The sequence below is a fragment of the Sorex fumeus genome, unplaced genomic scaffold (assembly GCF_029834395.1).
Source record: "Sorex fumeus unplaced genomic scaffold, SorFum_2.1 ptg000051l, whole genome shotgun sequence".
NCBI lineage: Eukaryota > Metazoa > Chordata > Mammalia > Eulipotyphla > Soricidae > Sorex > Sorex fumeus.
Window position 1 is genome coordinate 39,263,385 of NW_026606108.1, and position 144,179 is coordinate 39,407,563.

At 43.8% G+C, this 144,179-nt stretch overlaps 2 protein-coding genes, 1 non-coding gene and 1 pseudogene across 7 annotated transcripts; 2 read left to right on the forward strand and 2 right to left on the reverse strand.

Annotated features, from left to right (window-relative positions):
* The first annotated feature begins 1,836 nt into the window (after nt 1–1,836).
* Nucleotides 1,837–91,623, forward strand: PURA (purine rich element binding protein A). Of its 5 annotated transcripts, XM_056124788.1 has the most exons (3): nt 1,837–2,074; nt 37,266–37,501; nt 89,606–91,623. In XM_056124788.1, exon 3 carries the CDS (start codon nt 89,750–89,752, stop codon nt 90,719–90,721), a length of 972 nt encoding a protein of 323 aa, XP_055980763.1. In that variant the 5' UTR covers nt 1,837–2,074; nt 37,266–37,501; nt 89,606–89,749; the 3' UTR covers nt 90,722–91,623. The 5 variants fall into 5 exon arrangements, with proteins under 5 accessions (XP_055980763.1, XP_055980764.1, XP_055980765.1 ...); XM_056124789.1 differs by lacking the exon at nt 37,266–37,501; XM_056124790.1 differs by lacking the exons at nt 1,837–2,074; nt 37,266–37,501 and adding an exon at nt 82,614–82,713.
* LOC130033091 (cytochrome c-like) lies at nt 43,439–43,830 on the reverse strand (annotated as a pseudogene).
* TRNAN-GUU (transfer RNA asparagine (anticodon GUU)) lies at nt 58,770–58,843 on the reverse strand. The gene has a single exon. It is a non-coding gene; the product is annotated as a tRNA-Asn (tRNA).
* An 11,032-nt stretch (nt 91,624–102,655) lies between the features above and the next one.
* IGIP (IgA inducing protein) lies at nt 102,656–104,269 on the forward strand. The gene is made up of 3 exons (XM_056124777.1): nt 102,656–102,697; nt 102,863–102,929; nt 103,882–104,269. Exons 1-3 carry the CDS (start codon nt 102,656–102,658, stop codon nt 104,091–104,093), a joined length of 321 nt encoding a protein of 106 aa, XP_055980752.1. The 3' UTR covers nt 104,094–104,269.
* The last annotated feature ends 39,910 nt before the right edge of the window (nt 104,270–144,179 follow it).

The window sequence follows — 144,179 nt, forward strand, 5'->3', positions numbered from 1 at the left end:
CTGGTGAAGAGATGAGTGTTGGAACATTGTATGTGAAAGGATAACTTGTCGGCATTGTATGTAAAAGGATAACTTGTTGGCACTGTAGTCCCAGAGGTTGAATGACTGCCTGGCAGTTGGTAGGCACTCAAAAAATGTGTGTCCAATGACTGAATACTAAATAAGAATAAGAGTCTCATGTAATTTTTTATTTGTTTTGGGGCACATTCAGCAGTGCTCAGGGTTCTCTCTTGGCTCTGTGCTCATGGGTCACTCCTGGCAGGGCTAAGAGGCCATATGTGGTGCTGGGGGTCAAAACTAAGTAAGATTCATGAAAGGCAAGGCCTTACCCATTATATTTCAGTCCTTTTATATAATTCCTTAATCTTAGTTCTGATCGATAACTTCATATGGACAGTAATGTAAGCATTTCATAGATAATTCAATTCTCTATGAGTACTTTTTAAATACTAAATAAATGATACTTCAGTTATGCATCTGTGAGATTACAATTTTTCCTAAAAGCAGGTACTGCTTTATTCACTTTCATATATTGGGAGCCTAGTGCAGTGTCTGAAATATAATAGGTTCTAAAAGTATGTTGGCGGTTGAATATTAATCAATATTCAAAATATCTAAATATCAGCTAAATATAAATATCTAAATATCAGCTTTGAGCTTAAGTAGCAATGATATTAAAATGTCTAATGGTAATCCCTCTTCACAAGAGATTTAAAACCTCTTGTGAAATGAGAGGGATGGGGTATAAAATTAGAATATAGAAAACAATAAAGCATTTTATTTATAAGAAGAATTCAACAGCATATGGATAATTCCAGGAATTGAGGGAAAAGAAAACAATAAATGCTCTTAGTGATACTTTAGGCGATTCTTGCTTATGCTCCCTTCATCATTGTTCTCCACTTGTTTACGTAATGAAGACATTTCCTACGAAGAATTCTAGGTTTCACAAGTAACCATTTCATTCCATTTCTTTCATTAGAACTTTCATAGGATTAGAGCCAAGAATATTATTCAGTGGTGGAACATCTACCTTGCAGGTATGAGGCCCTGCATTTGACCCCCAGCACTGAGAAGGAGGAGAGATTTTTCCTAAGTAGAGAGAGATTTAGGGGAGATGGCATGGTGGGGGTTATTGTTTTCCGCCAAAGAACCACAATGATTTACTGCACCCTCGTTCTCTCGATATATCCCCACCAAGGATACATTCCAACCCCCCATTTGTGATGGTTGTTGTGGGGCTCACCCCTGGCAGCGTTGGGGGTCCAGAGTTACATCTGGTGATGCTGGGGGGTGCAAGGCAAGCAACCTCCACGGCCCCGCACGTGCAAGGCCTGTGCTCTGCCTTAAGCCACATCCCTGCTCCCCGCCGCAGGGGCCTCCACCGCGTTCCTTCTTAAATGACTCTATACTCGCGGCTTCATCGTAATAGTAGGTGACAGGTCAACGCGGTCTAGTCACGCATTGTACCAAGGGGCCGAGCGCATACCCTCATAGAGAGAACGAATGCAGCTCCAGAGCCGTCCTGGGAGACGTGGAAGCAGGGACGCGCCCTGTGCCCGGGGTTTAGGGAGTGCTGGACCAACCGGCCAGGACCGCGCCTTCAGCGGCGACCGGGGCCCCCGGGCAGCCGCCCGAGGGTAGATGTCGCTCGTGTGCGCCAGGGGGCGCCTCCCCTCAGGCTCCGCGCGGTCGAGCGCGCTGCGGCCTCCGCCTCTGCCAGCTGCTGCGGTCCCGCTGCCCGGCGCGGCGGCCGTGGGGTCTGCGGAGCCTCCGACTGCAGAGCGAGCGCGGCCGGCCTTGCCCCAGGCGGGCGGGAGCAGGGCCGGGGGCCCGCGCGAAGGCGGCGATGCTCCGCCAGGCGCATGGCGACGCCGCAGGCCCTGCCCAGATACGCGTGTGTGGCGGCGCCCGGCTTCCTTCAGGTGGCTCCTGTGGCGCACGGCCTCGCCACAGCCCGCGCCCGGCGGTGGCCGCCCGCCTGCGTGGCCGCGGCGACGTGCCCGGCGCGACGTGTGTGTGCTGAACTGCGCTCCGGGCGCGGCGCCTCCCGGGGTCCTCGGGGTGGCGACAGGTGAGCGAGCAGCCCGTGGGGCCCGCGGGAAGGGGGGCTCCCGGCCGGGGTCTCGCCGGGCCGCAGCGGCTGCTCTGCGAGCGCCTCCCTCCCCCGCCCCCCGCCTCCAAGACGCGCTGCGGCGCGGGAACGCTGGGCCCGGCAGGTGAGTGGACAGGGGTGGCGAGGGGGAGCGTCAGGGAGGCCCCCGCCGGCGCCCTTCCGGGTGGCAGCGGACCCCGGAGAGCTCCCCGTGCTCCCTGGGGCGCCCCCGTGTCTATACTGGGACGCTGGTGCTGTGGGCCCGCTCCATGAATTCATGCGCGGGTGACAGAGGAACTTAGGCAGATTGGCACGGTCTTTGCATATGGACACGAATGCCGCGGAGTAGGGGGCCGGAGACTCCCTTGTGGACCCGGAGAAGGGCCCCCAACCGGCCACTGGCCACACAAAGAACGTGGAGGCGCGCCGCTCTGGTCTCCGGGATGCTGGGCCAGACTTTTAAGAAAGAGCCCGAAAGGACACAACAAGAACTATTCCCGCCAGATGGCTCTGTGGGTGCCACTGTCACTCGTGAAGCCAGAGAACGAGCAGGTTACTGGCAGAGAAAAAGGACCCCCAGGTGGCTGCCCCCTCCACTGTTGCTCTTCACCAGGGAGATTGAACCCAGTGGGTCAGGGATTCATCGCTTCTAGATTCTGTCAGAGGACTTAGACCACTGCGAGGCAAGTCAGGCCTGTTTCTTCAGGAATGGGTGGCAGCTGGAAATGCAGGGATCACCGATGGGGTGGCAGTGACACAGGGGACAGTTTCCTCTTTACCACCTCCTACCTTCCAGGACGAAAGCTCCTATAAGGTACTAGCTCAGGTGGTGATACTAGGACAACTTGAGGACCCCAGACTACCTATGTTGTTTATCCTACACTACCTTTCAGGTAAATATTTACTGAGCATAGTTCAACCCTTAAGAACCTATGGTTGGTAGAGGAAACATAACTATAAACAAAAAAATACAGGGCTGCATGATACATACCACATACATTGGAGAGATGTACTAATGAGGAGGATAAATAAATTCCATCAAGAAACTTCACAAAGGAGATGCTGATGAACCCAGATTCATGAGGGATAAATAGAATTCAAAGGACAAGGAGAGAAATGCATTATGTAAAAGCAGCCACAAAGCTGCATTCCAAAAGGGGTTAGGTCCCTGGACAAACCACTCTGTGTATTTCCTCCCTAAAACATTTTATGAATACCACCTTTGAAGAAAAAGCAACAAAAGCCTTGAAGAAATAGAAACAAAACAAAAATTGTATCAGATTTTGGGATGCAGAAGATGAAGTCCAACTAGTCTTGGCTATGTTTTAAGTCCTTCTGTATGAACATATGTATACATGTTTTTATCACTGATAAGCCAGCATTAAAATCATGATACTATTAACTGAAACAGTTATCTATATAAACTTTTTCTAGATTGCACTTTTGCATAAAGCAAAGTACATAAATAAACTTTTAAATTTCATTTGAAGCAAGATAGGCCTCAAATTTAGGATGCGGTGTGGTTGAGCTACACTTGGTGGTTCTCAGGCTTTGGCTCTGAACTTAGAAATCACTTTTGGCAGTGCATGGGGCACCATGTTTGGTCCTGGGAAACAAACTGAGGTCAGCTACATGAGGCAAGTACCTTAATGCCTGTACAATTTCCTGCTTTAGGGCACAAATTTAGAAACACTAAAAAATTCTTTCCTCAACCTTCTAAGTCTCATGTAGTAAAATATTCCAATTTCTCATATAGTAAAGCATTCCAATTAATTCCAATATCCTAATTAAGATTGGTTATACACATATGTACAAAAAATGGAGAGAAAGAAATAGAATTATATTTACTACTATTTTCTTTGGTCTAGGCCGGAGTATATAAATCAACTATGACTGTACCACTATTGTTTAGCACTGTTAGATACAGTGAAGTATTCAAGCATATATAAACATAGTTGCCATGGCTACTCATGTAAAAATCAGAAAATATTTTTCCTCATGTATATATTGTGCTTATGGGACAGTAAGTTTAACCAAACGTTTTGATTTCAAGAAGTTAAAGGTTCAACTCAATAGAGAATATTCGCATGAACACTTAGAAGTAACACAGGAAGATGAAAAAGAAGTCTTAAGCTATGCAGGAAAGACTATAGGTGTCATCTGTGTTCTGAGAATGGAAGCAGTATTAATGGGATTTGCAACCTTCAAATTGCCATCTCCTGGCCACAAATATTTCTTTAAAAAACAATATTTTGTGAAAATTTATTAAAGAAAACTTTTGAAAGAAAAATTTATTTTTTTTGAAAGAATAAATTTAAGAAAAATTCATCTCCTTTTTGAAGGTTCTTTCAAATCTTTATCTAGAATCACCAAGAAAAAATAACTCAAATAAAATCAGAAATAAAAGAGATGTTACAACTAATACCACAAAATACAAAAGATCATAAGAAACTACAATGAATAAATTGTCAAATGCAAAAAATTGGACAACCTCGAAGAAATCGATAAATTCCTAGGAGGGACTGATAAATACCTAACAAGATTGAATCACGATGGAATAGAACATATGAACAGACCAATTACTAGTAAGGAAATTGAACCAGTAATTTAAAAAGAAAATGTTAATAATTTTTAAAAACCAACAAGTAGAAGTCCATCATCAAACAACTTCACTGATGAATTCTACCAAACATTCAAAGAAGATTTAATACCAGTTCTTTTAAAACTCTTCCCAAAAATAAAAGAGGAGAAAATAATTTTGTTTGTTTATATGTTTGTGTGGTGTGAGGGATAAGGCCCTCATATATAGGAAGCATTTGCTCTATTGCTGAGCTACATCTCTGGCAAAAACAAAACTAAACAAAACTCTCCTAAATTCATTTTCTGAGACCACCATTTCCCTGATACCAAGTACATAAAGAACATCATAAGAAAAGAAAATTACAGAACCAGGGATATAATTCAAGAATAAAGCAGTGGCTTTACAAGTATGAGGTGCTGGGTTCAATGCTCAGCAGGAAAAAGGGAAAGAAAGAAAGAAAGAAAGAAAGAAAGAAAGAAAGAAAGAAAGAAAGAAAGAGAAAGAAAGGGGAAGGAAGGAAGGAAGGAAGGAAGGAAGGAAGGAAGGAAGGAAGGAAGAGGGACTGGAGGTAGGCCACTTGCCTTCCATATAGCCAACTTGGGTTCCATACCCAGAATCCCATATGGTCCCATGAGTACTGCCAGGTGTGGTTCCCTCAAGAAATGAAAGAGAGGAAGGGAGGAAGGAAGGAAGGAAGGAAGGAAGGAAGGAAGGAAGGAAGGAAGGAAGGAAGGAAGAAGAGAATTATATGCCATGATCAAGTGGGTTCTAGTTGAGTGATGCAAGGATGATGTACCTACAAATCCATAAAATGATGTCATGGTAACAAAAGAAAGGATAAAGACCATATAAGTAGATAAAAAACAACAAATCCCAACATCCACTTATGAGAAAAACTCATAATAATGCCATAACAAATGCTGTATGCTAAGCCAATAGCCAGCATCACATTAAATTGTGAGAACTGAAAATCTTTTCTCTAAGATTAGGAACAAGCCCACTCTCACCACTTATAGTCAGCATAGCATTGAAAGTCCTAGTCTAAGTAATTAGACAAGAAAAATTAAGGCATTAGAGTTGGAAAGGTACAAGTAAAACTTATTATTTTCAGTTGACATTATATACAGAACCTTAAGGATCCCACCAAAAAAAAATTAGAACTAAAAAGTGAATTCAGGAAAGTTGCAAGATAAAAATACACACTTAATAAGTAAATAAATAAATGCACAAAAATATCTGTTGTATTTCTATACACTACTGAGGACTATAAGGAGGAAAATTTAAGAAAACAGTAAAATACCTTAAAATAATTTTAAGGAGGTGAAGAATTTGACTGTAAACGTTGAGAAATTGGTAAAAGAAATTGAAGAAGAAAGAAACGATATCTCATGGACATATAGATTATAATTAATGTTGTTCGAATATCTATAGCAACCCAAAACAATCTACAGATTTACAGCAATCCTATAAGAATTCCAATGGCATTTTTCAAAGAAATTGAACAGTCATAAAATATATATGGAACCAAAAAGAATCTTAAGTAGTTATAGCCATCTTGTTGTCAAAAATAGCTAGAGAAATCATGTTTTTTTATTTCAAACTATATTACAAAACTATGATAATAAAATACAGTACAGATGGCATTAAAAACATATATCAATGGAACATAATGATATTTGTATACATGGTCAATTAATCTATGAATAAAAAAGTAAAAAATATACAATGGGGATATGAATCTCTTAAAAAATGGTGCTGGGAAATTGGACAACCATATGCAAAAAGTAAAACTCACTATTAGATTGTACACACACAAAAAATGGGAGCGGGGCCGGAGCAATAGCATAGCGGGTAGGGTGTTTGCCTTGCACGTGGCCAACCTGAGTTCAATCCCCGGCATCCCATATGGTCCCCCAAGCACCGCCAGGAGTAATTCCTGAGTGCAGAGCCAGTAATAACCCCTGAGCATCGCTGGGTGTGACCCAAAAAGCAAAAAAAAAAAAAAAAAAAAAAAAAAAATGGGAGGGAGCCACATCTGGCAGTGTTTGGGACTTACTCCTGACTCTTAGGACAAAGTCCTGGAGGAACTTGTGGGAATTTGTCATGCTGGAGATAGAACCTGTCATCCCTGTGCAAGGCAAATGCCTTACCCACTGTACTAGCTCTCTGGTCTTGTATACAAAACTTAAGTCAAAATGAATTCAAGATTTAAATTTAAGATCTAAAATAATCAAACAAGGGGCTGGCGCAATAGCACAAAGGCTAGGGCATTTGCCTTCCATGAGGCCGACCCAGGTTCAATTCCCAGCATCCCATCTGGTCCCCTGATCACTGTCAGAGGTAATTTTTGAGTGCAGAGCCAGGAGTTACCCTGTGCATCACTGAGTGTGACCCAAATAGCAAAAAATAAAATAAAATAAGATAGTCAAATTACTAGAAGAAAACATTGGCAATAACTTTCTTTACATAGTTTGGTGGTAATTTTAGAAATTTCATACTAAAAGTAAATCAACAAAAGCTCAAAATAAACATGTGAAATTACAATCTAAACAGCTTCTGCACAGCCAAAGAAACCATCCATGAAATGAAAAAGTGATTTACTGAATGGCAAAAAAAAATTGTAAATTATATGTTGATAAGGAGCTAAATCCAAACTACATAAAAAAAAACTATACTACTTAAAAGAATTAGTATATGATAGTCATACAATTTAAAAGAAAAACATTTAAATAACTCATTTTCTATGGTAAAAGGGCTGTGGAGACAGTTCTAGCTGGATTATATGCTTCGTGTGCAAGAGTCCCAAATTTGATCCTCAGAGCTGCATGGTCCCTAGAGCACCTCTGGAAGTAACCCAGTCTCTAGCCTGTAAATATATTTGAGCACCACTGGGTGTGGCCTCCAAACAAAAAGTATAACAAAAATATTGGTGGAAGATCTGAATAAAAATGTTTCTAAAGATTTCATACAGGTATGCCTGGGGGTGATGGCTCTGTGGCTAAAATGTGCCTGCCTTGCAATTGAAGTTCTGAATTAAATGTGATCCCCCAGCCTCTACCACAACTAAAGATATTCCAGCCCTGCAGGCAACTCCAGTAAGCACCAATACCAGAATGTGTTTAAGCACTACAGATAAATGAATACGATTCCCACAGAGCACATGTGCAGGTACTGCAAATGAAGACTGTGTAACACCTAAAAAGCACCACAAAACTGTGATCTCCCTTCATGGCAACGAAGGGAAGGGATGGGGGAAGGAGGAGAGAGGAAGACATGTAGTTGGTCAATAAATATACAAGAAGACAATATTAACTGGAGGTATAGATTAATGGTAGAACACTTTCTTCACATGTTTGAGACCCTGGGTTAAATCCCCAACACTGCCAAAATTAAAATTAAACACTCTTTTATCATTAATCATCAGAGAAATGCAAATCAAAACCAGAATGAAATATCACCTCACATCTGTTAGAATGTCTATTACTTTAAAAACAACAGTAAGGGGCCAGGGAGATAGTACAAGGGTTAAGTTATATACCTTGTATGTGCCTGACTTGGGTTAGATCCTTAGTATTCCAAGCATCAGTAGGTGCAGCCCTGGAGGCCCTTTGTACAGTACCAGTTGGTTCCTGTGATCCCTGGCAGGCACCGCAGTACCTGAGCAGCACCGCATCCTTGGGCCCTAACTTACAATTGCTTTGCCTAGCTGCCCATGAATCACTAGGAATGACCCTGGGTCCCTGAGCATCATTTGGGTACTCTCTGCTCGCCCCCACCCCTGTCACCCCACTCCCCACAAATAAAGATAATAAATATTACCAACAAGGTGCTGGAAAATAAACCACTGTATACTCTTCGTGGGAATGTAAGTTTGTTCAGTCATTATGTAAGTTCCTTTAAAAATTAAAAGTAAAACTACCATATGACCCAGCATTTCCATTTCTATGTATTTATCTGAATAAAATAAAAACATTAGCTCAAAATGATATATACTCCTATATCTATTGTAGCATTTTCCACAATAGCAAAAATATCCAAACAATCAAAATGTCCACTGCTGAATGAATAAATGAAGAAGCTGTGTTCTGTATATGCAAAAAAAATGCAGCCTTGAGGACCATATGGGATGGCGGGATTGAAGCCGGGTCAGCTGTGTGCAAGGCAAGCTCCCTACCCACTGTATTCTTGCTCTGACCCCAGTTGAAGGTTAATAAACAAAACAAACTAATTTTTCATTGTACCAAAGAAAGCTGAGGAACAGTGAGAAACAAAATAAGGCCCCACAATACACTGTGGGTGCTTTTAAAAAAATGCAGCCTTTACAAAAATAATTAAATCTTGCCATTTGTAACAACATGGATTAAATTTGAGGGTATTATATAAGTGAAGTAAGCCTATAGAGAAAAACAAATGCTCTATGACCTCACTAATATCTAAAAGAAGAAGAAGCAATATGGAAATAGAGAAAGGAAGGAAACTTAGTCACTTATATTCAACTATATTCAACCAATTATTGTTAATAGAGTAATTTGGGAAAAGAAAAATCAGAGACATTCATCATGCCACATACGCAAGAAAAACTTTAACTGTTATTGTATGTGTATGTGAGTGTATGTTTGTGTGTATGGTACCCACACACTGAGAAATCAAACTGAGGACCTCACACAAGAAAGACAAGTGCTTAGCCACATCCTCAGCTCTTTCATAAGAAAAACTCTAAATGAATGACTTAAAACCAAAATAGAATAAAGTTATACAAGTTCTATTTTTAAAATGAATGAATTCTTCTTTAATCTCTGTGTAGAGAAAAGCACTGTAGCTATACTTTCAAATACAGAGACAAGAAAAATAAAATAAATTTGACTATATAAATGTAAAAATATTTTGTTGTTTTTTTGGATTTGTTTTGGGATCACATCCAGTAGTGCTCAGGAATTACTCTTGACTCTGAACTCAGGGATGTCTGCTGGCTTGGGAAATCATATCAGGTGCTAGGAATAAACCCAGATTGGCTGCACACAAGGTAAGTGTCATAACCACTGTACTATCTCCGGCCCTCCACAAAGAAAAATGGCTTATTTGACAGAATATCATCAACTAGTCAAAATACAAATTAGAATATAATGTTTATAATATGCATCACAGATAAAGCTTATTTTTTGTAAAAACTTGCCAAGGGCCAGAGAGACAGCTCAAAGAGTTGAGCATTTGTATGTGGGAGGCCTAAGTTTGACCTCTGGCACCTGATGATCCCTTGAGCACTGCCAAGAGCAGCCCCTAAGTGCTGATCAGGGAATAGCCCCAAGTACTATGGGGTGTGACCAAAAAGCAATAAAATTAACTCTTCAAAATGAAAAAAAAGTATATTTATTGATAGTTTTAATGAAAAGAAAATTAACAAATATATAGATGAAAAGATATGTTTTAAGCATACAAAAGATGTTCAAGTTCATAATAGCTGTAAATCATTGTCTTAGTGAAATTTTTAAATTGGTTTTGCAAAAATATCAAAACTTGGAAACATACTGGTGAGCATATAGAAAAATGATACTCTCATACATTGAACAAATGAGTAAATGTCTTGCTATTTTTGGGAATGAAGACTCTCACTAAGGAAGAAGAACCATGTAAGTATGGAATGAGGAAAGCAAGAAACTTGGAATGTCTCTAAGTACAGACTCATGGAATTAGAGAAAATGGTGCAACTCTTGATTTTTAAAATATGAATATATCCTAGTTCTGGATGTTCAAAGGTTTAAGAAGCAAAAACAACTCAATAGCAATGGACAGGCCTACTGCCCAAACCTTGTTTTCTAATCCTATTCCCCACTATTGCAATATGGGCTCCTTTGATAAATGACTGACTCTAGTTGTTTTCTCCTTGCTGGGCAAAGTAGATCTAACTAGAGCCAGAATAAGTAATACCAGAGTGTAAGTGGTAAAAATGAACAAAGCATGTTGCAAGTACCCAGAGACAAGGCTCCCACTGACCAAATATGACACAATTAGAGCATCAAACTCAGTTGTTTTTTTAAAAAAAGTAATGAATAATAAGCCATTGAAAAACAGCAATCCATAAGTGAATATCGTCAGTAGATAGACAAACAGACAGATAAATGGGGGAAAGAGAGACCTCAGGGTAGAATTCTGAGGGCTCACAGCCAGCTTATCCATTAGGCACATTGTCTAATTTTCATTGCCCATGAAAATGTTTTAGATTTTATTTCTTATAAAAGAAATCACAACCCCTGAGCACAGAGACAGGAGTAGTCCCTGAGCACTGCTGGGTTTGGCTCACACCCCCCAAAATAACAAATCAAAAGATAAATACATTTAATAATTATCCAACCTGGATTTTGTTCATTTTGGCACCAACAGTCAAAATCTAAAATATTTTTTATGTACTGAGAGATCCATAAAGGTAAAAGAGCACAAGACTTATGAAAACTAAAAATGCATCCCTAGCTCATTGGAAACTCATCCTTTTGTAACTTCATTGTAAAGACTAGGTCAAGCAAGAATCATCAATAGATGCTAAATCTAAGGGAAATCTTCCTTGAGGAAAGGGTGTTTGCATGGTCTTAAAATACCTCCCTCCCACAATTCTTTTTACTTGCAAGGAAGAAAAGAGTTGATTATATAGTTGAGAAACCAAGCACCCCCTTGACTGAGAGATCAAAGTTAATATTTATGAGGGAAAGTGCTTGCCTTATATGCACTTGATCTTGGTTCAATCTCTAACCCTGAATGTGGTCCCCTGAGCTCCACTAGAAGTCACTCCTGAGCACAGCTAGGAATGACCCCAAAAGAAAAAAAAAATGACTGCGAGGAACAAGTTATTATCATGTGTCTCCAGATGTAATATACTGAGAAGGCAACAACAGCATCTATGAAGTATTTCTGCACTAAGTAAATAAATTAATCAAGAGGACACATCTGATAAACAGTGAAGTGTTCTATTTTTTACAAAAGTCAGGAGTGTAGAGGCTCTATAGCCTTAAAAAATGTTTATGTCAAAAAAAAATACTCTCAATAAAAGTCTAGGAATATCCCAGGTTGAAAGCAGTTAAATAGGCATGACAACTAAATGCTTTGCATGATCCTATCCTGTACTCGTGTACTTGAAGAGGTGGGGGGAGGGTTGGGAATCTATAAAAGACATGAATAGATTCATTTTAAAATGTATTTGGGGAGAAGCATGCTGAAACTAGCCTATAGACCAAACATGATTGCTACTCGATACCTCTTTTGCAAACCACAACATCCAAAAGGAGAGAGAGAACAAAAGGGAATACCCTGCCACAGAGGCAGGGTGGGAGGGATGGGGGGTGGGAGGGATACTGGGATTAGTGGTGGTGGAGAATGGGCACTGGTGAAGGGATGGGTGTTTGATCATTGTACAATTGAAACCCAAGCACAAAAATTTGTAAATCTACAACTGTACCTCATGGTGTTTCATTAACAAAATTTTTTTTAAAAAATGTAAATGATGGAGAATGGGCACCGGTGGAGGGATGGGTACTGGATCATTGTATAACTGAAACCCAAGCACAAAAATTTGTAAGTCTACAACTGTACCTCATGGTGTTTCACTAACAAAAATTTTAAAAAATAAAAAATAAATTAAAAAAATAGAAAAATGTATTTGTACAGTAATTAAAGTATTATGCCAATACAAATTTATAAAGTTGAAAACTCTCCCTCAGAAATGTTTGCCAGAGTATATTAGTATGAAGAAGTTAATTTCAAATGGTTTATTAAAATTGTGGCAGGAAATCCAGAAAGGGCCTCAAAGGGCTGGAGCCCATGTTCTACATGAGGAAGCCCAGCGTTCTATTCCTGACACCAACCTGGGAGTATCCTCAAAGCTCTGCTGGGTGTGGCCCAACCCCCACAGCTGCCATCTCATGTGAGAGAAATGAGGTAAAAAAGGGAAGAAAGAGAATGAGAGAAATGGGATAAAATGATAACACAGGTAATTTTTTTGTTAAGGATATATCAGTTTTCCTTATTGTACTTTAATTTTTTTTGAATGTCAATATTTTTCTTTTCTTTTTCTTTCTTTCTTTTTTTTTTTTTTTTTATAAATTTATTAAGTCACCATGAGAGCAGTTACAAAGCTTTCAGGTTTAAGTCTCAGTCATACAATGATGAAACACCCGTCCCTTCACCAGTGACCATTTTCCACCACCAAAACCCCCAGTATATCCCCCATTTGTTTTCTATTACTTGTTATAAATAACATATGATGTCACGGGCCGCAGTGGTGGCTGCGCAATTTTGGAATTCTGAAATTTTAACAGTTAAATCTGGAGGGATTTCTTCCAAAACCTGCTGGGTTTCGAGATTTGTTTCTGACTCTCTGGGATCATGGCCATTAAGCAGTTTGATCAGGAACCAGAGAGGCCTTGCCTCCAATTTATATAGCTGAGCAGGAGGTGTTTAGTGGGCGTGTCTCCCACATACCTAACTTTTGGCCGTTTACTTTTTTGGTAAACTTGGCCCCAAGTTATTGGGGTCTGGTCAAAGGCACAGCAGCAATTTGGGGGTATCTAGATGTTTGAAGGCGCCATCAGGCTGCTGATGCACTCACCTCACAGGTACAAATTGACCTGCTGGCGGCACCATACCCCATTGTACTTTAATTTTTGTAACTTTTTAGAAGTTTGGGATTTTTCAAATATATTTTTTATGTACAAAGTAGAAAAACAGTGTATCACATAGATATATAACTCATACTGTATGCATGACAGAGCTGAATTTGTCAGTTATAAAAGTGTCCCATCTTATTACATAATCTTTAAACCTGTTATTTTAAATATCTGCATAACATTCTATCAGATGGATACCTTCGAGTTTACTGAACTGCGTTTTATTATAAAATAATTAGATTGTTTTCAGTTTTTCCTAATATAAACCATGTTCATAATAGTTAAGCTTAAGAGCTATAGAACAGTGGGTGGAGAGAGAGTGCTGTGGGTAGGGCATTTGTCTTGCACATGGCCAACTTGGTTTCCTGGGTTTAATCCCTGGCACCCCATCTGGCCCCCAGGGATGATCTCTGAGTTAAGAGCCAGGAGTAAGTCCTGAGCACCACCAGGTGTGGAAAAAATAAAAAAGCTACAGAATAATGTTATTTGCATTCAAATACCATCTGGTTGGTTTTTGCTTGCGAGGTGTGTGTGTGTGTGGGGGGGGGTTGCTTTTCTTGTTTGGAGACCACACCCAGAGGTGCTCAAGAGCAACTCCCAGAATGTTGCTCAAGGGTTACCTCCAGCAGGGCTGGTGACCATGTTGTACCAAGAGACGGAACCTGGGCCTCCCACATGCAAAACACATGTACTAGCCCTTTGAGCTGTCTCCTAGCCCCTCAGTTGTTTTCCACTAATTGTGTAGCCTTGAGTAAGTTGCTCATCTTTCTAAACTTGTTTTCTCAGATCATGCCTAATAGTATTCATAGGTTTTTGTATTCAAATATTATCATGTAAATAACTTACAATGATGTCTGTAACAGTGATATTTCAGCAAATATTAACTATCTGTATAATTTTTGTGCATTCAAATTTTTCCACTTAGAGAATGTTAACGTTCTGCAATATTAATAGTTTAACATAATATCAATGCTGATATTTATATATAAATAATGTATAATATAGACATGAGAATGGAAATATTTGGAACAATTGAAAGCAATGGTTTTATAAAGTAAAAGTAAAGTAAAGGCCCTCCCGTTGATCATTGATTTGCTCCAGCGGGCCCAGTAACATCTCCATTGGAGACTTTGTTGTTACTGTGTTTGGCATATCGAATATGTCACGGGGAGCTTGCCAGGGAATGGTTTTATAATCTTTTTTAAATTTAAAATATGTGTGGAGCTAGAGAGATATTACAGCAGGTAAGGTGTTTGCTTTCCACACTGCTGACCCAGATGCTATTCCCAGTAACACATATGGTCCCCAAAGCCCTAATAGGACTGTTCCCTGAGCACTGCCAGGTGTGGTCCAAAATAAAAATGTTCGTCTAACAAACAAACCACATTTCTTGCTATCCTAATTTCATACCACTAGGTGGCAGCACGACCAATTAATTGGCAAAATTAATTCAAATAGGTGATTTTTCTAATTCAGATTTACAAAATTTCAGTGTAAAAAAGAGGATTCTTTGAAAATAGAATGAATCATATCTATGATTTGTGTGAACCTGTTGAGGTATATCTATCCTAAAACCTTACGAGATATTATGTCTGCTGGAGAGTCATTTCCACCACCCACCTTAAAAAAAAAAACACCCTTTTCTCCTTCAACTTTTCCATCTCATTATATGAAACTAACACCATCCACTTAGCTGCTGAAGTCAGAAACAAAAATGTGGCTTTTTTGTTGTGGATTTCCAATTTTTTAATATTGTGGTAAAAAGGGAATGTAATCCAGATGATGGCAATTCTTTTGCTCTTGAGACTGATCTGCAAGTGTAATTTTGAATTATCCATGTAGATTTAAGAGGAACATGTACCGTCCATAGTATGAAAGGTTCTGGTTATATGCGGCTGGAGCGATAGCACTGCAGGTAGGGCATTTGCCTTGCATGCGGCTGACCCAGGATGGATTTCCAGCATCCCATATGGTCCCCTGAGCACTGCCAGGAGTAATTCCTGAGTGCAGAACCAGGAGTAACCCCTGTGCATCTCCGGGTGTGACTCAAAAAGAAAAAAAAAAAGAAGTTTCTGGTTATATTCATGAAACCAGCCTTGTGAACTATGTTGTTCTGTTTGTTGATTGTCTGTTTTGGGGGGAGCCACACCTGGCATATTCAGGCCTTACTCTTGGGTCTGTGCTCAGGAGTGACTTCCAGCTATATTCGGGGGAACATGTGTAGTGCTGGTGATTCCTACCAGGCAAGCATCTTAACCTCTGCACTATCTCTGGCTCCAACTATGTTGTTCATATCTTCTACATCAGTATCAAAAAATTTTTTTACAGATTTTTACTTTTTGTAGATAGTGGAGAGTAAAAGAACTCTTGTTGAAATTAAAGAGTTGTTAATGTCTTTCAATTCTGTCAATGACATTTTTGTTTTATATCTATTAAAGGGGTTGGAGCAATAGAACAGTGGGTAGGGCGTTTGCCTTGCATGCGGTCAACCCGGCCGACCCAGGTTCGATTCCTCCGCCCCTCTTGGAGAGCCCAGCAAGCTACTGAGAGTATCTTGCCTGCCCGGCAAAGCCTGGTAAGCTCCCCGTGATATAGTTGATATGCCAAACACAGTAACAAGTGTCACAATGGAGAAGTTACTGGGCCCGCTTGAGCAAATGGATGAACAATGGGAGGACAGTGACAATGATCTATTAAAGACAGTATAAATTACATATAGACTCAAAATTGCTAAATATATTTAGTAAATTATTTTTTCATTTAAAAAAATTTGTTCTACTGGCTGAAGAGATAGACAGGGGTAGAGCACTTGCTTTGCACGTGACTGACCCAGGTTAGATCCCTAGCACTGTACATAGGGTTCCCCCAAGCCCCACCAGGAGTTACCCCTGAGCACAGAGCCAGAAGTTATCCCGGAGCACAGTCAGGTGTGGTCCTAAACAAAAAAAAAACAAATTAATAAAATAAAAAATATATAAAACACGGTATATATATTTTTAAGGTTGTTTATATATATATTTTTAAGGTTTCCACCTTAAAGTCTATTTTGCCTGGGCATTAATATTATCACATTCTGTGGATATTTGCCCATCAACTATTTTCCATTTATTTGCTTTCAACCTTTCCATGCCTTTATATATATACATATATATATATTTTTTATGTAGGAGTGTTGCTATTTATTCAGCCACTGATTAGCTGATTGAATTGGGCATGAACTCCACCTTACTTTTTTTTCATAATTTTATTTTTTCTTCTTATATTTATCTATTGAATAACTGTGGGAAAAGCTACAAAGTTTCCATGTTTACAGTCATACAATGATCAGTCATACAATGATCAAACACCTTTCCCTTCACCAGTACTCATTTTTCACAACCAAGAACACCAATATACCCCCCTCCACTCCTCCCAATGCCTGTGAGGCAGATGATTTCTACTTAACTCTTCTCTATATTAAGTACATTCATTATTTTGACAAAAGATGCACCATTATTGTTCAGAATTCCACCCCCCTCCCAACAATCAGAATTGCTGAAAAGGCATTGTGAAATACTTAGTTTTCTATAGTTGGTTATGAGAATCATATAATGATTTTAGATTTCTGCAAAGAGCCAGATAATTATGAGATTGGTTTCTGTGCATCTGGTATTATGGCTGTGCCAGAGAGCCACTCATGGGGGGGCAACTCGTGACCTCGGTAGGGCGTGAAGGACGAGCCGGTACCGCCCCCCTTCCCATGAGACTGCAGTTGCCCCATTACCACTCATACCTCATACCGCTCATTACCGGCTCATACCTGGCTTTCCAATAGGCTCTGAAGCAGCGACCACCTTTCTGCCGAGGGGGGGGGGAGGGGAGAGGGGAAGGTGGAATGGAGCAACACCCTTTCCCTCCCGGGGAGGCATGGTGCCGTAGTTTAATGCATGGTTCATTCACTTTTCTGCTGCAAGTTGCCGGGCTCTGAATTAAGTTCTTTTTCCTCTGGATCCATGGCTGTGCCGGAGAGCCATTCGTGGGGGGCAACTCGTGACCTCGTAGGGCATGAAGGACAAGCCAGTACCGCCCCACTTCCCGTGAGACTGCAGTTACCCCGTCACCGCCAGCCATACCTGGCTTTCCAATAAACTCTGAGACAGCGGCCACCTTGTATGTGGTCCGGATGCATTTCTGCCAAAAGCTGCTGGGTTTCGAGATTTGTTTCTGAGTCTCTGGGATCATAGCCATTAAGCAGCTTGATCAGGAGCCAGTGAGGCCGTTTGTAGGTGGGGTGGTGACTTGGGGTTTCGTTGGGATGGGGAGGAAAGGGCCGGTTCCACCCCCATCTGGTGAGGCCCCACGTGTCTCGTCACTGCAGCCCCAAACCTTACTGTCCAGTGGCCTCTAGAGGATGGCGGTCACCATCCATGCCTTTATATTTTAACTGTGTCTATGTTAAGAAGTATATATGTCGTTATTATTATCTAATATGAGCAGCTCTGATTTTAACTGATGTTCGAACTATTTGAATATTAAAGCTATTGAAATATTTGTACACATTCTATAATTCTATGAATTAAAGACATTTTTATAATGGTGTTTTTATTCCTTTTCTTTCTAAGCTCTTTCATTTTCTAAATAAAAATTTATTAGTGAAACACCATGAGGTACAGTTGTAGACTTACAAATTTTTGTGCTTGGGTTTCAATTATACAATGGTCTAGTACCCATCCTTCCACCAGTGCCCATTTTCCACCACCACTGATCCCAGTATCCCTCCCACCCCTCATCCCCTCATCCCACCCTGATTCTGTGGCAGGGCATTCCCTTTTGTTCTCTCTCTCTCCTTTTGGGTGCTGTGGTTTGCAAAAGAGGCATTGAGTGGCAGTCATATTCGGTCTATAGTCTACTTTCAGCATGCATCTCCCATCCTGGGAGGATCCTCCCAACATCCTTTATTTGGTGCTCCCTTCTCTATCTGAGCTGCCTTTCCCCCTAGCATGTGCAACTGGCCTCCAAACCATGGAGTGAACCTCCTGGTACTTATCTTGGCTATTCTTGGGTGTTAGTCTCCTATTTTGTTACTTTATGTTCCCCAGATGAATGCGATCTTCCTATATCTGTCCCTCTCTTTCTGATTCATTTCGCTTAGCATGATATTTTCCATGTAATACCACTTGTATGTTAATTTCATGACTTCATCTTTTCTAACAGCTACATAGTACTCCATTGTGTGGATGTACCAAAGTTTCTTTAACCTCTAAGCTCTTTCAATGCCTCTCTTTGGATTGATCTGTTTGAGTTAGTCGTCTTTTTTTTTTAAACCTCTTTTGGTTTAGAAACTGCATTTTAATCCTTCTGTTAATTATCCTTACATTTTAACTCATGCAGTATGAAAATTTTCTTTTGCCCCTTCTATAAATTATCCCCCCATAATTCTCTATAACAACACTTTGTTTATTTTCTTCATGTAGTTATCATGTATCAAATTACATATTTAAATGCGTTTGCTTATTTAGTACCTACCTCTCTGGTTCTGTAAGAATGGCGATGGGGATGAAAAAGCAAAAGTGAATGAGGCACATTTTTAATAAAGGATTTGTACATTCAATTAGATTGAGAGAGCAAATAGAAGAAAAAGTAAATTATAACTCTAAGGTTTCTCCTTTGGAAGACTGTTAAGAATGGAGATGCTAAGGTAAAGGTAAAGGTAAAGGCCCTCCTGTTGATCGTCGATTTGCTCGAGTGGGCCCAGTAACGTCTCCATTGGAGACTTTGTTGTTACTGTGTCTGGCATATCGAAGATATCGAGATGCTAAGGCAGGAAAAATAGTAGAGTGAGTAGAATGTTTGCCTTGCACAAAGTCAACCAAGGGTTCAATCCTCAACACCCTCTATGGCCCCCTGGGTGATCCCTAAGTGAAGAGCCAGGAGTAAGCCCTAAGCACCTCTGGGTGTGTCCCTGCCAACCCCCAAAAATGAATGGAGATGCCAATGACAGAAATAAAATAATTGTGAAAATAATTCCATTTAAATAAAATTGAGAAAAAAGTTACTCTTGCTTAGGAATAATAGTTTATGGTAATAGTAGGCCATCTATGTGAAGACATCACGTAGACAAACAGAATTATGGTGGCATAGGGTCAGCATTAAAGATGTAGTTTGGCTGAAGAGCATTCAAAGGGCTAATCGTAGAAAACCCAGCTGGGTTCAATGCCCTAAACTACAGTGGTCCCCCAACACCACTGGGAGCAATTTACAAGCACTATCAGGTGTAGTTCCCCCCCTCCAGGGCCCCATGTAGTTTGAGAAATAACTTACATATTTTCATTCCCATCAATTTAATATTAAATTTTAATTGAGTTGTTCCAAATAAGAGTATTATAAGGAACACATAGCAGGAAAGAGCTAGGCTCTGAGGGTGGTGGGCATAAAGCCATATAAAACTACAAGATGAATAGGGATATATTAGAGGGGAAAAGAAATGAGTGGTTCTGACCAGAGCAATAGGATAGCGGTAGGGCATTTACCTTGCACGTGCTGATCCAGGTTCAATACCCGGCACCCTATATAGTCCCTTTCTCAGGAGTAATTGCTTAGTGCAGAACCAGGAGTAACCCCTGAGCACCGCCGGGTGTGACACTGTCCCCAAATAAAAGAAATTAGATATTGAAACATGTATATAAATGTTTTTAAAGCAAGGAAAAAGAAGTGTTCAGATATTCCTACTTTTTCTAAGGACAAATTGTCTACCCAACCTTTTAATTTTTTTTCAATTTCATCAAAGTATAATTTACATTAAGTAAAATCACCCTTTTAAAGCATTAAGTTCCTGTTTTGTGTTTTTGTTTGTTTTAACAAATTCACTCAACATCAATACAGTGTTTCATCTGAAGAGTTCCCTCACCTCTTTGTATTTCCCCTATCCTCAGTCCCCTGGTTGCAACTAATTGAATTTCCGTTCCCATAGTTTTCACTTTTTCAAATATCATATAAATGATACCATGCATTATGTAGACTTTTGAGTCTGGCTTCTTTAACAGAGAATAATGCTTTTGAGTTATTTGTGTTGTTGCTTGGACTAGAAAGAAGTTGTTTTTTTTTTTGGACCACACCCAGTGGTACCATGGCTTACTTCTGGCTCTTCTCTTAGGAATCATTCCTGGCAATGCTCAGGGGGCCATATAGGGTGCAGAAAATCTAATCCTGGTTGGCCACATGCAAGATAAGCATCCTATCTGGCCCCAAGTTGTTTCTTTTTATTACTGAACAGTATTCCATAGTAGAGATGTGCCACAATTTGTTTAATCAATTGGTAAATATTTAGAATGTTTACAGCTTAGAAAAATGCCAACAAAACTGATGATTAATATTTCCATAGAGTTTTATGGGGTTTTTATGGGGTAGTGTAAGTCTGCATTTCTCTTGGGTAGATGTCTAGGACTAGGATTGTTGAGTCATAGAGTAAATGCGCTATTGACTTTATAGAAAGTTGCCAAACTGATCTCCAGAGATTTCCCTATTATGTATTGCCACCAGCAATGGATGAGGGTTCCAGATACTCTTTTCCTCACCTGCATTTGGCATTATCAGTTGGCTATTATATTTTTGCACTTAGACTACTCTACTAGCTGCTACTAGCTGCTATTGTTTCCATTTGTATTTTCCTAATGACCAAGGATGACAAGCTTATTTTCATGTACTTACCCTCTGTGTATCTTCTTTTATAAAGTACATGTTCAAAATTTCCCTGGATTTTTTCCCCTTTTTTGGATTGCTTATTTTACTATTATTGAATTTGGAGAGTCTTTAACTTATTTTAGGTCACAATACTATATTAGATCTGCTTTTGCAAATGCTTAGTCCCAGTGTATGAAATGCTTAGTCCCATTGTCTTCCAACATTCTTTCTTTCTTATTTTTTTTGAGGGGAAGAGGGTCGAGTTTGGCCGCTTGGTGCTATCAGGGAATCTTGTAGGACTGGGAACAAACCCAAGACTCCGAGACTCCTGCATGCAGAGCTTGCCCTCCAAAACCTTTGTACCACACCCCCCTTATTTTTTTTGATGGGGCCACACCCAGCTTCTCTCAGGACTTTCTCCTGGCTCTGTGCTCATGGATCACTCCTGCCAGGGCTTGTGGAACCATATCCAACCCCAGGTGGGCTCTGTGTAAGGCAAGTGCCTTAACAGCTGTACTTTCTCAAGCCCCCATTCACCTTTAAATCATCTCACTCCTCAAACACCTTCAAAGAGCAGAATTTTGTATTTTGTTTTTGTTTTGGTGAGCGGGGGTCCACACCTAGTTGTGCTCATGGCTTATTAATGGCTTTGCGTCCAGGGATCATTCCTAGCAGTGCTCAGGGAACCATATGTTATGCTGGGAATCAAACCCAAGTTGGTCACATGCCAGGCAAGCACCTTACCCACTGAACTATCTCTCCAGCCCTCAAATAGCAGAATTTTACAAACATAATGTCTAGGGGTCAGAGAGATAGTATAGGAGTTAAGACATTTACCTTGCAGGGCTAGAGTGACAGTATAGTGGTAGGGCATTTGTCTTACATGGAGATGACCCAGGATTGGTTCCCAGCTCCCCATATAGCCCCCTGAGAACGCCAGAAGTGATCCTTGAGTGAAGAGCTAGGGGTAATTCTGGGTGTGCTCCACACACACACCCCCAAAACATATAACAAACATTTACCTTTCATGCAGCTATGATGGCCATGACTATGATGGCCTGAGCACTGCCAGGAATCACTTTTAAACTCAGTACCCGGAATAGCCTATGAGCACCACCCAGTGTGACTCCACCCAAGAAAAACATCATAAAATCTTTTATGTATTAAGCTTTCCTTTTCTACCAGACTTGAATTTACTCAGTAATTATTATCTTACTGAGTAAAATCTTACCATCTCTTTCTACCAATATTTCTCTGCATTCAATCATGTAACAGCACTTTTTGCAAAAATCCTCTTTTTTCTGGAGGGGAGAAAGCACACCTGGCAGTGTGGAGGTGACTCCTGGCTCCTTGCCCTCTTAAGAGACCTTGCAGTAGCCAGTTTCAGGTTCCCCTGCATGCCCTCAGCACTTTGAGTTTAGCAAAGCCTTTTCATTGCCTTACTGACCTTTCCCTATTGTCATCCCTTTCTCCCTGCCCTGCCAGATATTTGGAATGAAAGTTTCATAAGAAGTTTACTTATGATGATTAGTTTACTTATGATGATTAGCACAGCGGGTAGGGCGTTTGCCTTACAAGCGGCTAACATGGCCGACCCGAGTTCGATTCCTCCGCCCCTCTCGGAGAGCCCGGCAAGCTACCGAGAGTATTCGATATGCCAGACACAGTAACAACAAAGTCTCCAATGGAGACGTTACTGGGCCCGCTCGAGCAAATCGACGATCAACGGGAGGGCCTTTACCTTTACCTTAGTCTGAAATTTTGCTTCTATTCATTGCACCATATTACCAAAACTAACCTCTGGATGTCACTAGAAACCTCTTTGGTGTCCATTATAATAGTATCTTCTAGGCCCTAACTCTCTTCTATGTCCTTCCAATATTTTTTTTTCAACTGACTACTTTTAAGTTTCCCTAAAAGATGACTTAAGACTGTATAGCATCCCCTTAAGGATCACATTTTTGTATATTTGCCACACCTGCTGGTGCTCAGGTCTACTCTAGCCCCTCCATTAAGGTTTGCTTTCAGTTGTTAAATAATGGCATTTAAAGAAAATGTCAACTTTTGGGGGCTGGAGAGATAGCACAGCGGGTAGGGCGTTTGCCTTGCATGTGGCCAACCCGGGTTCAATTCCCAGCATCCCATATGGTCCCCTAAGCACCACCAGGAGTAACTCCTGAGTGCAGAGCCAGGAGTAACCCCTGTGCATCGCCGGGTGTCACCCAAAAAGAAAAAAAAAAAGAAAAGAAAAGAAAAATGTCAACTTTTTAAAACATAAATGATGAATGGGTTATTATCTTATTGAGTAAATTCAACATTTTTTTGGTCGGGACCCTTCCAAGCAGTTCTCAGGGACCCTGGGGCCATTCCCAGCCTTCCTTAGCTAGCTGAGTCAGCAGTTCCCTGTCAGGGACTTAGAACAAGCTGCTGCTGCACCTGTGATTTGGATGCCCCCCAAGGCCAGCCTCCAGGGCTATATCTTGCAAGGGAAAGTGTGTGGTGTCAGGGATCCAATGGGGGTCTTACACAAGCCCTAAGCCCTTTACTATCTCCAGGCACCAGCATTTTTTGTTCTGAATTTTAACTTGAGCAGAAAATGTAAAATAGGTGTTAAATACAGACAGGCAATTAATTTCCTTAAATAAGATGGATATAATTTTTTAAATTATATTTTGTGGCACCAGAAATTAAACCCAGTGCTTCACACATGCAAGGCAAGAAAAGCACTTGCCATATTTTTAATGATTTCATGATTTAAAAAAAATTCTTATTTACTTATTTATGTTTTGTTTGTGGGCCACACCCAGTGATGCTCAGAGGTTACTCTGGGCTCTTCATTCAGGAAATACTTTTGGTGTTGTTTGGAGGACCACATGGGATGCTGGGGATTGAATTCAGGTTAGCTGTTTCCAACAAACACCCTACCTGCTATACTCTCTCTTCAGCCCCGAGATCTTTTTTTTCCCTTAATCCCAATTTAAGGGACCAGAAACATATAACAAGCATTAAGGATCATGTGCCTTTCTCATGGCTGGCCACCATTTGGTCCCTGTCACTGCCAGGACTGACCCCGGAGCACAAGGTCAGCAGTGATCCCTGAGCACCAATGGATGTGACCCAGAATAAAAAATTCCAATTAAAAGTTTTCCAATGACATATCTTTCAACATAACCTGTGATGATTTTTTAAAAATAAATTCTAAATCTTTAGAGCCTAAGAGAATAAAATTTTAGTCTATTTTATTATAGTTTAATATATATGTTCATGAATTAGTTATTATATAGTAGGAAGAAATATGATCCAGGAGCTGGGAGGCAAGGGGGCATTGAAAGGGCTGGAGCCTTGAATGTGTGAGACCCTGAGTTTGATCCCTGGCACTACAGGGCTTCCTGAGCATTCCCAGGTAATCCTGATGGCCCCCAGCACCACTAGGCCCAAGTAACATCACATTGCCAGGACCTACCATTGAACTGTTTTGTCTTGTTGGCTGAGGATAACTAGGAGAGGCTCAAGGTCCCCTTGAGCATTACTTGGGAGCCAACTCCCAACTAAAAGTGAAATTATAAAGGCACCGCCAAGATTCAGTTGTGGGGCAGGATAAGTAGTACAGGGGATAGAGCATTTACCTTGCATACAGCCGATCCACATTAGATCCCTGGCATCCCATAAAGTCCCCTGAGCACCACCAGAAATAACTGCTGAGTGCAGAGTCAGCAATTATTATTGAATATTGTTGAGTGTGAACCAATAAGCCAAAAAATAAAAGAAAAAGAAAAAGAAAAAAAAGAAGATCCAATTTTGTTTTTATTTTTTATATTGAATCACAGTGAGATAAACAGTTACAAGGTTGTTCATGATTGGGCTTCAGTCATATAATGTCCAACACCCATCCTTTCACCAGTATACATTTCCCACCACCGATCTCCCCAGTCTCCCTCCCACCCCCCAAGCCCCATCTGTCCCTGTGACACTTTTTTTTCTCTTTCTCTCTCCCTCCCTCCTTCTTCCCTCCCCCCTCTCTTCTCTCTCTCTCTCTCTCTCTCTCCTCTCCTCTCCCTCTCTCTGTTTTCTTTTGGGCATTGTGGTTTGCAATACAGATACTGAAAAGTTATCATGTGTGTTCCTTTGGGCTGGAGCGATAGCACAGCAGGGAGGGTGTCTGCCTTGCACGCAGCCAACCGCGGGTTCGATTCCTCTGCCCTTCTCGGAGAGCCCGACAAGCTACTGAGAGTATCTCACCCGCACGCCAAAGCCTGGCAAGCTCCCTGTGACATATTCAATATGCCAAAAACAGTAACAACCAGTTTCACAATTTGTTGTGAGACGTTACTGGTGCCCTCTCAAGCAAATCAATGAACAATGGGAGTACAGTGACAGTGACAGTGTGTGTGGCAAATTCCAACTATTGACCAAATATTGCCCCCTGTATTTCCTGGCCTTGGATATTAGAGAAGATTCAGTTTTGACTTAATTGATCGGACCCATAAGGAACAAATAGCTTTGTGCTTTCAGGGGTCGCCTCCTAATCACTACCTTTACATATGATTTCTATGACTCTCCTCTCTCCATTTCCTCATGAACATAATAACCAGGAAATATGAGTAAATCATTTCATTTCTCTCAACTCTAGTTCTTACCCCCATCAATCTCTTCTTCTGGCTTCCCTTTGTATGCTAAAAAGTCTCCTTTTAAGTGGATGTCTCCTGCTTCTTTTTTCTTGGTCCAAGCAAATAAACTGGGTAAATTTTTTCTGAAATTCTTTAGTGTCACAAGGCCAGGCTAGGAGAGTAATGCCCTGAAGTCTTCTGTGTCCCCACTGAGAGCACCAGTGCATTCTGGGCACATTCAAAGGCCGCAGCACAATAGGAAGAGCTCTGGAGTGAGAAAGATCCCTATTTAATCCTGGTCACTGCCTCCTAACTGTTTTTTTATGGGGGCGACAGAAGCCTTCCCAGCAGTGCTCAGGAGGCTGGGACCCTTCTGTGATTATTAGGCAACCAGATCAGGGATTCAGTATTTGGACTCAGGCCCTGCCACACCAGGATTAACCAGGCCAGCCCAGTGGTGCTGGGGAATCCTGTGTAGCAGCAGCAATGGAATAGGGGTGCAACATGCAACACACACACCTTAACCCCCTGCACTTTCTCTCCTGCCCCTCACTTTCTAGCTTTGGGGGGTTGGGATCGGGGGACACTGAGCCACCCCTGGCAGTGATCAGGGAGCACTCTTGGGAGTACTTAAGGGGACCATATATGGTACTGGGGCGGACTAGGGTCAGTCATTCAAGGCAAGTGCCTTAAGCCCCTTACTCTACCCCTCACTTTCTAGCTGAGTGTTTCCTCACCTGTGAAAGCGATATAATGGTGTCTACATTAAAAGAAAATGTAAAGAGGCTGGGAGAAAGTACAACTGAGAGGGTACTTGCCTACGTTTCCCCGCCCCACCCCCCTCCCCGATTTGGTCCTGGCTTCACGCGGTCGCCAGAACATGTTCACTGGAGGACTGTAGGCTCTGCCAGGGTGGCCCTCGTAATGCCCAGCCCCACAGAACCTGAGCAGTAACACATCCTCAGGCCCTTGCATTGAACTGCCAGCCCAGATGATGGAGAAGTGAGAATCTGGGGTCTAGAACTTTACTCCCCAACCTAAAAAAGAAACATAAATAAATAAAGCAATTGATACATAGTACATACCTAGTAGATTTTGGACTCCTTTCCCTCACATAATTCTGCTTGTTTCATATTTGCTAACAACCTGAATCTGACAATTACACTTGAATAGATGTGGCTCACTGCCAGCAGTTTCTATATTCATTGTCTACGCACCAACATCCAATTATGATGAAGGAGAAATTGAGAAGTTCTACATGGAGCAGGAGACGTTCTATAAAGAAGACCACACCTTCTACAAGATCATTGTCGGTGATTTTAATGCCAAGATAGGACCGAGAAGATCAGCCGAAGAACTCCACATAGGGACCCATGGCCTAGAATGGAACAAACAGGGTGAGAGACTGTCTGAGTTCATCATGTTGACCAAGACCATCCATGGTAACTCACAGTTCCAGAAGGCCGAATCTTAACACTGGACATGGGAGTCTCCCGGTGGACGGTTCCACAACAAAATAGACCACATCATATTCAATCGACGGTTTTGCCTGACCGATGTCACTCTTGTCCCAAAATTCCAAAGGGGATCAGACCACCGTCTCCTTCGTGCAAAATTCTACTTTACAGAGCAAGGAGAAAGGGCTGCAAAGTTTAAGAAGAGAACTCCCAGAACGACCACTAACTGGGGGCTCCTTGGCACTATTGCTGCAACATGGGAAGATTCCATTGTTGACAACATTGAGGAGGAATATTGACTGGTTCAGCACTTCCATGATTGTGCGAGGAAGGCCAAGAGAGAGATAGCCACAAAAAAGATAGCCTGTCTTCGAAAACTCTTGCGCTTATTTGCCAACGTGGTTTGGCACATGCTTCAGGCAACCACAAGCGAACATCCAAGCTCACAAAGCAGTGCAGAGATTCGATAAAGGAAGACCTCAAAAAGAGAAGAGCAGAAGTGCTGGTAGATGTGGCAGAAGCCGGGAAAAGCATTTGTAATGCTCGCCTGTCCTTCACCAACTATAAGACCAAGATGACTGCCCTCTGATGTCCTGATGGATCTATCACATCTTCCAGAAGGTTAATGGAGAAGATTATCCATGACTTCTACTCAGATCTCTTCAATAGCCAGGTCCACCTGCCCACATACCAAATTCCACAGGATGGATATGTCGTTCTCAATGTTCTCCCTTCTGAAATCCGACACGCCATTTTGTCGGTAAAGAAACGAACAGCACCCAGCCCAGACAAGGTCAGACCTGAACAACTGAAGAACCTGCCATCAGTACTCATCAATACACTGGCTCGGCCCTTCACACGCTACCTATCTGAATGCAAGGTTCCATCCCAATGGAAAACCAGCAGGACTGTACTACTGTACAAGAAGGGAGACATCCACGACATTGGCAACTATCACCCGATCTGCCTATTGTCTGTCATCTACAAGCTGTTCACTAGAGTCATCCTGAATAGGATTGACAGAACACTAGATGAAGGACAACCATGCATGCAAGCTGGGTTCTGCAAAGGATTCAGCACGATCGATCATATCCACACGATAACCAAGCTCATTGAGGTTTCTCAGGAGTTCAAGATGCCGCTCTGTCTAACGTTCATTGATTTAAAGAAGGCCTTTGATTCTGTTGAGATGGAAGCAGTCATCGAAGCCCTAGCCAACCAGGGCATTCAAACTCAATACATCAGGATCCTCTGTGAGCTGTATTACGGATTCACTACCAGGACCTCACCATTCTACAAAGAAGTGATCATCAATGTCAAGAGAGGGGTTCAGCAGGGTGATACCATTTCACCGAAACTCTTCAGTGCCACCCTCGAGAATATCATGCGACGACTGGAATGGAAATGAAAGGGAGTAAAGATAGATGGTTGGCAACTACACCACCTCCGCTTTGCTGATGACATCATTCTAATAACACCAGACATTAGCCAAGCAGCACAAATGCTGGCTGACTTCAACCGTGAGTGTGGAAAAGGTCGGACTACAGCTGAATCTCACAAAGACAATGTTCATGAGAAACAGCCTCATTCCTGACACTCCATTCGCTCTCAACGAAACGACCATCTCCGAATGCAACAGTTATGTGTACCTAGGTCGAGAAGTCAACATGACAAATGAGCTGGCACCTGAGTTGCGCAGGAGGAAGAAAACGGCTTGGAACGCCTTCAGAACGTCGAAGAAATAGCTAAGAGGATGAAGAACCTCTGGCTCCGGCACATCTCTTCTATTCCACTCTTCTTCCTGCCTTAACATACGCCTCAGAGACCTGGGCCCTCCGATAACAGGATGAGGACGCTATTCGGGTCTCTCAAAGAGGAATCTAAAGAGCTATGCTTGGAGTATCGCGCTTCACTCAAATGAGAGAAAGAATCCGGAGCTCCAACCGCCGACCTCCGTCAACAATCAAGAATAGGGATGCTGTCTTGTTTGCCAAGGTGTCAAAAATCAGATGGGCTGGACACGTAATGAGATTTGGAGATGACCGCTGGACTAGAGCTGTTACCAACTGGATTCCACGTGACGTCAAAAGACCGCGTGGCAACCCACCTACCAGATGGTCAGACCTCTTCGTCAAGACCCTGAACGATTAAGTTTGAGGCTCTTCGTGTTCCTAGAATGAACAGACGCTATTGAGCTACACTAGCACGTGACAGAGACGAATGGAGACGTTACTGGCGCCCGTTCGAGCAAATCAATGATTAACGGGAAGTCAAGTGATCAAGTGTTCATATTTGCTGTGTCTTAGGGGGTGACACCAAGCTTGGTGCTCTGAGGGTCCCCACAGGAGTGCTCCAGGGACTGTCCAGTACCAGGGATTGAACCCAGACCTCCAGCATGTGCTAGTCATGCTAGTTCTTCATACTGCCCGCCCCCAATCATTCTTTTTTTCTTTTTCGTGGGGGAAGGATGGGGAGCACACAGGGCAGTGCTGGAGCTTATTCCTGGCTCTGCACTCATATCTCTCTTAGAGACAAGAACCCTACCTACTGTATTATCTATCTAGCCCCAGAGCAGCTCTTAAAAAGGGTGACTTTAGGGTCGGGAAGATAACAATCACAGGGTTCTGTGACACACCCTGTTTTGGTCTCTGCACCAAAGCATTTCCTGAAGGCCCCTGAGTACTGCCAGTGTGTCCCTGATAGATCCTGCCACTGCAGGGAACCTTGAACCATGTGGCCCAGTGGGTCAAGTACTCAAAGAGTGACCCGTGGGCCCTCTAAACACTTAGGAGACAGCTCCCCTCCCCAAAAACAATTAACAAAATGATGCCTTTTTAGATGATTGATGCAAACATCACTGACACTTTCCAAAGGATATACTGACCAGATAATAAGAGAAGGAACATACTGTCTCCTATGGATCCTTGTGTTTTACCTTGTACTTCCAGGAGAAGAAATTGTAATATACCAAGGGGAATGCTAGTGGGGATGTCTATATTCTATTAGGGGAAATCTAAAAGTTCTATGAAGTATTTCAAAGTTTTGAAAGCATAGTAACAGGAAACATTCATCACTGCCTCTGTGACCTACATATCCCACCTTGACAACCTGACACTACTGTGTTGACCATCAGCATCCAGCCATTCTACTTTGCACTGAAAGAGCACCCAAGGCTGGAGAGATAGTATAAGGGTTAAAGTGCTTGCCTTGCACATGGCCACCCAGGTTGAATTCTCACACTGCACACCAGAAATGATCCCAGAACACAGAGCCAGAGAACCACTAGCTGTGTCCCAGTGACAACTCCCTCAAAAAGACTAACAAAGGTTTTAGTATGCTAGGGCCATAGTACAGCAGGTAGATTATCTGGCTTCCGTCCCCAGCACCCTAGATGGTCCCCCAAGCCCACTAGTGATTCCTGAGTCCTGCAGAGTCAGGAGTAAATCCTGAGCACTTCTGGGTGTGGCCCCAAACCAAAAAACATAAATAAATTTAAAATTTAAAAATAATAGAGCATCTAGGATTTTTGAAGATGACAGAGAAAATACAAATCTGTAACTAGAGTTCGGGGCACCTTGTTTATATTTTTAATCTGGAAATATTACATGTACATTTTAAGAAATAAGGGCTGGAGTGATAGTATAGCAGGTAGGATGCTTGCCTTGCATGGGGCTGACTTGGGTTTGATCTCCAGGACCAGATATGACCCCTGAATCCAATAGGAGTAAAAATAAATAACTAAAATAAATTAAGCAAAATTAATTTGAAACTTTTGTCAGGTTAGTAGTACATATAATATTTAACTCAGCATTTATTTTTCTTGAACTAGTCCTAGAATATGCTCACATGTGTGTGGTGATATATGTAGAAACATATTTACTGCTGCTTAACTGCTGCTTATTTCTATGAAAGGGCTGGAGCGATAGCACAGCGGGTAGGGCGTTCGCCTTACAAGCGGCCAACATGGCCGACCCGAGTTCGATTCCTCCGCCCCTCTCGGAGAGCCCGGCAAGCTACCGAGAGTATTCGATATGCCAGACACAGTAACAACAAAGTCTCCAATGGAGACGTTACTGGGCCCGCTCGAGCAAATCGACGATCAACGGGAGGGCCTTTACCTTTTACCTATTTCTATGAAAAAGACTTGAATCCATTGGTTAAGTGTTACAGAATAATGATCCAATGAGATTCTATGAGCCGATTCAATAATGTATAATTAATGCAATAAGAACTACATGCCAAGAGGCCTACTAAGTTCTGAAGGGGAATTTAAAAAATTTAAACCATGGTTATTCTAAAAGAGCTTACAATTTAATTAAAAAGATACATAGAACCTCTGACTTTAAATTATGCCTTCTTCTAATGTGAATCAAAAAGTCTTTTTATTTTATTTTTAAATTTAAAAAAACTTTCTTTAACACTGTGGTTTACAATGTTTTCCATAATACAGCTGTTTTAGACATTCAACGTTCCAACACCAATCACCAGTGTGACATTCCTTCCTCCACCATTGTCCCCAATATCCCACCCCTACCCCAAGTTTGCCTTTTTCTCAAGAACAAAATAACTTATTTTATGGTGATTGTTACAACAAAATGAAAAATGGAATTATTTAAAAACAGTTCAGTAAAAAAAAATTGTGAAAATTGTTATATCTCATAATGGGCTTATTAAAGTCATTGCCTGGGCATTTACTGAACTCTTAGTTGCTAGTTGACCCTTCTGTGCTTGGTTGTTGTTGTTGTTCATCTATTGAGTTCATTATCATCCATGCTACTTTCTCATCTAATTTTCTGTGCTCCTACTTGGTTGTCATTTGGAATTGTGGAATTTGGAGGTGTTGCATGGTCACATATGTGAGTTTCATTGGCTTGACTTAGCATCTCTTCTGAGATTAGTCATGAAGCTGTGAATCTGGGCTGTTGTTTACATGGCAGTGACTGTTGTATTGAATCAAAATTTTTATTTTCATTCTTGATAAAGAATCCTCTGGATCAGGAGTCAGCAAACTGCTCATTTATTTTTGAAAATAAAATTTTATTGACCCACAGTCACACTATACCCATTATTTAACTACTCTCTATGACCACTTTCCCAAGTAATTGCCATAAAACTGCTAGGCCCACTAAGTTAAATATATATATATATATATTAATATATATGTTATGTAACATATGGCATATATACTTATATAATATAAATATATGTATATATGTAATAAGGGGGCCAGAACCCTAGTATAGCTAGTAGGGTGTTTGCTTTGCACACAACCAACCCGGGTTCAATCTCTGGCACCACATATGGTGTTCTGACCCCCACCAGGAATGATCCCTGAGCCCAGAGCCAAGAGTAAGCCTGGATTATTTCCCGGTGTGGCCCCGGAACAGAATAAACAAATATGTTTGGGTGCCAGAGGGATAGTTGGGCAAGTAAGGCACTTGCCTTGCATGCAGCTGACCCAGGTTCAATCCCCAGCACCACATATGGTCCCCCAAGCCTACCAAGAGTGACCCTTGCACACAGAGCCAGGAGTAAGTCCAAAGCACATCTGGATATGCTCTTCACAAATAAAACGTATCAACTGGACTTTTAGAGAAAAAGTTTGCCAATTCTGATTGCAGGTCTTAAGAAAAAGTCCTTTAAAATAATTTGTAATTAAGGTTGGTGGTTTTAAAATATGTCCATAAATTCTTTGATACACCTTCCTTTGAAAGCTGAGGCTGAATTTTCCTCTTTGGGCGCAAACTAAATCTAGTAAATGTCCTTTTACCAAGTAAAATATGGTGTAAGTAAGGGTGTGTGAATTCTAAAACTACATCACAAAAAATTGTTACAGCCTTCTCCTTGCTTTCTGCTTCTCTTAGATCACTTACTGGGGGATGTCAATTGCTCTGTTGTTAGGACACACGAGTATCCCAAAGGAAGGGTTTTATAGCAAGAAACTTTGACCTTATACCTATGGCTAGCTAAGAAGCAATGTCTACCAAAAGTCATGTGAGTGAACCATCTTGGAAGTACTCTTTAGCATTGGTCAAGCCTTCGGAGAGCTGTGGTCCTAATAACTTCTTGACTCCAGCTTTAAGAGAAACCCTGAATCAGAAGTATTCAACCACTTCTGATTTCTTGACCCACAGAAGCTATGAAACAATGACTGTTGTCTTAAGATACTCAATTTTGAGACAATTTGTTATTCAGCCGTAGACAACTAACACAAACCTGATACAACTAGTGCTTCAGAACCAAGTTCATGAACTTGCCGGTAAAGAGTTTAGAAGAGTTTGAAGCTACTTGGTCTTCGTTGCAACTAACCAACAGGGTCTTTGTAGTAAGAGGGAACAAGTTGCGATAAAACTTCATTTGCAAAAATGTGCAGCAGTCCTGTGGGCCACAGTTTGCCAATCTCTGCTCCAAGAAATCAATTTTAATGATGTTCAGTAGTGATTACAAATGAGTGATAGAAGTGGTGGTAATTTCTCAGCTTAAGGCTGCAAAGTTAAATACCAAGGAAACCCTTGATTAGAAACTGGTTTGTTCACAATATAGTTAAAATTCTCCTTTCATCTTTTCCTGTAAGTCTTTGCCAAGAGAAGAAGAGAAATAATTTGAAGTGTGGTGGAATTTTTGCCCCAAGGAAACTGATGGAATGAGAATTAAACACCAATTGGATAAAGGGTTAAGAAAACCAAAAATGGGGGTGGCCCCCCAAAGTTAATAATTGCTTATATATGTAAATGTGCTAAATATATGAGAAAATTCAAGACTAGTTGGAATCACAAACTCTTCATTCAATGAGAAGGAAACCTGTCTGAATCTTACCATCATAGTCAGAAGGGATGATTTTCAGTGGTGACTCTTCAAGCTGCAGACTCAACATTTAGTCGTGCAACTCTAGACCTATTAACATCATAGCTAAGGGGCTAGAACAATAGAACAGTGGGTAGGGCACTGCCTTGCACACGTCTGACCCAAGCTTGATCCCCAGCATCCCAGATAGTCTCCCAAGTATTTCCAAGGGTGACCCCTGAGCACATAGTCAGGAGTAATCCATGAGCACTGCCAGGTGTGACCCCAAAACAAAATAAAACAAAATTATAGCTAATATTTACTGTTTACTAAATATAGGCTAAGCATGTAACATACATTTTTTCCACTCATCATTTTGTCTTCCCCATAATCTGATGAGTTCAGTATTAGTATTGTCTTCATCTTATAGCAGAGAAAAAGGCTAATTCTCACTAAGTAGCTTGTCAAGGTCACTCAGCTAGGAAAGGGCTGAACAATATTTTGAATCCAAGCTACTGAGCCCAAGAGAGGGACAACCACTGAGACGAAAGGGTCAAATGCAACATTGTGTAATAGCTATGACATCACATTTTCTGATCTTCAGTTTGAAAGTTTATTTCATTTTAAATTATTTTTATTAAGATACCCTAGTTTATAATGGTATTAAAGTCGTATCTTATTATTGCCAAACACCACACCAGTCCCTCCACCAGGACTGTGATTCAAGTTTCCTCCACTATTATTCGACCATCCCTTTCCCCATCCCATCCACCCCTCAGTTCTATTGATCATGTGTATCTCAGGATTTGTTTCCATTGAGGATTGTCTCATTTCTTTGTTTCTTTATACTACCATATGAGTGAAATAATCTAGCATTTATCTTTTTTCTTTATTGTTTTTGTGTTTTGGGCCACACCCAGTTGTACTCAGGGCTCACTCGTGGTGGGAGTGCTTTGGGGACCATATGCCTCACCATAGATTCAAAGCAGGGTCATTCACATGCAAGGCAAGCACCTTACCTTCTGTACTTTCTCTCCAGCCACTTACTTTCTGACTCACTTCAGTTAGCATGACATTCTCCAGTTCCACACAAGGAAACTGCAAAGTTTCATATTTTCTCATAGCTGAGTAGTATTCCATGGTGAAGATATACCATAATTCCTCTATTTATTAATCTTTTATTGGAAACTTGGGTTGTTTCCAGAGCATGAGTTTTGTACATAGTATTGTGAAGGACATAGGTGCGTATATGTCTTTTTGGATTAATGTTTTTATGTTCTTGGGGTAGATTCCCAGGAGTGGAATGGCAAAGTCATATGGAAATTCTATTTATAATGTTTTGATAAATCTCAAAACTACTTTCTAGAGAAACTGACCCATGCAATAACCCCACAAAAGTGAATGAGAGTCCCTTTTTACTACATCTCCACCAGCCCTTATGACATCACATTTTTCTTTAATGGTCAGTTTGGTTAAGTGAAAAGAATTTAAAAATGTATTGAACAATTGAAAAACACTCTCACAAAACACAATAGTAACAAACATTCATTACTCTCCAGTGGAGTAGCATCCAAAGCTCTCTTATAAACACAGCACAGGAATAAGTAGCTCATGTTTATTTTGACCCAACTCTCTCATGGCATAGACACAAGGTCCATTCCTCTAAGGAGCCAGCTTTGCCAGCCTGCGCATGGACGTGATTCAGTTGTAAAATCTTCTGACATAAGCATAAGAATTTTTTTTCTCCTTGTTGTCTAAAGTCAAGAACCAAGGTTCTATTTTTATTTATTTTTTTGTTTGTTTGTTTTTTGGGTCACACCTGGCGATGCTTAGGGGTTATTCCTGGCTCTGCACTCAGGAATTAGTCCTGGCGGTGCTCGGGGGACCATATGGGATGCTGGGAATTGAACCCAGGTCGGCCACGTACAAGGTAAATGCCAAGACTCTTTTTGAGATGATAGATAAAAAAAACTGTCAGTTCTGGAGTAAACAGAACCTGAAGAACTGGGTCTTAGAAATTTAGAAGATACTGCTTTAAAAAGTGGCATAACAAAAGAGCAACTAAAATGGTCAAACACATTAGAGGGGGGAAAAAATCTACCACCAGAGAAAAAAACACAAAGAAGGAAAGTAGAAGGAGAAAAATCTTGGGAAAATCCGGCTATCCTACACATTTCCAGTTCTCGTTATAATAAGCCAAGTTCACAAACAGAACCATCATATGGTTTAAAAAGAAAAGAAGAGGTTGAAACAGGTCCAGATTGTGGATCAGGTGAGTGACACAGTCCCCTTGGGCCCAGATTTAAGAGCCATCAAAAAAAAATCAGTAATCAAGAAAAATAATATTTTAATTCAATCACTTAAAAAAATCAGCTTGGAATATTCCAGCCAGCCAAATGCTTTGCAAGTAAAGTATCACTGAACCCAGACTCAGGTTTAAGTAGACATGAGTGAGGCTGGGTTAAGTCCAAGACAGAATTCTATCTTTTGGAAAAGTTCAATAATTTGTTTTTCATGAATTGTCTTTGCACTGATTTTGAATTTTCCAAACTATTCTATGAAACCAGTACTCACTTGCTGATGTTTCATATCATTTTAAATTGTGCGCTCACTTACCGCACTCTAGCCCTGGTCTAGGGGAGAGGGAGGAGGCAGGAAGACCATGGCTTAAAGACTTGTGCAGAAATTTGGAGTAAATACCCAAAGCAGAAAAGTTGAAGATTGCGTTTTCTCCTGCTCTATGCGTTCTGTGCCCTGGACGCCCTCGTGCCAGTGAAGGCCGTTCTTTCAGTGAGCTCCTTCGCTTGCTTGGCAGCTGCACTCACTTGTATATGCAGGTTCTGGAATGCCGGGAGCTGTATGGCAGCCAACCTCCCTCCTCTCCCTTCTCAAACATGACGTTCTCTGTAATTCAGTTACAGGCACCCCTTTCCTTAGCCTTCTCACCCAGGGAGCCTGATCAAGAAATCTAAGAACTAAACCTCATTTGCCTTCTCTGGATATGCAAGTGAATTTGCATATATCTCGTGTCCATTTGCATTCCCTTCACAAGAGGCATTTAGAATAAAAACAACATTCATGAATCAAAATGAAGCTTGTTCCATTCTTTCTCTGTCAAAGTATGGCATAAGTAAAAGGACACCGCAGTGTGAGAAAAGAGCTGAAATGATATTTGCCAGGGTTATATGTAGTTTTAAAAGCAATCCAATTGGGTGGCATTTACCACAACAAAATTGGCGTTTAATATTTATAGTCTCAACCTCAGAGAACATAATCACTCCTGACTGAAAGGGCCACCCCCTTCCTCTACCATTCTTACAGCCGTTTGAGCCAAGAGCCCCTGGAAAAGAGGTGCTCTCTTTCCCTTGTCCAGGTCACCACTTACAGGGTGGGAAACAGGATGGTTCCAGTTAACTGATTTCTCCTTTTAAGATGAAGTGGATGAAGAACCAATTAAAAAGGAGGGAAGGAAGGAGAGCTGCTTCTCAACTTACCTCAGCCACTTTGGGAGCTGAAAGAACTAAGGAAAGGAAAAGAAAGCAGCCTGGTAAGAACACGGCACAGGATTTCATCTGAAAAAAAAAAAAAAAAAACAATGCACGGTGAACTACCAGTCCCAAGTGAGGTGGAGCCCTAAGTGAGGAAAACTGGCATCATAAATAACAAGGGTAAGTTGACTATACAGTTTCTTTCAAAAATAGAACTTAGGAATAAGTGAAAATATGCCAATGTGTCTCCAGCACTGTTTTAAGAGAAAGATAACCTCATAAGAGGGTGTGAGTTTTCCAGTCAGTGACAGATAGATAATTCAGTGAAGGATGATCCCTTCACAGTTTGAAAAAGAAAAATTTCCTTGCTGGGGCTGAGGAGATGCTCAGGGGGCTGGAGTCCTGGGTTCAATCCTTGAACACCTCCAGGAGTAAGCCCCTAAAAACTGATCTAGCCCCCAAGCACTGTCAGGTGTGCCTCTCCCCAAAGAAAAGGGAAAAAAAAGAAAAAGAAAAAAATCTCTTTAGTGCACTTAACCTCTTTATTTAAAATACCCAGTTCTTGAAGCAACTTTGTGATTTTTAGGTAATTTTGTTACCAAAACAAGGTGTGCCCTGGACAGTAGTTATTTGTTTTCAAACTGATACATCTCTCATTATGTACTGGCATTCTGTCTTATCATTCAGTTTTGCAACTTTGATTAGTATACATCAATGCCCAGGGGTCAGAGAGATCTTCCAAGGGCTAAAGCTCTTGCCTTAAATGAAGCAGAACCCAATTCAATCCCCAGAATCACATTTGGTCCTCTGAGCACTACTAGGAGCATCCTTCTGAGCACTGAGGACCACCAGGGTATGACTTAAAACAATAATTAGTTGGTTGATTAATCGATGCCCAAATCAACACTTATTTGAAATAATTAAATCAAGCTTCTGATTTGTCACCAAGTTCTATAATTATTTTTTCTTTGAAGTGTATTCACCTAGGCTTGCTCTTCAGGCTTGCTTGTCTTGTGTGTTTCTCACTTGCTTGTCTCTCTGTCTTTGCTTTTTCTACTTTGAAGAAGCCCGAGTTCTCTCTTTTTTATTTTGCTTTTTGGGTCACACCCGGCTCAGGGGTTACTCCTGGCTCATGCACTCAGGAATTGCTCCTGGCGGTGCTCGGGGGACCATATGGGATGCTGGGAATCGAACCTGTGTTGGCCATGTTGGCTGCGTGCAAGGCAAACGCCCTACCCACTGTGCTATCGCTCCAGCCCCCCGAGTTCTCTCTTGAGCACTCTCTCTCTCTCTCCCTCCTCCCCCCCTCAAATCTTTCTAAGTCAGTTTCAGTAAAAACTATCTTGCTTCACAAAAATAATTAATTAATTAATAAATAATAAAATGTATACAGCTAAAGAAAGACTATGACAAGCACTCAGATCTGAGCAGAGGGTGGTTAGAACCATCCTTATTGTGGTTCTAACCATGTAGACAGAAAATCTTAGAATTGTTCATCATTCAGAGACTGGCTAAGCATAGTTTGGTAAATTCATACTGTGTAAAACTCTGACACTGTTAATAAAGTTAATGTACATGTACTAATATTTTCAATTCTTTTCACTAATGTACATACCAGAAATATATGTTATTTTACAGTTTGGGTAAGCACTGTAGCACTGTCTTCCCATTGTTCATCGATTTGCTTGAGCGAGCCCAGTAACTTCTCCATTGTGAGACTTGTTGTTACTGTGTTTGGCATATCCAATACGTCACGGGGAGCTTGCCAGGTTTTGCCGTGCGGGTGAGATACTCTCAGTAGCTTGCCGGGCTCTCACAGAGGTGCGGAGAAATTGAACTTGGTTGGCCTGGTTGGCCACGTGCAAACGCCCAACCCGATGTGCTATGGCTCCATAGCACAGCGGTAGGGCGTTTGCCTTGCATGCAGCCAACATGGCCGACCCCGAGTTCGATTCCTCCGCCCCTCTCGGAGCACCCGGCAAGCTCTCTCTGAGAGCCCGGCAAGCTACTGAGAGTATCTCGCCCGCACAGCAGAGCCTGGCAAGCTCCCCGTGACGTATTTGATATGCCAAAATACTAATACTAAAATACTAATGTATGCAAAAAAATACTAATACTAAAATACTAATGTATGCAAAAGAAAATATGCTGGTTCAGAAAAATAATTCAGGGGTTAAGGGCGCATGCCTTCCATACAGCCAATCCCAGACTGATCCCTGACACCATGTGGTTCCCTGAGCACTGCTGGGTATGGCTGTTGTTGTCCTGGGCAGTTCTGGAGTGGCCTGAGTATCCCCAGCTCCACGTCCTGGGCCTGAGACTTGCTGGGAGTGTCCAAGGGCGGCACCACTTGGGAAATACCCCAAAATGTTAAAAATAGGAAAAATGCAAAATAATTTATATCTTATTTTCCCACTAGAAAATAAGATATAAATATATATATTTTATACACATATATGTTACATATATATACACATATTTGGTATTTGAGTCATGCCAGCTGTGCTCAAGGCTTACTCTTGACTCCGTGCTCAGGGATCACTCCTGGCAGTGCTTGAGGGGACCATATACAGTGCCAGGGATCAGAGTGGGAGTTGGTCACATGCCAGACAAGCATCGAGACCCTGTACTATCTTGTGACTTGAGATAATTTTTTATTTTCTTCTTTAAGTGTTACTTTTATACATTTTTATAATGATCCTAGCATAGTTTTTCTCATAGTAAATAGTGCTCACTGTTTTTTCTTTTCAAATCACAGAAATAATTTCTTTTCAAAGTGAGAAACCAGAGGGTATAATGGACAGGGCACTTGCCTTGCATGAAGGTGACCTGAATTTAAGCCCCAGCACCACATACGATTTCCTAAGCCCTGCCAAGAGTGATCCCTGAGTGCAGAGCCAAAAGTAATTCCTGAACACTGCCGGACATAAAACCAGAAAGAAAAAAAAAGTGAAAAACAGAGAATACACTTCATAAATATAGAAACTCTATTTTTGTCCTGTAACTTCAACAACCGAAGATAACAATTATTAACCTTTTGGTGTATGTCCTTAAGATCCTTTTGTGGTGGATTTTTTTCTTGTTAAAAGATGATTATTGAATCATCATGAACAACTTTATAAAAATAAAAATTTTTTAAAATTATTATTATTGGGGGCCTGGGAGATGACTCAGTGGGTTAAAGTTTGCCTGGCAAGTACAAGGCTGGGAGTACGTACACACTCTGGAGCCTTGCAGTTACTAAGCCAATCCTGGCAATTCTGCTGTTCGGGATCTCCAGCAAGGCAGGGCCAAGGAAATGGTTCAGTGGCTCAGGAACACATGGGTGAGCAGGAATTGATGAGCTTAATCTCTGGTGCCACACATGTGCAGTCTGAGGTTCCCACTGCAGCTATGGAACAGAAAGTCATAAGCACATCTTTCTCTTTCATCTGTGTTTTTATTAGAAAAAATATCTAGAACATTTCCCATGCTACCATGTTCCTATTTCCCATGTTTAATAGCTAGAAGATGAGTCTTGATGACTACATAGCATTTCTTTTACTAAGCCAACTTTCTACTTCTGCTGTTTCTTTTTACCATATAAATAGCCTATTGTTGACCATATTTTTTGCATTTTTTTCTATTACTTTCTCTGGGTAAACCCCTAAAATGGGCCAGAGGTAATACTATGTATTTTCTAGACTTTCTTTTTTGAAAATGAATTATTTGTGTGATTGAAAAAGAATAAACAGTAAACTTTTATTTATTAAAAATTTATTCTTTTGCAATCACACAAAAAATCACAAAAGCAAGTGTTACTTTGGCCACACCTGGCAGTTCTTAGGGAATCATACAGTGCTGGGATAAAACCAAAAAGAAATTCCTTTCTTTCCCTAGACCCTAATAATCACTAATCTTCTTTCTGATTCTATTGGACATTAGAGACGGACTGATCAAAAAATTTCTTATTCTCCATATTTCTTGTAAGAGAATCATAAAGGACTAGAGAGACAGTGCAAATGACTAGACTGCAAACTTTGCATGTGGAGCATCCTTGAGGACTGCTGAAAGAGACCTCGAAGCAAAATGCCAGGGACAGCCTAGAACACTTCCAGAAGTGACTCCACAAAATAAATAAATAAATAAATTTTTTAAAATAATTAAGGGAATCATGCAATACTTGGTCTTTTTCACTAATTATAATATTCTCAAGCTTTAGCCATGTTATACCATATATAAGTACTTAATTTCTTTCTCTAATTTGGCAATAATCGTTTATGGAATACCATATTTTTAAAATTAAGGCCCCATGACTTACAAAGTTATTCATAGTTAAGTTTCAAGCATACAATATTCCAGCACTAGTCCCATCACCAGTGTCAACTTCCCTCACCAGTGTCCCAGTTCCCTCCCCCCAACCCCCAACCTGCCTTTCTGACAGGCATACTTTAAGTTTGGTTGTTGTAGTTTTGATCTCATGCTTTCTGTGTTGTTGACTCTGTAGTTTGGATACATAGCTATACCACTCCCCTCCACCATCTATGCACCAGGATCCATGATCCCTGCCCCTTATTTTCCATCCACTTCTTGCTATCCACATTGATTTCTTTCCCTCTCTGTTCCTTTTTCCTATATTCTGGGGTCAAGAGTGATGGAGTTGTTCCTCATTTAATACCTTGTGTTTTCTCATTCAGTTATCCTTTATACCACAGATAATTCTGTTTGCCTTTCTTATTTCTAGCTTACTTGACTTAAAATGATATCCTCCAGTTCCATCCAAGTTGCAGTGAATTGCATGATTTTGTCATTCCTTGTAGCTGTGTAGTATTCCATTGTGTATATATACCACATCTTCAAAATCCACTCACCTGTCATTAAACATCTAGGCTGATTCCATCTCTTTGCTATTGTACTAAGTGCTGCGATGAATAATGGTGTGCAAATGTCTTTTTGAATGAATGCTTTTGTGTTCTTGGGCTAGATACCCAGAAGTAAAATTGCCAAGTCCTATGGCAGATGAATTCTTAATTTATTGAGAAATCTTCAAATTGTTTCCATAGGGGGTTGAACCAAATAACATTCCCACTAGCAGTGGATGAGAGGTCCTTTTCCCAATATCCTTGACAACACAGATTGTTCCCAGTATTTTTGGTATGTGCCATTCTCATTGTGAGATGAAACCTCATTGATGATTTGAATTTACCTAATAATAAGTGATGTGGAGTATTTTTCCATGTGCTTATTTGCTCTTCTCTCTTATTCAGAGAAATGCTTCTTTACTTCCTCTTTTCATTTTTTGATAGGGTTTTTGTATTTTTCATTGTTGATCTTTGTGAGTACTTTATATATCCTGGATATCAACTCCTTATCTGATGAGTTGAGTGAAAATATTTTCTCCCACTCAGTTTAGGTGTTTTTTTAGTTTTAGCTCGTGTTTCTTTTCCATGCAAAACTCTGTAATTTGATGTAATCCCACTTGTTTATTTTTCATTCTGTTGATTTTGTTAGTGACATCATACCATTTTTTTTGATACCGGGAATTTTTAATTAAATCAGCATAATTAATAAAAAGATATAAGTTCACTGCCAACTAGTCTTCTCAGGCTAAGGAACACAACCTAAGGAGAAAGTGATATCCTCAATCTTTAGATATATTAATATAGACGGTTCTGTAAGTCTGAATAGAAAACTATTCTCCCATAGGTATAAGATGGCCATCTCCATCCCTTGGAAAGGTGAATGTGACGAATTAAGTTCAATCATATCTTTGGAAAGGGACAGTGATTGCACTTGCTGCCTGGGATTATCATTAAAATTCAAAAAGCTGATCATACTCATTTAAAAAACAAGCCAATCTTATTTAAATCAGGGCTGCCCAACAAAAATACGCTATCGGTCACTCATGATCTAAATTCTGGTGAACGAAATGGATTTAAATATGGTACACATTAAAAAGTCATGAGAGGGGCTGGAGCAATAGTACAGCGGGTTGGGCGTTTGCCTTGCATGTGGCCGAGACAGGTTTAATTCCCAGCATCCCATATGGTCCCCTGAGCACCGCCAGGGGTAATTCCTGAATGAAGAGCCAGGAGTAACTCTTGTGCATTGCCAGGTGTGACCCAAAAAGAAAAAAAAGTCATGAGACATTTGTTTTGTAATAAATAAGGCGGTGCCAACTATTACTCATTAGTAGCTTTTTTGAGGTAGGCTATCAACTCTGCCCGCTCGGTATTCTTCTTAATGCCAGTGAAGATCATTTTTGTTCCAGGGATGTACTTCTTGGTATTCTCCAAATACTCCATCAGCGTGTCCTCATTCCAGGTGATGCCTTTGTTCTTGTTGGCATCGGTGTAAGAGAATTCAGTGCCCTGACCCGTCTTTCACCCAAACAAACCATAGAGATTGGGCACCGTCTTGGGCTTGCCTCCCTTTTCCACGGTATGGCACTGAGCGCACTTCTGGACAAAAATCTTCTTCTCATCAATGTCACCCATCTTAGAATCTCGCCTTCGTCTCACGTGACACAGAGAGTCCGCTTCATGAGTCCGACATCCCGCTCTTTTAGTGATGTCATACCATTGAAAACTCCTTTGAAATCATGGAGCATTCTGCCTGTATTTTCCTCTGTGTACTTAGTAGATTTCAATCTTATCTCCAGATCTCTGATCCATTTAAAATTGTCTTTTGTGTAGGGTGTGAGATACAATTCAGCTATAATTTTTTTCACATGTGATTATCCAGTTTTCCCAGCACCTAGTTGAAGATGGTGCTGGAAAAAGTTGAAGAGGCTATGTTTACTCTATTTCATTTTCATGTTTACTGTATTTTATGTTCTCTGCTCTTCTATTGAAAATTAGCTGACCACAGATACAGGGATTTGTCCTTGGGTATTTGATTCCGACAGAAATTGGTCAGAAAATCTATCCTTATTCCAATACCGTGCTGATCTCTACAGCTTTATGGTAGAGTTCCAAGTTAGGTAATAAGATACCTCCCAGCTTCTTACTTTTCAGCATGTCTCTGACTATTCAGGGTCTTTTATGATTCCATACAAACTTTATTATTTACCGTTCTAAGTTGTTGAAGAATGACATCTGAATTTGGATGGGGATTGCACTGAATTTATATAATAATTTAGGCAGTATAGCCATTTTGACATATTGATTATTCCAATCATGAGCATGGAATATTTTCCATTTCCTAAGGTCTTCTATCTTTCTTATATGATTTAAGGTTTTCATGGTACAGATCTCCCACCTCTTTTGTTAGGTTGATTCCTGAATACTTGATACTTTGGAACATTATTTTGAATGGGAAAAAATTTTTGATTGCTTTCTCCTCTGATTCATTATTTGGATATAAGAATGCTATCAATTTTTGTGTATTGACTTTTTAGATATACTAGTTTATTGTTTCTAGGAGCTTTTTTGTGGACTATTTTCTTTACCAGTTGGAGACAATGGATATCTTGCCTTGTACCTGATCTAACTGGGACTGCTTTCATTTTTTTCACCATTAAGAATGATACTGGGCTAGAGCAATAGTACAGCGGGTAGGGCGTTTGCCTTGCACGCGGCTGACCCAGGTTCGATCCCTGGCATCCCATATGGTCCCCCAAAGCACCACCAGGAGTAATTCCTGAGTGCAGAGCCAGGAATAACCCCTGAGCATCACCGGGTGTGATCTAAAAAGCAAAAAAAAAAAAAAAAAAAAAGAATGATACTGGAGGGTCTGGAGAGACAGTATAATGGGTAGAGAGTGCTTGCTTTGCGTGTAGTCAACCCAGGCTTGATTCCCCAGTACCTCATATGGTTCCCTGAGTCTGCCAGGAGTAACCCCTGAGCATCACCAGGTGTGGCCCAACACCACACTCCTTATCACACACCCCCAGTGATACTGGCTGTGGGCTTTTTACAGATGGCCATAACTATCCTTTCCCCACCCACCCCCAGTATAGAGTTCATTTATTTATTTTGGTTTTAAGGAAACATTTAGTGGGGACACATTTAGTGGTGTTCAGGGCTTACTCCTAGCTTTTTACTCATATCAGACCTGGTAGGCTCAGGGAAACATATGGGATGGTGGATATCAAATGTGGGTGACCTCATGCAAGTCAAGCACCCTACCCGCTGTACTATCCCTTCAGTCACGGCCATAACTATCTTGAAGAAAGTTCCTTTCACCCCTATTTTGTTGAGAGATTTTTATCATGAAGGAATGTTGGATCTTGTCAAATGCTTTCTATGCATTGAATAATATTATCATGTGATTTTTATCTTTCCTTTTTCTGATTTGTTGATTTGCATATATTGAACCATGTGCATATATTGAAGCATCCCTCGGATGAATCCACCTGATCACGGTGCATAATTTTTTGATAGGTCCTTGAATTTGGTTTGATAAGATTTTGTTAAGATGTACATCTTTGTACCTCAATGTTCATCAAGGAAACTGGTCTGATATTTTCTTTTCTAGAAGTGTCTCTGTGCTCTTTTGGTATTCTTTAATATTTTGAAAGAATTTAAGTAAGTCAGTAAATCTTCTTTGAAGTTTTTTTTCCAATAGAATGTTTTATTTATTTCTTTATTTTTAATTTTTATTAGTGTAACACCATGAGGTACAGTTGTAGACTTACAAATTTTTGTGCTTGGGTTTCAGTTATACAATGATCAAGTACCATTCCTGCACCAGTGCCCATTCTCCGCCACCACTAATCCCAGTATCCCTCCCACCCCCATCCCCCAAATTATATCTTCATTATATATCTTCATTCCCATCCCACCCTGTGTGGATGTGGTGAGAAAAGGACCTTCCTTCACTGCTGGTGGGAATTCTGACTGGTTCAGCTCTTTTGGATAACAGTATGGACGATTCTCAAAAAATTAGAAATTGAGCTCCCATTTGACCCAGCAATATCACTCCTGGGAATATATCCCAGAGAGGCAAAAAAGTATAGTCGAAGTAACATCTGCACTTGTTTGTTCATTGCAGCAATGTTTACAATAGCTAGAATCTGGAAAAAACTTGAGTGCCCGAGAACAGATGACTGGTTAAAGAAACTTTGGTACATCTACACAATGGAGTATTATGTAGCTGTTAGAAAGGATGTAGTCATGAAGTTTACATACAAGTGGTACTACATGGAAAGTATCATGCTAAGCGAAATGAGTCTTCTTTGAAGTTTTGATAGAACTCAACAGTGAACCAATCTGGACCAGGACTTTTGTTCTTAATTACTTAAGATTCTTAATTACTATTTTAATGTCCTTACTTGTGATTGGCCTGTTCAAGCTTTTTACTTCCTCCATTGAATTGCTATTGAATTATATACTCTGTTGATTATATAGAAAATAGTTCTGTATTCTGAACATAGAGAAACCTTAGTTAACTTCTTGAAGAACTGCCAAAATTTTGTCAACAGTGCAACTTCTCTCTTTTACACATGGCTATTCAGTAGTTTTAGTATCGTTCATTGAAAATACTATTTTTTCTTTCTTTGAATGATCTTGGGACCCTTTTTGAAAATCAAAGTAATAAAGATACGTATATACAGGATGTGTTCTTTTATTTCTTTTACATCTGTTGCCTTTCGAGGAGGTCACACCTGCTAGTGCTCCAGGCTTACACCTGGCTCTTACAGAGCGTGAGGGACCATATGTGCCAGTGATCAAACCCAGGGCCTGCCACATGCAAGGCAAGCTCTCTACCCACCGTGCTATCACTCCAACTCCCATCTGTTGTTTTCAGGCTCTTATATCTTCATGCTTAATTCAATAGACTAGCCTTCTAATTAACTTTTGTCAATGAAAAAGATAATCTCTCTACTACCACCTTGTTATTTCTTTGTTCAAGAGTGGGTCATTAAATATACTGTATTAATTGTTGACCAGATTCAGAGCAGTTACCCCACCAAACTACATTCATATATGCCTCTTAACCTAAATTAGCCAGTCAGCCTAAATGATTGCCTCTATTTTAGATAGATTAGAAGGTAAATTGAATTAAAATATATTCAAATTATGGGGTTTTAGATGGGGTTTTATGATGGAATGTCTGCTTTGCAGGTGTGAGGCCATGAGTTTGATCTGTGGCACTGCCCCACATCACTGAGATCCTAACAGCACTGCCACCATGATCCCCATTGCCACAAATATGTCATCTCCCGTGTACTGTAACTAAGTGTGCACTCACTAGATATAAGAACCAAAGGAAAGGGAAGGGTCAAAGAACTAAAAATAAATTCAAGATTAAAGAAGTAAGGAAGAGCCAGAGTGTCAGTACAGCATGGGATGCTTACCTTGCATGCAGCCAACCTGGGTTCATCCTCCTTGGCACCACATATAGTCTCCCTCTCCCCAATCCTCCAAGAGCGATTCCTGAGAGCAAAGTCAGGAGTAAGCCTTAAGTACTGCTGGGTGTGGCCCCAACACTAAATAAATAAATAATATAAAAAGAAAGATGTAAGGCAAAATATTCTTTTAGAGTGAATGAAAATAGCATTTGATCCAAAGTTTACTGATTTATACTTTCCACAAACATTAACTGGACACAGACTACATCTCAGAATTCTAAGAAAGATAAAGATTTAGATATTATCTTCAGTTTTCCACAGTTTAGAAGAGGAGACAGTAAAAAGATAAATTACTGGGGCTAGAGAGATAGTACAGTGAATAAAGGCTTTTGCCTTGCACATGGCTGACCCAAGTTGAATCCCCGGAATTTCATATGGTTACCCAAGCAACACCAGGAGAAATTACTGAGCACAGAGTCAGGAGTAAACACTGAGCACTTCTGGGTGTGGTCCATAAGAATAAAACAAAACAAAAAGATAAATTACTATCCAATATTGTAAGTGCAATAATACAAATGTGAGTGAAACTGTGGGAATACCAAAGTGCAGAAAGTTTAATAATAGAAAGATTCCTTTTATTTCATATAATAGATTATTAAATTACCACTATAATTATTGAGAGCCATTTTATAGTATTTTCACATTACCTGTTTATATTAATTCACTCATTAACAAACATTTATTATTTATCAATTGCTTATTTAATACAAAGAGACCGCAAAGATTCTAATCTGGATGGGACTGAGTTATGAAATAAAAACCTAAAATTAAAAAAGCTGTTAATTTTTAACATTTTCTAATTTTTAAGTGTTTGAAATTATATAAAATTCATACATTAGACAAAAATAATATAGTACAAGTCAGCAAGCCGGCCACTAAAGCAGGTGAACAGTCTAGACTCTTCCGTGGACTTCAATACAGAGGTATGTCACTAAAATTTGTGCTGCATGTAATGTGTATCCATTATTTAATGTGCAGTTGACCAAATTGGGAGAACTTGTGTTTATCTTCTCCTGTGACCCCAACAAATCTACATCAAAACTTGAACTAATCCATAACAAATACTAACCTGAGGGACCAATGAACAAAATTCTAAAGTAGGGAAGAGAAGAGGAGCAACCAGATTAGAGGTAAGACACGCTGGCCAGGAAAGAACACTGGTTGTTGAGCAAAAGCTGCAATCAGGAAGCTATTTCCAAGGCAGAGAACTTTATCCTGGAGGGGAAAGGTTGCATGAAACACCCAAACCCTAATCCTACCATTCTACTCTTACAACCATAATAAGAATGAGAAACAAGAAATGATAGGGTCTAAATAGGTCTGAACTGTTGGCAGGTGCCCACTGACAGCCTTTCACAAACATGCTGAGGCTATATTAACTCAGTCTCCGCAGTAAGAGAGACCATGGCAGGCACCGTCTTGGTGACCTCTTGCAACCTTGCTAGTGGATGGAACTTGCTGGTGAATTGGAACTTGTCTACACAGTACTAGACCCTGGAGGGCAAATTTCTGAGAAGAGCCCTGCCCGCCTCTAACAAATAGCTGAGTTGGCTGGGGGCTGAGAAACAATTATTAAGAGTGCTTTCTCCTGGGAGTATGGTGCTGCCAGCAGGTCAATCTGTACCTGTAAGGCAAGTGCATCAGCAGCCTGATGGTGCCTTCAGTCTTCCAGATACCCCAAAATTGCTGCTGTGCCTTTGGCCAGACCCCAAAAACTTGGGGCAAAGTTTACCAAGAAAGTAAATGGCCAAAAGTTAGGTATGTGGGAGCCACACCCACAAACCACCTCTGGCTCAGCTATATAATTGGAGGCATGGACTCTCTGAACTGCTTAATGGCCATGAACCAGAGACTCAGAAACAAATCTCGAAACCCAACAACTTTTGGCAGAAATGCGTCCGGTCCCTGCAGTAGGCTACCAGCACTGGGCCACCCCAGGTGGGAATAGGTTTCGTGCCTTGGCCTGTTCCCCCTGGTGGCCTGGTGGCCGTCATCCTCCAGAGGCCACTGGACAGTGAGGTTTGGGCCTGCAGTGACGAGACATGCGGGGCCTCATGGGATGGGGGTGGAGCCGGCCCTTTCCTCCCCGTCCCAATGAGACCCCAAGTCGCCATCCACGAATGGCCTCTCTGGCTCCTGATCAAGCTATTTAATGGCCATGATCCCAGAGACTCAGAAACAAATCTCAAAACCCAGCAGCTTTTGGCAAAAATGTGTCTGGACTGTGCAGTAGGTTACTGTCGCCAGGCCACCCCAGGGGGGAAAGAGTGCTGTCCCTCCGCCTGCTCCCCCAGGCGGCTCGGTGGCTGCCATCTTCCAGAGGCCATTGGACAGTCAGGTTTGGGCCCGCAGTGACAAGACAAGCGGAGCCTCATGGGATGGGGGTGGAGCCAGCCCTTTCCTCCCCATCCCAATGAGACCTTAAGTCGCCGTCCACAAATGGCCTCTCTGGCTCCTGATCAAGCTGCTTAATGGCCATGATCCCAGAGACTCAGAAACAAATCTCAAAACCCAAAGGCTTTTGGCAGAAATGCATCCGGTCCCTGTAGTAGGTTACCGGTGCTGGGCCACCCCAGGTGGGAATAGGTTTTGTGCCTTGGCCTGTTCCCCCTGGTGGCCCAGTGACTGCCATCCTCCAGAGGCCAGTCAGGTTTGGGCCCTCAGTGACAAGACACATGGGGCCTCACGGGATGGTGATGGAACTGGCCCTTTCCTCCCTATCCCAACAAGACCTTGAGTCGCCACCCACAAATGGCCTCTTTCTCCTCATCAAGCTGCTTAACGGCCATGATCACAGAGACTCAGAAATAAATCTTGAAATCCAGCGGCTTTTGGCAGAAATGCATCTGGATCGCGCAGTAGGTTATTGTTGTTGGGCCACCCCATGGGGGAAAAGGTGTTGTCCCTTCGCTTGCTCCCCCTTGGTGACTTGGTGGCCACCATCCGCCAGAGGCCACGGGACAGTCAGGTTTGGGCCTGCAGTGATGAGACACGCAGGGCCTCATGGGATGGGGGTGGAGCCGGCCCTTTCCTCCCCACCTCAATGAGACCCCGAGTCGCCACCCACGAACGACCTCTCTGGCTCCTGATCAAGCTGCTTAATGGCCATGATCCCAGAGATCACTTAATCACTTAACTTCCCGTTAGTCGTCGATTTGCTCGAGCGGGCGCCAGTAATATCTCCATTTGTCCCTGTCGCGTGCTAGTGTAGCCCAATGGCATCTGTTCACTCTGGGAACATGAAGAGCCTCAAACCGATCATTCATGATCTTAATGAAGAAGTCTGACCATCTGGTAGGTGGGCGGCCATGCAGTCTTTTGACATCCCGTGGAATCCAGTCAGTAACAGCTCTAGTCCAGTGGTCGTCTTTAAATCTCATTATGTGACTAGCCCATCTGATTTTTGACACCTTGGCAAATGAGACAGTGTCTCTGATTCTTGATCGTCGACGGATGTTGGAACTCCGGATTCTTTCTCTCATTTGAGTGAAACGTGATATTCCAAGCAAAGCTCTTTCTATTCTTCTTTGGGAGACCTGAATAGTGTTCTCATCCTGTTTGCATAGGGCCCAGGTTTCTGAGGCATATGTTAATGCAGGAAGAACAGTGGAATCAAAGAGATGTGCCCGGAGCTGGAGGTTCTTCGTCCTCTTAGCTATTTCTTCGACGTTCTTGAAGGCGTTCCAAGCCACTCTCTTCCTCCTGTGCAGCTCGGGTGCCAGGTCATTTGATCCCAGAGACTCAGGTACAAATCTCAGAACACAGCAGGTTTTGGCAAGAAACCCCTCCGGATTTAATTGTTAAAATTTCAGAATTTCAAAATCACGCAGCCACTACTGCAACCACGCGACATCATATGTTATTTATAACCAGCAATAAAGGTAAAGGTAAAGGCCCTCCCGTTGATCGTCGATTTGCTCGAGCGGGCCCAGTAACGTCTCCATTGGAGACTTTGTTGTTACTGTGTTTGGCATATCGAATACTCTCGGTAGCTTGCCGGGCTCTCCGAGAGGGGCAGAGGAATCGAACTCGGGTCGGCCATGTTGGCCTCTTGTAAGGCGAACGCCCTACCGCTGTGCTATCGCTCCAGCAATAGAAAACAAATTATCTACTGTTACCTTTTCGGCAGATCTGAGTGTTGGGGTAAAATCCCAAATAATAATGGTGAATGTGGTGTCGAAATGTTGAATGTAATCAAAGTAGAGAGAGAGCAATGTGGAAATCATCTGCCCCACAGGTAGGGGGAGGGTGTGGGATGGGGGTATACTGGGGATTTCAGTGGTGGATAATGGGCACTGGTGAAGGTACAGGTGTTTCATTGTATGACCGAGACTTAAACCCAAAAGTTTTGTAACTGCTTTCATGGTGATTCAATAAATAAAATTATAAAAAATGGGGGAAAAAAGTAAGGTGGAGTTCATGCACAATTCAATCAGCCTAATCAGTGGCTGAATAAATAGCATTACTCTTACATCAGGCTGGAGCGATAGCACAACGGGTAGGGCGTTTGCCTTGCATGCAGCCAACATGGCCGACCCGAGTTCAATTCCTCCGTCCCTCTCCGAGAGCTCAGTAAGCTACCGAGAATATCTCGCCCTCACGGCAAAGCCTGGCAAGCTACCCATGATGTATTCAATATGCCAAACACAGTAACAACAAGTCCCATGATAGAGAAGTTACTGGGCCCGCTCGAGCAAATCAATGAACAACGGGAGGACCATGACCGTGACCGTGACTCCTACATCAGAAAAAAAAAAAAAAGAGTGCTTTCTCCTGGCAGACAAACACACCTGCCCTGCCAGTCCATGTCAGACTTGGAACAAACAAGACACACCCCTGCAGGCAGGAAGCACCACATCCACCTCGCAAAGCATATTAGCCAAATGGTCTCACTGTTTGCAGCAGCCCTGGAGTGTGTGTGTAGTCACCAGCTGGGACTGGGACACACTACCTTCCACTTCTTTTTTCTTTTTCTTTTTTATAAATTTATTTATGTAAAATTATTAATGATTTGTTATGATTTAAACATTACTTACAACTTAAAAGTTTTTATTCTCCTTTCCTTCATCTTTGCTGTTGTTGTTACAACAACCAGGGTTGCCCATACTTGGTTGAGGCTTACTGGTGCTCGCACTCTTGAACTGTAGTTCTCATACATATTTTGGTTGCAGTATCGTCAGAAGTCACACATTTTCTCCCCCCTTTCCCATTTATTAATTTTTTAAGTTGAATCACAGTGATATACACATTTACAAAATTGTTCATGATTGGATTTTAGTGATATAATGTCCCAACACCCATCCCTTCACCAGTGTACTTTTCCTACCACCAATGGTCCCAGTTTCCCTTCCACTCCCCAACCCTTTCCCATCACCTGCCACTGTGGCAGGCATGTCTCTCTCTCTCTCTCTCTCTGTCTCTCTCTCTCTCTCTCTCTCTCCCCCCCCCCTCTCCCTCTCTATCTCTCTCTCCCCTTTTGAGCCTTATGGTTTGTAATACAGATAATGAAACATTATCAGGCAATCCTTCTATCTGTGCCCTTCACCCCCCACACACTCTTGTGGCAAGCTTCCAACCATTGACCTATCCTCCTCCTGGCCCCTGATTTCCCTTGCATTTGGTATTAGTCTCATATATATGTCCCACAAATGAATGCAATCATTTTATATCTGTCCCTCTCTTTCTGACTCATTTCACTCGACATGATACTCTTCATTTATAAGCAAATTCATGACTTTATTATTTCTAACAGCTGCATAGTTATCCATTGAAGTCACACATTTTCATTGAAGTACTCACACATTTTATTTCTGTGCTAGAGATCATAAGTGGCAAAACTTTTGGGATAACTCTGGGTACATGTGGGGTGGAATAGTTCCAGGGATTAAACTAACAACCTCATGCTTCGCAAGACTGGTGCCTTGACACTGTATCTCTCCCCCCACATTGACCCTGTCCCTTAGTCTCCACAGCCTCCTTTTACACCCACCCCAGCATGAACACCCCAGCCATCCTGGTGGCTGCTGGGCACTGCCCAGGTTCTCTCAACTTGAGCATTTATGCTGCATGTTTCTGGTCACCACCCAGACCTGCTTTAACACAGATCCCCAGTCCCTACCTCCACTCATACCCTTACAGAGCACCAGACATAATGGGGAAGACAGAAGAATTCACACTGATACAATCAAGATAACCACATGGAGAGACCTGCTACTGAAATAGAGCTATCAAGTCACCTAAGATCTGCTATTGTAATAGAGCTATCAAGTCATCACTTCAGCTATAAAGAAGCTCACTGAAATGAAGGTATCACAGAGAACTTCAACAACAAAAGAGAAGATAAAAAAAAAAAGTCTGAGAAAAGTCAAAACAGAAACTGTGGGGATGGAGCAATAGTACAGTGGGTAGGGCGTTTGCCTTGCACGTGGCTGACCAGGTTCAATTCCCAGCATCCCATATGGTCCCCCCAGCACTGCCAGGAGTAATTCCTGAGTGCATGAGCCCAGGAGTAACCCCTGTGCATTGCCGGGTGTGACCCCCCCCAAAAAAAAGCAAAACAGAAATTGAGCTAAAAAATACAGTAACTGGGACAGGGGATACAGTTCAAAGGGTTTGGAGTCAATGCTTTGCATGAAGAACCCTGGGTTGAATTGTTCTTGCTACATCATCTGCAAGAACAGCTGGAGTAACTCCCAAGCAGAGATCTGGGAGTAGTGCCTGAGCATCACTAGCCCAAGATAGAAATACCCGACTTGTAAGTAATCAGATATCTAAAATCCATAAGAAGGAAAAAAGAGGGCTGGAATAATAGCACAGCGGCTAGGGCATTTGCCTTGCACATGGTCAACACAGGTTCTACCCCTAGCATCCTATATGGTCCCCCTAGAACCACCAGGAGTAATTCCTGAGTGAAGAGCCAGAAGTAAGCCCTGGCATCATAGTGTGTGGCTCAAAATCAAAAGAAAGAGATAAAGAAGAAATAAAAGGAAGGAAGGAAGGAAGGAAAGAAGGAAGGAAAGAAGGAAGGAAGAAAAGAAGGAAGGAAGGAAAGAAGGAAGGAAGGAAGGATGCCATTGCGTGCAAGCGTAGCCCAATGGCATCTGCTCATTCTAGGAACATGAAGAGCCTCAAACCGATCGTTCAGGGTCTTGACCAAGAAGTCTGACCATCTCATAGGTGGGCAGCCACGCGATCTTTTGATGTCCCATGGAATCCAGTCGGTAATGGGTCTAGTCCAGCTATCGTCTCTAAATCTCATTACGTGTCCAGCCCATCTGATTTTCGATGCCTTGGCAAACGAGACGGCTTCCCTGATTCTTGACCATTGACGAAGGTTGGAACTCCGGATTCTTTCTCTCATTTGAGTGAAAAGTGATACTCCAAGCATAACTCTTTCGATTCCTCTTTGAGAGACCCGAATAGTGTTCTCATCCTGTTTTCGTAGGGCCCAGGTCTCTGAGGCGTATGTTAATGCAGGAAGAACAGTGGAATCGGAGAGAAATGTTCGGAGCTGGAGGTTCTTCGTCCTCTTAGTTATTTCTTCGACGTTCTTGAAGGCGTTCCAAGCCACTCTCTTCCTCCTGCGCAACAAAGGTGCCAGGTCATTCATCATGTTGACTTCTCGACCTAGGAACACATAACTGTTGCATTCGGAGATGGTCATTCAATTGAGAGTGAATGAATGTCATAAACAAGACAGTTTCTCATGAACATTGTCTTTGTGAGATTCAGCTGTAACCCGACATTTCCACACTCAAAATTGAAGTCGGTCAGCATTTGTGCCGCTTGGCTGATGTTTGGTGTTATTAGAATGATGTCATCAGCAAAGCGGAGGTAGTATAGTTGCCAACCATCTATCTTTACTCCCATTCTTTCCCATTCCAGTCATCACATGACGTTCTTGAGGGTGGCACTGAAGAGTTTCGGTGAAATAGTATCACCCTGCCGAACCCCTCTCTTGACACTGATGATCACTTCTTTGTAGAATGGTGAGATCCTGGTACCGAATCCATAATACAGCTCACGGAGGATCCTGATGTATTGAGTTTAAACGCCCTGATTGGCTAGGGCTTTGATGACCGCTTCTGTCTCAACAGAATCAAAGGCCTTCTTTAAATCAATGAACGTTAGACAGAGCAGCATCTTGAACTCCCGAGAAACCTCAATGAGCTTGGTTATCGTGTGGATATGGTCGATTGTGCTGAATCCTTTTCGGAACCTGACTTGCTCTCATGGTTGTCCTTCATCTAGTGTTCTGCCAATCCTATTCAGGATGACTCAAGTGAACAGTTTGTAGATGACAGATAATAGGCAGATTGGGCAATAGTTGCCAATGTCGTGGATGTCTCCCTTCTTGTATAGTAGTACAGTCCTGTTTTCCATTGGGATGGAACCTTGCATTCAGACAGGTAGTGTGTGAAGAACCGAGCCAGCGTATTGATGAGTACTGACAGTAGGTTCTTCAGGTGTTCAGGTCTGACCTTGTCTGGGCTGGGTGCTGTTTGTTTCTTTACCGACAAAATGGTGTGTCAGATTTCGGAAGGGAGAACGTTGGGAACGACATATCCATCCTGCAAAATTTGGTATGTGAGCAAGTGGACGTGGCTATTAAAGAGATGTGAGTAGAAGTCATGAATAATCTTCTCCATTGCCCTTCTGGAAGATGTGATAGATTCATCAGGATGTTGGAGGGCAATCATCTTGGCCTTGTAGCTGGTGAAGGATAGGCAGGCATTACGAATGCTTTTCCCAGCTTCTGCCACATCTACCAGCACTGCTGCTCTTCTCTCTTTGAGGTCTTCCTTGATCACTTCTCTGCACTGCTTTGCAAGCTCGGACGTTCGCTTGCAGTTGCCTGAGGCATGCACCAAGCCACCTTGGCGAATAAGTTCAAGAGTTTTTGAAGACAGGCTTTTTTTGTGTGTGTGTGGTTATTCTCTCTTGGCGTTCCTCGCACAATCATGGAGGTGCTGAACCAGTCGATCATATTCCTTGTCAATGTTGTCAACAACGGCATCTTCCCATGTTGCAACAGAGCCAAAGAGCTCCCAGTTGGTGGTCATTCTGGGAGTTCTCCTCTTAAACTTTGCATTCCTTTCTCCCCGCTCTGTGAAGTAGAATTTTGCACAAAGGAGACAATGGTCCGATCCCCTTTGGAATTTTGGGATAACAGCAACATCAGTCAGGCAAAACCATCGATTGAATATGATGTGGTATAATTCATTGTGGAACCGTCCACTGGGATCCTCCCATGTCCAACGTTTAGATTTGGCCTTCTGGAACTGTGAGTTACCATGGATGGTCTTGGTCAACATGATGAACTCAGACAGTCTGTCACCCTGTTTGTTCCATTCTAGGCCAGGGGTCCCTATGTGGAGTTCTTCGGCCGATCTTCTAGGTCCTATCTTGGCATTAAAATCACCAACAATGATCTTGTAGAAGGTGTGGTCTTCTTTATAGAACTTCTCTAGCTTCATGTAGAACTTCTCAATTTCTCCTTCACCATAATTGGATGTTGGTGTGTAGAGAACGAAGGTAGAAACTGCCGGCAGTGAGCCACATCTATTTAAGTGTAATCATCCGATTCAAATGAATCAATGCTCATGGCTAAATTTGTGTTGACAAGGACACTGACACAACCAACGCTTCTTTTGTCAGATGGTCCAAGGAAGAGTTCTTCTCCAGTGTCGAAAATGGCGTGATGTGATTGATGCCTTCTTGTCTTGGTCAGACCAATGATGTCGTACTTGATCTTTCGCACTTGAACATCAGGTCCTTGATGGATGCATCAGATGCCAGCGTACGTGCATTGAGGGTTCAGACAGTCACTTTTGTTTTTCTTCGTTTTGACAGCCTAGCCTAGTTCGGCCATGAGATTTTATCAGCCTCTCCTTCCACATCCTTCTCAATGCTGACGTATTCAGGGTCAGGGGAATGAGACCTATTGTATTTACTGGGTTTGGCATATCGAATATCGAGAACCACCAAAACAAACCAAATTAAACAACTGACCCAACAATAAATACTTAAGATACTTCTGTACTAGGAAAAGAAACCTCATTTGGAAGCAGTCAGATATTAAACCCCATTTGATGTGGGTGAGAAGGGTAATTATACTGGGGACTCTTTATTTTCAAATGTACTGATCCTCTCCTCCGTCTCTGTTCTGCTAAATTCAGTGAATTTTAAATTTCAGATATTCTTCACTTCTAAAATTTACATCTGGTTCTCTTTAAATAGATCTTATTACCCTCTTGAGTTTTTTTATACATTCATTTTATTAACATATTTTCCATTCCATCGTCAAATGTAGCTATAATAGATGTGTTTTTTTCCCCTTAATTCAACATTTGGTTTAAATAAGGATTGGTCTATATTGATTTTCTTTTCTTTTGAGAATGAGTCATGTTGTTTTCTTCTTTTGTTAAATAATTTTGGAGTATACCCAATATATCTTATATATTCTATTGTAAATATCTGATTTTATCTTATTCTTTTGGAAGTTGGGGAAGAGTAGGTAATTAAATAATTTGTGATTTTTTTCTAAGTGGTGATAATTTATAATATCTCTTCAAAATGTTATCTTTAGTATTACTTAGTACTGTCTTTATTGGGAGATTTTATTTTCATTTATTTTTTTGATGACACAAAATAGAAATTAGGATAGCGGGAGAACACTATATGCCTGGGGGACTGATTATGTGAAAATATAACAAGTAAGGATGCACACCAAGGGAAATATTTGCTTTACATATTTTAATTTTGCCTAACACTACCTATATGTAAGAAAAAATGAAATTGGTATTTTTGTCTTTTTCGTTCCCCCTAAACACTGTCATGTCAAACACTATTCCTAGGACAAATTTAATTGTATAGTTTCTGCATGTCTATGTTAAACACAAGTGAAAATAGCGCTCAAACATGAGTATGTGCCATCTCTATTTTGACATACCGCACTCAAATTTCCTTCACATGTAAAACAACCTCCTAATCATTCTTTCAGTCTTCAATTTTATCCCCACCTGTACTTTCATGTGCCATACTATTACATTTATGATTTTAATAATTTGCCTTTATTACCTTTCTCACGGTAGGTCTCTTAAAAATGTGCACCTCCATCCCTGGGTGGGCTCAAACCACCAAACTTTCGGTTAACAGCCGAACGCGCTAACCGATTGCGCCACAGAGACAGGGCTGGAGCGATAGCACAGCGGTAGGGCATTTGCCTTGCACGCAGCCAACATGGCTGACCCGAGTTCGATTCCTCTGCCCCTCTCGGAGAGCCCGGCAAGCTACCGAGAGTATCTCGCCCACACGGCAGAGCCTGGCAAACCACCCGTGATGTATTCGATATGCCAAACACAGTAACAACAAAATCTCCAATGGAGACGTTACTGGGCCCGCTCGAGCAAATCGATGAACAACGGGAGGGCCTTTACCTTTTATTACCTTTATTTAGTAGGATCTAAAGTAATCTTGCTTTTATCATACATGACATTGGTTACTTTTAAACTTTTTGAATTTGATAGATATCCTCCTAGAGTTTATCATTTTTATTAATCTTGAAAAATGACTTGCTCTTCACTTGTATAAAGAAAAACTAAGAATATAGTAATTTATTGCGTTAGAAGTCATGCTGGATTGGAGTGATAGTACAGCGGGTAGGGTGTTTGCCTTGCACGCAGCTGACCCCAGTTCAATTCCTCCATCCTTCTCAGAGAGCCCAGCAAGCTATCGAGAGTATGCCACCCTCACGGCAGAGCCTGGCAAGCTCCCTGTGGCATATTCGATATGCCAAAAACAGTAACAAGTCTCACAATGGAGACATTACTGGTGCCCGCTCGAGAAAATCAATGAACAATGGGAGGACAGTGCTACAGGAGTCAAGCTAGTAGTTTCTTCTGTTGGAGCAGAGTGAATGGGTATATGATTCAATGGGCTGGAACCCAAGTTTTTCATGTCAAATGAACAGATTATATCCCCAGTGCTACATGGTCCCCATCAGGAGTGACCCCATCAAGCACCATCAAGAGTGACCCCAAGCACGAAGTCATGAATTTTCCCTGTGGATTTCCAGGTAAACAAAAATACTGAGAATGTATTATAGTTTATATATTATTTCATACAGTGTCACAGATGAAAGAGAGAGGGGGGGGAGGAAGAGAGAGAAAAGAGAGAAAACTTACACTTTTATTTATTTGTTTGTTTGTTTATTTTTTCCATACTCAGCATTGCTTGGGTATTTTGGGTATTTCTGGTGGTGCTCAGGATTTGATATCAATCATGCAGTGCCTGAATCAAATCTAGGGCTCCTGCATGCAAAGCATATGCTCCAGACCTTTGCACTATTTCCTCAATCCTTAATGATTATTCTTATGATAACATCATTTTCATCTATTTGCATCCTGAAATGCTTGCTTTAGTTGTTTAGCCAATGAATTCTCAAGAGGGAAAGGTAAACATGTCCAGGAAACTCCAGGAAGAATTTAAAGAATGAATGGAATTTAAAGGTAAACCGGGTAAGAGTACATACCCTTATGTGGGAAGATGAGAATGTACATGATGCATTATGAGAAATGAATAGACTAGATCATGATTTACAGAAAAGAGTACAGCAAGAAATGATTTAGGAAGTCTTGTAGTGGACAGATTTTCTGCTACTCTGATCCTTTTACCCTTTTCTAGGTAATAAGATGCTAATTTCCTCTTGCAAACCATCTTTTATTTTCCTCTAACTAGATTAATTTGGGGAGGTTGATTCTAAACACAGTACAGAAGTGAGTATGTGAAATAGACATGATGAATATGTACCACATTTCATAAGTTGCAGCAATAGCCCAGGAATGGCTGATAAAATAGGATGAAAACATTTATTAAGAGAACTACATAGTCTTTTCTTCTGAAACTTCAAAAAGTAAAAATGCTATAGACTTTGAGTTGCTAAGTCAGCACTTTGTACCAGGAAATGATCTAATATAGAAGACAGAAATGAGAAGTGTAGAATATAAGAGAATAAGTACTTGACACGATCTAGTCCTTGGGTCAAAGTATGACTGAAACCAATGACTTTCTGACTTTTCGGTTTCATTAGTCAATACATTTAAATATTTACATAAGCCCTTTAAATTCGAGTTTTCTGTCACGTGCACCAAAAGAACCCTAAATTATTTGTGTGTGTTGAAGGCACTTATTAAAGATCCAAGGCAATTTGTTTAGAAATGATAATTTACCCTCTAGGAGCCACTTAAAATTAATTTTTAAAGCAGATGTGAAACATATAAAAGTTATTTGAAGGATATAACTTTTCGTTGTCAAGGGGTAAATTACCAAGTAATTTGTTTTGACTGGATAGCATAGAAGAGTAGAAATGAGATTATGCCTCAGACTTTGTAGGCTACAGACTAGACTGCTGGCCCTCATGTCATTCCCTTGCAGCTATTAACTTAGTACTTCTCAAATGTGTAACCATATCTTTTACTTAGTCCAAGGTTTTTCCCCCACACAGTGCCAGGGATTGAATTCAGGACATCAAACATGCAAGACATGTGCTTTACCACTAAGCCATATCCCCAATGCCTTCTTAGTCCAAATTTGACACAAAAATTCTTAGACTCTGAGCAAGTGAATTTCTTAAGATTTTTTAATGAATATGATTCTTATAATGTTGTCTATCTTAAAAATCAAGGAAATATAGTGCCATATGAGTTGTGCACCTAAAATCACTGAATATACAGTTCATATTTTCAGTATATATCAATAATCATAATGTATCAATAAGCGTTTTGTAGGGGAAAGTTTAAATGGGAAAACTGGGAGAATTGAGTCTTACTCATTGCTCCTTAACATTTTTGGCATGACTGACTACATCACTTTCCTGATCTATGATTCAATGTTCCTATTTTTAAAATAAAAAAATGAAGCTCAGAATTGTAGCTCAATGGCGAAGCACCTGCCCTGTATGCATGAGACCACTAGTTCAATATCTGGGACTGTCTCACAGGCCAACTGCACTAGTGCCATTATGTGATTCCTTGTGTTCCACCAGAGTATCCAACCTTTGGAACAACATGGTCAAGTGAGTGTGTGATCATTGCAATTGAGTGTGTGAATGTCCTGCCAAATGAGTGACCACAAGCACTACAACCGCAAAAACAAAAAGGAAGGGGGAAATGCTATTTTTAAAAGAAAAACGATAACTTAAGATAAAAAGTAATTTAAATATAACCTTGACCATTTTCATCTATGAATATAATTTGCTTAAATTAACTGAAAAGTTACTCAAGAAAGAGTAATCGTGATGAAAGTTAGAATTGATAAATTACAAGCCAAAGAAGTGGCCTAATGGGCTCATTTCTTGCTTTGCATGCAAGATCCCACATTTGGGTCTTGGAACCACAGTAGGAAGTGATCCCTAAGTATGGAGATGGGAGTAGCACCTAAGTACTACAAGGTGTGGACCCCAAAACAAAAGTTAATAAATAAAAATTGAGTACTTAATTTAATATGGATATAACCATAAAACATGGCATAGTAAATATATCAGGAAAAGATTACCCTAAAACCAGAAACTATGTATCTCATTTCGTTTTCATCAGTTTATTATCTGAAAACGTGATAAATTCAGCATTTTTGAAGGTGGATGCCTAAAGGCCCATGGTGTTGACTGTATGGAAGAACTTTAACTTCTTTGTAGGTACAGTAAAGACTTTTGGAGCAGCTATAGCACATGTTACAGACCAAGCAGAGGGGGAATTGCTGCAATCCAAGTAGGGAAAGTGCCTTTGCACTTTAAGATCATGCAAGTCTACAGGGCACCAGCTTCACAGAAAAGAAAAGACGCATATTTCTGTCCAACTTGGGCATCTGGGACTAGATGAAAATCCAAGTGATTTTAGCAGACTAGCACAGCAATCTCCTACCTGAGCTAAACCTCTGCAATTGCAGGAGTAAAAGTCTACCCTGTAGCTCTCCTCAAAAAGAGAAAAATTGGCATCATGAGGAAAGCCATGGTCCCTAACACCATCACTGAAAATTCAGGCAAAAATCTCCAAGGTAAACCACCAATGACAACAGGTACCTGCAGCTAGGCCTAGAGGAAGTATCTGGGACCACAGTCTGAGCTCAGACAGAGAAGGGGGTCTAAGCAAAGAAGAAGGGACAGTAATGGATTTCATGAAGCATATTAATTCTTTTTGTTTGTTTTGTTTGGAGTCTATACATGTCAGTGCTCAGGGCTTACACTTCTCAGGGATCACTCTTGACAAGGTTCAAGGGACCACAGGCCGTGCAGAGAATCAAGCCCAGGTTGACCATGTTCAAGGCAAGTGCCTTATCCACTTCACTATCTCTTGGGCCCATAAAAATAGATTCACTCTCTGAATCTGATATTTGAGATATAATTTTAAATATAATCTGTGAAATTTTAGAATAAGTGAAATTACTCAAAAGAGATTTAGGAAAAAACAAAGAAACTCAATTAAGAATTAGGTCATTGGAAGAGGAAACCCAAGGATAATGGGAATAAAAGAATGTGAAAAGTGAAGGGAACAAAATGCCTATTTAAAGAAATAAACACTGAGAACTTCCAAAACTCAAGGAAAGAACTACCCATAAAAATCCAGAATGCAGACAGTATACCAAATTTTCAATGCAAAAACAAAACGAAACACTGGAACATCATTGTGAACTTATCAAAAGGAAATGAAAGATAAAAATACTAAAGGCTACAATTGGAAAAATTGTAAAATACAAGATTATCAGAGTTTAACAGCAGAAACTCTACAGAATAGGAAAGAATGGAATAACATATTTACAATTCAAGCTATTTAAACCAAAAACTTCCAGCCAAGAGGGGCCGAAGAGATAGTACAGCAGGTAGGGTACTTGCCTTATAGGTGGCCAACCTGAGTTTGATTCCTGGAATATGGTACCCCAAGCCGACCAGGAGTGATCCCTGAGCATAGATCTAGGAGTAATCCCTGAACACTGCTGGTATGGCACAAAACAAAACAAAAAACCCCTTCTATCCAAGAATATTCTACCTGGTAAAATTATCATTCAAAGATAATTGGAGTCATAGAGACTGTATGAGGGTTAAAACACTTGCCTTGAATGCAACTGATCCTGGTTTAATCCTCAGCACCTTGTGGTCCCTTGAGCATCACAAGATGCAGCCCTGGAAACCCTGAGAACCACTAGAGTGGCCAGGGTAATCCCCAGCATGACAACCCAAGCAGCACCACATCCCTGGGCTCTCAAATTGAATATCCAGCCCTGTTGGCAATAGAAGGTGCCCTGAGGCCTCTTGAGGGAAATGTCCTGTCTACCCGCCCCCCCAACCAAAAGATGATAAATTAAAAAAGACTTCACCGTATTTTTTTCAAAACCAAATGAAATTTACCATCACCAGACCTGTACTGCCAAAAGTCTCGAAGCGAATTTTTCCACAGGAAAAAAAGAGAAACATAAGAACACAAAACCTTGAGTATGGTGAGAATTAGTAATATACAATTAGAATAGCAAAAATAATAAATTGAGTCAATAACCAAACATCAGAGAGGAAGAACAAGACACAATTTGTGTTATCTAAAAATGAGTTGTCAATATCAGCTCAAACATAATAATTTTTAGGGACCTGACAGATAGTTCAGGGGTTAAGGCACTTGACTTACATGTAGTCAACATCAGTTTGAAATCTGGCACCATGTATGGTCCACTGAGCACCGTCAGGAATCACTCATGAGGACAAAATCAGGAATGGTCCCTGAGCACTGCAGGGTGTGGCCACAAGTCCCCTTCCCAATTATTTCTATACAGAAGGACTGATATAAACCTCATGGTAGCCATTAAGCATAAATCTGGAAGGGACAAAATTATAACCCAATGGTGGGACAAATGTTTTCCTTATAAAAACCTTGAATTTGATCCCTGTAATCCCTCCACCCACCCCCCAAATCCAAAGTAGAGAACCTCAGAAAAATATTTGAAGAAATTTGAAGGACTTCCAGGGGAGGGGGGAAACCATGTAAATGAAGAGGCAAAAAGAAACTTATAGCAAAGAAAAAAAACGGCATTTTTTTAAAAAGAAAGAAAATTCAAGCTAGAATGGCAATAATTAAACTGCTTGTGTTAGTAACAATTTGATTTTGTTTTTGTTTGTGGGTCTTACCCAGTGGCACTCAAAGTTTACATTAGGCTCTGTTCTCAGTGAGGATCACTCCTGCCTGGCAGGGCTCAGGAGAACATGTGGGGTATCAGGGCTCAAACCTGGGTCAGTTTTATGCAAGACCTTACCTTCTATTTCATTTTAAACAAATGTGAATGGGATGAGAAAGAAACCACAGAGGCTAAGATATTTGCCTTGCACATGGCCCATTCTAGTTTGATTCCTGGGACCATATATGGTCCCCAGAGCACTTCAAGAAGTGATCCCTGAGCATAGATCAAGCAATAAGTAAGCATTGATCAAGCAATAATAAGCAACAAGTAATCCCAGAGCACTGTTGGGTGTGATCCAACCCATCTTCCCACCAAAAAAATCAAATATGAGTGGTCTGAACTTACCAACCAAAAAACACACAGTGGGTATATGGATAATAAAGCAAGATTCATTTAGCCACAAGAAATTTATCGAATATTAAGACAAACATTCATGAAGAAAGATTGAAGAGAGCTATTTAAAATCAATAACAGAAAAAAACAGGAATTTCTATTCTGGATAAAGAAATTGTAGGATATACTCACTGGAATACTATTCAGCTATTAGCAAGATGAAGTTGTGCCTTTCAAGCCAATATAGATGAAACTTGAGGTGATGATTTTTAAGAGCAATTAGTCAGGAAGTAAAGACTATAATCAGATGATTTCACTCAAATGTAGAATATAAATAACCAAAGCAAATAAATAAGCAAAACCAAATCAAATAATTCTTAGGACCAGGAAGATGCCTCAAAGACATGTAGTACATGCTTTGTATATAGCCCCAGATTTGATGCCTGGCATAACGTTGTTCCCTGAGAACCACAAGAAATGACTTCAAACCACTGAGCTCTATGTAACCCCTGAATATCACTGGAGGCAGCCCCCAAACAAAAACACTTTTAGATTTTGTGAAAAAACACAGTGGTTGCCAAAGGAACAGATGAAATGAGGTGGAGAGAATGAGCATAGGATAATGTGGATGGTACTGGACTTTGGCAGTTGTAACAGAGACTCTACAGAGATGTGAAGCTATACTCTTGATCTCTTACAGTATCATAAACCAATAGTGAATCAATCCAGTTGGATATTTTAAGTACTTACTATGTTTTAGGCACCATTCTAAATGTTTTCTGTGTATCAAATCATGTATGCCTTAAAACAGCCTTATGGAAGTATTATCCTCATTTTGCTGAAGCTTGAAAAAGTTAAGAATCTTAACCAAAACCTAGAGCCATGACTTGAACTCAGATATTAGATACAATTTATTTAATACTATAGTAGATAATCTAGAATAGAAAAGGATGGTCAAAGTCTCCCCTCCCACCCCTGTGCCAGTGATGGAGCCCAGGGCCTCACACACACACAGGCATATGCTCTAACACTGATCCACATCCTCAGCTAGTAAAATGTTTTCCATTTTGCCTTAGGAATCCCATCAGACTCAAGACTTATTAATTTGAATCTTAGATACAATTGATGTGTTCATATTTTTCAAATTAAAAGGCTTTTTACTAAGAGAAATGTTAAGAAGGGAAAGATGGAAAAATCATCATGCCGACAAAGTAACAAAATGCACAGGCCTGTGTCTGTTTAAGGTATTGGCAAACACACACACACACACACACACACACACACACACACACACTGCTTCAAGATCCAATGAGGTAACACTGTGACAATCTTGTGGCATTATTCATCAACTCTCTATTTCTATAGATGTGCCTGTTCTGGATATAAAGGGAATCAATACAATATTTAGTCTTTCATCAAAGACTTCTTTCACTTAGCTTATTTTTAATATTCAACCATATAGCATGCTTCAGTAATTTATTCTTTTTAGGTGCTCTCCTTTTTATTTTGGGATGGGAATATTTGGACCACACTTGGCAGTACTCTAAAGCTACTCCCAGCTTGTGCTTGGGGGCCACTCCTAGCAACACTCAAGGGACCATGTGATGCCAGGGATCCAATCCAGGCCTCTAGCATGCAAAGCTCTCCTTTTGAGCCATCTCTCTGACCTATAAACATTTTTTCACTGCTTTTTAGTGGAATTCCCATTTATTTTTCTCTCTTACTCTTCTCAGTCTAAGGGAAGCCTAGGCCTTCTTGATTCAGGATTTGGGTTAGCACTTCCCAGGCTCAAAAATAGTTTCCTTTAAAAATAACAGAGGTTCTTTTGAGGAAGAGAATATCCTGTGGTGCTTGGGGAACCAAAAATTGCAGGAGAATCAAATCTAGGGCTCCCACATGCAAAGTTCATGCTCCAGACCTTTGAGTCATCTCCTCAGCACTAGAAATAACTCAAGTTCTAATTTTTTCCTGTGGCCACTGGGTCCTTGCAGTCTTTTATAATCTAATTTTGCAAATGGCCCCCTTGCTTCTGTCATCCATATTCTTTTAGTCTTACAAAGAGCTCCATTTACAGTATTAGGAAGAACTACACAGGAGCCAGGAAGCAGCAAGGGCCATACTACACTAAGGAATCTCTCACGTTGTTAGCAATAAGAGCTCTATTTCAAGTTTTGCTCCAACTTCTAGCCTATCAACTACAATGGCAAAAGCAAAAACAAAAGACTCCCTTAGAAAGGAAAAGCTCCCACTTAGAGAAGTTTTGACCGAAGTTCATCACACCCAGCAATGTTCAGGGTTTTTTCCTGTGTCTGCACTCAGGAATTAACTCCTAGAAGTGCTCAAGGGACCCTTGATGGGATGCTCAGGATTGAATCCGGACTGGCCGCATGCAAGAAAAATGTCCTACCCACTGTACTATCATTCCGACCCCAAGAAAGTAAGTCTTAACACGTTTCTTTAAAAGAACACAGAAGAACCAGGAGATGACTCAAAGATCTATAGTGCATGCTTTGCAGGTTAATCCTGGCACTGTATGACCCCCCACCCCAAGCACTGCTGGGTGTGTCTCCCCAAAATAAAATAAAAGAATTGTCCTCCCGTTGTTCATCAATTTGCTTGAGCGGGCCCAGTAACATCTCCATTGGAGACTTTTGTTGTTACTGTGTTTGGCATATCGAATACATCACAGGTAGTTTGCCAGGCTCTACTCTAGTAGCTTGCTGGGCTCTCCAAGAGGGGTGGAGGAATCAAACTCGGGTCAGCCATGTTGGCTGTGTGCAAGGCAAACGCCCTACCGCTGTGCTATAGCTCCAGCCCAAAATAAGAGAATTAAAAGAAAGTAATGACTGCTAACAAGTTAACTAAATGCAATGATACCTGTATAAATAAAGTTGAAAACATTCACCTGCCATAAATTTAACCCACCTGATGAATTATTTCCAAAGGTATCCATAGAGTCATAGGGAAATGGGGCTGGTGAAATAGTATAGTAGGGAGGGTATTTGCCTTGCATGCAATTGACCCAGATTCAATCCCTGGCATCACATATGGTCTACCAAGCCTCATCAGGAATGATCCCTGAGCATAGAGCTAGGAGTAATCTCTGAGCACCGCTGGGTACAATCCAAACAAACAATAAACCATAGGGAAGAAAGTAACTGCAGCTTTCTTCTTTTGTTTGTTTGTTTTTTTTTTTTGTTTGGGGGAATCATACCCAGGGGTACTTGGGCTACTCCCTGCTCAGTGCTCAGTATTTGGGGACCTAAGGGTGGTCCTCAAATTAGTGCTAGAGATTAAACCCGAGGCTCCAGGATTAAAAGTATACACACTAACCCTTTGAGCTCTCTCTCTCCAGTGTAGAAAGTAAATACAGCTTTTTTATGGTTTGGTCATGAATATTCACTTAGTTATTTTGTCAGCCAACAAATATTAATGGCATAAGGGACTTTCGTACTTAATTAATATTCTCTGAGCTCCCCTTTGGGATATAACACTCTATTTCACAATATAATAAACATAAAACCAATATAAGTCTCTTTCTGCTAAAATCTTTCAGAGAAAATTTTGTAAATTTAGAAATACTTGTTTTTAAAGACAATAAGCACAAACAGCTAAACAAGTTGTTCTTAAAAGCATACATACATTGACATTCGTCTTGGATTCTCTTTTTTCCATCTTCATGTGTTTTTAGTTATTGATGAAAATTGTTTATATACAAGACGGCTTTTTCAATTAAAAGAAAAACCACACATTTTAGGGCACAATGTAGCAGCACCATCTGTTTGGGCTTATTTTTCTGGTAAATGTGTGGGGGTCAATTCAGTGGATAACAGTAGCTAAGATGAACATTTGGAGTTTTGAAATTTGTTTGTGAGATTAATTTGTGTTGCATCATGTAACCATGTCAATAGAGGGTCAGGGGAAAGAGACTCTGTGGTACAATTAAAATACAAGAAAGACACAAAGATATCTTTACTAAACTTGGCTCAGTGGAAGTATTCCAGATCGACAAATTAAAGGCAATTCTTATTTAATATAGTTTTAGATAAGTGTGAAACTCAAGGCCAGATTGATTTGTAGTATAGAATTTTACATATTTCCATTTCTGTATAGCATTAACAAGAAATGTTAGCATGTGTCTGATTTGGATTATGCAAGATCAACTTAAAAACAATATTCAATACTGTTAGCAGCCTCCACCCCAACTCAGTTTTTATATCTTTAGTAGAAACCATCACCACAAATAAATGGCTTTCTCTCAAAGAACTCCCAGGCACAGTAATGTCAAATGAGGCTGCAAGCTCTTAAAATCGAAAAGAAGTTTAAGAAGGCTGAAGTAAAGCTGACCCTTTCTTCTATCGTATAAAAAAATTAACATATACCATTTTACCCCTAAAGACAAACAAATTGAGTGTTATAAATACCCAGTATTGAAGATTGAACAGAATTCTTTTAAACTGTGGTATAGTGGTATACTATTTGGCATAATCTCACTAAGCTGAATACTGCATATTCCATAGCCATTATTTCTACTCCTAGGTATATAATCAAAAGAAACATATGCATACATGACAAGAGACACATATGGATGGTTGCACAAAAGCGCATATGGCAGCACGACTCATAATTTTTAAAGTCTAGAAACAACCCAACTATGTATCAACAGGAGAATAAATTATGATCATTTATAAAATCAATTGTTATGTAGTATTAAAGTGAAAAATAATTATATAAGACAACATAAATGAGTCTTGGAAGCATAATTTTGCATTAAAAGGACAAACTCCAGAGGCCAGGGAAATAGTTCAATGGTCAGGCCCATGCTTTGCATGCACTGGCCTCACCTAGTCCTCAGAGCACTTCCAGGGTGGACCTGTTGGTCCTGGTGACACCACAGAGTCTGAGCAGCTCCATATCCTTAGTCCCTACTGATAAACTGTTTAGCTTGGTGGGTCAAGTATCACCAGGCTCCCTGGTCCCCTGAAAATGCCTTGGGAGGTTTAAAAAAAAAGAGCACATTACAGAAAAGAGTAATAGATGATAGTTTTTTATAAAGCCCAAAAACACAAGTTCAAACATGTGTGTGTGTGTGTGTGTGTGTGTGTGTGTGTGTGTGTGTGTGTATACTGTAGCACTGTCCTCCCGTTGTTCATCGATTTGCTCAAGAGGGCACCAGTAACATCTCCATTGTGAGACTTGTTGTTACTGTTTTTGGCATATTGAATACGCCACGGGGAGCTTGCCAGGCTCTGACATGTGGGCGGGATACTCTCAGTAGCTTGCTGAGCTTTCCGAGAGGGACAGAGGAATCAAACCCAGGTCGGCCACATGCAAGGCAAACGCCCTACCCGCTGTGCTATAGTTCCAGCCCGTGTGTGTGTAAAAAATCCATGGAATTATACACAAATTTAGATTACTGATTACTCCTAGAGGCAGAAGGAAAAGATTCAGAAGTTGGTTGATATGCATAAGTTACTGAGAAATGGTTTAGTTCTTAGGTTACATGATTTATTATATTACAAGGCAATATATGTATGTATATGTTTCCTATATCTCTTTTGTGTATTAAGAACAATCTTAGGAGTTTGTTCCAATTCATCTTTGCCTCCTAAAAATTTTTTTTGAGCGTGGGAGGAAGAGAAAGGAATTGGGCCATAACTGGCAGTGCTCAAGAATTACTCCTGGCAATATTAGAGGATCATGCGAAGTACCAGGGATTGAACTGGGATCGGCCTAAAGCAAGCAAAGGTTTTTAATTTTTTTTAGTTCTTGGACCCACACACTCAGGGGTTACCCCTGGCTTTGCACTTAGGAGTTACTCTTGACACTGCTCAGGGGACTATGCGGGATGCCAAGAATCGAACCTGGGTCTGCCACAAGCAAGGCAGGTGCCCTACCTGCTGGACTATCGCTCCAGCCTCCCAGGTGTGTACAATCTCTCTGGTCTAGAGAATAGAGTTTATTTCATGTGCAAAGAGTGCAACATGGCTCTCTCTACAAAAGGATTTGGTTTGCATAATAGAAACTTCTTGGGGATGGGAAGATAGCTCAAAAGACTGGAGTATATATTTTTCATGCAGGAGACCTCTATTCAATCCCCAGCACCACATGGTTCCCCAAGACTACCAGATGTTAATGCCATCCCAGGCATAACCCCTGCATACCACAGGATATGGCAAAAAAGAAAGAAAGAAAAAAGAAAAGAAAATCTTCTCAAAACTACTAGTAAATAGTTTTTATTTCCTCCCTCTCCCCTTCCCTTAATTGTTGTTGTGATCATGGGGGGCATATATATTGGCCCTGGTCACACACATCTGGTTTCTGTGCTTGCATAATCAGCTTAGATGCTCCCTGAGGTTTGCACTCCTTTGGTGGGTCTTCACATGCTTGTGTATGGTCACATTTCTTGGTGATGCACACACATTGTTCAAGTTTTGCTCACTAAAGGTCACATCCCTTTTTTCATGTGGTATTTACACATACTTAGTTGTGGTACAGCTGAAAACCACTAGTGGCTCCAGGAATCACAGACAGCAGACCTGCCAGGATCATGTTTAGTGTATGTGGGACACTAGGGATTTGGACTCATGACCATATGCTTGCAAGGCAGGTCCCCTAAGCTGAGTTATTCCTCCAGGCTACTGCTAGATTTCAAAGAGAATTAATGCTTTTTTAACTGGAATGAAGAGAATAGAAGTAATATTAAACTCAGGGAAATAAAATGAGAATGATTATTTTAGCACATGGAATATGTGGTAAACAGTATTTCCTGCCAGTGAGTAAATTGTGATGATCCAGGATGGAAACTCAGCATCAGCAGGAAAAAGTTCAAATTTCCAGAGATAAAAGCAGCGAGAATTTTTTTCAGGAAAACTAGAAATATGAAATGCCTATTATAATGGGGGGGAGGAGAAATAAAGTATCTAGTGTAAACTGAACCAAAAATACAAAGACTAAATGGATTCATTCACATATTCAGCAAACACTTCTTCAGCACAGTCTGTTCAGCAGGAAGGGGAATGGAGACTGGCATTTGAGGGGGAAGACATAGTCCTACTATCAAGGAGCTCACACCTGGTGATTAGGGTAAAACTTTCCAAGTGTAAATAGAAGAGACACTGCTGTAGAGTATGAATAGGTGTTCAGATAGAGAGGAGAGAACAAAAGAGCCCAAAATTACAACAGAAGAATACTTGGAGATTTCCAAGAACAATGTAGTTGAAGAATCTAGTAGTAGGGAAGAGGGCAGCTTTAATCTTAGGTTAAATGATAGTAATGTGGGAGCTAAACGCTTAATTGTAGAGAAAGAGAGAGAGAGAGAGAGAGAGAGAGAGAGAGAGAGAGAGAGAACTTGGATTATGCCTTAAAAGAAATTAGTGCCATACAAGAAAAGGATATTAAGGGCATCCAGGTAGGAAAGGAAGAAATCAAGCTCTCACTATTTGCAGATGATATGATACTATACTTAGAGAACCCTAAAACCTCTACCAAGAAACTCCCAGAAACAATAGACTTATATAGTAAAGTTGCAGGCTATAAAATCTATACCCAAAAGTCCATGGCTTTCCTATACGCAAATAGTGAAAGAGAAGAAACTGACGTAAAGAAAACAATCCCGTTCACAATTGTGCCCCAGAAAATCAAGTACCTAGAAATCAGCTTAAATAAGGAAGTAAAGGACCTGTACAAAAAAAACTACAAAACGCTACTTCAGGAAATAAAAGAGGACATGAGGAAATGGAAAAATATCACCTGTTCACGGATTGGGAGAATTAACATTGTCAAAATGACAATACTTCCCAAAGCACTACAAATTCAATGCGATCCCTATTACGATACCCGTGACATTCTTCAAAGAAATGGAGCAAACACTCTTGAAATTTACATGGAACAATAAGCCCCCACGAATAGCTAAAGCAATTCTTGGGGAAAAGAAAATGGGAGGAATCAACCTCCCTAACTTCAAACTCTACTGCAAAGCAGTAATAATTAAAACAGCATGGTACTGGAACCAAGGCAGAGCTGTAGACCAATGGAACAGGGTTGAATATACTGACATCATCCCCCAAGCATATGATCATCTAATCTTTGAAAAGGGGGCAAGAAAAGTGAAGTGAAGCAGGGAAAGCCTCTTTAGCAAATTGTGCTGGCAAAACTGGATGGCTACATGCAAAAAAGTGGGCTCAGATCTTTGCCTAATGCCAAGTACAAAAGTAAGATCAAAATGGATTAAAGACCTCAACATCAGACCGGAATCCATAAGGTTCATTGAAGACAAAGTTGGCAAAACCCTCCATGAAACTGAAGCTAATGGTATCTTCAAAGATGTCACGCCACTGGCTAAGCAAGTGAAAACAGAGATAGACAAACTGAACTATCTTAAACTAAGAAGCTTCTGCACCTCAAAAGAAACAGTGACCAAAATACAAAGACAGTCTACAGAGTGGGAAAGGATATTCGCCGAATACACATCCGACAAGGGGTCGATATCAAGGATATACAAAGTACTGGTTGAACTCCACAAGAAGAAAACATCCAACCCCATCAAAAAATGGGGCGACGAAATGAATAGAAACTTTCCCAAAGAAGAAATCCGAATGGCTAAAAGGCACATGAGAAAATGCTCTACATCATTAATCATCAGGGAGATGCAGATCAAAACAACAATGAGATATCATTTCACACCACAGAGACTGGCCCACATCCACAAGAACAAAAGCAACTGGTGCTGGTGCGGATGTGGTGAGAAAGGGACTCTCCTTCACTGCTGGTGGGAATGCCGACTGGTTCAGCCCTTTTGGAAAACAGTATGGACAATTCTCAAAACATTAGAAATTGAGCTCCCATTTGACCCAGCAATACCACTCCTGGGAATATATCCCAGAGAGGCAAAAAAGTATAGTCGAAGTAACATCTGCACTTGTTTGTTCATTGCAGCACTCTACAATAGCCAGAATTTGGAAAAAACCTGAGTGCCCGAGAACAGATGACTGGTTAAAGAAACTTTGGTACATTTACACAATGGAGTACTATATAGCTGTTAGAAAAGAAGAAGTCATGAAATTTACATACAACTGGTACTACATGGAAAGTATCATGTTAAGCGAAATGAGTCAGAAAGAGAGGGATAGACATAGAAGGATTGCATTCATCTGGGGAACATAAAGTAACAAAATAGGAGACTAACACCCAAGAGTGGCCGAGATTAGTACCAGGAATTTTGCTCCATGTCTTGGAGGCCAGCCACACATGCTAGGGGAAAAGGGAGCTCAGATAGAAAAGGGAGCACCAAATAAAGGGTGTTGGGAGGATCCTCCCAGGATGGGAGAAGCATGCTGAAAGTAGACTATAGACCAAAAATGATTGCCACTCAATGCCTCTCTTGCAAACCACACACCCAAGAGAGAGAGAGAGAGACAGAGAGAGAGAGACAGAGAGAGAGACAGAGAGAGAGCAAAAGGGAATGCCCTGCCACAGAGGCAGGGGGGATGGGGGGATGGGGGTGGGAGGGATACTGGGACCCCTTGGTGGTGGAAAATGGGCACTGGTGGAGGGATGGGTACTTGATCATTGTATAACTGAAACTCAAGCACAAAAATTTGTAAGTCTACAACTGGACCTCATGGTGTTTCACTAATAAAAAAAAAATTAGTGCCATAGAGGGTAGGAGAGGACATTGGTTGATGGAGTGCTTCTACTGCCATGTCGTCTTCTAAATGCTCTTTATGAATTTATTCCATTATTATGATACAACCTATGTGCTAATTAGAATTACTGTCTCATTTCCTAAATGGAAAAATGGGGTCTATAGAAAACACATTGTTAGGAAAGAGAAAGCAGAGTTTTAAATCCAGGAGACTGGAGCTTGGACTACTCAATCCGCCTTCTTCTTTACCATAGTGAATGGAGACAGTATCTCATTACTGAAAGTCAGGAAAAATGAAAGAACAAAAAAAGATTATTTCTCACAAATAAATTATATAGTTTGTTTATCTAGAGTGAAGATAGATTATAAATATAAAATTATTACTCCCAGGTTTAATACATCTTGGTAAATATTACTAGTATGCCTGAAAATATTTTTACTGGACACTAAGTATGAAATATTTCAAAGGGACTGTGGTGGAAAGTTGTGTCTCCAGGGCATACTCTGAAAGAAAATCTCCTCTTTGTATTCCTCAGGATATAAGGAAGAAAGTTGTTCAAGATAAACCTTAACAGAGTCCTTGGTTTCTCATGTAATAATCAGATATCTTGCAGACAATCTCAATGAACATATTTATTTTTTCAGTGTTTTTTTTCCTGCCCAAAAATTTAATATCTGACTTAATTTGGTTCGGCAGTGTACTAATGAGGTAAAAATGATGGGATTAATTCTGTTTTAGCTCTAGAGGTCAGTGAACAGCACCCAACTTAACAAAAATGAGCTCTTGAATGACCCCAGAGAAATTGTGCTTGACTCAGAACAAGTCTATCAATATACACAAAAGATAATGCTTTGTTGAATATGTGTCAAAACCTTCATCTTTGAATTTAAGGGAAACACATTAATTTTCACAGAGAACAACTATAATGGCTTGCTTAATGTCTCACAATGTATATCTAGGACAATCAAGAAGAAATACTTGAGAAGCTCAATACTGTCTTGTTCAAATTGACCTCTCCTATTTTATATAGTCATGATGATATTTTGTCCAGCCTCAAGATATATACTTAATCAGTCTTGCACTTATAAGGTCCACAAACAAGTAAATAAATGAAAATAGAAACAATCTCCTTTTCTGTTTATGGGAGAACCCTTTGGACCAAGAGTGAAGAGGAAGGTTCCCAGCAGTGCTTTGGGTCTTGGGGGATCACCTCCTATAATATCCAACCCAGATGTGCAGGTGCTTGAGGCCAAAGTACAGGGGGCCTACCAGGACCATTCCTGAAGTACTTGGAGGCCAAGAGGTGCTGAGGAACAAAATCAGGGCTCTGAGCATGCAAGAACTATGCTCAGGCCCATTGAGCCATCGCTCCAGCCTCATACCTGATGATGAAGTTATGAAAACAAATCAACTACAACTCAAAAACTCAGTTTATATGCCTTAATAGTCAGGCGGTAAGGTGCTTGCCTTGCATTCAGCCAACATCCCTGCCCCCACCATCTTCATTTGAATCCCCCCAGCACTATACTACTGAGCACTGCTGGGAGTGGCCCCAAAACTACATATACAAAGAAACACACACACACACGTGCACACATAAGTTATATAAATAATGGAGTGAGAGAAATCTACAAAACTTTGCAGATGCTACTGCTCAGGAAACTAGATCCACTCTTTTTGGTTTTGGGGCTACACCTGATTGTGCTCAGCAATTACTCCTGGCTCTGCACTCAAGGATTACTCGTGGCAGAGCTCTGGGGACCATATAGGATACCAAGGATTGAACCTAATTGGACACATGCAAGGCAAGCACCTTAGCCACTGTTCTATCTTTCCAGCCCCTAGGCCCACATTTTCAATGTGATGTGTCATCTAACTAGGCCACAACAATAAGAAAAGGGCCTCATAATTATCCAGGATATTCAGAGGAAAAGGATAGTGAAAAATAAGGTTAACATAAAAACTTAGCAGACTGAGAATGAAGATAAATAGACCTTCACTCTCAATCAAAAATAGAAATGACTGATATTATTACAGGAGTAAATAAGACAGAATGAAAAATATATAAGGTAGTTGTGCAGAAAAAAAGTCATTTTTATATCTGATAGTTCATAATGGGGGTGGGGAAATCCATGCTTTTGATATTATGATCTATATTCGGGCTGGAGTGATAGCACAGCGGTTAGGGCATTTGCCTTGCACGCAGCCAACATGGTCTACCCGAGTTTGATTCCTCCGCCCCTCTCGGAGAGCCCGGCAAGCTACCGAGAGTATCTTGCCGCACAGCAGAGCCTGGCAAGCTCCCCATGACGTATTCGATATGCCAAACACAGTAACAACAAAGTCTCCAATGGAGACGTTACTGGGCCCGCTCGAGCAAATCGATGAACAACAGGAGGGCAGTGACAGTGACAGTGATCTATATTCAAAAATTCTCCAACATAGAGGGGAGGAAGATTGGAGTGGGGAAAAGGAGAGTTTGTTTATTAGAAAACAGATCAAACTATGAAGGAAGATTTTCTAAGTTTAGTTTCTAGCTCTGTCACTTACTAGGTGTGTTTTAGCAAGTTTTTAATTTATCTGTGGCTTAGTTGTCTTATCTATAAAAATTTTTAATAGAACTTACTCATAAAGTAGTTATGAGAATTTTGTGGGGTCATCACGATCACGATCACCCTGTTGTTCTTTGATTGCCTCGAGCAGGCACCAGTAACATCTCCTTCTTCCTAGCCCAGAGATTTTAAAAGAGCCATTTCAATGCTCTTTCAGGGTTAGGAGAATGAGACCCATCATTGTTACTGGTATTTGGCATATTGAGTACAACACAGGAAGTTTGCCAGACTCTGCCATGCAGGCAGGATACTTTTGGTAGCCTGCCAGGTTCTCCAAAGGAAAAATGAGACAATAAGATGTGGCGCGGCCGCAAATGCGGCTGTGCACTTCCGGGAGCTGGGTTTTATAGTCTCTGTGTCTTGGCCGTTGATGGGACCAACCTGGCGTTGGCAGCAGCTGGTGGGTGTGACGCCTACCTACTGGAAGATGGGGGTCTGGGTGGAGAAGGCCCAGTCCCAATCCGAGCAGGCTTGGAGAGCTCAGCCCCGGGACCCGCATGCCTGGGTTCCTCTGCCAGTTCTTTCATGCATGAGGCTTGTCCGGACACGTGGAGAGTGGTCTCAGCATGGCTGTGGCTGGGTCAGGAGGTCCTCAGCTGCTGGGGCTCTGCTCAGGAGCAGGGGGAGAGGGAAACTCAACCCCTCCAAGGGGCCCCGGTGAGGACAGCCAGGCACGAGGGCAGGAGACTCTGTGGGGTCATAGATAAAGTATTTATGTGATGCTTACATACCTAATAGGAGCATTATATAATATTATTGAATAAATGCTATAAAAAGATTCACGATCATCCTGTTGTTCATCGATTGCCTTAAGCAGGCACCAGTAACGTCTCTTTCGTCCTAGCCCTAAGATTCTAAAAAGTGCAACATTCAAGGCTCTTTCAGGGTTAGGAGAATGAGACCATTGTTACTGGTATTTGGCGTATTGTGTACGCCACGGGGAGTTTGCCAGACTCTGCTGTGTGGGCAGGTTACATTCAGTAGCATGCCAGGTTGTCCAAAACAAGAATGAGATAGCACAGCGGGTAGGGCCTTGCAAGTGGCCAATATGGCCGACCCGAGTTCGATTCCTCTGCCCCTCTTGGAGAGCCTGGCAAGCTACCGAGAGTATCTTGCCCGCACGGCAAAGCCTGGCAAGCTACCTGTGACGTATTCGATATGCCAAACACAGTAACAATTGTCACAATGGAGACGTTACTGGGCCTGCTCGAGCAAATCGATGAACAACAAGAGGACAGTGACAGTGATCCATTTAGTTGGCTAAAAAATTCAAAAGTACTGGATATCAAAAAGATTATTATCAGTGATATTTAATCAGAGAATCAAAAATAGGTCTGGTACAACTCTACATTCTTTTATCCAAACTCTTTGGGGTCAGATGCATTTCTGATTTTTTTTCATATTTTAAAAATACTACATATTATACCATCTGTATTTTACTTGACATATCTTGTCTTGGGCAATAGCTCTTAATCAAATAGGTATTTCTACAGTAAAATTCATCAATACTCCAAATGAAAAAAAAAAGATGACTTTAAATAGTCATCTCAGTTCAATACCATCAACTATAAAAGGAAAGGGAATGGAGACTATAAAATAAAAATATAATAGCATAAAATATATCTTTTTGTCAGTGCCAGTGATCTAAACCAGAGCCTCACACCTGCAAGACAAGTGTTCTACCACTGAACTATAGCATAAAATATTAAAGAAAAATTTATAAAATCCCCAGCCTATATAGCACAAGATATTAAAGAAAGACTTAATTTACATTTGCTTGGAGTGTTATCTTGATTTTCCCATCCTGACACATTTTACTTACCACAAAAAGAAACCCAACTTATTGTCATTTAAGCAAAGTGCTTCTGCATTGTTATAAAAATCACCTAAATTAATCTTAGAAGGCCCTGGTATCTGGGGGTATGTACATATTTTTATATATTTTATCAAACTGGGGTTGGCCATATGCTAGGTAAGCACTTTAAACCTTATTCTATCTTTGCAGCCCAACACACTGATATTCTAAAGTAACCGAGGAAAATAGTCTGGAGGTCACCACAAAACTAAGTTCAATAGTACTTTTCAATCCAGATAGATTCATTCTGTAAAAAGGTCCAGCTTTCTTCCTGTCTCTAACCTCATCCATATGTTAGATCTGATGAGGGAATTACTTTTAAGAAGAAAGCATGGCTCAATGACAAATTATATGCCTGGCAGGTTGTGGGCGTGGGTTCAGTCCCCACCACTATAGACATAAAAATAATAATAAAGAGATGGAAGAAAAGGCAATGATGCAAGTAAGAATTTAGGCCACAGGCTTGGCAAAAAGTATCAAGAATAACTACTTTTTTCAAATTATCACACATGCATTCAAAATATTATTTCATTGATAATAACTAAAGATAAGAGAATCTTTTTAACATGTTACTTTTACCTTTTTTCTATTACCTTTAAAGCAGGAAAAAACACCAAAGTCTTCAAATAGTGTTGCCCCAGATTATGCAAGGAATTTATAGCATAATTACTTAAGAGATAATGGAAATTGAGATTTCCACAGGAAGAGAAGTCCTAAGACATAGTAGTGCACACATCTGAAGCAAGTACTATTAACCAAAGACCCCAGGAGGGGAAAAATTAGATTAAAAAAAAAAAGATAAAGCCAGACAACTGATACCAAAAAAAGATTAGATAATGAGATCCAGTCTAAGTAATTACTGACCTCTTTGTTCTCAAGTTGCATATTATTATTTAGTTTCATCTGGATAAAAACATTTTGATGGTGTTGTGGGTAAGAGGATGAGTGGTTTTTCCCAGCTCTTACAGCATCAAAGGATAGGGTTCTGCTTACGTGATTTTGAGAGCTGGTTCAATATCATGTTAGCATTTAAGGAGTTAAATCAAAGGTTCACTTCAATAACTCCAACAAAAAAATCTGCCCTTGGTTAGTGAATATTTAAGATCACTATTATAGACTGTTTCAGAGCACAATATAAACTTAGTATTTCTGACCCTTGTCTTCAACTCCCTAAATTGGAATAAAACCAGAAAAATGCCTGAGGAACCACTTCACACCCCAAACACGTGCAAACTTTGTTCAACAGAACACTTCACTGCCAAAATGGAGTTGGCAGAAGTTTGGAGCAAAGGCCCCCAGGCTGCATGATTTGCTGGCACCAAGAGCTTAAAAATCTTCACATAATACTGTTGAATTTGAATTCTACCAATTTGCTTGAGATTCTTTCTCCAACATTGATTTGAGAAAGATGAAAGTTTCCATCAAGAAAGACTTTTATTAACCCTTCACTCTTTACCAAGAAATATTTTATTTCCTATTACTGATTTTCAGACTACATAGTCCTTGATATTTGTGTTTACTCTGTAAATCTAAAGCAGTATACTTTGAAATGCTTGTAAATCCAATTGTGTTAAGTTGCTTAAAGAGGTATAAGGAGAACAATTATGAACATAAAAAATTATGACAAAATTGTATTAGAAAATGTTGATCCAATATCACACACAATTCTTATTTTCAGAAAATGTAAGACTAAAGTATAGAATATTTGTAAATTGCATTTTATTTATATTGGGGGCCACATCCAGCTGTGTTCAGGGTCCACCCTTGGCTCTTTGCTCAGGGATCACTCCTGGCAGGGCTTGGGGAGAGCATATGCAGTGCCTAGAACTCAGGTCTATCACTCCACCCACTGGACTATCTGTATGGTTCACAACATTTGGTTTAGTGTGTCTCCTTAATTCTTTGAGTTTGTGATGAGTGATGGTTTACTCAGCTATGAACAATTTAGAGAAGAGAAGGAGCCAAGAAGATTCCTCTTCCACAAGCTTCAACAATAAAACCTGGCATCTATAAAACTTAGTCTTAAGCTTATAGATGCCTCATAAAACGTTGAGATGCTTGGCTTGCCTTGGTAGGATATCATGGCTATTTCAATAAGAGATTTTGTTGTTGTTATTATACCAGTAATTGAACCCACAGTCTCACAACATGTAAAGGACTCATTCCTGGGTACCATCCTTTGCCCAACAGATCAAGTACAGAGTAAAAATGCCACTATTATACACATGCAGGGCTTTTCCCCTGTAACTTCCTCAATCTTTCCCCCTTGGGAGCTTCATGAATTTATTCATTTCTCTGAAGGCCTTTTCTTTCCTTCTCTAGAACTTTCTAAGCATTCTCATTTATCATTTATTTTCATCAGCTTCTAATCTCTACTATACAGTTCGAAGTGTTTAATACAAATCACTCTTGAAGGCATCAAGTTGGAGACCAGTGTAGATTGGTTATGGAGGGAGTGGTTGGTGGAGAGAGAAGGATGCTGGGCATCAATCCAGGGAATCACAAATTCAAGGACAGTGCTCTGTTGCTGAGCCACACTGTAGATGCCACATTGTCACCAAGACTGTAGGTTTTAAATATACTTCTACAGTAGTGCTGCCACCTAAAGATGAGGTGTATATAAAATTCAAAAGAACTTACACTTCCCTCTTGCCTCTAAAATGTTCTCACCACTAATAAACATTGTTAATATGGAAACTGAGTTGTTTCAACATAATTTTTACGAAGCTGTCATTTTCTGTGGCAGAAAGTTTCAAACGGTAACTTGTGTCCACAAATACCTTTTTTTGCTGACATTGTGTTCTCCCTACAATATAGGGGCAGGAGGAGCATCCAGACAATTGAAGAATTTGGGATTACTAGATAAAATAGATGACCCTAAATCTAAGGTATTTCCCTCTATGAAATACACATTTTTTTGCAACGCTGATTTATATTATTGCAACACAATTTTCTCATCTATAAAATGGGGTTAATTACACCTGACTTCTACTAACCCTGCAGGCTTAGCTAGTTATTTTCTTGGAAAAGGCCCCACAATAAGAGAATTTAAAAATCACCTAAGTGCGTAGTACAAGGTTGCCTTGGGTGTATCACAAAGTAACTTCAAAGTGAAATATACTCAATAAGACAGAACAGTGACTAAAATCACTGATGGACTTTCCTGAGCTCTACTCAACTCCTAAAAAGACGGTGAAGGCAGTTTCGTATCTATACTGCAGTCACGTTTGTTTTTTTTAACGGATCCACCTTCTAGGACCGCAGAGTCGCACGATGGAGATAGCCCGCAAAACCTGTGGAAAGTCGCCGTGCACCCAAAATCTTGTCAGACTCTACTTTTCCATGACATCTTTCAGGACATTCCCGATTCCTGCCTTCCTTCCCAGCAGCGCAACGTATGAACTCGTTCATTATATTCTCTTCCTCTTTCGGCCCAAGGACGCACAAGTAATAGTTATGTGGGGGGGGGGGGGGGGGGGTTGCCCTGAGTCACACACAGTCCCTCAAAAGGGCCCAGTTTCACCTACGGCGCGTGGGAGGCCGGGCAGGCGCCCCACGCTTCCTGTCAGGGATTCCTGGGGCCAGAGGCGGAATGTCTTAGCTTTTTTTTTTTTTTAATGCTAATTCTGCCCTCCTCGACCCTCTCCGCGGGCATCTGAAGGCCAAGGTGAGACCCTCCCGGGAGATGAAAGGCCGATTGCCCCCGGGAATGCGAGCGGAAGGGGGGGGGGGGTGACGCGGGGATAGCTGTTCGGACGACGCCGCAGAGGGCCCGAAGTTAAAACTGACGCAGGCCCCACGGGGTTCTAGCCCCGCCTGAGCCTCTCTCGGGCCTGCAGAGCCCTTCGCGGGAGGAGTCCTCTCCGGGGCGCTCCGGGCAGAGGGCGGTGGAAGTGCGGGGAGCGAGGCCCCAGGCAGCGCTCCCCTCTGAAGCGCCTCAAGGCCTGGGCCGCGGGCTGTTGACGCGCCAACGGCGGCGAGGGCGCGCGCACGCGCGGGAGGAGGGCGGAGGGAGCGCGCTCGGCGGCCGCAGCCGCAGCAACTGAAACGGAGGGACGAGAGGGCGGAGGGCGCGAGCCGGAGGGAGGGGGGGTGGAGGGGGGGCTGGAGCGGGGGAGTGTGTTTGTGTGTATGTGTGTGTGTTTGTGTGTGTGCGTGTCTCTGTGTGTGTGTGTTAGGGGGGCAGATGGTGGGGAGCGCGGAGCGCGCGCTGACGTCGCCCGGAGTCACGCACGGAGCGCCGGGTTACGCGCCGACGTCTGGCTGCCACGACTTGCCGTCTGCGGCGGCGGCGGCGGCGGCGGCGGCGGCGGCGGCGACGACGAGAGGATCCCGCAGGGGAAGGAGGAGGAGGAGGGAGAGCCGTGGGGGCTGTGAGTGAGCCGGAGAAGCTGGGTGTGAGCCGGGCTTGCCCGCGGGAGGGAGAAAAGCGAGAGCTGAGCCAGCCATCTGAGCCGCCTCCTCCTCCTCCCCTCGGCGTCCCGCCCCCGCCCTCCCTCCTCCCTCCTCAGCCGGCCGAGCCCGAGTGAGGCGCAGCTCGGCTCGCGCCGCTGTCCAGGACAGGTGTGCGCGCGCGCGCTCTCCTTCCCTCCCCCGGCGCGCGCCCGCCGCGCGCGCGCCCGCCCTCCCTCCCTCCAGCCCGCGCCCTCCCTCACCTGCGCCAGGACAGCGCCCGCCCGCTCGGGTAAGCCCCTCGCGACCTTCCCTGCAGCCACTGTTTGAGGTGCCGCCCACCCCATCCCCTCTAATCGCCCTCTCAGGCCCGGAGAATGAGAACTGTACTATGTAGACATCCCCGCACCCTCCCTCTAGGGACCCCGGCAGTGCAGCAACGCCCCCCCACCCCTCCCTGAGCTCACGAACGAATGAACTCGCTCCCACCTCCAGAAGAGAGCAAAATCACACGCCCCTTAAAAAAACAACCCCCTCCCCCCACCAAAAAAAAAAAAAAACACCCGCATCTCGGCGGGCGCTGGGGAACACCAAAGGTGCGGATCCTTTAGGCATTCCTGAGCTCCGTTTTCCCCCGGCCCTTCTCCCGGGCCAGGGGACAGTGCGCCAGACGGGGCTGACACTCCCTGCACACCACCCCTGGCTGGAGGGGAGAGGACGTGGGGCTCCACTCCTCTCTTCTCGGTCCAACATCACCCACCCACCCCCGATCCCCGCATGCACCCGCTTAAGGACGTGTTGGAAAAATTAAAAGGAAAGCTTTGGTGCTGACATCGCAGATGAGGCCAGGCCTAAGGATGGGGGGGCGGGGGCAGCAAGGCATTTTTGCTACCCCTAGAGCTAGATCGGTTTGATGGCCGCTGCCTTCGTTGGGGCAAAAACAAAAAGGCTGTGAAGCAGGAGGGGGCTTCCCTTTCCGCGACAGTGGGTACTAGAAGCGGCCGAGCTATCTGTAAGGGACAGGACCCCCACAGATATATGTGCCTGGAGGCTGAACTCGGGTAGAGAAAGGCCCAAGAGTCTAGCAGGGGCAACTTTCTTTTGGTTCCTTGCTGTCTGCCCCTGACTAAAATGCCACTCTCGTTTCCGCTGTCTCGGTGGGACCCTGTTGAAGGTTCTAATTCGTTCGTCTCCTGGTCCCTCACGTTTCTTTAGGGCCAGGCGCTTTGGGACCGGTTTTTGTAGCAGTGTCTATGCTTGTGTCCCGCGTCCTTGGAAGGGGGGGAATCCCATTGCATTACAATAGAATGAATTTGAGCTTGTCATCTTTGGTAGATGGTCGGAGAAGAAAAGGCAGTTTTTGATTACTTCAGACCCCCAACTGCAGCTCCCTGCCTCAACTGACGTTTTCAAATTGCGGCTTTGAAAATTGGGAGTGTTGGCTTGAATGTGCAGAGTTGCTGATTTCATTCCTTTGGGTGCTAGTAAAACCATTTAAGTATCAGCCAGAAAAAGAGCTATTAACATTCGCATCGGTTCTGTTTGGACCTTTTGGGTACATAAAATGTCGGGCTCATTGATCGAATTTAGAATGTGTGTATGTTTATTTAACTCTTCTGCAAATGCCTAAAATGAAAATGATTTTATGAAAGAATTTGGCGAGGGTTCTACCACAGGGCTTGTTTTTTTGATATTTTAAATGTTTAATATTTTTAACTTTAAGCATCAGAATAGCATCTAAGAGGCATAATTTTAAAGAATAGGTGAGCTAAAGGAAAGGATGCGTCTTTTGAAAAGGGTTGGTGAAATACTTTTAGTCTTGTTTTTTGTTAAATATTAAGATTTACTTACGAGTAAATCTTATTTTCTTTATAAATAGCCATTAGAAGAAATGGGTAATTCCTCCACTTTTAACAATTGCAGTACAACATTCCAAATAGTTTTAATGATTTGGGCACTGAAGATAATTGTCTGGTTTAAGACAGGCATTTAACCTAAGGCGCACTTAAAACAGGTTCTTATGTTCTTGTTTCTTGTTTATTTTGGAAATCTGTGATTTTTCTAAAATATTAATCAACATGTTATTCCTGTTTGGACCTCCATAATCAAAAAAAGGCTTATCACCCCAAAGTAGATTGCCTTGCCTTAAGTTTGTGTAGTAAATGTGTGTGTTGATTTTCCCTTTTGAAAAATCAGAGCTAAATTAGATTATTTTAGAATCATCCATGTAGTTCAGACAGAGGAAAATTGAGGCTTTTTGCCTTTTTGTGCTCCCTAATGTCTTGTTTCACTTGTGTACAATTTTTTGCTGGGAAAAATGTGTAAAAGACAGATAATGCGATTAAAATACAATCTATTCTCTTCAAAATGTGTGTGCAATGTTAATTTTAAAATAGCACAAGAATCTGGAGACATTTATGAGGAGAAAGGGGATTTTTTGGTGATTTTTCATTGGTATATATTTTGTTTTATATTAGTATATTTCGTTTGCCCTCCATCTTTTCTACATTATAATTAAATTATAAATTTAACTTTGTAACTAAGTGTTTTAAATTAAATTCAAACAGCTAGAACTGTAACTGACTTCATTTGTCAAGTTGATGTGTGATTCTGGTAACAGTGGCTACAAACCTAACTTTAAAATTACATTTAAGTTCTAATCTTTTTGTTGTAAGACTGTTCTGGGAAAACTTTGTTCTCCCTAAATTATATTCTCTAATCTAAAGAAAGACACCTTTCCCATCCACACATCCCAACCTGATCAAAAGTTTACATTTACAGGGCTATCCTGAAGCTAATTCTCATGTTAGAGTAGTGAAAATATGTTACATATCTAATTATTCATTGAATTGCTTTGGGAGAGGCATTAACCATTTTGCTTTTCAGATAAAAGTAGGCAAGATGATAGCATGTGACAGAAATTTTATACATACATGATAACAAAATAACTATATAGTTATTTTGAAAGATCCACAGATATTCGCTTATTTGAGCTTAAAATTCCCAGTTTGAGCATACAAATAAAATTTAATTTGTACCTTGCCTAGAAACTTGAGCAGTTGTCTCTGTGTTGGGGAACTTAGAACTCAGTTCCTGGGGATTGTAGTTCTTTTTCGAAAGTGAGGCTACTACCAAATTCAAATCACTTCAGAAGTTCTGAATGGAAATATTTGAGACAAAGGGCAAGAATTTTAGGTTCCAAAGTTGGTGGAAGAAGTCCACGGTGTTGAGCCCTAGTTTTCTGTCCTGGGGGAAGTGATCATTAGCATTTATGAATAGCCGGAACAGACGGGCAGTGCCTTCTCATTGCAGTTCCATTTTGAATTCTTGTTGGGGGTAAAGGCTTGGCTCTGCGGTAGGTAAACCCTTGAGGAATAGCAGTGGCCCTTCTAGATAGGGTTTTATGAGATCTTAGGCTCAGCGGAGGAGAGAACTGCCCGCTTTCCTGTTTCTGCGCAGAGACCCTGCCGATCTACCTTCGCGTCCCTGTTTAGGGCTGGGGGTCTATCCAGGGTCCTGATCGCTACCATGCACGCCTGGAGGAGACGCCACTTCTTCACACGTGTATTTTTGTGCAGTGAAAATTATGCCAACCATTTCTATGTACCCCTTCTCGACAAATCTGGGGACAGGGAAGGAAGTGCAGAAAAATCAGTACTGAAAAGATCCTACTTGGTACTTGAGGGTACGCCCAAACTAAGAGGAAGTTTTATGAGGTCCAAAGCCTGGCTCTCCGTCAGAGTGGGTCTCCCCTTCAGGGAACTATTTCAGATACCACTGGACAGGTGGGTGGTCTGGGGCATAGAGCTACTCCGTTTGCTATTTGGTAGTCAGGGTGCTCTGCCCTATTTTTTTCCTCTTTAACAGGGAAGTAACAAACTCAGTCCAGAAGTGCAATCGCTAATGCTGGGTAGGATGGGGCCCTTCTTGAGAGAAAAAGGAAGCTGTGAGTATCTGGCAGGCTGGTTTGCCTGGGAGGTAAAAGGATATATTAGGGGACTTTGAGGGCTCAGGCATTGATACAGTCTATGCTCCGGACCGGCCAAGCCTCTTACTCATTAGCCCTCTTTACCTTTCTCTTTTCTAGGAAGCTTGGGCAACCAGGTACCCAGCTCTTCCTGGGGCTAGGAAAAAGGGAGCCGCATCTTAAGGGGTTTGGAAATGTTCACTGGGGAAAGAACCCACTGATGGGTTAAGAATGATCATCTCAGGATGAGGCAGCGATCTATGCTTGAAAATGCTAGTCAGACTGAGAGGTCTGTATCCTTTGAGCCCCCTGCAGAGGTGATGAGAAGGGTATTCGGCATTGTCTGGAGTCCTTTGGAGATAGGCCTTAGTTTTCCCACAGGTACCGGTACTGCAAAATGCAGTGAGGGAGAGGGAGAGTTCACTTTTATCTGGGAAAAGGAAAACAGGCCTAATCTGCCTCAGACCTGGAAGAGGACAAATCTGCTATATCTGAGTCCCCTTCTGAGACTAGAGAGACCCCCTTTTAGCTTTGACAGCCCAAAGACTCATTGGTTAATTAATGGTTGGAAACATAGCTGTCCCCCCCCCCTAAAAATCCGTGATCTTTTAAATGCTTCACTTTTGGGGAAGACACTTCGGAGTTTCTGGGAGGAGGGGTAGGTAAAAGGGGCAATCGAACCTGCATTAATGAATCCCCGCATTAATGAATCCCGTAAGGAAATGCGTTTCCCAGGAAATTCCTGACATTTTTAGCTTGTGAATTTCCTAAAGCCTGCTGGTTTTTCTCCTTTCTGGGTCCTTTCAGGGAGGAAGAAGAGTGGGCTAGGTGCTGAAGGCTCTTTCGGCAGGGCCTGGTTCATCTGCAGAGCTGGCCGGCTACCCAGGCTGGGCTCAGCCCTGAGCAGGGTGCCCCCCTTCCCCAAATCTCGGAAGGAGGAGGAGGGGGAGGCAGGCGGGCGGCCGTGGTCCCGAAGGGGCATGGCTGAAGGTTTTTGGGTGAGTGTGGGGTTTCTAATTTTGATTGTTGCTTGGGGGGAAGAGCAGAGCCAACGGGAACCGGCACTGCGGGCACCCCGGCCCTGGTGCGGCTGCCGTCCTCTGCTCGGCTCCCCCCGCCGGTGAGTGCGCCCGCCCGCCCCGACTGTGCGGGGCTGCGGTTGGGGGGAGGGGGGAGCGGGATCATCTGAGGCCAGAGCCGCTGCCGTGCGCGGGGAGGGGGAGCGGCGGGAGCTAGGGGAGGGAGAGGGGAGGGACAGGCTAGGTGTCTGCTGCTCCGCGCCACTGCTGCCGGTGCCCGGTCCTCATCCCTGGCAGCCCCTTCTGCAGCTAAGGGCTCACCACCTCTCCTCTTCTGAGCCCCTCTGCGGCCAGGGCTCTGCTCTGCGGTAGGAGACAGCCCAGCCGGGCGGTGGGTGGGTCTGTCTGGGTTTGGGTCTGGGTCTGGTTTGGTCTGCCTGGGGCCCGCAGGGGAGGGGATGGCTGTGACTCGGTATCCCCTCTCTGCAGCGGGCTCAGTGGTGCTGCGCAGGCCCCTCCCCCACATCCTCTCTTTGGGGTCACTGGAAAGCAGACCTCAGGCCCTCTCCCCGTGCATAGTGTGGCAGCCCCCTTCTCACCCCTCGTCCCTCAACTCCCCGGGCAGAGGCCGCCCAGGGTCTGGCCAACAGCGACAGCCACAGTGGTTGGTGGCGGTGGCAGCAGCTGCGACGCGGCGCGTCCCACTCCTCCCCCCCACCACCAGGGGTGTGGGGTGAGGGCTGGCGGGTGGGCGCCGCCTGGCGGGCGGGCGGACGGGGGCTACTCGTGGGGAGGGGGCTCAGGTCACGTGCTGGTGGGCGGGTGGGCGCGTACAGTAGGGCGCCCTGCTACTGTACAGGGGAGTCAGTGCCCTGTTACCGGGTCTCGTCTGTCTCGTCTCTCCCGCAGATCTCGCGAGAGTGGCTGACTGGCTGTGGGGGTTGCGGCGGCAGCAGGCGGAGCCGGGGAGGGAAAGCAGCGGCGGCTGAGGCGACTGAGGCGGCGGCGGGCGGAGCGGCAGGCGGCGGCGCGGCGGCGGCGGAGCGCAGCATCATGGCGGACCGAGACAGCGGCAGCGAGCAGGGTGGTGCGGCGCTGGGCTCGGGCGGCTCCCTGGGGCACCCGGGCTCGGGCTCGGGCTCCGGCGGGGGCGGTGGTGGCGGCGGGGGCGGCGGCGGCAGTGGCGGCGGCGGCGGCGGCGGGGCCCCGGGGGGGCTGCAGCACGAGACGCAGGAGCTGGCCTCCAAGCGGGTGGACATCCAGAACAAGCGCTTCTACCTGGACGTGAAGCAGAACGCCAAGGGCCGCTTCCTGAAGATCGCAGAGGTGGGCGCGGGCGGCAACAAGAGCCGCCTCACTCTCTCCATGTCAGTGGCAGTGGAGTTCCGCGACTACCTGGGCGACTTCATCGAGCACTACGCGCAGCTGGGCCCCAGCCAGCCGCCCGACCTGGCCCAGGCACAGGACGAGCCGCGCCGGGCGCTCAAGAGCGAGTTCCTGGTGCGCGAGAACCGCAAGTACTACATGGATCTCAAGGAGAACCAGCGTGGCCGCTTCCTGCGCATCCGCCAGACGGTCAACCGGGGGCCCGGCCTGGGCTCCACGCAGGGCCAGACCATTGCGCTGCCCGCACAGGGGCTCATCGAGTTCCGTGACGCCCTGGCCAAGCTCATCGACGACTACGGAGTGGAGGAGGAGCCGGCCGAGCTGCCCGAGGGCACCTCATTGACTGTGGACAACAAGCGCTTCTTCTTCGATGTGGGCTCCAACAAGTACGGCGTGTTTATGCGAGTGAGCGAGGTGAAGCCCACCTACCGCAACTCCATCACGGTGCCCTACAAGGTGTGGGCCAAGTTCGGACACACCTTCTGCAAGTACTCCGAAGAGATGAAGAAGATCCAGGAGAAGCAGAGGGAGAAGCGAGCTGCTTGTGAGCAGCTCCACCAGCAGCAGCAGCAGCAGCAAGAGGAGACCGCCGCTGCCACCCTGCTGCTGCAGGGTGAGGAAGAAGGGGAAGAAGATTGATCAAACTGAATGAAAAAAAAAAACCCACATGCATACACACACACACACACACACACACACAGCGCCACACACAGAGAAAATATACTGTAAAGAGAGAGAAAATTAAAAAAAGTTAAAAAGTTTAAAAAAATAAACAAAACTTAACTCCAAGGGAGCACCACCCACAGAACCTCCACCAACTGACAGTTTCTCTTCTTGACTTGCCACCCATCGCTGGATGTTGTCCACTTTATCCACCATATAAAACAGTAAGCAGCTGCTAAAAACAAAAAACAAAAAAAAATACAAAAAGTAATAACATTATATGAACTGTGTTTCCTACTTGATTAAAAAATATAAAGAACTGAGTGTTTATTTCCCTAATTAACCAAGAACTTTTGTACACGTTTAAGCTATTATTATTAAAAGTGTTTGCAAAATGGTCAAGATTATAATATTGCTGAATTATATAAAAGTCCTTTTCATGTTGAGCTAACGTTTGACTTTAGCACAAAAAAGAGATATTTTAGAACACGTAAAATAATATTTTTAGTTTTTCTCATTTTGTTACCAAATTTCAAACCTTACATGGAGGTTATTATAGTATATTTGACACCCTATATACCTGTGATTAGAGATGTGTATATATATTTGAGGGCTAGGCATGCTGTGTGTCTGAGCTTTGTCTAAATGTTATGCAGAAGTTTGTAGAGTTAAAGGTACGTAGGTTAAATTCATGCAAGGTAAACAATAAGTGCTCTCTTTTATACAATATGCATTGCATCTGGACCTTAAACATATAAAATGGTCAGTGAAACTTCTGTGAACATGAAGAAATTATTAAAAAAGGCATTTAAATGAAATTTGCTAAGTTGTGATTTTTATGGTTGGAACCAAAGTTATTCAAATAGTAAAAGGAAAAAGAGAAAGAAAAAGGAAATTCCCATAATATTTTTCTGCATCTGTTTGCTTTGAGTAGGCGTTTTGTCATTGTGTATATGAGATGTACTTGTATTGTTCATAATATATTTTTTTTATTATGTGTAGAAAGATTTAAAAAACTTAACTAACGTGCAGCAATTTCCAGTGAACCTGTACTTGGACATCAGGTAGTGAGTCTTTGTGGTCACTAGCACTGTCTCCTAAACTTGTAAGAGGTCTGAGCTATCTTTTGATTTTTTTTTTTTTGCCAGTGCTATTAACTTATGTAGACCTGTTTAAAAAAAAAAAAACAGCAACACAATTATAGTTATCCTACTGAGCCATGGATTCTGAGTTTCTTTTAAAAAGTGAAAGCCAAGTTGGTGTATGTAAAGGATTTCCATGTAGCTGTGGTGCTAGTTATTACTGGCTACATTATATGCTAAGTGTATTTGTGTTCCCCAAGTGTACAAGCCTATCAAAAGTATGTTCTATAACTCATATTCAAGGTTGTAGGGTATGAAAATGCAAAGCTTAGGAGAGCACTTTACCAAGCTGGTGTCCTCCAGACCGAAATTTTTTGTAACAATAGTCTTTGACAGGTTTTCATTTAAAGATGTTCGTGTGCTTTTAATTGACAACTAACTTCTTGCTGCTGTATAGTAAAATATTAATATATTTTTATCATTAAACTGCTGCATGACTATCATCTTTGGGTGAAGAGAAAATGTTATAAAAAAAGATGCCTTAAACAGTACATTTTGGGTTGGAATTCTGTAGAAAGTATTTTGGTTAAAAAAATGTTGCAAGGGGGGATATCTTGTCTGATAGAGTTCTGGGGATAGGATTGTTTTTTGGCAAATTTAGCCATATTGATCTAACTGCTGTATGTAGAAGACACCACCTGTAGGAGCTGGAAGGTATAGGTGCTTCTGACATTGTAAAGCATTGGCCTAGGCAGGTGGAACAGTTGTCTTTTTGAAGGTTTTTATTTTTTTCTCTCTCTTTTCTGCTGGTCCTTTGGGTTTTGATTTGATATTTTAAGCTCCCTGGTTGAGTATGTTGTCTTTGTTTTTGAGATCTACTGTATGTGTTGAATAACAAGCTATTTCCATTGTACTGTGCATTTTCCCATTAAATTGTTTGCTTTTAAATATTCATACAATGTTAAATATGAGGTGACCGTACAATAGTTAGGAGTTTCTTTACTTACAAAATCACTGGAAATTATTAAATTGCTTTCCCTTTCCCCCAAGGTGCATTTTTCTTATTTCCATATAGTAAAGTTGAGCTCTAACAGTGCATAATGTGACATTTGGAATGCTTATCAACTGCATGTAAACATTAATAACCTGCACTTTTTTGTCTTAAGGTTTGTTGAGCTGTTTTGTTCACTGTACTTTAACTGTGATATGGAAAAGACTGCATTGTGTTGTTACTAGTTAGGAAAGAGAATTGCTTTGATTTTGTCTCTTGTTTACTATAGCTTTTTAAAGTTAAGCCTTGTACTACAGGTTGTTGGAGTACTCCTAGATCAGTATTTCATAGTAGCCAGCAATAAGTAGTGCAAGTCATCAAAAACACAGTAAACTTAGGCAAAGTGTCCTTTCTTTGAGATGCGAATTCTTTCACAAGGTTTTCTTTAGGGTCAGTTACCTAAAATGAAGCCTTTCTTACCTATAGACCAGATTCTGCTTTGGAATCCTACCGGATTTAGAAGCACATGTATTGTGCAATTGTCTTTACACTATTAACAGTTAAACACAATCTTACTAAGATTTTGAAACCAGTGTCTGATTTATGGCCAGTGGATTTAAAAGAAATCCACATGCAGATCTTTTAAGACTTTTTAAGAGGTGATCATAGAAAAGACTAAGTGACTGTAAAGATGCTCATTTCTGCATCTCACTTTACCTCCCCAAACACCCAACCTTCCCTTCCACCCTCTTCCTGTTTCATCCTTTTCCCATCCTTCCCTCATCTCCCTTATCCCCCAGGTGCTCGGTACTTTACCAAGGTTCTATATTTCAGTGTTTTATGTTGGAGTTTTCCCTTGTGTTTAATTTCCTAGTTGATATGCCCTGTTTGTGCTAAAACAAAAAAGGAAATGGTATATTTGACCATATGTGTTATTCATAAAGACAGTATGATCAAATGTGCCAAAAGCAAGCAAACAAAACTTAATTCCTGACAAGTATGCCTTATTTTTAATGATCTGCTTTGTCTTACAATTAAGGTCCAAGAGCTTAAACTATATTATTTGCCTAAGTATAAAAGAAAACTTGAAATGCATTGCAATATTGACCTTCTTTAAAATGAGAGACACTGTCAAGTAATTTAATCCAGAGATCAGCCACCAGATTTGAAATGCTCATATACATGTGTCTGTTTGGTGTTTTGTTTTTTTGTTTTTTTCCTTTTAAATCACCAAATCTTTTTTAAAGCTATTTTTTATTTGTGCCTCCTATTTATCATGCTGATGTTAGAAGCAACAGTCATCCAGCCACAGAGGGAGCTAAAGTTAACTAACCAGAACTGTAGAAATCATTATACATGCCTTTGATAACAAAGGAAGTTCATAAGAAAAGCCATCTCGGCTTTTCCTCCACTAGATACAGATTGGAGGTAGATGGATGAATATTTGCCAAATGAGGGGGGGGGGGGGGGAAGACAATACGAGTCAGGAAAGACTAACTTTTCCAGCTTCTCAAAAGCCATGGAGAGTAGAAACCAAAACCAACAAGGATTTAAAAAAAAAAAAAATCCACAATCTTGAAAGTCTTATTTTCTAGTTGTCCCATGCAGCGGTTGAAATTTAACTCAAAGTAGGACATAATATCAATGTGTTTTTAAGATCTTTACATCTAGAGATGGATAACTATTCCAGTTTCGTTTTTCAGGTGATGAAGAAAGCTGCTAGTAATTATAACCCCTGCTTAAAGAAGACAGATTTGGGAGCAAATACTTATTGCCTTGAAAAATAGCACTGTAATAGACTATGATAATTAGTTGTAGAATAACCTTTCTCCCTTTTAAACTATGCAAATTATTAAATAAGTGTAAATTAGGATTCAATTAAAGATAGTTGATTATATTGCAATCAGATGGCATTCACAAACTTAACTGGAGCATATACAAATAAAATCTTTTAGTCTAAGAGTTTTGTATGCTAACGGGAAAATATAATTTAGCTACCTATTCTAAAAATGGTGAATATTATTAATATTGTAAAATAGTACTGGGAAGACTGCCTCCTTTTTGAAGAGCGAGATTAAGGATTTTTATAATTGTTTTTCATCAAATTTTAATATTTTTGTCAAAAATTAGGTATTTAATTTGTAAAACAGTTTGCTTTGTACTGGCATACAGAAAATAGGGTATTGATTTTAAACTTTTTAAAGCCAAGTGATCAAGTACATTTGTAATAAAAGTCAATGGATCTATAACAGTTGTACTCACTGTTTTCATTTCTTATTAATATAGGAGTCTTATTTTTCTGCAGGAAAACTGAACTAAATTTGGGTGGAAGGGGAAAGAAAAGTCCATTGAAAATGAGAATCTGGGTGGGTACCATGCCCCAAGCACTTCATATTGTCTCTAAGTCAGTTAAGATTTGGTATGTGTATGTCATATACATGTTAATTTTTTTCTTCATTTAGAACTTGGTACTTCTTTTGTAACTTATTTTCTTTGTGAGGATTCTATAATTCATTTTTGTTTCTGTACTTTATATATATATTGCATTTGGCACTGTTGAAACTTTCTAAAGTAACTTTTCTTTTATAAGATTTTGGGTTATCTGTCAGCCATGGTGATCACATCATGGTCATGATTGTTTTATTTTAGACACCTGTTTCATCTCTTCAGTATTCCAAATCATTTTTTATGTAACACACATGAAAACACATTTCTAGATGACTCTATAGCAAGGATTTCTGAAATTGTCGACTCTGGTGGCTTTCACAGATCATAATTTATTTTATTTTACATCCAAACTTACATCTAACATTCTCTCTACCCACCGTAAAAAGTGAGATACCAAATCTAGTGACTTTTTCCCCCATTTTCCGTCTTTTAAGTATTAGAGTGATCTCATTCTGCATTCTGTGGAAAAGGACGCTAAGACAGGAAGTGTTAGCAACTTGGGTTCAGAACAATGGTGATAACTCTGAGTATAACATTTATAGTTTACCAAAGTTTAATATTTTATTTCCCCTATGAATCTGAAATAGAAAAAATTAACTCACTGAAGTTGTTTGTGCAAGGTTACTATTAAAGTTTATCATTTTTAACGCATACTTTATAATTTTTTTTACTGTAAGTCAACTTTAGGCCATACATAATCAAATACATTGTAAAGTTAAGATGATCACTGCTATAAAGTTGTTTCCCCCTAATAGTGCTAATTACTATAGAGAATTTGTTACATTTTTAGAAAAATCAAATACTAATATTTGAGGAAGTATTTAATCTTAAAACAAAACCTAAATTTGATGTTTAGGCCATTTGAACAAGAACTTCATTGCAGGTTAAGTGAAAATCATCTAAACTAGCATTAATATGAGTCAGGTAGAATTCCATGATATAAGAACAACCAAGGTGAAAGATAATAAAAGATAGTATTAATTTCAAGCCAATAATTTGTTACCATTCAGCTGCAAAACTTACTATTAAGTATTGATGGCAATTTATGTGGTTTAAAAAGTTGAATATGGAATCAAGTTATTTGTTGAAAGTATTTTTCTTAAAAATTATTTCATAGCCACTCATTTTAATTTTGTCCCCATATTTTGTTTGACATCTTTTTTCAAACCTGATGTGCTTTGCTTTTGTGAAAAAAAGTGTCTTGTTCTGTGGTAGAAACATGGTTGTGATCCTCTATATAAAAGTTACTTCCTACAGACCAGTAATAGTTTCTCATCTTGGAACTGCAAGATGTTTGTGTTCTTGTGAATATTTACTTCATTTTGATGGTTATTAGTAAGTTTCTTACATTTTTGTAGCATTTTGTGAAAGTATTTAAAGAATTTTATTTTCTTGATTTAGGGTCCACTCTATGATTCAAGAGGCCTCCAAGTTCAAGGACCAAGACCTTATAGATTTTGAAAAACATGGAAATACTCTTGTTAGCATGTGCTTTGGTTTAAACTGAATCAATACAGATGGATCCTAGGAAGGTTTGAGAAAAGGCCTTTTTCTTTCCTGAAAAAAGTCTTTATTGTAAAGTGGCAGTCAGATTTCTAGGACAGGTGACTTACGTAGTCATCTTGATTTGCTCATTGATGGCCATCCTAAATTATTAGATGTATATTAGGACTGAGTAAAAAACTCCCATTCTCTCTGAATGGATTGACAATTTCTAATGCTGGTTATTTGGTGGCATTTGACCTGATTCCCTCCCATATATATGGCATTTTATTTTTCCCACCCTCCTTTTCCTTTCTCTCCTTTTTTTCTTTGTTCTTGCCAGAGGCCTGTTAGTGCCACTCAAGCTTAGCCCCCTAAGAGAGAAGTAAAGAAATTGCTGACTCTTGCCTTAGAACATAGCCAACTGATGAGCCAGAAAGAGTTATGTTTTATGATGTAATTGGGCAGGTTTGTTTTCTGACTGCTCTTTTTCTAGTGATCTTAAGTTGGCAGTTTGAAGGGCATAGAAACTGATTTTTTGTTTATTGTGTTGTGAATTGAAGAGAGTAAGATTTAATATGTATGTTTTAGGTATGTTACTGAGGCATGAGATTTACTGGTTTGGAAATCTGACTTCAGAAAGGGGAGAGCTGTTTAATGTGTCTGTGAATGGGAGTATGAAAGGTATATATGGAATGGTTTGGAGGTAATGTGGGACAGATTGTAATTGGAGGTAGAAGTTTCTAAGAGAAATTTTAAATGAGAGTTACTTGCTTGGGACAACGAAATAAGTAGATAAAACTAGAAAGAAAAAAAAACCTGAGTCATAATTCTTTGGTTATGAAAAAGCTATTGATTGGTAATTTGATGTTATGATGCGAGTTATTTTCTGGTGTAGGATGTTTGCATTTCTGGGACAAATTAAGTATCAAAATTGTGAAATGGCAACTTACTTGGTCAAGAAAAGTTATTTCTGGGTAGTTACTATTTTGTGGGGAAGAAGATAAGAAAATATCAAAATTTATCAATTATTTAAAACTATTAATAGTCATATAGACTATTCTCCTGGGCTCATATTAAAACATAATTTATCTTTACTTTTTAAAGTAGGCTTAAGTTAGAGCATTTGATACTGCTCGTATTACTAAAGCTTGAGTCTTTGGTGGCCCATGTAAATTTCTTAGGGAGAATAATAATCAGGTCAGAATATTAAATTGCAGTTTTAGTTATCTTCTGTTCTACATTTGCAATCTTAGCAATGTATTTAGCATGTGGACTTATGAGAGAAATTTATGTTTTATGATGTAATTGTCAGATTCTTTTTCTGACTACTCTTTTTCTAGTGCCCAATAACACCATGCTTCTGAGGTTATACAATAGACCCTCCAAACTGTTAGGTTTCTGTTTTCCCACTTTCTCTAACTTTAAAATTGTGGAAGTCTCAAGCAATCCCTTGTGGCAGACATTAATAACATAACATAACATAACATAACATAACGTTAGCACATCTTGAAAGTTCTTATATCCTTAGTAGGGAAAACTTAGATTTCTTTTCTCATCCTATGAATATTTAAAATTAATATAAGGAATTTCTATATTTGTTTTTAAAATTCAAGTATATTTGGATCAACTTTTCTAGTTTATTGTATACTAGCTTATTGTATTCTCAATTTTGATAGATTGCTTTCAAGTTTAATTTTATCCAGATCTGTACATTAGTGATTGAATCTCTTTAAAGGAAACTTAAAAAGAGGCTCTGATTTTATAATTGGAAGATAACCATTTTTTTAAACAAATGTCAAGTTCATTAACAATAGCAAAATTATTTTTATTATGACTTATTTTATAGAGTTGGCACCTCATAAGATTTTCACATTTTATTGTCAGATTTTTAATTAAAATATTATTACATACTATAACTTATGTCAGTGCAAAACCCTTATGAATTTTTTTAAAATAAGTGAATTCCCAAACCTGTGTTAAGAACCAGTGGTTTAATGATTGTGAGACAAGTCTTTGGAAGGCTCTTTGAGTCTAGTCAATGGAGAAAAATGATAGCCCATTTCCATGCTGCATACAGTTAGGGTTTGTAAAAGTTGTCAATATGTAAAAGTGCAAATGCAGGAAAGACTATGTAAAGTGTAAAGTTGCCTATAAAAATTCCAGTTTTCATTATTTGCACTATTTCTCTTTGCACTTGATTTTTTGAAAGCTAAGGCTAGTCACTTTCACTTTTGTTTCTAGTCTTTTCTAATTTCTTACAGAATTTTTTTCAATATCCCACCCAAAGCAAAACTTATATGCAATTAACTATGCTTTATAAGTCCAAGAAAAATATTTCTTAGTATAATCTATTATATAGAATAAAAATTTGTTTTGATAAAATTTTTAATATGGGCCTTTTATTTGCCAAGAAAATCCTTTGTAAATGTGAGCTTTATTATAGTATTTGAGTAGACAAGTGAAAGCTTAGGATAGGAAAAAGTTATATATGTATATCTATATATATGTATATGAAATTATGTCTCTGAGATCCAATTTCCAGTCTACGGTGGCCGGTTTTGGAATGTTGATTTGTATTCACTGAGTCAAGGAGATTTGAGTCTTGCTGGTTATTGGCTTAAAAAACTGGGTGGCAAGTGGCAGCTCCCTCTTTCATGTAGTGTTCCATAGTAGTTGTAAAGTTTCCTTGTGGTCTCTGTGAATAACTGGTATTGAAATTATTTTATTAAGTGAATATTCCTTTTTGGAATTCCAGGGTGACTCGCTTTTTGAGGGGGGAGGGTAGACAGGGGTAAGAGACTATTTTAAATAGAGGCATTCTTATAACTTTAAAAATGTGCTATAGAAAGATTAAGAGAACAAAAATTGTATCTGTGAACCTTATTTTTTTGTCTTAGATTGTTGCAACACAGTGTTCAGGATTGCAAAAAAAAGTGACAGTTTTGTCAATACAACAGAAGTATGTTTTGGCTAAAATTATATTTTATACGTCTATTTCATTTTATATTAACTTTCCCATAGCATTTAGGCATTTCATACTTAAAACCAAGAAGTTAGAGGCCTCTTTTCAGATCTGGTTTATTTTTGGAATGCTTGAGTGTGTTTCTGGATGGGGGTGCAGGGATTGGTGTTTAATTCTTGACATGCTCTTCTCAGCATGTTTTGCTAGTTGTTCTGGATCTTCTGTTTGCAAATTTTGTTGAAAATTCAGCGATGTATTTGAAATGAGAAAATCCTCTGTGACGTAGTATGAATGCTTGTGTTGTGCAACTTGTGGTTTTGTTTTTAATTTGTGTAGAAAGTTAAACTTCTGTTGTTCAGATTTTAGGTTTATCTAATCTAATTGTGCCAGAGGTTGTATAAATATGGACCAATTTTGGGGAACGAATATTGACAAACATATTTGACTCTGGATAATCCTTTACTCAAAATTGTAAATAAGAGGCTCACATCATTGGTGTTGTCTAAAGTTTTATGTTGCTAGTTCTTTACATGTGGATAATGATCAGCATTATATATATCTATGAATGTCCTTTAGGAAAGAGAAAAATTCAGCCTCCAAACCTCTTCTTAGAGACTAAATTTACCATATATGGAAAGTTTTAAAAATTAGAAATGACTGATTATTTTTAATAGAGTTTAATCAGCTTAATTATTTTTCCCAGCTTGAAGCACTTATTTCCCAAATGTGAATAAAGGGAAAAGATCAGCAATTTGGCCCTTTTCTGTTGAGGCCATTTTTAGTTTTCTGCCCCTATTCCTCAATCTTGTATAAAATGAATACGGGTATCCTTATAATTCCTGTGACCCCTTTTTGAAGTCACAGTTACCTTTGATAATCTGATAAAAGTGATGGACCCTTTCCTCATTAAAAAAAAATACTAAAATGCACATACACAGGTAATTTTGCATATAACCTCAGGGGCATCACACATCTTCTAAACCAAGGATCTCTGCTCTAAATAAATTCTATAGAAAAATACTTGACAATTGGTAAAATTAGGAAATATTGGCTTAAGACATTCCAGATTGGAATTTTTGTTAGATGGTGGCCCCTACTAGCAAAATATGACATTGCAACCAGCTTTGTTAGACATTAAAACATCCAGATGGAAGGAAAAAGAAGCAAAAGTTCTGAGAGCTATTTCTAAGGAGTCGGCATCTCCAGACATGGGAGCCATCTCTTGACATGGCTCAAGGCAGGGGTCAGGGTGCCTGACAGCTTCTAGCAGGGTAGAGTTTGATAAACCACAATGCTCAGGATGCCAAGGGGTTAGCTATTATCTTAACCCCTTTCTCACCAAAAGATTTTAGTTTTGTCTATTGGAAAATAAGATGCCACTAGGGGAAAAAAATGATTTGCCTTATAACTTTGCTGGAACACATCAGTTTGGTGACATATGGGACACCAGTATTTTTGAAAAGGTGCATAAAACCAAAGTAAATTATTCTCTATGTAGAACATTATTTACTAGTAACATTTGTTTGGATGTATTAGCTTTGACAGTTTTTACCAGTAAATATTGAATTTATTTAAAACTGGGAATCCAGTTTATAAATAGGATAATTTCTATATCTTTTCTTTCTCCCATGTAAAGAATCGTTTAAAGATTTATGCATACTTTTTACTTTTCTCTCTTGATGCCATGGATAGGGTGGGTCGGGCGGGGGGAGATTTTTGAGTCAACAATTGACAAAATGTCTTCTCCAAATTGAAAACTGAGAAGCAGCACTTTAAGTCTAACTCGACACCGTTTTAGTGCATGATTTAGTTTTAATAATGATTTTTGGTGCATGCCTTTGGGCTTATTCAAAAGTGTACAATAGGAAAGTATATTTCCTTTCTTAGAAAGGAGATGTTTTTCTACTTTGCAACATGTGATTACAAAAATCTTCCTCTGTGGGAAGATTAACCATGTATTGAACTACTGAAAAGTATATATTTTTAGATATACAGAAGGAATCTACATGGAGCAGCATTTAGACCTATATAGAAGTCATAGCATTCTGTATAGGACCAAAAAGGAAATAACACTAAACACTTAAACAGACTTTGTTGGGTAGAAATACCTTTAGATCTTGCAAAGACTTCCAAAAAAGAAAATGCCACAGAAGTTTGCTGAAAACTTTTGTTGTTTGAATTTTCTCTGTCAGTGTATTTAGCCCAAATACAATGGTTTTGGGTTAACACATAAGAATAAGAATTTTTTTAAAAAGTTAACTAACTAGATCATTCTGGTTTGCCAATACAGCTTGACTGAAATAATCACTTGCAAAATGAAAAACTGTCCAACTCCTCTAAGGTTTTGACAATAACCTTGACTGTTGTGGGAAGATTCCCACTTTGATTTTTTTGACCTGACAGTGAAGATTCATGCTTGACATGATTTCAAACCTGACAGTGTCTGTTTAAGGAGCTATGGTACAGTTTGCTAATTCAATCCCAGATAACTGTTGATTACCTGTGAGATCTAGAGTCCAAAGTAGCCAGCAGCCGTATCCCTGAGTGCTCTGTGCCCATCAGATCTCTTAAAGTAAGCAAAGGTGGGACAGGTCACAGCTCAGATGAGTGACCTCAGGTGCTGTGAACAGCCCCAGATTCAAGAATTGTGTCTGCTTTCTTGGGATTATCACTGAATTATGTCCCACATGGTATTACTTGCTGTAGATGCTCTCTCTTGGAGGAGGCCCAGAGGATACATCCTAATTGCTTGTGGTATTCAGAGAGGGGGTGCTAACTCTGATACCCAGGCCAGATTCCAGTTTAGGGATGTGGGTCTTCTTCTTGCCATTCTAACTGGAAATGTGCATCACTTCCCATTTTTCTTGTTGATCTCAGTGCAAATTGCACTAGTCCGTTTCTTTGCCCAGGTCCCAAATCTCTAAGATGCTGGTGTGTATTACATGGGTCAAGTTCATGCCTTAACTAATGCACAAGAGTTGAGCGTAAGAATCTTGGTGTAAACTGCTCTAGAGTAGGAGGGTAAACTCTTGTGATGGTTTGGGGGGGTGGAATTGACCCTCTTTTAGCATAATTTGGGGAATGTGCACTGGCCGGAGGCTTCCAGCCATGAGGTGTGAGCTGAAACCTATTTCCCTCTTTTCTTATAGCATGTTGAGAAAATCTGTTGGGTTTTCAGCAGTCAGGGAAGGCCGGAGTTCTGCCGCTTTAATCTGGGTAACTGAGGCTGGTTTGAGCAAGACTTTGGTTAATTAACTGGGTTCTCAGATGCCACAGACTCCGTGAAAAGTCACCATTATTTTCAATGGTTGTGATAGAATTTCCCCCAGTAGCCATTATTTTAAAATTATATTGCAGAGTTGTTTTATTTGAGCTTTTTGTGTATACACAATCCCAAACTGGAAGAAATTTTTAAAAAGGAATCCTGCTGTGAAAGGTATATATTACTCTAGATTTTTCTTACTGTAAATATTGTAAGATTGTAATACTGTCGATATTTTATTAACCAACAAATGTTAATCTATGTGAATTCAGACTTATTTTAAATGTGCTTCTTATTTACTGTGTGTGGTCCCTGTTGCTGACAGTATTAAGTTATATTCTGATGTAAGATTAACTTTATTAAAGAATGTAAACATTAATGTTTCCTTATGGGAAAACAAATAAAGTATAAAGAAGACAATTCTTTTAATTAAAATATACTGTGTATTTACACTTGCTAGACCCAGCACCACTTATAAATTTAGTACACTATTCAGAATTTTAGTTAACACAGCTGACATGGTTGTGCTCTGTTTGACAGTCTAAGAGTAGGTATTGTTGGAATACAAGCAGTTTGTATTTGTCTGCTGTGAATCATCTTGAAATTTCTAATCAAATTTGTAAAATTTTTATAGCAAAACGTTTTAATGGCAATTAAAAAATTTATCTTCTCTAAAGAATGGTCAAAATAATATCATTTCAGAAATAGAATTGTTCTTTAATATCTTTCCAAAATAACTTTGGTTAAATGGACCAGGTGTATATTAGCTAAAATTAGGACAAAATTGTGATATTCTTTGAGTTTACAAGTTAATCGTTATTGGAAATGTGCCAATTATATAGTAGAATATCATTAATTTGCACTGTTTGGGGACCCCATTAAGAATGTTGAATTTTGCCAACTAAGAAGTAAGCAAATGCAATTTAAAAAGTAAATTTGAGCATTCTGTATTAAATACGTGCAGTTATTATCACATGAAGAAGCGCAGTGTGTCGGGCTGTAATATAACCATACTTGCTGTCATGTTCTCCCATCTCAGTGCTGGGAATTCACCATGTGGAAACCAAGCAAATGTGTTGTGCATCAGCCGGCTTGAGTTTGTTCAATATCAAAGCTGAAACTAGCGAGGTCTGCTGTACTGCTTATTGAAGTATTGTGATTCTTTTAGGCATTGATTCTTATAAAATATATACTGTAACAGTATACTTTGTACAGATTTAAATTTTATTTGAAAAAATGAAATAAAGTAGGCAAAAAAATAAAGATGTTTATTTTTCATGTGACTATATAAACAGATCAGTCTTTTGTTTCAGTGCCTTTGGAGTGGGAGTGGGAGTTTGATTTCTCCTGAGTTTTTGTTTTGTTCAGGGGGTTGATAGATGGAAACCATTTTTGGGACTCAGTAGCAGGTTTTCTTGCCTGATCATTAATTGGCTGTAAGCATTAAGTATGCGTACAGTCTGGAGAGCTCTATTTTCTATTTTACATCTAAACAAATTTGTTTTTGGTTTTTAAAGATTTTATGTGAATGGCCTCTTTATCTTCTTTCTTGAGTGGATTTTTAAAAAAATTATCTGATGTGCCAGTTAACCTAGCCATTGCAGTTAAAGAAAAAGAAAACCTTTCCCCGTAGATCATGCTTCTTTCCATGGGAAGATTTTCTGTTTTCTGTCATTTTAAATTTGAAATTAGTTGGGGTAGTGGAAAGGTTACAAAAGAGTACATGAGAAAAAATGAGAAAAGGAGAGATTGAAAATAAGATTCTTTCAAAACTGGGTTTCTATTGAGTTGAAGTGGTAGACAATGGGTGAAGTTATCCATTTAAAAAAAATAGTGTGGGGCTGGAGTGATAGCACAGTAGGTAGGGCATGCAGCCAACCTGGGTTCGATTCCCAGCATCCCATATGGTCCCCTGAGCACCGCCAGGAGTAATTCCTGAGTGCAGAGCTAGGAGTAACCCCTGTGCATTGCCAGGTGTGACCCAAAAAGAAAAAAAAAATAGTGTTACAGAAGTGATCAGAATAGATTTAATGGGACTTCCACATAGAAGATTAGATTATCTGACCAAAATGAACCAACCCAGTTTTGGCCTCTAACTAAAAACCAGAGAAGACCTCCGAGTTCCTCAGTTTTTAGAAGTGGAGTTGGAAGTTGCATTTGCAGCTATTCACCTCATTGTATCTTTGCTGCTGCTTTCACTTACTGTCAGGCTGGATATGAAGAAGACATGGGACAAGTGGTTGCAGGAATAAAGTTCCTGTAAAAATTACACTGTCTGTCCTCCCGTTGTTCATCGATTTGCTCAAGCAGGCCCAGTAACGTCTCCATTGTGAGACTTCTTGTTACTGTGTTTGGCATATTGAATACTCTCGGTAGCTTGCCAGGCTCTCCGAGAGGGGCGGAGGAATCGAACCTGGCTCGGCCGGGCTGGCTGCGTGCAAGGCAAACACCCTACCGATGCGCCCTTCGATAGCTCAGCTGGTAGAGTAAAAATTACACTGTGGAAAAAAATTGCACTGTCATTTAAATGTGTATGATAGTGAATGTAGTCTAAAAACTGATACCCAGTCACAGAACTTGGTTTACAGCATCACAGTTCCAGGCTTCCTTGGGTAAATCCCAAGAAAGTGTTGTGGTTTTGTTTTGTTTTGGTTTTTTTGTTTTTTGTTTTTGCTAAAATAACCCTCCTTTAGGACTTAGATTGAACTAGCAGACTTAGATTGAACTAGCAGCAGACTTAGATTGAACTAGCTTCCACATCTGACAACCACCAACACAAAAAAACGGAAACAACATAAGCGGAAACTTAAGTTGTATGAGAACTTAAAACTGATCCACCACTGTTTGAGAAGAAGGAAGATACAATTCCTAAGAAACTTGTTTTCCCTAAGTTCTTTAGTGCCACTGATATTGGGGGCAGGGAGCACATTCCGAGGATAGGAGGAAACCAAATTCTCTCTTCTTAAGGTGGGATCAGGTAAGTCCCTGGATCCCCATCCTGAAGGGCAATCTTTGCTTGTGGTGGAAACTCTAGCCAGAATTTTGAGTAATTTAAATAAAGGAATGGAAAGCCAGAAGCCAGTTCTTCTGTGTTTTAAGCCATAATCTTTTAAAGATTCCAAATTAGTACTATGATTAAATATATGCCCTGTGCTCATTTTTGGAGTGCAAAGGAGTGAAGTTCTACTCTTGGATTATGGGGGCGGGAGGGTGGGAGTGGCGGTTTGGGAGGTGGATATCCAGTCTTGGTTTAGGTCTGAACTATAATATTACAAGGATTATTTGTAAGGTCATGAGAGACCCCTCAAGAAGAATTTTAATCAATTTTAACACCCATATATCATTTTTATATAGTTTGTTTCTAAAATATCATTTGCAACCTCTTCCCACCCCTACCTGCAGTGAATATTAACTTTTACTTAACTATTATTTCATTCATTTTGGCTCTTTTGTGTGTCTTTTAAAAAGCTCTTTGTTTCTAGTTCCAGTAACACCTTCTTTCTCTTCTAGTGTCTCAGTCTTTTTTGATTTGGGGTACTAAGTTTTTGGAATATATTTTGTTCATTCATGATCATTTGAGAGAGATTCTTTTTCAGTGCTAGACTGGAACTGACCTGAGGGCCTATACACGTTTCAAAGCTTTCCCTGCCACCCCTCATATAATCTGAAGCCACTTCTTTTCTCTCTGAAAATGGGAATTTTATCTTAATATTGCATATCTCTGAGAGTGTTTCCAGTAACAGCATTCCAGTATTAATTTTTTTACCAACATTGATTTTCATTCATTTTATCGTTCATGTTGGGCCATTTGGCATTTAGCTTGGCTATGAGAATGTGTCACAAAACAGACTCACTGGATTTGGGCATTTTAAAAGGAGAATCTGGGCTGTAGAGAGCACTCAGTGGGCTAGTGCCCGTACTTTGCAAATAGGAGGCCCAGGTTTGATCCCTGGTACTGCCTAGTTCCCCAAACACCACCAAGTATGACCCCTAGCACTACAGGTCTGGCCCAAAAACCTTTGAAAGAGAAAGATGTCCCACTCTCACCCAACAGGGTTTTGGCATTAAAGGAATCCTGACTCCATACCCATCATACTACAGGCCCCCTACAGGGAGCAATTTCTCTCACCCCCTGGGGGGGGTAGTGCCAACCTAGCCCCACTTTCTCTTTCAGTCTCTGGCAGTGACAGTAGGTGTGGGTCTGTACTGCTGCCCACTTAAAAAAAAAAAAAAGTCCTAACATTTTCCAAGACCACCACTTTTATTTTCATCCTAATTTTGTCAGACATAATTGACATATATGTTTATAAGTTTAAGGCGTACAGCTTAATGATGTGACTTACACATTCTGTGAAAAGATAGCTGCAGGAAGCTTAGCACTCATTATCATAAGAATACAATTTAAAAAGATTTTTTTCCTTTGTGGTGAGAACTCTAAGGGTCTGCTCTCAACAACTTTCACATATAAAACCCAGCAAATTCCTCATTTTGTGCATAATACCCTTATATAACCGGAAGCCTGTACCTTTTAACCATCTTCCTCTAATTCCTAGTTCCCACACCTCAGCTTTGGTAAGCATAAGTCTGATTTTGTTTGGGTTGCGGGGGGGTGGGATAAGGGGACCTTCCATAGTGCAGGTGAGCAGACAATGCTGGGGCTAGGTTGGCACCAGGGTGGAGGTTACTCGTGGCCAGTAATTCTGATGGACTTCCAGAACTACATCTGGTTGTGTTGAGGGGTGCTAGGGTACTAGAGATTGAGTTCAGGTCCTTGCACATGCAAGGCATACATCCTAGACCTCTGAGCTATTTTCAGGTCCACAAATCTGATTTCTTTTTCTAAGGTATTTTGTGTGTGTGTGTGTGTGTGTGTGTGTGTGTGTGTGTGTGTTTAATAAATAAGATTCCATAGATTAGAGCAGTAGCATGGTGAGTAGGGAACTTGCCTGGCAAGCGGCCAACTCAAGTTTGATCCCTGGCACTCCGTATGGTTCCCCAAGCCCCGCCAAGAGTAATCCCCAAGCACAACCAGGTGTGTGTCCCCAAAAACAAAAAAAAAATAATAAGATTCTACATATATCTAAGATCACATAGTATTTATCCTTCTTTTATCTTGATATTTACTTTAATAAAGGGGATTGAACTAGGGACTCACAAATAGGAAGCATGCTCTTGGTGTGCATCCCTGGCCTGGACTTGATGTTTCATTGTTTGGTTTTTGAGCCACACGGCAGTGCCCAGGGCTTACTCTTAGCTCTGTGCCCGGGAGTCACTATTGGAAGGGCTCCTGGATTGAACTAGGGTTAGCTTATTCCAGGCAAGTGCCTTATGCCATGTACTATCTCTCCAGCCCAGGACTTTCTTTTTTTTTTTTTTTTTTTTGCTTTTTGGGTCATACCTGGCAATGCTCAGGGGCTACTTCTGCACTCAGGAATTACTCCTGGCAGTGCCTCAGGGGACTATATGGGATGCTGGGAATTGAACCTGGGTTGGCGTGCAAGGCAAACGCCCTACCCACTGTGCTATCACTCCAGCCCAGGACTTTCTTTTTTTTAAGTAGCATGGAATACTTAAAATAAGCAAGACACCAAGATAAGCCTTTTATCTCGGTTATTTCATTTAAATCTCAATACAACCCTGTGACACAAGCACTAACATTACCCCATTTTACAGAACAGGAAAGTCAGATTTAGAACACGGCCCCACCCGTCACCCTGCATGACTGCATTCACAGAATTCACGCTCCTGTTGGAGGCCAGCTGGTGCAGACTGCTGCGGCCACTATATTGTATTGCTTTATCAAGTCCTGCTGCCTCTTCCCTTAACTTGTAGGGTCTCCCTGACCTTGATGTTGCCTCACCTCAGGATATATTTAGCTGGATGGCAAAGCCACCGTTCCGAACGTGTAGCAGAGGAAGGTTTCTCAGCATAGCTCAGAAGTCACTTCCTGTTCTGGAGGTTGATTCATGAATGAATCCACATTTCATTCCCACACCCCCCCTTCCCCCTTTCATGAGGGAATGACTGACTCAGCACAGGTCTGAGGGAAGCTGGCAAGTGGCCCTTCCAAGGCTTCTCCCCACTGCTGTTGCTTAAAGTGAGCACAGCCCTGAGTACTCTGCCCTCACCACAGTGACCTCACCACAGGCTCTGAAATCTGTTCAGTGGAATTTTGACTTCTGTTGTTTGTTTTGCAGCCACACCCAGCTGTGCTCAGGGCTTTCTCCAGGCTCTGTGCTCCGGGATCACTCTTGGCAGGCTTGGCAGGCCATATGTGGTGCCAGGGTTCAAAGCTAGGTTGACTGCATGCAAGGCCAGTGCTTTATCAACTGTACTGTCTTTGCAGCCCCAGAATTTTGACTTCTGGGAAAGTGGGGCACTGACACCTGAAGGTGCTTGGAGTTAGTCCCAGCTGTGTCCTGGGAGGTCGGGTGTCACTCCCAGTGGTGCCCCGGGGAACACGGAGTGCCAGAAATTGAACCCAGGCCCTCCTGCATGCAAGGCATGTGCTCCTCGTCAAGCTATCTCATGCCCCCACCCCCAGTCTGTTTCTTTTCCCCAGAATATACCTCAAAGCAGACCTCCTATCTGAATCTGTTTGTCTTCTGATTGGGGCTTAACAGGAATAGGCGGCAGTTTCTAGAAGAGCTCTTAGGTCTGCCCAGCTCCCCAAACCCCTATTCAACAGTAATTGGCCTAGTAATTGGGTCAGCTAGGGCCATCCCTGTAGTTCCAGTTCAGAGTTTGGCTTGGGCTTTCTGGAGGCCCTTTCCTGCGTCTTCCAAACTGCTATTTCCCAGATGCTTCCTGACCTCCAGGGGGAGGTCCAGATTATCACTCTCCTGGGGCTTCTTCCAAAAATAAAATCTCAAATTCCTTGGGACATAGGGGTGGTTTAGAGGGCTATGGCATCTGTTAGAACTTTAGTTTGAAAAGAGAGAATCAGAATTTAACTTGAATGCACTTTTCGCTATGTTCTAAAGCAGTTATTCTCAAAGCATGTCCCCAGGACCCCTGAAAACTGTTAGAAATGCAAATTCTTGGGCCTCACCCCAGATGAACTGAATCCAAACCTCTGGGGCCCAGGAATCCTTGTTGTAACAGGCCCTCCAGGTGTCTCTGATGCATGTGCAGGATGAGAGGCTACAGACTGAAACAGTGGTCTCCAACCACGCGTCAGTACTTATGCCTGAAACCCACACCAAAGGGTGAATTAAAGGCCACTTAATTCACAGTACTCTTGATTTTTATTTGGGGGCCAGAGAGATGGCCCAAAGGGCTGTAGCATATGCTTTGCGTGTGAGAGCCCCAGCTTCAATGCCTGGCACCGAGTGGGTCCCTAAGCACCAGGCCAGGAGCAGCCCCTGAGCACCAGCAGGTATGGGTCAAAACAGATGAACAAAAAAGAAAGCCCAAATGATGCGATTTGAAATAATGTGGTTTTTTTTTTTTCATTTTTGCCTTAGCAGTCTCTTAAATTTCTTCTATTAAATTTCTTGTTTTCTCCTAACTGAAGGTATAAGAAAGTTGAAAATCTTTGCTGTAAATTCGCATTTCCCAGCCAGAACCATATGATCCCTTATAGATCCCATGGCACAAGATTAGGGGGCCAACCTGTAGAATGGGAAAGTAGGGGGTGGGGGGTCATAGGAAGAAATTTGAGAAGCACTGGTGTAAAGCATAGTTCTTAACCTAATTTGGAGGCCTAAGTTTTGCAAATGGCTGGAGCGATAGCACAGCGGGTACCTTGCACGCGGCCTGGCCGACCCAGGTTCGATTCCTCCTCCCCTCTCAGAGATGCCAGCAAGCTACTAAGAGTATCCCATCCACAAGGCAAAGCCTGGCAAGCTCCCTGTGACGTATTCAATATGCCAAAAACATAGTATCACAATGGAGACGTTACTGGTGCCCACCCAAGCAAATCAATGAGAACATCGGGAGGACAGTTCTACAGTGCTAAGTTATGCAAGTCTCACAGAAGCTTGGGGCCCTCTCACTGCCGCACACACCCAGCAAGGTCCAGGAGGAGAATCCTACTGGGGGCTGGAAAGATAGTCCAGGGGGGTCAGGGGCTTGCCTTGCACGTGACACAGTCAGATTTGATCCCCAGCATCACATATGGTCCCCTGAGCACCAACAGGAATAACCCCTGAGCACAGAGTAGCCCCTAAGCACCCGCAAGTATCACCTCAGCACCCTCTCCCAAGGTAAAAATAAGCCTTACTCTGGAGCTTAGAGCTTGTCCAGTCCTCTCTGCTCCTGCCCTATGTGGGGCTTCATCTGTGGCCACCAGGAACCAGCATCCTCTGCACCAGATGGGCCAGGGCCCGCGGCTCCCTGTCTGTGCTGCGACTGTAGCCCCAGCCCCTCAACAGAAACCATATGTTCCAGCATAAGGCACCAAGCCAGGAGCCCAGAACCAAATAAAAAAGTGATTCCTCTTTCTCTTGGTGTGGGGAGCAGGAAGCCATGGCAGAGCAGCACTGCCGGACAGACAGCTGTACTTCTGCGCCCATCCTGGATGGGCATGTTGGCAGAGCCGTATCGATGGCAAGTGCTGGCTATGCCTGCTAGCGGGTCCATTGTGTGGGGCACCCTGGTCCCTTGCACACACATCCTGGGCTGGAGGGCAAATTGTCCATTCACCCAGGTTTTTGCCTACGGCCTTCTCAACGGGTCTCCCTACTATCCCTGCCATCCCTGCCCCTTGCCATCCAGTCTTCACGCTACAGCTAGGAAATGCTAAGGTATGACGTGACTCCCTGTTTCCCATCACATTTAAAATAAAAGTCAGACTCTTTACTGTGACCACAAGATCCTGCCTGTGGTCCGGCCGCTGCCTTATACTCAATAGATTTTGCTTCTTCCTCTCAACTCCTTGTTTGTTCCTCTTCAGCCGTTCAGGTCATCCTTCTGAACCCACAGAACTCCTCACCTCCTGTGGGGTTTCCACCTGCTTCCCCACAGCCCGACCCTCACACCCTCCCGGGCCCCCCTGGTGTCATCAGGAGGCCTCCTCCCCGCACACAAACTCAAGCTCCCTCCAGTCTCCCCCAGCTGCTCTGCTTCCATTTCCTTCCTACTGTTTAACACCCAAATTGGCTTCCACGCCTTTCTCGCCCATGCACTAATGCTGTGAAGGCGAAAGTCACCGCCGCTTCCCCAGTCCCCAGGTGAGTCTGGCTCCCGGCAGTCAACATCTGTTAGTGAAACAGCTGGTCTCCAGCGTGGCCAGGCCCTTTCTGGGAGGCAGCTGGGCCTCTGGGGTGGACTTCCTGGTCCCCTTGGACTGTGAGTCTGATGTTGTCTTATTTCTCTCATTCCTGGCCCACAGATAGCTTAGTACAGGGACCCTGAGGGTGAAATGATTCCCCCGCCTGCTGCCAACCCTCCTTATCTTCTCATACCTCCCACCTCTCTGTAGACTGTGTCTTCCTCCGCCCTGTGGTTTCACCTCCAGACAAGACCCTGGAGAATAGGCAGTAGCCTTTTTTTTTGGCTTAAAACCTGCTCTGCCCCCAGCCATGCCTCCCCCAGCCCTATCCCCTTGGCTTGGGCTCTAGGAAGCCCCTGGGTCCTGCAGTGGTCTTCTAGGCCTTTCCCTCAGGAGCTGCCATCACTCACTCTGGAATCCACCAAAGGGATGGTTAGAAGCTAGTATCTAAGGGTGATTAGGCTCCCTTTTGAGGGGGCCGGAGGTAGGAGATGTCAAAGAAGTGTGACCCTGTGCCATACCTGCATGGTGGACGGTGGGCGGCATGTCCACTAACCCTGGCCCCTCCACACTCTGTTCTTAGCTTTCTCCACTCTCTCTAAAGGGGCAGTGGTGGCCTCCTCATGCTTGCCATCACCTGTTCTGCATGCCTGCCGGCTGTCTCAAACAAGAAGGCACAGTAAACCCAGCCCACGGACCCCTCAGCCCAGATTCTTTGCCTGGTCTGTATTACTAAAGGGAGGGTGGGGGACATGGAAAACTAGTGCGAAGAGGGGAGTGGTGACTTCAGACCCTCTCTTCTCCCCAATAACTTTCCAGGGAAGAAAAGAACAGTCTTGCTTCTCAATTGTTGACAATAAATTTAGGCTCCATGACAAATTCAGGGCTCCAGAGTATAACTGAGTCCAACAGCAGAGTCGTGCAGAGAGGAGACAGCTTGACGCGTCCAGCCCAGCTAAGTCTGCACTGCATAGCTCTGATGAGAGCAGAGGCTGGTGGCGACTTGGTCATGGAGTGTGCACGTAGAGGTTAACAGTATAGACTTCACAAATCAGGCCGAGGTGTAAATCCAGACTAGCCCTGTGGCTTGGAGCAGTTTGACCTGCCCTCTCCTGACTCAGTTTCCTTATCTGTGAGTGCGGTAGAAGTCAACTCTCTCTTTTGATTGTTAGGAAGAGTAAATGCAATCCATGATACCCAGAGTTGATAGCACAATCCTGGCCACTGAGTCATGTTGAGCAATGCTGTTCCCATCATTATTCTTGCTGGGGAAAAGGTGTGACAGATGTGGCCCTTGAACAGCTAGGAGGGACCTCTAGCGCCTCTGCACTCCACATGGAGGAACCTTGGCACATGCCTCCAGGATGGGCAGCCGCTCTCGGGACTGGGGGATGGGGGCCGTCTCCCTCCGTGTTGGCTCCCCGCCTGCCTTTCCTCCTGCTGATGCACAGAGCACAGTCCATGGCTCTGTTCACAGTAGGCTGGACCAGTTTTCTTTTTGGTATTATTTTTGTTTGTTTTGTTTGTTTGTTTGGGTGCCATACCCAGCAGCGCCCAGGGCTTAGTCCTGGATCTGCGCTTAGGGATCACTCCTGAAGGTCATTAGAGAGATCAGATGGGGTGCCAAGGATCTAACCTGGCCTGGCAGCAAGCAAGGGAAGCACCCTAGCAGCTGCACTACCTCTCCAGCCCCAAAACAAATAGCCCAAACCCCTGCACTATCACTCTGGGCCCCAGATTTCATTTTGGTTTGTCAGTCGGTGTCTGAGGTTCTCTGGTAGTGGAGCAGGAGACTGCTCTTTTGAAAAACAAAATGTGATCTCAGTCTGGCAGGGGGAGGCTGCTGCTTCACGGCCGCGGCAGAGACTGCCATCTGCCAAGGGTGTGGGATGTCTAGAGGTCAGTGCTGAATATTAATTTACCTGTTGGGCATCCAAGATAGCAGTTAATCAGCGCTGGGAAACAGTCCTTGCATAAGAAGAGGAGTGTTTGAAGCCCCAAGGGAAGCCACAGGTTCTGAATTACTGGGCCTAAAGGGGCTCTTGAAGCCCCTTCTTCAGCCCAGCTCCTCTGCCGGAAGTCGGTGCTTAGGCTCAAAGGAAAGAGGCTCCTCTTTATTGAACCTGTGTCGGCAGTTGAAACCTTTCCATTTGGCAAGTTGGATTTTGAGCTGGCTAAGTATCCCCTTTTTTGGGAAATTTTGTTGGAATGTTAGAAGCCATTCTATAATCTGTGCCAGATGGATGGACTGTGTCTGTGACGTCCTCAAGGTGAAAGGCAGGGTCTAGAGGTTTTCCTAGGTATGTGTTGGTGGTAGTACTGGTCTGAAGTTCTCATCTGAATGCTTGGTACAGAGCTGGTAGTCAACTGTAGTTGACTTTGATGTGAGTTGTTTCTTTTCCTTCCAGAGTACCTGAATCTCAGCTCTATAACCCATAGCGCACAGGGGCTAGTTCCTCTCAGTGCTTGGGGATCACTCTGGTGCTTGGTGATCATGCAGTAATACCATGCCAGGAATCAAATCCAGGCCTTTTGCCTGTAAAGCATGTACTCATGCTTGGTTGGGTGGGGGGGCAGTAAGAGGGAGCACACCCGGTGTATTCAGGGCTTTCACCTGACTCCGTGCTCAGGGACCATTCCTGGTGGTGTTCAGGGACCATATGTGCCATGGATTGAACTGGTTGACTGCATACAAGAAAAATGCCTTGCCTCTGTATTCTCTTTATGACCCTATAATGCATATTTTAATTTCCCAGAAACCAGCGACTTTTTCTGACCCCTTTCACATTTTTTTCATAAGGCGTCTTCTCTGTAGCCATGCTCTATCCTTAACTCCTCAACCCACAAGCCTTCAGAAATATATCTGAAAGCTTGTGCTTAGGGCGTGTGAGATTATTTCATGCTTCTTAGAATACGACTCCATCATGCAGCTCCAGCCCAGGTCTGGCCAGTCTGCTCTTCTTGGCACCCCTCATCTCTTGTTGAAGTCTCTGGTTCTTGTTAGAAATGGTTCCTACCTTGGGGCCAGAATGATATTACAGTGAGTAGGGTTTTTGCCTTGCATGCGGCTGACCCAGGTTTGATCCCTGGCACCCGTGTGGTCCCCTGAGAGCTGCTGGGAGTAATTTCTGAGTACAGAGTCAGGAGTAACCCCTGAGCATCGCTGGTTGTGACCCCAAAAGACCCCTACTGCCCCCCACCAAAAAAAAAAGGAAAAAAACAAATGATTCCTACCTCCCAACTGAGACATACCCCACCCCTGTCACCTTAGACTCCTTGCAAGTCCCTGTGCTCAGCCCAGCTTACTGGGGCAGCGGAGTGTCGCAGAAGATGCCCAAGTCTTGACTGTCCTACCCGACTCAGGTACACTTTGGACTCAGAGTCTACTCACAGCTGCAAAGTATGGACCAGAACAGCTGAGCACAGTGGCTCCCTGGTGATGAAGGCTCCAGAGAAGAGCTTCACCTTACTTAGGGGGCCCTTTGTCGGCGTGTCCTCCTGACAGGAGGCAAAGTCAGACCGCCAGGCCTGAGCAAGGCCTCTGCCTCTGACTCAGAGCTGGCACAGCCTCCCATGTCACCCAGCACAGCCAGGACCTGGGCACAACGGCCCCAGGCTAGCTTTCGGTGTCATTCCCAGACACCCCTGATCCCACGGAGCTGCGGGTGATGCTTCCTCCACATATTCCCCCAAAAGCCTCTCTGTAGGGAAAATGAGGCTTGGGTGGCGCAGCTCTGCCTAGCCACAGCCACTATGAAAGAACCCGCAGCATAGCTGCAGGGAGCATGCCCTCCCTTTGCAGCCTGGGGCAAGCGGCCCTGACGCACCTTTCAGCTTGCTTCCTTGCTTCTCTCCTCCATCACTCACCACTCAAACCCCTGGTTCCAGCCAGTGCTTAACTATGACTTGTGCTCTCTCTTGATTGAAGGGCTCTGGAGATGATTGGGTAGTGCGCAATACTGGGGAATAACCACCCTTGGGCTTTCATTGACTTCCTCGTGAGCTCCAACTTCTGAGAAGGGTCATATGCAGAAGAGAAAGGCCTCTGACGCCATCACCTCAGACAATCTGCTCCTGGCAGAAGTGACCTTCGTTCCAGGCCAGTCTCTGGTAGGGGTTCCTTGATTTACATGGAAGCTTTTCATCTTGATTGGTCTTCCTTTATCCCGTGGCACCGGGACCTGATCCTGGCTACTTAGCCACAACCCAGCTCATCAGTTCTGTCCTTCTACACTTTGCTTTGGGGGTCACATGCAGAGATGCTCAGGGAGCATCTGTTCAGTGTTCAGAGAGAGTTCCTTCTAGCAGTGCTCAGGGGAGAATGTGGTACTGGGGATCCACCCTGGACCTTCTATCTGCAACGCCTGTGCTCAACCCTTTGAGCATCCCTGGAGCTTCATTCTCTTCTTTATGGTCTTGTGTTTTATGACTTCTAAAAAATGTTTCAGGAGCCAGAGTGATAGTACAGCGGGTAGGGCACTTGATTCGGTGCAGCCTATCTGAATTTGATCCTCAGCACCACAAGCACTACCAGGACTAATCCCTAAATGCAGAGTGAGGAGTAAGTCCTGAGCACTGTCAGGTATGGCCCCAAAAGAAAAAAAAAGTTTCATTATCCCCAGATTTGAACATTCCCATTTTTATTGACAGTCTCTTATAATTGTATTTCTATGTTCTCTAATTAATCTGAAAATAATTTGGGATGGGAGGGAAGATGTTCCTCCCAGGTGGTGATTGGGGGCCCTAGGGCCACTCCCAATAATATGTGGCTAACCAGGCCAACAGTGCACAGCTAGGCCTGAGGATATGGTACTGCTCTGGTCCTATGGTGCTGGGTCCACCCCCAGTGATGCTTAGAGGCTATGTAGTGCCAAAGATTAATTCTGAGTGACCCCTGTACTATCTCCTGGCCCCTGGAATTGGTCTTTGTGTGTGTGTGTGTGTGTGTGTGTGTGTGTGTGTGTGTGTGTGTATAAAAGATATCTTTACACTATTGAATCTTCTCATTCAGAAGCAGAAGGTTTCATCTGATACTTTAAGGCCTCCCAGGCAGAAGTCTTTCCTCCTGACCCCTATAATTCTGGGGGGTTACCATTTGCCTGTGCTCTGAAACCTGGGGCCCCTGATTCTTCCCACTCCTATTCTGAGCCATGGGATAGTAGAGCATTTTCATTTGTTCAGGAGTTCTTAGCTTTCTCTTTCTGAGACTTTTGAACTCCAGGGGACTGTTCCATGTCTTTTGTCCCCTGCCTTGACACCCCATTCCCGGCATCTCCCCTTTCATTGTGTTTCCCCAGGGATTCCAATATTTCTAAGCTAAGATAGAAAACTGAATATTTCCTTCGTTCCAGATGCCCCCAAGATTCTGATTGGCCTGAAACAATCCCTCATCCCGACCTTCTTCCATGTTTTCATGGTCCTCTATAATTTCTAAGATCCCGTTAGACCAGGGCTTAAACATTTCTTTTACTTGAGACCCCTTTTTCACCCAAGAAATGCAACCACAGACCGGCTTGGCCATAAACACCTCAGCTTGGTGACACAACTGATTGTGAATTAATTTTTGGTTGTTATGCATTCAAAGGGCTGGAGTGATAGCACAGTGGGTAGGGCATTTGCCTTGCATGCGGCCAACCTGGCCAACCGGGCAAAGCCTGGCAGGCTACCTGTGATGTATTCATATTCCTAACACAGTAACAACAAGTCTCACAATGGAGACATTACTGGGCCTGCTGAGCAAATCTACGAACAATGGGAGGACAGTGCTACAGTGCTACATGCATTCAGAAACAGTTCACTGTTGCCAGATTGTTCATGACCCCCACATTTAAACTCCGTTTGGGATCATGACCCCACAGTTTAAGCTAGGATGGAGGTAAGAAAATGTCTTTAAAGCTTTGGTACATCTACACAATGGAATACTATGTAGCTGTCAGAAAGAATGAAGTAATGAAATTTACATACAAGTGGTACTACATGGAAAGTATCATGCTAAGTGAAATGAGTCAGAAAGAGAGGGACAGACATAGAAAGATTGCATTCATCTGGGGAACATAAAGTAACAAAATAGGAGACTAACACCCAAGAATAACCGAGATAAGTACCAGGAGGATTACTCCATGGCTTTGAGGACAGCCGCACACGCTAGGGGAAAAGGCAGTTCAGATAGAGAAGGGAGCACCAAATAAAGGGTGTTGGGAGGTTCCTTTCAGGATGGGAAATGCGTGATGAGAGTAGACTATAGTCTGAACAAGATTGCCACTCAATGTCTCTTTTGCAAACCACAGCACTCAAAAGGAGAGAGATAATGGAGGGGAATGCCCTGCCACAGTGGTAGGGTGGGATGGGGGCATGGGGGGTGGGAGGGTTACTGGGACTGGTGGTGGTGGAGATTGGGCACTGGTGGAGGGATGGATGTTCGATCATTGTATAACTGAAACCCAAGCACAAAAATTTGTAAGTCTACAACTGTACCTCATGGTGTTTCACTAATAAAAAAAAAAAAAGAACGAAGACAAAATTATAATTAAAAATGCCAAAAACTGAAATAAAGTAAATTGCTTGCAATAAAGCTATGGAGAATTAAAACTAAAAAAAAAAAATGTCTTTAGGGCTGGAGCGATAGCACAGCAGTTAGGACGTTTGGCTTGCATGCGGCAGACCCGGGCTTGATTTCCAGCATCCCATTTGGTCCCCTGAGCACCACCAGGAGTAATTCCTGAATGCATGAGCCTGGAGTAACCCCTGTGCATCACCCCTCTGCATCACCGGATGTGACTGAAAAATTAAAAAAAAAAAAAAAGGAAAAAAGAATTGTCTTGAAATGAGAGGAAAACTCACAGAATAGATTCCTAGGAATAGCAGTGCCAGGGAGTGCATACCAGCTGCCCCTACAAAAGGCAATAGTTTATTACCCCAGATTTGCCAGTGGGCACCACCAGCCTATGGCTTCCCAGCAGCCCAGATGCCCCAGAGCATCTAGGAATTCCCGGCCATTTCTGAACCCCAAATTCTGTCATGGGCACCAGTTTCAAAAGGCAGCCGCCAAGGTCAGGCTGACTGCCAAGGGCCTAGGGGCAGAGAACGAAAGCCCTTTTGCTTGAATCTCTTTCAAGTATCCAGCTGTGTTATGAATCGTCTGAAAGCCAAAGGGGCCAGACAAAAGTTGTGTGAGCTCTGGACCCAGTGTGGCAGCCGGGAAATAGGAAAACAGAAGCCCCGACTGGGTTTCCGTCCTACCTGGCACTCAGATGAACTCAACGTGCTTTTAAGGCCAGCAGCAACAGCCACACAAAGACACAGGCAGTTTGCCCAGATCTTCTGCGGGTGAACCTCAGAACCCGGAGAGACCACAGAGTGTGCACACCCAGACGTGTGCGTGCTACCGGTAACGCCTCCCTATGTCTGCATCCACTTGGCACTTGCTCTCTGCCTCGCCTGCTTCCAGGTTCTTCCGAGGAGATCAGGTCAGAGCGAGTTTCCTCCAACAAATCCCCCAGGGCATGGCAGATCTTCCCCTGATACTTACTGAGGAGATAAGATTTCAGGGTGAGGCCTGCAGAATTTGCTACAGTGATTGGAAAGTTACTCTAACAGAAGATTATGACAGAAAATGATTCCTAGACATTTGTGTTTCCAAGGACAGAATGAGCCACTTCAGCACAGTGATTTTCAAGGCCAGGAAATCCGCGGCTGTGGCTGAAGCATTCTAGTACTACTCCGGCTTCGGATTCCTTGAGATTTCGCTTCCAAACACGAGATTCGGCAAAGATATTTCCTGGCCATCCCCTCCCCGCCACCCCACCCCCACCCAGGTCTCTCAGGGCCCATCCAGTTTTACATGTCTAAATCTGAAATCAAAGTCCCGGGCAAGGAGAAGGATTGTCACAAGTAATTGCAACATCCCACAAGAATTTGTTTGGGAGTTAAAAAGAGCCAAACCTGGGCCTTCTCCAAAGCTTGCAAGTCTGAGCTTTCTGCAAAACCACAACTGATCTGTTCCAAGGTGTTGAATGTAAATGTTTGTCTTGTGCCTGCTTGGCAGGTCTAGAGGACTCTGCAGGGTTTCTGTGACCTGCTGTGGGGACAGGAACATCTTCCTCGAGGAGCTGAGAATGGGCAACTAACTTGTCTGCCATGAACCACAGGCCCTGGTGTGAATCAGGTCTGAACACTAGCCTAGGACAGGATGGAGGGACGAGGGCTCTGATGTGGCTGTAGAAAGGGACTAGGGGTCAAGAGAAGAGGCATCTTGTCACAGCATTCACTGTTCATCCTTGCTAGTAACTCAGAGCCACTCAGGCCTTGGCCCTGCCCTGTCCTTAGCCCAGTTCTTTCTCCGTGTTATCATAACTTCGTGATGTTAATTCACGTGATGCTCTCTCGGCACAGAGTGACACATCAGACTCGCACACAATAACTGCTCTCGGATAGGGAGTAAAGCATTTGTCTTGTATGTGGCTGACCCGGGTTTGATTCCCGATCCTGCCTCTGGTCCCCTGAGGACTGCCAGATGGGACTCACTCTCCACAGCCGCTTTCCCCCACCCCTTCCCTATTGACAGAGTAGGCACCAGGGCTGGGAGTTCAGGGCTGTGCTCAGGGTCTTTGGGGCTGAGTTTCCAGAAGTTCTGAGATATTACCTCAGCAGCTTCTCTTCAGGAAGAAGCAGAAGGGAAGTCTAGTGCCACAACGCATGGCCAGCCCTAGCAGCTCACCTCTGCCATAGTTGGAAAGGGTTTCCACACTCTCTCTCCTGAGCTGTAGGTCTCCACAGCTGGCCCATGACAGTGGGGACCACCTTCAGAGGAGCAGAGTGGAAGAGGAGGGGATTTGGGCAGTTCATTGTCCATCCCTGAGGTCCACTGGCATCTGGCTCCTGGCTCCTAGTTTAAGACCCCCTATGGGTGGGCCTTTCTCTGAGTCCGTTATTCCTGATGGACTCACCTCAGAGAAGAACTAGACTAGAGTAGATCCAAGTAGATTCTCTGCTCAGAGGCCAACAAAGCTGTCCGACAGCCCGATTTCTCTTGAGCATAGTCTAGTGTCTATCCCTCTGCTGATTTACATGGTGGCTATATTTTATTAGCCGGAGGTGAGTCAAAGTGCAGTCTGTCCTCAGAGTTAATGAATATTTACTGAATCACCACACAGTGGGTGACGCCAGGGCTGACCTGTGTCCTCGGGATCAGCCTGGGAACAGACTTCAACCCCTTGTATCTGGCTGTGACTGATGGCAGCCTGGGCAGGGGCAGGTAGGCCCTGCACCTCACATGCTTGACAGGCGTGCGGAGGGACTGAGAACTGGGTTTGTCAAGTTTAAAAAGATGGCAGGGAGAGGTGGCTGGGTGCCACGTGCCTTCAGGGGCAGATCTTGAGGAATAGTGAAAAATGGCCATGGGGGCTGGAGCGATTAGCACAGCGGGTAGGGCGTTTGCCTTGCACACGGCCTACCCGGGTGCGATTCCCAGCATCCCATTTGGTCCCCCAAGCACCATCAGGAGTAATTCCTGAGTGCAGAGCCAGGAGTAACCCTGTGTAACGCCGGTATGACCCAATAAGCAAAAGAAAAAAAAAAGAGAAAAGAAAATGGCCATGGATACCGCAGGAGAACCTGGAAGGACCCTGGAGCAGAAGGAAAGAGGGTAGCAAGCTCCAGGGTGGGAGGGAATCTGAGTGGAAGGAGGCTGGCCTTTGTGATTTAATTGTCAAGAGGGAAGGAAAACTGTCTGTCCCCCGCTGTGTGGATCCTTTTGTCCTTCCTGTGTCCCCACCTTTACCACCCCATTCTTGCCCAAAAGACTTATTGGTAGGTTGATAGATTTTAGTGATGCCAGGTTGACCCAAGACCTCACTTGTGAGCCTGGTATCTACCCCTGGGCCACATCCACTGGGCTTCTTCCCAGGGCTCCTGTGGAGAATCCTGAGGTCACCCTCAGCAGGGTGGTGGGAGTGCTTGCTTCCCCCCCAAACCTAGGCAGACACCTGTACCTGACCTCATTCTTCCCTGTCCGATTTGGGGCTCTAGGGAAACCCCCTTTATGGTTTCTGCCTCTGGCCAGCCTCTGACTCCCTAGCTGCAGTCCGCCCCCAAGAAAGTGCCATATGGACAGTACTCGGGCTCTTAGTCTCTTGTCCCCCTTGGCTGCTTGTCTGGAGTCTAGGTGAGAGGTTGCCATGAAGCTGCGGCCCTGCATGGCCAGGGGAGATCAGGCTGGTGGGCACCCAGCTACAGAGACAACCCCAGGGCTCCATCTCCAGCTGCCAGAAACATGGCTTTCTACCCCGGCAACCTCCAGCCCCAGACAGATCAGGAGGACACAATGAGGCTCAGAAATTTCATTCTGGGTTTGCTGCATCTTCTATACAAAGCCAGAGGCTGGGGAGGTGTGGAGGGGGGGCAAGGGTAGGGACTACCTCCCCCAGTGGCCTGAGATGACTTGGCGAGAGAAATGGGCTAGAGACTGACAGCCAGATTGAGGGCTCCAGTGCCCCCGCCCCAGGTTCCGGCTCCCCGCACCCACTTGGCTCCCGCACCCACTTCTTCCAGCTCGCCCCTCCCTCCAGGCTCTTTAATCTTGCCTTTGGACCCAGCGGGCTCCCAGCGGGTCCCCTCCCTTCCACCGGCCAAGCTGTTTGTTCGGTGCGGGTGCCCCACCCTCCTGAAGAAGCCCTGCCTCTTGCCCCCCACCTGCGCACAGGTCCCCCACAACTGTGTGCAGCCCGGGAGAGGAACGCTTCTCAGCGGGAGGCCTCCCCGCCTCTCCCCGCCCCCGCTTTGCAAGATCGTGGTGGGCCCCATTCCACAGGCCGCCAGCAACTCTCCCGGCTCCCTCCCTCCCTGCCCAAGTCCAGTCCTCTCGCTCCTGCAAACAGCCAGCCACTCGCTCGCGCGCCGGACAGCACCGCCCCTCACCCCTGAGGGTCCCCCACCCCCAAGCCCCCGCCCAGTCAGGCTCCCCCGGCGCCGAGATCTCTAGCGTTTGCCGCGGACTGGAAGCGTCCGGAGGGCAAGGAATTATTCCTGCCACCGCAGCGCTGCTCTGGCCCGTCGCGAACTGCGGCGTCAGCGCGGGCCATCTGGCACCACCTGGGCTGTGGCTGGGCCGGGTGCAGCTACCTGGATCGGGTCACCGCCGGAGGGACGATAGCGGGGACATTTCCCAGAAAGGGTGAGGACGAGAGGAAGGCGTTCATATCGGGGGGGGGGGGGGGGGAGGGGGGCTGAGAGGGGGAGGGGACCAGTCGGGGACGCGAGCAAGAGGGCTGGGGGAGGTGGATCCCCGAGGGTCTGTCATCCCGCGGGTGCAGAAACCCGTGGACGACGAGGACCCCCTCCCCGCCCCCAGCCTCTTGGCTGCCTTCACCCGTCGTCCCCACCCCAGCCCGTCCCTCCCAGGGCGGCTGCCCCCGCTGCCCGCGACGGTGCTTGCGTGACCTCGGCGGCTCCGGTGCTGCCGTGGACAGCTCATTCCGCGGCGGTGGCGGCGCCCAGCGTGGACCCGGCGCCGCCAGGGGGCGAATGAGGTGCCCGCCGGCTCTTGGGACGCCCGGCGCGCCGGCGCTGCGCTCCGGGAGAGGTGCGGCCGGGGGAAACGCGGCAGCTCGAAGCCGACTCCCAGCTCCGCCCTCGGGCGGGCTGGCGGGGTTCTCCGGGCGCCCCAGACCTGGGCGGCCCCACGCCCCGCTCTGCGAACCCCGGCTCTGGCTCTGGCCCCCACCCCAAGAACCACCGTGCTCCCTTCCCGTCCCTCCGTCTCCCTCTCGGCATCCCCGACCCTCCCGCACTGCCGCCCCGACTCGGGGTCAGTGATGGAGCAGGCCGCAGTCGGGGCGCAGCAAATGGAGGACGCTGGAATTTAAGGAGGGGGTGAAGGCGGTCACCGCTGGGTCCCCAGCCTCCAGCGGCCTGCGCTGGGGTCCCCGGGGGTGCGGGAACGTCTGGACCACGGAGCGCACCTGTGCACCTGTTGGAGTATCTGCCCCAGCCTTCCCGCCTACTCAAGGACCACACTTGGCTACAAGGAAAGCAAAGGTAGGGAGGGGGGTTCCGCATCGCACCAGAGGGGCCTCTCTGGATTGCTGTGGGGAGAAACAGATTTCGGTAAGTGATAATGCCTCAGAACCCTGTGGATTGGAGACAGGGTGACCTCCAACACACACACACGCACACACACACATACACACACACACACACACACCCCTTGCCTTGGATGTAGGATCCTTAGGCTTGAGATGCTGTTTCCATAGAAAACCTCTCCATTCTTTGGAGTCCAAGTCAGTTTTTTATAAAAATGCATTCTGTGTCCCAGAGCTAGTGATAAAGCTGTGTGGGTTTGTGTGTGTGGCTTTGTGTGTGTGTGTGTGTGTGTTCCTCTCTGTGCCCACAATCTAGCCTGCATCCATTCTAATATCTACCATTGAGGAAAAGGAAGTCAAGCTTCCTTTCAAACAAAGCAAGTGTCTGAAAGGCTGTCTCTGAGAGCTAGCCAGTCACCCACATGTGGTTGGGTTTGATTTTGTTAGGGTGGGGTTGGGGAATGCAAAACTCAAAGCAAGAGATAAAGGTTAAATTATGTCTCGAGGGGCTGGAGAATAGCACAGTGGGTAGGGCATTTGCCTTGCACGCGGCCAACCAGGGTTCAACTCCCAGCATCCCACATATGGTTCCCCGAGCACTGCCAGGAGTAATTCCTGAGTGCATGAGCCAGGAGTAACACCTGTGTAACACTGGGTGTGACCAAAAAGCAAAAAAAAAAAAAATTATGTCTCAAGCTGTGCTTCAGGTTTTAAATCCGAACATCTGAACTAGGTTTCACCAGAGAGGGTGCCAGACCCTGCTTGTGTGCCAGGCGATTCTGACTCATGCTGGTCAGGACACCCAGTGCGCGTACTCCACCGGCAACAGGCTGAGGAGCCATCCCCGTAAACGTTAAGCCACAGTCCATGTTCGACACCCAAGGTTAGCTGCCAGCTCTAGGCTTAAAGCCACTTACCCCTGGGCCCTGGGCCCCAGGAGATGTGTCATTTGTTTGGGCCAGTTAGACTGAAAGGTGGGCTAGAAGTGGTCAAAGTCTGGGCAGCTCCGTCGCCCGAGGGAGACTGGACTTGAAGGCAGCATTCTGGGGCCTGTCCTGCTCCCACTATCTTTCCTTGGTGTGTGTGTGTGTGTGTGTGTGTGTGTGTGTGTGTGTGTGTAGGTGTAAGAGACAGATAAGCTGCAGCTAGTGGTTACTTGTGAAAGTCCACATGACCTCTTCCCCGCCCCAGAGCTTTCCCAGTAGTGAACATTTACCAAGGGAACCCCCACTCCATCAGACACACACATACACACACACACCCCTCCCGATCCACCCAAAACCCAGAATGCAACAGCCTGCTGAGAAGAGAACCCCCAGCTCAGCCCTTCACAGCCCCCCTTGCCCCATTCTCTTCCCCCACTTATGGGGCAGCCCTTCTCAACTGGGGGTTCCTGGGAGCCTCCAGGAATGTCAAGGGGACCTCAAGTGAAAACTATATATGTAGGCAAGCCTTGACATGAAATTGGGGGGTGGGGGCAATCAGTAGTGTGGGAAAAAAAGCAAAGTTGAAAGGGAATCACAGCTGGCCACAGTTGCCTGACAGGGTGCCCTCTTGCTGGCAGGACTGCAGAGAGCTCTGTCTCCCTAAGGTTGTCCTCAATGGCTGGCGGCAAGAAGGGTGGAGGCAGAAGAACTGAGTCCTGGGGCTCATGGGATCGGATGAAGGAGGTTGGCTGGTTTGTTGGTGCCGGGACAGAACTCAGGGCCTCATATGTTCAAGGCCAGTGCTCTGCTACTGAGCCATGTCCCAGCCCAGGAGTTTGTTCCTTATGGGGCAGCAAAAAGAACATTCATTCTGCAAATTAACACCCGCCCCATGCCAGGTGAAAGAAAGAAAGAAAGAAAGAAAGAAAGAAAGAAAGAAAGAAAGAAAGAAAGGCAAGCATAACCCAGCCACCATATAGTACCAGCTCAGAGATTCATGCTTCAAGGGAAGAGAGACATTAATCAATCCAGCTGGCAGAGAATGACATGCCACGGTAAAGCGGGCCACAGGGTGCAGGAGTACAGGCGAGGGAGGAGGCACCCCAGGAGGGGGTGTGGAAGGAAGGAGGGGAGCAGGGTCAAGCCCTGCAAAACCTAGTCTGTTCCTTCTTTTCCTCCTTAAACATGACTCAGTTAAGGCCCTTCATGGACCTTAGCCCGACTCCCACACCCAGGAAGCCTGCCAGCCCTGCGCCACAGCTTTGAGGATGCCAGGATGATGAAGGCGCTGCCAGTGCTGCGTGTGGTTTGGTGCCCCGCACGGCCATTGACTGAACATTTCTCAGCCACAGAGGGGTTTCAGGCTCCTGGGGCCTCTGTCCCAGCCGACCCTCACCAGAGGGCCACCTAATAACAGAGCCTCCTGGAGAGGGGAGACAAGGTCTGGTCCTTTGACATCCATTCCCCTCCCCCAACTGTCTTGTACATTTTCTGGCTGCCTCGGCATTCAAGGCCTGGTCCAAGTCCCTCACGCCAACCATTGGGGGCCTCAATTGACAAAACGGACCTGTCATTCGCATGTGGCCTGGCTTCGGGGCGGGGCCCAAGCTGCTGTGTAGCCAGCCCCACTCCACGGCCCCTGGCCCATGTGCCGAGACAAGGCGACCTCTGACTGCAAACCAGCTGAAAAAAGGGGGGTGGCTGAGGATGCAGGGCCACTCAGGAGGCAGCTCCTCACCAGGTTGCTCAAAAAACAGGCTGGGGACAGCTTTGACAAGTGACAGAATGATGGGGCCAGAGGCTGGCCTGAGCCTTTGCACATAGCCTGGCCCTCATGCCTCATGTTCTCACTAGGTGGCTCCTGGGAGGTGTCAGGGTCTCTCAGCTGGCACCCAAGTGCCCATGCCCTGCCAGAGGTTTGACCATGAGACCCGTCATGGATGTCCTGGTCTCGGCTTTCCCATAACGGGAGCGTCTGCATTTCTTTAGAAATGTGGGTGACCCTGGGAGAGGGGTGTTACACCCTACGTAGTTCCACCCAGTGAGGCCTGGAGTCTCAGAAAATGCTTTATGGGATATGGGTCCTCGGCCACCCCCTTAGCCCTCTGCCAGGCTTTGTGGCTGGGTTGAGTTGCTCCCCCAGGTGAGAGCAGTGGCCTGAGGGGGCAGAGAAGTTTTCAGGTGCCACGGGATGGACGTGATAGCTGACCTGTCCCCTGAGTCTGTGCTGCTGGTGGCAGGGCTCCCCAGGTGCCCGGACTGTCCCACTCTGCGCCCTGCCCCCGGCACCATGCTCAGTCAGCCTCAAGCTGAGGGGCGCTACAGCAGCACCTCACACGGGAGTTCCGGCCTTCTGTGCCCCTGAAGGAAAGGGGGTGAGCATCCACAGTGCTGCAGTGCTCCCAGGAGACCGCAGACCCTCAGGGACCCCTGATCCAAGGGGACAGACAGGTTCATTATGGGGCAGATTTCATCCAGTCACCAAAGGCACTGTCCTTTTCTCCTTTCTTTCTCCTCTCCTTCCTTCCTTTCTTTTTCTTTATTTCTTCCTTCCCTCCTTCCCTCCTTCCTTCCTTCCTTCGTTCCTTCCTTCTTTCTTTCTTTCTTTCTTTCTTCCTTTCTTTCTCTCTTTCTTTTAATAAGGGCTGTGCTTGATGGTGCCAGGGCCCATGTGGTTCTGGGCTCAAACCCTGGGTCTCACTCATGCTAGTCCTAGCTCTGCCGCAGGGCCACATCCATTTAGAGAAGAGGTAACGGGGTCAAGGTCCCTCAGCTGGCAGGTGGCTCCTGCCTCACTCCAGGGCACTCATCGAGCTATGACAAGGGCCGCAGGGATGAGTGGGAGAGAAAAAAAACCCCAAATCCAGGCCTGAAAAGGTCTGAGCTGGTCATAGAGCACTGAGGGACGTAGTCCCCCATGCTCACCTCTGCATCCCCAGAAAACCCAACCTCTGGAGCCCACCTCCGTCCAGGCCCCATGGCTGTGGCAGGGGCACAATGCTAGTGACATTGTACCAAAGCAAGGCCATCACCTGCCAGACAGGAGGTACAGGCCAGACTCCCAGCAGGAGCACCCCAAGGGCAGAGGAGGAGAGCAGACCAGAGACATGAGGTTACTGGGGACAGGGCACCCCAGAGCAGGGCCAGGCCTTCTTTAAGGAGGGTAATGCAGAAGCGTGTAGTGGGGTGATTGTTGAGGAAGGGTTGGACCACCCCCCCCCAAAACACACACCCCCCCATAGGCAGGGCCTGTGAGCTCCTAAAATGAGAGCTTGGGCCCCAGACCCATCCCTGCCCTGCCCAGCCCCTCTGCAATTGCTCCCCCCAGTCCCCACCACCCTGCCCCCCCACCATCAAATCTCCAGATCTCACAGGCTGGCAGAGACACCCAGTGTTGGGTGTTCAGTAAGTGAGGATGGAAAGAGCATTTGGGGGTGGGGGGTCAGGATGGGGGGGGCGGAAGTGGAGTGGGAGAGCCTGCTGTTCCTGCCTGGGCTCAACCTCAGGGCCCAGCCCATCATTCTGGAAAGAGCTGAAGTGCCTGCAGGATTCAAGTTGAACCCAAGCCTGCCTCCTGCCTCCCTCTGAGCCCCGCCCTCCCACATCACATTCCCCCCCCCAGTTCATCACTTTATTTTAATTTATGCAGCTTCCTTTAAGAAAAGAAGTGTTTTTTTCCTTTTCTGGTTGTGCTGGGTATCGAACGCACATGCTCGGCCCAGCTCCCATCCTTTCGTTTTGTCCAGCTCCTTCCCTAAGGGGAGGGAGAGTCAGAGTACCTAACGTCACCACTTCCTGCCTGACTTTGAAGACCGGAGGTAATCCCTTCCTCTCACACACTCCTCTCACCCTGCTCCACACCCCCTGCCCTCTCTCCTGCCTCCCCGTGGCAGGTCTCCATAGCTGCAGAAGTTGGAAGGAGAATCAAGCTGCATCAGGTCACCCCACAGGCTGGCAGAGACACCTGGTGCCCGGTAAGTGAGAGTGGAGTGCTGGGGAACAGGAAGCCGGGGACTCTCCCTTCCAGGACCTCTGCCCTATCTTCCTCAGGTCCAAGGACCTGGTGACATCTTCAGGGGCCCAGGCTGAAGGGAACCCTCCTGGCTGATGTGGCTGACTCCCCACTTCCCCGTGGCCATGTCCTGCTGTGCCTTGTCTCTGAACCACCCCCCTCAGTCTCCATTCCCTGCCCCGCCCCCAGGCCTCAAAGGAGACTGTCCTGAGGGCTGGCTGGGGTTGCACTGGCTCAAGACTTTTTTCATTCATTGTTTTTTCATTTAATTAATTTGTGTGTTTGTTTATTTTGTCTGTGGGGGTCACCCCCAGCGATGCTCAGGGATTACTCCTGGCTCTGAACTCAGGAATTATTCCTGGCGGTGCTGGGGGACCATATGGGATGCTGGGGATTGAACCCGGGTCAGCCATGTTCAAGGCAAATGTCCTCCCCAATGTACTATCACTCCGGCCCATCACTATATATATATATATATATATATATATATATATATATATCTACAAACCTCAAAGTCAAGCAAACCCCGTTTTCCAGATGGGATCACAGAGGCTTAGGAAAGTGCAGTGACTTAATTTGCCCAGCTCACACAGTCCCAGACACAGACCCAAAAGGAGCTAGGCATGGTCTGTGACAGAGTTGGCATCCTGCACCAGCCCGCTCAGATGGAGTCCTCACGCATGTCCTTTGTCCTAGTCCTTAGTGTGTGACTTTGTTCTCCCTCCTTTGCACAGTTCTGCCCTGCTTGGGGTGGAGGGAGAATGAAGGGAAGCATAAACTCTGGAACGTTCTGCAGCCCCTCCCCCCCCCTTTCTCCATGCTAATTGAATTCCATTGTCTCAGAATGAGGCTGTTTGGGTATTTCATGAGGGAGGGGGAGGCTAGGGGGGGAGGGGGACATGTGGGAAGGGGCCTGAGCGTAGCTTTGCACTGGTCTAGGCCCAGTCTGGCCTGCAGCATGTCACACACGCATCAAAGTGACCAGGGACACTTTGTTCATGGACATTATTCCCTCAGAGGGAAGAAAAGAAATGGCTGGGAGCCAGCCCACAGGCATCTGCAGCTACAGGGGTGCAGCACAGACTCCTGGGGGCCACGGTGAACAGAGGTTTTGCGGGTCAGGCAGGCCACGGCCCAGTGTCCAGCCTCAGCACCCAGCCCTGGGCGCCTCTCCCCGGCTCCCCTTGGGGCTCCTGGATCTGATGCTCTCCTCCCTGGGGCACCAGCTTCAGAGTCCTGGGACCCTCCTTGAGCTCTCTGGCCTCGGGTCTCTTACCTGAAGGTGACTAGCCTGGGGGAAAGGCCCTCAGGAGAGAATGTGAAAGAACAGCATTGCTAAGTGCCCTTCTCCCCATGATCTCAATCTGCACCCTCCCATGAGTGGGCTGCTGTTGTTACTGACCCCCCTTTTAAGCAAGGAAACTGAGTTTAGCTGAACTAGATCCCCAGCAGCGCAGCTCCAATGCCTGCGACCAGAGCTGCCCAGATATTCCAGTAGGCAGGGAGCAAGGGCTCCCAGAACCACCAAGTCCCCCAGCTCACTTGGTGGCAGCTAGGAATGCCCACCTTGGGGACAGCTGCTCCCTACTGCCCCAAGCCCACCTTGGGGTGTCGTAGTCAGGCCAGTGTGTGCTGGAGGAATGGTGTCCTGGGGTGCCTCTATTTCTAGCCTGGCCAGGAGGAGCCTGCAGGGTCCCCAGTTCTCCCTCCCCCTCCCCACTTCACCGGCACGGGGTGGGGCTGCCTTGGAGCCTGTGCCTCAGGCCACAGTCACTTCCTGCGGGAAGGGCCAGGCCAGCCCTGTCCTGTCCTCTTATCTCGGTGGAAGGAATGTACTTTCTGTTGCTTCAATCCCCTCCATCCCCCAGATGTCCTTGCCGTCCTGGTGTGGCCCACAGTGGCCCAGGCAGGCCTCCAGCTGCAGGAGGGTCCAGTCTGACACAGGAGCCCATCATCTTTGGGAGAGTGGGAGACAGGCCCCACGTAATCCTCAGTGTCCTCGAAGAATTCACAGAAGAAACCCAAGTGCAGCCAAGGAACCATGCCCTGTGGCTCTGCCCCTCCCGCGGGTCCCCGAGATGAGCATGGAGCTTCTGGCAGCTCCATCTTTAAGAGTAGCAGCAAGGCCAGCGGGGAGCCCCTGAACACGAAGGATCCCCCACATTGTGCCCAGCACCTGCCTCAGGGGTAGGTGTCATCTTCATCCCTACGTCACAGACAAGGACACCGAGACTTGGGCTGAATGACAAGTGCCAAGGGCTCCGACCATGAAGTGCACCCCAGAACCTGGGAGCCCAGGCACTGCTGGATAGCACACGTGCTGAAGACCCTCCGCACTCCCGTTTGAACTAAGACTTCAGCCACTGAGTCTGTAGACATTTTCCTACTGAACACTTAGGCCCTGCCAGGGGCCTCTCCTGGGCACCAAAGGGGCATTGACCCACCAGGTCACCAGCAAGTCCTTGGTCTCAGGGAGAATAAAGTCCCCAATGCACTGACTTAAAAAGTGTGATAGGGGTGAAGAACCACAGTCAGATCTGAACAGAATGGAGAAGTTTAAACTCTGAGAGTGTGTGAGAGTGTGTGTGTGTGTGTGTGTGTGAGAGAGAGAGAGAGAGAGAGACAGAGAGACAGAGAGAGACAGAGGCAGAGTGCGGTTAGCTCAGGCCTTTCATACACGCATACACCCGTGAGATAACACGCATACACCCGCATAGCGTGTCCATCTGCCCCCTGGACCCATGCAGGCGCCAGGTGTCACCTGCGGAGTAGAAAGATTTCCCACCAGGACGAGGCGCCGCAATCCACGGCCATCTTGCCGATTGCGTAGTGGTAGGGGCGCTGCGATTCCAGTCCCTCGTGACCTCAGTCAAGGATGAAGGCAAATATAACCCGCTGGATTTGGGGACACTGAGAGGAAGGGCCGGGCCCTCCACGCCCTGCCAGGAGACAGTTTCGGCGCCTCAGCGTGCTCCCACCCTCGGAAATGCGGTGCTCTGTCGCCACCTGGTGGACGTGGCTGGTCGTGCAGGGGCGTCTGCGGCTGGCCGGGCAACGCAGCTTCGTGGAAGTTGGGAAGCTGGAGGCTGGGATGACTTCCCGACCGCGGGGCGGGGATGCGGGGGAGGAGCCGGACCCAAAGTGGATCAAAGTCCACTGACTGCAGGCCGACAAGGGCCGCATTGTGTCGGGGGGGGGGGGGGGGGGGGGGCTTGACCTTGATTTCCTGCCACTCTCATCTCCCAGCGGGCATCACCCGGGTCTGATTGGTTCCGAAGCCGCTCGGTGATAGTAGGCGGGACTCTGGGCTGGACATGGCAGAGATGAGCTCCCCGAGGCGGCTGTCCCCCGCTCCAACCCCAGGGACAACAGTGGGGTGAGGAGAGCAGAGGTCTGCAACCAAGCTCCAAGCCAGCCCTGGGAATCCTTGGACTCCGTTTTGTTTGGGGCACTGCCCAGCTATTTAGTTTTTAGTCCACACTCTTTCGCCGGGAAAGACGCCCCCCAGGGATAGAAAAAGCTTCAAGTTCCCTTTGTCATCCCCACCCCTGCAGGATAACTATAGACAGTTTCATGTGTCTCTCCTAAAATTCCATGTATTTCTCTTTGGGGGGGGGGCGGTATATGTGGAAGGGGGGGCTGAATTGATTTTCTCTATTTTTATTTGTTCTTGCTTGCAGTGATGAGGGTCACGTGGATGGACCGTGGTTCTCCCACATTTATTTGGGATGCTGGGGATGGGTTTGACTCGAGTGTTTTTCTATAACTAGTCTAGAGACTTAAAAATGTGCCATTTCTTATACTACTCTCTAGGCCTCAGTTTCCTAAGCTAAAAAAAAAAATGGGAATAAAGGAATATTACGTCTGCATTCTCGAAACAGTTGCTGAGACACTCTTGTGAGCCCTGAGCCTGGACCAGGATGGCAGAGGCTCTGAGACTCTGTCACCATGTCTATGGGAGGCCCGAGGCCTCCACAGCAGCCCATCCTTCCTCCACAGCCTGCTTCTCTCCCTCCTCCTCGGCCTCTAACAGACTGATAAAAGTCTGTGTTCCCTGATGCCTGTGTTTTTTTTTTTTCATGCTAGAAAGAGCATCTGGTGTTTTCTGCATGTTCTCCCCTCCCCTTCCCTCACCCCCCACTCCTCCCCTCCCTCCATATTTGACCTCCACACCCCCCCCCACTCCACTGCCAGAGGAAGAGACTTTCATAGCCCTCCAGGTGTCCTGGGACCTTCAGAAACCCACTGAAAACCTGTCTGTCCTCCAGGGGTCGGCTGAGAACTGTGGGAGTGAGGAGGCACTGAAAGGCCTCAGGGTGGAAAGGTAAGTACTGGATTGGCTATCAAAGCATAGGATCAAAATCAAGTGCCTATGGCCCCCTCACTGGTAGGGTACCCGGGTGGCTAGCAGAGGCCACCGCACTGCATGATGGGAGGATCCCAAGGTTGCGGGTAAGGAGATCTGGCCAGATGAAGCAACACAACATAGTTACTTTTATATTGGAAACAGTGTCATATCTCAACATGTTATAGTTGCAAAAGGAATTTCTAATTTTTCCCCTATTTTTCTTTTCTTTTTTTTGGGGGGGGTGTCATACCTGGAGATGCTCAGGGGTTACTCCCGGCTCTGCACTCAGAAATTACTCCTGGTGGTGCTCAGGGGACCAGATGGGATCCCGGGATTGAACCCAGATCAGCCACATGCAAGGCAAATGCCCTCCCCTCTGTACTACCACTCTGGCCCTAACTTTTCCCTTTTTTATTTTATCTTTAATTTTGGCCACCCCCAAGCAGTGCTCAGGGACTTTTTGTTCTTGGCTCCATGCTCAGGAGTGATCCCTGGTGGTGCTCAGGGGATCATATGCAGTTCCAGAGATTTGACTGGGGTCCGAGGGATGCAAGGAAAGCACCACCCCTCCTCCCTCTCTCTCTCTCTCTCTCTCTCTCTCTCTCTCTCTCTCTCTCTCTCTCGTCCCCTCCTTTTTTCTTTTCAATGAGCTACTCTTTGCCACCTGGAGAAGGAAGTTCAGTTTCCACTTGCAAGTCTCCAGATAAGGATCTGTCTTCCTCTGTTTCCAGCCAGGGGCCAGGGGGCACATCCTGGAGTCGTGGCTAGTCCCTAAGATGCCCCCAGAGCACCAGGGGACAGGACAAACCCATGGGAGTGAGACCAGGCCAAATGGGCCACCCACTTATCACCCACAGCTGCAGCTCTCTGCCCACCTGGTCAGGGCACTGCGAGGGTCATCACACCAGGACCCCTGGGGAACTCATACTGTGTTTGACAGTGACAATCACTGGCGTCCACTGTGTTATAAGCACCGGCAAATCACGAGATCTTTTGCTCTGGTGATGCTGAGCGAAAGATGCTAATGAGTATTCCACACTTTATGTTTTCCTTTGTTTGGATGGGTTTGTTTATATACATATGTATGTGTACACACACACACACACACACACACACACACACTTAAATTCACCTCCTTAGTGTATAATTCTATGAGTTTCATATTTGGGTGCCATACCCAGCAGTGCTCAGGGGCTACTCCCTGCTCTGTGTTGGGGGATCATGAGGTACCAGAAACTGAACCAGGTTCAGCCGCGTGCAAGAGAAGCCCCTTAACACCTGCACTTTTTCTCTGACCCCAGTTTTCATATTTGGTCATATAAACATCCTAGTCCAAATGTAGGATATGCTCATCACCTCCCAGTTTTCCTTTTGCTCTCCATGATTATCTCCCCCCTTAAGACTCTGACAATGACACATCTGATTTCTGTCCCCATCATTTTATTTTTTGCCAATGGAATCATTGTGGGGAACATTGACTGTGCTCAGGGTCATCTTCCCAGTTCTGTTTGGGGGTCACCCCTGGCAGTGCTTGTGGGTGCTAGAGATGGACCCTGACCACCACCACTCTCCCACCTGGAGGCATATGCTCCGGCCCTCTCGGACCCTGATAGTGGCCCCTTGTTTTAGCTTGTCTTTTTATTCTTGCCATTGTTCTCAGTTCCTATGTGTCATTGTACATGCCAGCAGGTCATTCTATCCTTCTTTCTCTTATTTTAAAATAGAACTTTTCTAATATAAGGTTGTAATACTAATACAATGAGGACTTCTACACCTCCCAGGAAGATTCAATCATTGTTTACCTTTTGCTATCATTTTGAATGACGGCCACGCTGGCTACATGTGGGTATATGTTTGTTGAGCCAATGGATGTTGTGACTTGTTTTACCTCGGAAACGTCAACATTTCAACATGTGTCACTTAGGAATGAGTCTGTTAGATCCATACGCAGCTAAAGTCAGGCACAGGGATTCCCAAGCGCCATCTACTGCCCATCCATTTGCCAGTTACCCTTATAAATAAATAAATAAAGTCTTCTAGGGGCTCAAAGGGCTGGAACCATGCTTGGCATGTGGGAGACCCAATTCAATCCTGGCACTTATAGTCTCCAGAGCACTAAACCAGGAGTAGCCCCCCCCCAAGCACTGCCAGGTGTGGCCTCCCCAACCCCCAGCCCCCCCATAAAAGATTCTCTTCTAGAGCTTTTTACCCACCTGCTAGTGTTTTATGTCTAAACTCTTAGTTTTGGAATGATTGAAAACTCACAAAAAAATCGCAAAAATAAGGTTTCTCCAGAAAGTTTCCCCTGGCTTCCCACAACATCTTCTAGAAGGGAAATGAGGCCTCGACAGCAGCCCGTCCTTCCTCCATAGCCTGCTCCTCTCCCTCGAACAGTCTGATAAAAAAATTTTTGCAATGACAAAGCCTTGAGCCAGTCACACTGGCGCATTCCTGCTAATGAGGCTGTAGCTGATGCTCAGGAGTCACCACCTGAAACCTGCATCAGGTTTGTGTGGGTGCGGTTTGGGCACTTCCCGCCCTTGTCCAGATTCCTGTCCCAACCAGTGCCATCAGGAGAGGACACTAACTGCCCCACCCCCCAGGACAGAGCCTGTTCCTCCACCTCCCCGCTACATGTAAATAGAACCCAGGGCCTTGGGCAGGCTCATGGGAGCTTCACCACCTGCCTGCTTCCCCTCCCTTGCTTTGCTGCTGCTGCTGCTGTCGTCGTCAGCCCTGGGGCTTGCACACTTGCTGTGCCAGGGATCCAGCCCTCAGCCTCGAATCTCCAAAGGGCTCTGCCACTGGGCCACATTACTCTGTGTCAACATACAGTCAGTTGCATTTCATGCCTCCCTGTTCCCTGGCAACCGCACTACGGCCTCCATCTCCCGCACTCTGTCATTGTGAAACCATCACGTAAATGGAATCCTTCCATGAAGAACCTCTTGGGATGGGGTATTTTCGCCCTCGAGGTCCCTCAGGCTGTTGCCTGCTGTGTGTGGCTTCTATGTGGCTTGCCACTGCTGGGGCACTCACCCTTGCTCAGTTGCCGCAGGTTCCCGTGGATTCGCTGGAGGGTATTTGATTTGTTTCCAGGTTTGGGCTGTTGTTAATGCAGATTGCAGAACCCATGTGGGTGAGCACAGCGGCATGGCACGGGGATCAGGACCCAGGCACAGGGGCCTGTAGGGTAATACAAGTCAGGCCAGGAGGAGAGGGCTAGACTCCTGAGCTGTTTGGCCTCCTGCTGGTGTTTGCTCTGCAGACCTGCCAGCACCCAGCATACGTGCTCACTCTTCCACATGTGCGTCCTGGGCTCCTCATAACTTTAACACGACCTCCAAATGCCCCCTCGCTACCCCCGCCAGGCACCCCTCCAAACCTTCCCAGCCGCAGTGCTTCTCACCCACTAGTTCTTGCCCTGGGTGTGTGACAGGATCATTTCCTCGCTCCTCCTCTTCTCAAAGGCCTTTCCAGACTATCAGGAGGAGTGCGGACACCGTTCTGTCTCTCTCTCTCTCCTGTTTTCTTTCCCTTTCCCACCCTCCTGTCTGCTCCAGTCCTGGGAGAGCCCTTGCAGGCCTGTTTCCATCTCCTGCATCAGGGTAGGGATTGGCTTTCTGCTGCCTGCTGCTTCCCAGCGCTTAGCCTGTGGCCTGGCACAGGAGACACTCAATAAATATTTGAGTGAATGAGGACTGGAAACCCCCGGTGACCTTCCTCTCAGCCTTCTGGCCCACCTTTTCCTCCTCCGTTACCACGGCAACCAGCAGTGTCCTGATGGAACCCCCTGGCCAGGCTGCTCCCCACTGTTCTGGTCTCCTGCCCAGCTTCTGTCTGCCTTCAGCCGCTGCAGCCTGGAAGTTGGCTCTGGGGCGACCCTTGACCTGTGAGCTGTAGCAGGGGGCCATGTGCTCCCCTGAGAGTTCTGGTGGGTTTTTCTGGGGTGTCCTTGGCTGGTCCCAGACAGACAGAGCTCCAGGTGTTTCAGGAGTGACCAGCTCTCTGAAAGGTCAGGAATCCAGAGTCTGTTACAGCGGAAGAGGGAGGCTGGAGCATTAGCACAGGGGGCAGGGTGCTTGACGTGCACACGGTCAACAGGTTGGACCTCCAGCACCTCAGGAATAACCCTGAGCCCCTCCCGAAGTGATCCCTGAGTGCAGAGCCAGGAATAAGCCCTGAGCACGGTCAGGTGGGGTCCAGCCCTGTTTCCCCCCTTTTCTTCTATGACCTGTTCTTATACTGTCTCAGACATTCCTTATAATGTCTTATAATGTCTTTGCTATTTTATTTATTTTGGTTTGGGGCATCAGGAAGGACACACAATACACACACACACACACACACACAAACACACACACTGGAAAGAAAAGCTGGTGAAGGAAATGGAAATAAGAAACCTGGGAGTGGAGCCAGAGTGATAGCACAGCAGGTCGGGAGCTAGCTTTGCACCTGGATGACCTAATTCAATGCCGGCATTACATATTGTCCCCAGGGCATGCTAGGAGTGATCCCTGAGTTCAGATCCAGGAATAACCCCAGAGTGTGGCCAGAAATGGCCCCAAACAAACTAACAAACAAAAAGAAATTTGGAAATAAAGATTTTTAAATGCTCTTATAAGACCAAGCAATAGCACAACAGGTAGGGCATTTGCCTTGCACATGGCTGACCTGGCCACCAGACCAACCACGGTTCGATTCCTCCACCCCTCTTGGAGAGCCCGGCAAGCTATCGAGAGTACCACGCCTGCATGGCAAAGCCTGGCAAGCTATTCGTGACTATTCGATATGCAAGTCTCACAATAGAGATGTTACTGGTGGCCACTAAAGCATATCGATGAACAATGGGAGGACAGTGCTACAGTGCTTTTAAGACCTGAGCAATAGTATAGCCAGTAGATCACTTGTCTCATATGTGGCTGACCCTACCAGGAGTGATTCCTGAGCACAGAGCCAGAAGTAATTCCTGAGTACCACCAGGTGTGACCCCAACCAAATAATAATAATAATAAAATTAAATGTTAAAAAAGAACAGACTGCAAAGTCATAGTCTGGTGGGAGATCAAACCATAATTAAAGGCAACAGTATTTATAGGGACAGATTTTCAACTGGTGTTAAAATAGCTGCACATTGGTGGCAGGATTTTGAAATGAAAAATTACTTTGGGGGCGAGGAAGACAGTGCAGACATTTGGAGACATGTTTTGCCTTCAGGAAGTCAAGTTTTATTCCCATCCTCCCCCCTCCCCCAATTCCCCACAAGAGCATCCCCAGTTGTAATTCCTGGAGCACTTAACTGGGAATAGTCACTGAACACCACCAGAGAAAGCACAAACAAAAGGAGGAAGAGGAGGAGGAGGCCGAGGAGGAGGAGGAAAATTACTTTGAAAGGAAGTTTGACCATATCTTATAAAGTAAAATATACACTTAATCTGCCCAACAATTCCTAATAGGAGATCGCCGAAAGAAATGAAAATACTTGTCCACATGAAGACTTGTAAATGAATCAGCAAAGCAGTCTTATTCAAAACAGTCCAAATGGAAATAGCCCAGGTGTCCAACAATAGGCAAATGGATAGGCTGGACAGAGCCATACAAGAGGTTTGCTCCTCAAATGATCGTATTGTACTAAATGATTGTATTTCAGTGAAGCTCCTGAACAAGCCAAAGGAAGCGACTGGAGCAGAAAGTAGAGGCATGATTGATTGGGACTGGCCGTGATTGGGGAGAGTGATATTGGCTGGAAAGAGGAAGTAGGGGAAAGTGAAGAGGTCTGGAGATACTCAAGATAATTGAGTGGTAGCCACTGGGGCATTTGTCCAAACTCCTGACTGACTTGTACACCTTAAGTGGCTATTTCTTCTCACCAATTAGGCCTCTAGAAGGCTGATTTTAAAAGTGAATTAGTAGCAGTCTGTGATAAGGGAAGAAAATGAGGAATTAAGAGTGACTAAGGCCCCAAACATGAAAGCTTGTAACTATCTCACAGTGATTCAATAAAATTTTTTTAAAAAGACTAAGGGGCAGAGAGAGAAATGTCATCCAGAGATGACATTTGAACAGAGAACTGAAGGTCAGGAGGGAACCAGGCATGGAAGGTTCTGGAGGAGGGCGTTCCGGGGAAAGTCACCGCAGAATCAAAGTTCCAGAACAAGGAAGGGGGTTGGTGATCTTGGGAACAGTTGGCAGCCAGGGTGACTGGCACAGGGGTGGGACAGAGAGCAGGAGACAGGGAGGAGAAGTGGGTAGAGGCCAGATTCAACAGAACCTAATCAGTCCTGATAAAATTTGGCATTTGATATGAGAGGAATGCAAATTCCTCATGTTGTAGTGGGGCAGAAGTCGTTAAGAAAATTAAGGCTGGGCCATGGTGGTGATGTTTGGGAAGTGTATAAGGACAGAAGAGAGAAGAAGAAAGAAGTGGTTAGCACTAGCTGGGAACCAGGGATGGCTCCCCAAAGGAGGTGACATACGGCCAAGATTTGGAGGAAGAGTAACAGAGGAGAAAGGGAGAGGAAAGGTGGAGGGGGGAAAAAGCTGTGTATAAGATTGTACAGAGTTTTTCCAAAGGAGTGGGAGTGACAAGTACTCTGAGACCGGAAAGGGAGGGTTTTATCTATTAAGTTATTCATTTTATTTGTTTTGGTTTTGGTGGGGTCACACCTGGAAAGTCTCAGGGTTTACTCCTGGCTGTGCATTTAGAGATCACTCCTGGCAGGCTCAAGGGACCAAGTGTGGTGCCAGAGATCAAACCCAGGTCAGCCACATGCAAGGCAAATGCCCCACCTGCTGTACTGCTGCTTGGTCCCTGGAAAAGGAAACTTTAAATATCCCCTCAGACTCCATCCTGTGGGGCATGGGAGACCCCTGAAGGATTTTTTTTGGTGTGGCTGGAGAGAGCTTAATGAGTTGTGCTAGTGCTCTGCAGGCAGGAGGCCTGGATTCCATCCCTAGCATCACAAGGTCATTTGAGAACCTTCAGGGCTGACTCCTGAGCACTGATCCAGGAGTATCCAGATATGGCCCAAACTGAGCACTGTGAAATTTGGCCCCAAAACAAACATCCCCACCAACTCCCATTTTGGGGTCACACCCAGCAGTGATGAATAAACTACTCCTGCTTCAGTGCTTGGGGAAAACTAATCCTGATGATGCTCCCCCATGATACTTGGGGGACCATGAGGTGCTGAAGATTGAACCTCAGATTCCTCATGCAAAACATGTACTGCAGTCCTTAAACTATCTCCCCAGACCAAGAATCTTGAATCAAAGCCAACCAAACAAACAAAAAAAAATTGAGTTAGGTCTGAAGGAGCAGTGCAGTGGCTTAGAACACCCACTTTGCTTTCTAAGCATATGGTCATGAGTTCAACCCCCCAGTGTCCCACATGCATTAGATACTATCTTGGCATCTTCACTGTCTGTGATCCCTGGTGTCATAAGCAGTTTCTGGCTGCACCAGTCAGATGTGTGAGTGTGAACACCATAAAAGTGAGCACCACATTGAAAAAGAGGAGCAAACACCACGACAAGATAGTGCAACCACTGGTGGACATGCCTAATACGAAGCACCCCCCCTTACCCTTGCTAACCTCAGAGCGTAGAACCCCCATAATCGCTGTGATATAAGCAGCAACTATGAAGGGAAGCGGGGAGGGAGGAAACAAAAATAAATGTATAAACCTCCATGCCTCGATTTAAAAATTGTTTAAACTTTCAAGTCCGGGTTTTAGGGCTGGGTTTCCTTTTCCGATCTGAACCTTCAGATGGGTCACGTGAAGAATAGGCTATGGCGTGAGCTCATGAGAAGGCTGAATCAGGGATGTGTGGGTGGAAGGAAGATCCCAGTTCTGCCAAGAGGTGTTTGGAACCATCCCGAGTCCTGGGGACTTCCAGACCTGCCCCTGAGGATGATGGTCAATAAGGAGGACACATCAGGAGAAGCAGGTTTAGAGGTTCCCTGTGAGTGAGGCAGGGAATTGTTGCTAACTTTTAATTGCCCTCAGATTTTCCAGAGAGCTTGCCATACCCCAGGCCCCAAAGGCCCCTGCCCAGGGGGTCAGACCTGTGGATGCAGGTGGGAAGCCAGAGATCTGCCTATGCAGGAAGCGCCAACCTTGGGCCGGGGATGGGACTAGTGGGGAGGCACAGATGATGCCTAGAAAAAGGGAAAAGTATACACCCCATATCCATAACACCAGTCTGGTGCCTCGGACTCCTGGGGGTGATGGGATGGGCACACAGGCCTCTCAACAGTGGCCACAGCAACCAAGGTGCACAGACAATGATGAGGAGGAGGCAACTTTGGGTGGCACAGTGAAGGTGACAGTGCCTTGTGATGGAGTAGCCTGATCATGGTTGTCACATGCAATGCCTGGGGCATGTCCAAGGATCCACAGAAAGATGGGGGTCAGAGGGGTCAGGGCATTGATCTACATTTGTTTGTTTTTGTCTTAGGACACACCTGATGATGCTCAGGGCTTACTCCTGATTCTGCACTCAGTAGTCACTCCTGGTGGTACTCAGGGGACCATATGGAATGCCAGGGATAAAACCTGGGTCGGCCAAGTGCAAGGCAAGTGCCCTCCCTGCTGTACTTTCGCTCTGCCCCCTTCTTTTTTTAACATGGGTGCTCTCCTCAGGGTTGGGGTGTCAGGATCAGGCTGGAGGTTACCTGAAGCCTGTGGTGAGCAGCGGTCACTGTTCTGTGTCCCATTTTACTGCTGAGGAAACTGAGAGCCCTTCTGGAGTTCTGTGGTGAGGACACAGGGGGACCAGGCAGGAACACAGGACCGAGAGTAGAGAAGTCACTTTCTTTGGGTCCTTAGTGATCTCTCAAGCAGGGAGGGTGGGACAATACAAGTTTTCTCTGAGTCAGCCTTTTCAGAACACGTCAGTTATTTCTTATTCTACGTGTTTTCCAGATTGCTGGCAGGACCTGAGGATTGGTGAGAGCCCCCTGTGCCAGACAGGTGGCCGGGTCAGCAGGGAGCACACATCTGGTCTGGCCAGGAGCACTCGTCTGGCCTTTGAAGAATCTCAGAGCAGTGCCACGTGGCTGCATGCAAGCACCAGGAGTGGGGAAGGGGCCATGCAGGGTTGTTGGCTGGGGCGGGACACAGGCGGCAGAAAGCTGCAGGTTCCTAGCTGGGATTTTCATGTGCCATATTTCACTTCCCTTTCTGGAAGAATTCTTGTATACAGAGGTTTTCTGATCTTGTTACGATCGAGGGTGGGAATTCCTTTATACTTTTCCAAGGAGAACTATTGTCTATGTGGAGTTGGTGTGAGGATGCTGCAAATCTTTTCATTTTAAATAGGGACAATATCTTGGGGGATCCCCTTCCAAGGCCAGGATGGGAAAAGGCCCTGCGACCCCACTCCCACCCCCCAGGGCACAACTCCAATGCAGTCACACAGCGCCCAGTGGGACCACCTCTGTAGGTCCCTCTATAAGCCAGAGGGGGAGAGGAAAGGCTTTCAGAATGTGGGAGGCCCCTGGGGATGGGGGTGGGGGTACAAAGAAGGGCCGGGAAGCAAGTGGAATGTGACTTTAGGAGGGGAATTCATTTCAACCATGCCTTGTGTGCTGACAGCATAATGATCATTATTTAGCCCACAGATGTACACGCAGCCCGCCCTGAAGTTAAATTTTCCCTTTCAGATAAGCACGGCCTGTCAGCCAGCAGGAGCGGGGTTCTGTGCCCGCCTCCCCCATGCTGTGTGGGGGTGCAGGGCTGTAGCTGCTTCCTTTTTCTTACCTTGCCCTGTGGACTCGGCTTCCCTGGTAAGCCAAGGCTATGGGATTGCTCTGAGAAATCTTCGAGCATGGATCACAGCTATACCTGCCACTTTCCTGGTTTCAGGGGTGCTCTCTGGAGATCCACCTGTTAGGCACCCTCCTGAACACCATGTGACCTTAACAGAGGGGCACCCCGTGGCTAGAATCAGGCTCAAGCAGGTTTTGTTTGGTTTTTCACTATTTTATGGTGATGATGATGATGATGATGATGACGATGATGACGACAATGATGATGACGATAATTTTGGGGTTTTGAGTCAGACTCAACAGTGCTCAGGGCTTATCCCTGCTGTGTGCTCCGGGATCACTCTTGGTGGTGCTCTGGGGACCATATCTGGTACTGGGAATCGTTTCCAAGTTGGCTGCATGTAAGGCATGTGCCCTGCCTCCTGTGATATCTCTCTGGCCACTTTCACCATGTTTTAAATGTCGGTTTTCACATCTGTGTGATACTATCTCTTAAGTGGTCAGTCAGTGTGGCCTTCATGGATCCTGGAGTGGTGCCTTTTACAGTTTGCATCACCCCTGAAGCTTCCCTCTCTGCCCTGTCATACTCCAAGGTGGCAGATACGGAGATGGGAGTCTCGGTCTTGACCTGCCACTTCATCTTGTGGTCCTGAAACAAGTGTCTGTCTCTCTCAAGCCTGTGTTCGGCTCCCAAGAAAGAAAGAAAACAAGGTGCTGTCTGCGGAGTGCTGCAGAAGCCTAGTTCAGAAGGACTCTGGTTGCCTAGTCCCAGTGCTTATCGGTATACACGGCTATTTCCTGTCACTGCCACAGAAGGTTCTTGAACATGTTTATACTGATGGATGAACCTACTGG

Coding starts and splice junctions, on each gene's coding strand:
- PURA (XM_056124788.1), top strand. CDS start 89,750: ATGGCGGACCGAGACAGCGGCAGCGAGCAGGGTGGTGCGGCGCTGGGC.
- IGIP (XM_056124777.1), top strand. CDS start 102,656: ATGGGTCAAGTTCATGCCTTAACTAATGCACAAGAGTTGAGC. Junction 102,698..102,862: donor CTAATGCACAAGAGTTGAGC/GTAAGAATCTTG, acceptor CTTTTCTTATAG/CATGTTGAGAAAATCTGTTG. Junction 102,930..103,881: donor GTTCTGCCGCTTTAATCTGG/GTAACTGAGGCT, acceptor TTGCCAACTAAG/AAGTAAGCAAATGCAATTTA.